This window comes from Pleurodeles waltl, chromosome 3_1, assembly GCF_031143425.1.
Source record: "Pleurodeles waltl isolate 20211129_DDA chromosome 3_1, aPleWal1.hap1.20221129, whole genome shotgun sequence".
In the NCBI taxonomy this organism is placed as follows: Eukaryota; Metazoa; Chordata; class Amphibia; order Caudata; family Salamandridae; genus Pleurodeles; species Pleurodeles waltl.
In genome coordinates, this window is record NC_090440.1 from 543,253,080 (window position 1) to 543,397,258 (window position 144,179).

At 47.6% G+C, this 144,179-nt stretch overlaps 1 protein-coding gene across 1 annotated transcript; it reads right to left on the minus strand.

The window, feature by feature from the left end:
• Positions 1 to 5,496: 5,496 nt before the first annotated feature.
• On the minus strand, positions 5,497 to 108,791 carry SMAD6 (SMAD family member 6). Its single transcript, XM_069222870.1, has 4 exons — positions 106,937 to 108,791; positions 72,633 to 72,689; positions 49,361 to 49,438; positions 5,497 to 6,372 (listed from the first exon to the last, which is right to left on the minus strand). The coding sequence occupies exons 1-4, from the start codon at positions 107,664 to 107,666 to the stop codon at positions 5,828 to 5,830; spliced, it is 1,410 nt and encodes a 469-aa protein (XP_069078971.1). The 5' UTR covers positions 107,667 to 108,791; the 3' UTR covers positions 5,497 to 5,827.
• Between the last annotated feature and the right edge of the window lie 35,388 nt (positions 108,792 to 144,179).

Below are 144,179 nucleotides of genomic sequence, written 5' to 3' on the forward strand. Positions count from 1 at the left end.
TGGTATTGAACCCTACTTTTCCTTTGTTTCTGCCCCCGTATACACAATGATTTTTCACCAGATTTATGTTGTGATCCATACATTTTGTTTTGTCTTTTCCAACAGGTGGGATGAAATTGGACACCATTATTCTTTGTCGTTGTGACTATCTGTCCAAACACAACTGCATTCTTGTTTTTGTAAATTGTATAAATCTACCCATGCAAAGTATTTAGTTTCATTGCTGAGGTTACATGTTTGGGTTTAATAGCTGAAGACCAGCATTACTTTTTTTTTTTTTTTTTTACAACTGCTGATAATCCTTTTATAAATCGCAATGTGAGTCACTTTTTGGCTGCAGCTGATAAAACTAGGAAGTTTTTAAATGTTAAGGGTGATCGTGTGTGATTTTATGATTTTTTTGTTTTACTTTTTATTGCTGTTTAGTTTTCTGGTTATATTTTAAACTGAATAAAATTGTTTCTGGGTAGGGTGGCAATTGTTAGTAGATGTTATATCAACAAGCACTGGCAATGTCAATATGTCTGGCCTTGCTAAGCCAGTGTGTTGGATAACGTTTTTATTGTTTATTGAAAACGTACCACAAAAATTTGAAAAATAAGACAACATCTCAGTTCAGGTGTTTCAGAAAGTTTGTTCAGTTTTAATGTATATAACAGGGAAATGATTCCCAGTGGAGCAAAGAAAGTTAACCAATGACTGAATTGCAGTAAACTGAAGACATAGTTTGAAGTATGTATATAAAAAAATTAAAAAAAATAAAAATAAAAAAAACAACCAAAACACAAAGAACGTAAAGTAAAAAGCTTTGGGAAAGTATTATTTACCCACCAGATCTGGTACTGAAGAGCACTTCCTTTAGGCAGATGCGCACATCAGGTACAATGCTGCCATAGTGCAAAAGAGCCAATGTCTAAAGTGGGTTGAGCCAGTACCCTATGTTGCCGTGGGCGGAAGCAAAATATGAATGACGGTAGAATAAAACGGTGGATAGAGCAGGCTGATCCAAAGTGAGAGAGGACAAGAATGTGCATGTTTTTGCATGATCCCAGAACTAAAAGTAGAACACTAAACAGAGCACGCTTTCGACCTACTGTTAATTGCATTTCTTCTGCTTCCGATGTACAGGTATATTGAAATATGTGTCCTTCCAAAATACCATTGCTAGGATGTCTTTTTCCATGGCGAGTGATATGACTTGTTGCATTTTTTTCTGAAATGTCTCTTCCCAATCCCCTTTGTTTATTGGCCTGAGTGCAATGTTGGCTTAAATTGCTTTTGACAGCTTTCTCGTGGTGGTATGGCTGGAAAGGCCCCTTTGCGGACCTGTGCTCCGGTACATTTGTTAGTAGACCACATATATTAGATAATGTGTACAAGTGTCACTGTTTCTACAGTATCCAATCCAACAACGCACCTTCAAACAGCTGAAACACAATGACAGATCCCTGGGGAGCCCTAGGTCCTGAAACATGAAAGACTGAACGCACACCTGAGAGCTGTAAGAGCGGGGTGCTGCCAACTAACCATAAGTGAAAACGTACTGCAATGCAAAACCTCCAGGTAAATGCATTGTTTATTTGTGGTAGCGTCTCTTCTGGTGCCCTCCCTGTCTCCAAGCCCTCCCTTAGTGGTGTATAAACCGAAGGGCCGTTGTCGAGGAGACAGACTACTGATGGTAAATCTTTGAGTAATGCTGACAGTGTGAGCTAACAGGACTGTTACTCATCTTTGTGAGGCTTCTCTTAGTCAGTCCGCCCACTGATTTGTTTCCCAAGCAAAGAGTCATCATCAAACGGCATAGGTTGCACCTGGATGTATATTTCTAGCCTGAAATCTAGACACCATTAACCAGGTTTGGCCCCTTAAAATCATACCAGTGCTGATCCTTCCAAATTAAGGTTCTGCACTTGGGGCACTTTTGATAAAAAATAGATTGAAACGTTCTCCCTCTGACAAGTTCCTACGCCCTCTTGTGATGGTTTTGAGGGTTGTACAAAGGTGACGTTACATTATCCGTCCTCAGACTGTGAGGGGAGGGTTCTGCTGCCTCACTGCTCCCAATTCCCTGCTTTTATTCTCAGGACGTAGGCCTGTTATTGTGCTGGATTAATTTTTTTCTAAATCGTGATGACAAGTATTAAATCAGTCTCAAGGCAACCTCAGATGCAAACTGGATTTTGATGCGCTTGGTTACGTTTCTATTCTCTTCTTGGATTCACCACGTTTGCAGCGCCTCGTTTTGAAACCGCATTTTCAGTCTGTTTTACACGTTGTCTCACATTGCAAAGTATGTCGACCATGTCTATGAATGTACAATTCAATTTCAATTAAGAAATATTCCTTCTCTTTTAGTTAAAATGCCGTGTGGAGCCTTTGCGGTGTTCTTTACAACACACTTGTACATGTTACCCCATTCTCCTATGGTGAGGATGAGCTTTGTGGTTGCTTCATTTATTCTGGGGATTCCGCCCTGCAGTCATCCCACATCCCACGCAGTTCATTAAGGTTCCAAGTCATCTATCTCTGTGGGCTCCTCCCTTCGGATGTATTTTGTGGATTGTTTAACCCAATTAAGGTCTTAAGGGGCCTAGTGTATGGTTCTAACGCCCTTAACGAAGACTAACTCTGCTTCCTCAGACATTTCAGCCATATTATAGATGCTCATTTCGTAGTTACTGAATCCAGGGTAGTGTGCTGTAGTGTCTTCTGGGCCCATAAGCATGGAATGAAAAGAACCGGTCTCTTCTCTATCCTCGAAATCCAGAGTAGCATCTTCGTCACTCTCCAAATGCAGAACAACACATTTGCACTCAAGAAGTGAGGATCCTGCTGCCAAAGTCATTTTTCTAATACCTATTTGCATAAAATATTTGGTGCACAAACATCCTTATAATTAAATGAAGGCATGTATTTGCAGTATAATTGTTGGCACTGCTGTCTGCCTTGAGGCACCCGTGAAGTTAACTTTTGACCCTCTTTTGAGACTCGCAAACATATATTAGAATGGTGTTTTAATAGTATTGGCCTTTGGTTGAACTTGCCTTTTCTTTGCATCTCTCTCAATGATGTCTTTTTGTAAGGCATGAAGTATTTTCTGATCTAGGAAGGTTGATTTTGACAAGGAGAGGAGATAGTGCAGAGTGCAACCTGTTTCTATTTGACTCCAGTAGGTTTCTAGCATCTGCAGCCCTTGGGAGGTACGTGATCTGCTGAAACTAGTCTTAGTGCTGACGTTTAGCAGTTGTAGTGCTGGTGTGTTTTTTTTGCTCTCTGTAGATATAGACCATTTAGCTGTGGTTGAACGAGAACTTGCAGCTTTCCAGCCACACTCCTTCCCACCCTCGACCTCCCCTGACCTCTCTCCCACTATCTTCGAGTGGTAGCATGAGTGGAGACGCACATTACAGATTACAACCAGTTCTCATGGGACTCCAAGTGCTTCCTGCTGTAGCGTGATTCCTTACCACGCCCACCCCCATTCACCTCAACTCACTTGACCATCTCTCCGGGCTGCGCCTCCAGGGGCGGCATCTCTGTCACTCCAGTGTGAAACACTCCCATCAGATCTGGTGGCCCAGGAAGCACGATCTTCTATTTGCCTGTTCCCCCTTTCTCTCCCATAAGGAGCTGATCACTCTATATTCTTGGTGGTGGGAAGCAGTGTCCATTTGTAGTCAGGTGACCAGAGATCCATGAGTGGTCATAGGCAGCTATCTTACAGTAGTTTGCATCTCAGATAATTTCGTAGAACATTACTTTTGGGGCTGGAGGCTCTGCTAACTACTTGGGGATAGGTAGCACAGAGTTCTCCAGTTGATTGTCCCTCTACTCCTGGGAGATCCCTAGACACAGCCACACATATTACCTGACGGATGGGAGTATAGGATTTTTCCAGAGGTTTGCACCTTGCCAATTGTGAATGTACCCAAAGGACTTGAGCTTCATACCTTCGTTTTCAAACTCTTCCAATTAAACCAGACTACTAATGCACACCATACCAACCAAAACAGGACAGTAGCTGTATTTGACGATGGCACTGAAATGTCCATCTCCATTTCAGGAACTGAATAGGGCTTGGGTTCAGTTACCTACCCATCATGGAAAAATGCAGGCAACTCCGCTCTTAAGTATTCAGCTTTGGATGCCGTTTACATGGCACATAGTTCCAAACACTTGTCATGGCTTAGAGATAACAGCGGCTTGTGCCTTTGGCTTGTCTTTTCCACAAGCTGAGCACACAGATTCACACACAACAGCCCTAAGGTAATAGCAGCTACACACTATGCTTTTCTCGCCACTGAAATCCTATGTGCCACTCACAACAAACACCTAAAACTATTGAGCTTGTGGATAAATACTAATCCTTAAAAAATAAAGTTCTGTCATCGAGCTCTGCAATTATCGATTGCTGAAACATCATTCATAAAGCATCTATTTGTGGTGTGCAGTCAATGTTCGTACTGAACTGCCTCTGTTCTTGTTCTCTGTGACCAACCTGAAGGCAGAAAAAAATGTTAAGGAGGCACCAACTGATTGGGCATTATGGATGAATAAACATGATGACCATCGGATGGATGGAATGGTGGCAATATGGTTGAATGGGTAAAAGGATGGATGGATGGAGGGAATAGTAAGCAAATGAATGGAATGGTGAAAGAATGGACGAAGTGCACACAGATGGAAAAATGAAAGTGCATGCAAGAACAGAGGTTGATGAAAGGGTAGTAATGGAATGTATAGATGGTTGGAAGTAAGGGTGAATGAAACAGTCATGGGACGGGTCGGATTTAATTGTACCAATCTGTGTCATTGGAGATTTAGTTCTAAGCGGGGCCTTTTTAATTTTCTGGTTACTCCCTTGCCAGCAGACAAGTGCCCCTCAAACTCTACCTAGCAGGCTTGGGCTTGGGCTTCCCAACAAACTCCTCTCAAACAGACCTAGACTAATTGCATCAGGCAGTGTCCTCAACAAAATTCTCTTTTCAAATGAAGGCTTCATTAGTATCCCCCCCACTCTCCCCACCAGACCGTCGCCCTAAACACATTCCTTTTCAGAAGCTAGAGCACCAAACAAACCCCTGCGGTACACGATGTGGTCCCCAACAAACTCCTCTAGGAAGACTGGGTCTTCTACATTTTCCAATCTGGAAGACCAAGGCCTCCAACAAACTCCACCATGCAGATCAGGGATAATAAGAATCTCTAACCAGAAGGCTAAGGTCACTCTGACACAATTTAAACTAAAGCCTACAACAACGTTCTCCCAGCAGAGGCTTTCCAACAAATTCTGCCCTGAGCACCGTGGCTCCAGCAAACTACAAGGCAGCAGACACCACCACAGTAAATTAATCAGAACAATGGCTCTTCTCTAATAGCTCTGCAAACATTCCAACCGCAGGGCAGAGAGTTTGAGATGCTCATGTGGGTTACCTTAAACGAGCCAGGGAGGTCCTTGCAATGCAGTATACAAAAAATAAGTACATAGTTACAAAATAACCCATACAGAGAATATTTTATTATCAAAGAGTGGCTGGCATAGGTCTCTGTGTATTTCTATGCCATCTGAAAAAAACACAATTCAGAAAAAACAAGGTTTTGTGGCCCACTTCTGCTGCATCGTTCCCCCTTTGAAAATATCTTTTCAGACAAAGTGCATTTATTGTTTTGTTTTATGTCCAAACACACATTGCACAGTACATAAATAGTGACACAGTAAAAATGCCCCCCTTATTTACAAGTATAATATATATTTTCATATAATATATAAAACTTTATATTAAATCTAGGTAGGTGATAATTTGGGATATTCTGTGTGGCGCACCGGTTATCGGCGAGTGCGGAGAAGGATCTCTAGCCAGCAAGGGCACGAGGTGATAAACTGTCGAGAGTAACAAGGCCCCCATCCCTTGGCAAAGCTGATGCGGACGCTGTTAGGATCATAGGGTCCGTCTGTGTACCCCAGCTCACTAGTGTGGCGTGGGAGTCCTGGCTGCTCGTAGTCGAACACTTTGGCAGAGTAGCCAGGAGGCACTTTGCGCACGACGAGGCCCCGGCTGTCGGTGCCATCCATGGTCGGGGAGTTGACGAAGACAGGGTGCTCACTGCGATTGTAGGCCCAAACACCATCAGGCTCGCGACTCAGCAGGATTCCCTGACCAATCTTGCTGCGTGTGCGGCACACGGCCTCGCTGCGGTGCTGCAGTTGCAACTGTCCCAAGCACAGGCCGCTGCCTTGAGGTAGGTCATAGAAGATGCTTACGCATTGCTCGTGCACGGCATAGAGGCGGCCCACCCTTGTGCGATGCTCCCAGTACGCCACGCTACACCAGTGGCTCCGTTTGGCACCGGATGTTGGCGACATCATGGCATCTGTAGAACAGAAAGACATGTGGGTTAGGTGTGCACAATTGTATAATTTCGAGTAAGGGCGTGAAGAAGTAGACTGATAGGGCCAACTGGCTATTCATAATGCAAGCTTTACAGCTTTGTTGTATTCCTGCCACACTCGTCTCTTATAGTTAAAGGTATACAATCCCCTTATGTCACGGTCTACAAAGGAACTAGACAGGGTTGTCCCCTTTGCATTTTGTATCAGTTCTGGAACATTCCCTCCATCAATTAACGCATTCAGACAATGTTTAAAATTTTAAAGTGAATGACATACACATTAAATGCACTGCTTATGCTGATGGCATCCTTTTATATATTTCTCACCATGAGCGCTCTTTTCCAGCATTTTTCCACGAATGTAAGCTTTATTCACATAATTCGGATTGCAAATAAAATACAGCTCAATCTGAAGTAATGCCATTGAATAAACACTGCATCAGACAACCCTTTACTGATGTGGGACTTTTCTGGAATTCCACCAAAGTTAAACGCTTAGGAATATGGTATTGTAATACTCTCAAGGATACTTTTAAAGCAAATACAGAAGCCCTTCCTTCTAAACCCCACCATTTTTCTCACTAATAGTCCCCAGTATACCTTTCATAGTGGGCCTGCTTAGACAACTATTAAAAGGATGATCATCCCCATTATTAATCTCTTTCCCATAATGTTACCCATTAAGATCTCTAAGGGTATTTTTGATAAGCTCCTCTGCAAATGTATATGGAATGGCAAATCATCTCAAATTTCTTTACGGAAATTAAAACTTCCCAAAGTTTCTAGTGGAGTTAATTTACGAGAACTTCTTACTTATAATACAGCTTTTTGGCATTAAGCAAATACAGTGTTATATCTGTCCAGATATACTAACGCTCCTCATAAATTATGGTTCACTATGGAAAGTACACCGATATACCCTTTAACACACCAACACATTTGTTTGAAGCCTAATCCTCATAGGTTTTGGTTGCCTGTAACTGCTCCACATACTTGCACCTTACTGAAGCCATTTCTCCTCTCACCCTGTCCATTAAGTTCTTAAAGTGTGCCATTGAGCGCAATACATGGCTAAAGAAAAATGGGAAGACTTTACGATGGAAAGCTCGGATAAACAAAGGCATTCTCCTCATCTCACAACTATTCCACTCAGGTTCTTTTATTTCATTCAATGGGTTATCCAGCTCTTAAAATGTCCCCGTACCATGCTTACCCATAATAATGATCTGTCAGCTATAGTATAAACTGCTTTCACGCAATACACTTCTTCCGTTACACCACGTACCAACTCACCTCCACACTAGATCTCTTTGACTGTGTACTCCAAGGTGGCTACCATTTATAGAATGTTTAGACTGGCCAGTTCTGACAGGGCTAGAACAAATACTGAAACTGTGGGAATCTGTTCTGCATTCTGTATGGACCAACTCTTTGAGGGATAGCATCTGGAACAAAAAACATTCTACTGCTCGTACTGCTAGTCTAACGTAAACTTTATACTTTTTTTTAATGATAGATTATTTTATACCCCTGTTCTTAAGGCTAAACCTATTCACAATAACACTTGCTGACGTTGAAATTCACACCCGGAGACATATCTGGCCAAAATCTATCAAATTTTTAGTCTCTTGTTTAGGAACAATTAATGTTATTACTCAGGTTCCTATACCCCTTTCACATTAAGTTCTGTTTTTGGCAACCACACTTGATGTCTGGTCTACCAATAGAACGCTGGGGAAATTAGTAGATCTTCTGATTTTAATTGCCATACATGCCGTAACATCGAACTGGAAGTCCACAGACAATATCACTATTCAATGCTGATGGACACAGTGTGCCATCATCATAGGCTAGACAGGCAGAATCTCAGCTCAGTTATCAATTTAACTCAATAGGATATAGTTGGCACTTACTATTTATCTCAAATTGCTATGAATGATTCTTCTCATTCCACCTAATAACTATCATTTTTCATTTTTGTTGTACTGTATGCGCAACCATGGAGCATTTATTTGTTCTAGCTACTTATGTTTTCATTTCACAACTTAACTCAATAGTTCGATTGTTCTTTCTCTATCCCTCCCCGATATTCTCTCTTTACTCATTTTAACGAAATCCAATACATTGGACTTGTGCATTGCCTATGTTCTATTTTTATGTATGCATTTTGAGACTTGCATAATTCTCATCTGTTTAAACTTCTAAGTTATTCTTGCATGTTTGGCAATGTTGTATTTTACAAAACGTCCATCCAAAATACAAATTTTTCAACTAAACTACTAATGTGCATGCATAACGAACATTTCCTATAATAGTTTGCTTGGCAGTTGTTTTATTCTTTAATATTTTGTATTAAACCGCTGAAATTCAACTGACAGCCTTTTTTCTGTAAATGTAATCTCTGGAGTGTCCTACTACTTAGATAGGTCGCAATTTCCAATTTTCTGAATGGAGGCTCGATCTTTTATCCTCGTATGGCTTCACAAGAGTACGACTCAACCTCATAATAATAAGTACTGACAATATACTCAGAAGCTGTAATCTTCTACAGCTTGTTGTTCAAACACCATGGAACAGGAATCCCGACTTAGTATGTAAGCTCGACTGATCTCTCCCAGCACGAGCCTCAACTACCTTCACTAAGCCTTCTTACACAATACAGACGACTGTGTGTGTTCAGTGATTCCTCCTGCATCCGAACAAACATGTTCTGCACAGAAAACCACGGTTCAGCAAAAATCAGACCACATAAATAGAAAACACGAATAGAGGTGGTAAAAAATGATCTTGATGTAACAATAGAACCTTTCAATCGAGTTATGCCCACAAAAAAAACACATTATTGTAAGGTGGCCGTCACACAAAAGCAGGGTAGACAGCTTGTGGGAAAGGTGCAGCTCGGGCAAAACGAGGTAGCCGAAGTACAGAAAGGGGGGCACACAGGCTTGGGCGGAAGCAGAAATACAAAGCCACCAATGTAAGCCACCAAGTGACTGCCCAAAAAAAACACGAAGAGTTGGAGAGCAAATACCAAAAGGAGAGATGCGAAAAGGGAATGTGAAACAGTGCTAGAGAGGTACCACCCGAACACCAGGATAGAAATAAAATGCAAGAAGATCTGGACAAAAATGCCCTCTGGCGAAAAAAAAAAATCAAAAAAAAAAAATCAAAGGACTGTTTGGAGGTGGGCGGTACGGGGCCCTATCTCACCTCTCAGGTGGGCCACCCACCAATGTTTGGCAGGTGACCCATTAGCACTTGCCTCTAAACAAGGTCTAGAGCTACAGTACTCAAAGTACGGCCCGCAGGCCGCCAGCGGCCCCACGGACCGAGCTTGGCGGCCCGCGAGACGCACACCAAACGCCATATCATAATGGCAGCAGTATGTAAACATAGAAGAGGGCCGCGGGAGCATGCGCAACAGTGGCTTCCTTGCGCATGCTCCCGCGGGCCTCCTTTATGTTTACGTACGGCGGCCATTGTTTATGGCGTTACCCTGACGATCCTGGAAGCCAAAGCCCCATAAAAGTCAGCGCTTGCAGCTAACTTTTACTGGGCTTTGTCGTCTGCTTCCTGTCACCGGCTCCACGTCTGCTGCCCGCCTGCCTGCCTGCCTGCTGTTCCACATTTGTGGCATCTTTACAGTGCTTTGAGTCAGGTAAGGCTCTTTGGTTATTTATTTATTTGTTTTTAATGTAGTGTGTGTTACTGGGGTAGGCGTGAGAGCAGATTGCGCTGTGTGTGTGCAGATGGCGCTGTGTGTGTTACTGGGGTAGGGGTGGGAGCAGATGGCGCTGTGTGCAGATGGCGCAGTGTGTGTTACTGGGGTAGGGGTGAGAGCAGATGGCGCTGTGTGCAGATGGCGCAGTGTGTGTTACTGGGGTAGGGGTGGGAGCAGATGGCGCAGTGTGCAGATGGCACTGTGAGTGTTACTGGGGTAGGGGTGGGAGCAGATGGCGCAGTGTGCAGATGGCGCTGTGTGTGTTACTGGGGTAGTGTGCAGATGTTTTGAAAAAGGGGGTGGGGTGGTTGTTCCCCCTCTAAGCCCCGCCCCCTCTAAGCCCCGCCCCCCGCTGTCACTTCAGTGCGGCCCTCGGCCGCAAACCATACTGCAATTTTGGCCCCCGAGAAAAAGTTTGTGAGTACCCATGGTCTAGAGTCTTGAGGTTCAACACATGGTTAGATCAGCGTCCTGGCTGCTACCGATAACATGAACAATTAAAAACCCTTGGATAGAGCCTTAGACTGCACTGATTCACTGGCAATTTTTCCAGTTGGTTTGTTTTTTTGTTAATGTTAAATTACTGTCCTTACAGATACAATCCTTCAACCTACGTCGCTAGCAAATTTAGATAGATCACTTCTTACACTTCTTAACCCGAAGAGCAAGCTTATCTGGAAACAACTTATCTCGGTACTGTTACCATAACTGATAAATATGGGCTATTTTAGTTCCGTTCTTTAACGTACACGGATGACATCTCAAATTATCAACCTCCGATTTCGGATGACACCACCCATGAAAAACCCATACATCTGCCTATTGGCTTTTTAATATGAAATCACGCAAACAACCATACCTTAACATCCAGCCTTAATAATGCTGCTTCAAGAGAACAAGCATATCTCAGGTCCCTGGACTTTATTAATGGCGTCACAAATTAGCAACTTTAGTTTACTGGCATGGCTGTTTCTGTTGATCATGCATTAAAAATCTGAACTTCGCGCCCTGGTCTTTACTGATGTCAGCCCTATGGACCTTCCTAATGGCATCGCACCTGAATAGCATTACCTCTGGTCCATACCTTCCCCCTTAACATTAGATGAACAACCACTGCTAAGCTGTCTTTTGTTGTGGATATCACATGACAAGTCTTAGCTCAATTCCAAGGCCTTTGCTCAAGACATTACATTCAGATCATTCAGACTTCTGCAGTGCACACACTGCCTTAAGTGTGATGGCACTTAGTATGTTTACGTGCTTGCTGCAAAAAAGTATGAGCAACGTACTGTTCATAAGCTTTAATTCAGGCTCAGTCGTTGTCCTATTCATTTCTGCGAGAACAATATCAGTTATCAGATAGGAGAACCAGCACAACAAAACCCACAATCAGCCACATGAAGTTAGAGAACCAGGCTCAGGCTTCACATCACTTATAAATTAGGTGTTTGCTCTTTAAATTCACCTTTCTGAAGAAATCATCAGTCTGTAGCCTATCATGCTGCATGGCGTATCCCTCTCTGAAAGGCAAGCTTTGCCAGAAAGAACCATCATTAAAGCACCACCTACATAAAGTTTAAGTTTTCTGTAAGAAAATGCTGCTGTCGCCGGTGTGGAAAGAGTTCAATTATAATTACAGAATACTTCTTCATTAGAAAACAAATTACACAACACTGAAAGGGACCTAGGAAGCAAATTAAATTATTTCCAGATTCACAGTAATACTGGCTCTCTACCGTCGCCTGTTTCCCCTAAAAGTCCAATTAAGAGTAGATTAAGAATTCCCAAACTACTCCTAAAGTCATAAATCGATCAAAAAAGAAGAGGACTTGTAATTTTAGGTTCTAGGGTGAGGGCTAAAGAACACATCTTATTTTTAATAACCCTCTAGAAGAGTTTGTGTCGGCTCAAACTAAATGTCATCAAACAGACAAATTCAGTTACTAACTGAAATTACTTTTGACGTGATTTGAGCCTCTAGCTGCCTTTAATAGGAATGTTTTAAGGGAAATATTTTTTAAATTTTAGATGTATGACTACATTGTAGGGGATGGGTGGTTAGAGTCACCAATGACCCACAACATCTAGTATCATTTTGAAAGGTTGTTATGTGGAAATCGTTCTGCATAAGAATGTTTGCTATTGGTGGGATTGAACCATATGCATTCCCACAGGTCACAAAATCTGTGGTCATGATGGATCATGCTGCCTATTACCCAGTGCCTACAATACCTGAAATTATCCTGGTTCCCTGTCTGAAGTCATTCTTGGTTAAAAGACATCTGAAATCTCTCCCGAGTATCACATCCACGCTGCAAAAATCACCAACGTCCGCAGCATCTGAAATCATCCTGAACTCTCAACAGTATCTGAATCATGTAGGCCAGCTATCCAACCAGAATCACAGTTTCATTAATCATCCCAAAATCGCAATGACTCAATCCACTATGAAATGGAGCCATCTAAAATGACAACAAATCACACAACTTGAAATTATTCAGACCTTTAACATTTCAAATTACCCGGGACCGACAACATCAGGAATCACCCCAGACCAAGGAGGTTTCAATCCCGGAGTACCCACAACGTGCGAAGACAACCTGGCTGACAAAGTCTGGAAATCCTTGATCCATCTCACGTTTTTCCAGAACTAGGACATCCGACATACTCACGAGCGTAAGCTTTTAGAATTATCGGATTACAATGATGTCTGAAATGTCAAAATGTTTTACTGCTGGCACCTCTAAGCATTAGCCCTCCCAGGACATGCAAACAATGAAAGATCATCTCTGCTTCGCTTGGTGGGTGGGCGTGTGTTTGTGTGTGTTTACGCGGTATGACGCTTGAGTGTTTGTGAATGGGCGTTCGCGTGTATGCGAGTGTGGTGAGGGGGAAGTCAAGAAGAGTGTTTATTCTTTGCCATTTCAATCCAAATTCTAAAGTGCCCTTAAGTGTAGCTTTGGGCATGGCTCCCAGTTCTTTTGTCATGTGGGCACTAAGCTCCCTGACAATATATGACAGAAGCGCTCCCCACTCCCTTGCCCTCAAGCCGTCACGTCAGCTCCTATTAGGCTGCACATAGGATGATCCCATCATTTTGCTCCAGAGACTCTATTGATGCACCGGAATGTGCAGCGGCGGGAATGCCAGGCCACGAGGGTTTCATACTCCAAGTACACGTTGCAAAATCCCAGCCTCTGGTAATCTACTGAGTTTACAGCGCCCTCCTTTATGCACCCCTCAACCACTTCAGCTCCAACTTCCACCCCGTTTATCTCTCAGTTTGGGGTGAAGGGGTATTAAAGGCACCCACGTGACTGGGGAGTCTGGACTGGGTTGTGTCAAACACTGTTGGAAAGACAACACAATCTACTTACGCAGGGTTGGGAGGAAAAAGAAAATAACCTTTTGTAAATATAGTCATGTCCAAATAATGCAATAACCAGACTTTTCACCATAAGTGTAAATATCATAGTTAGGTGACGACTATTGAGACCTTGTATAAATGTGATTAATGATCCATTAGTGCACTGCCAGAGTTATGTAAGATTATCAATGTGTATGTATATGTAGATGGTGGCCATCCACTCTACCCAGGCTTTACTGCCATTTACTCACAGGCCCTGTATTGTCCAAGGCTTCACCCCGCTTTACTCACTACTGTTGCTCCTTTGTGCCTGCCCCAGGATGCTTCAAATCTTTGCCCGGTCGCTGCCGCAGCTACTTCTGTGGGAGCTCTTCCCTCACCTCCCCGTCTTTTTGTTACTCAGTGTTGTTACAAGTTCCCCGAGCCTCCCCTTTCTCGGAGCCCCAGGATTGTCTTCTCTGCACTCCTGTGAAGCCGGGAACCTGCTGAGCTCCAGCTGATATTGTGGCTTTTCATCTCCTGGAGCATGCGGCCTGGCATCACTTACGCGAACCTGCATCTATTTAACCTAAAGACCCCTTTAAAAGCCTAGTCGGTCCATTAGCTACAAGTGTGTTTTTTGTTGTATTTTGGAGAAATTGCCACTTAACCCCACACATTCTGGGCCACTGCGAGGCGCACTGCTCCCAAGTATTTTTTTCTGGAAATTCTGCAATGGTAATACAAACACTAGACAAAAAGACTGGGGCTTGTGCGCGGGGCCTCATTCAGGATAAGGACCCGAGAAAAAACTACGACCCTGAGGCAGACAATCCAGCTCAAGCGTATTCCTTGCAGTTTTCCACCAGCAAGCCTATTTCAACTGGATTTTTATGTAACTTATTTTTAAAAAAAATGTTTGCAGACTTTGTCAAACCCATGAAGATAGTGAAAACACTCTTTGCAGACACTCTACCCTCCCTGAGTGAGAGGAGTCACTGGAGACGCAAGTCGCTGGTACTATGCTCAAGGCCCAGGGGGTCCTCCGTCACCCAGTGACCAAGCACCAAGAGAAAGAGGCACTTTCAAATCCGTTGTGCAAGGTTGAGTGTGGTCTCTGCGTCCAGGCAACACATCCACTCATCCTGGCAATAGCTTCTGACAATCTGTTGGAGATGTAACCCATGACGGGCCTTCTGATCGTGGGCAAGTTGTCCACCAGGATCATGTTGTGGAGTCAAAGGGATAAAATAGAAATTCTATCTAGTACCTTTAACTTTCCTTTAGTTATGTGCACTTGTTGCGGGTGGCCAAAGTGGGTGTGCTCCTTGCTTTCTCACTGAGAGAAGTGGCGTTTGATATGGCACTTTAACTAAAGGCAAGCATCTTCGGCGGGATGGTGTCATCGCAGTCAGTTCTTGACAGAATCTCGAGAGCACAGACATGGGCACCCTAGTTATTCCCAGGAGGATTGGTGCAATTAGCATGCTGGCCAGGTGCTGCAGAGGGTTTATGGCACTTTACCGAAACCAGAGTGCTGTGACAGTGCCAACGATGAATCGGAGATGAAGAGGCAATTGTGGGACAGAAGCACATCCATATGGGGTGCTAGGGTTATGAAGTGGAAACACGGAACGTCTTCCGGCGCGCTCTTTTTCAGGGAAGGGAGTAAGAACGTCTATAAGCCTTGATGCACTCACTGTATCAGTAGCACTAAGCTCAGACTCTTAGCAGCTTTGGGAACCACTTGTCGAATCCAGGATGCAGGTGGCAGAGCATTTGCAGGGATCCCTAATGTAGGAGCCATAGATCTCACGTATGCTGTGTAGGAAAGCTAAGTTTGCAGCCTTTTCCCAGGAAAAATATGGTCGTAACTGCAAGCTAACTTTCAATTAATAGCCATGGCCACAGGCGTTATACATCTCCGCAGCATTGTCCATATGTGGCAGGTCATCTGATGCGTGTTGGCATGTCACTTTGCAGTTACCAATTGCTGTACTTATGAATTAATCTGATATTAATGAGGCGAAATCTTTGCCCTTCAGTGTTAGCAGGGACAAAATTATAGAACAGTGAAGTAGTACTACACAAAACGTGCCGCATTATACCGCACAATTAGTTTTTTCTTGCCACATAACTTCATTCAGCGTTGTCCACCCTGATGATGCTATTAATTGTGTGTGGCTTTCCAACCCCTAAGCATCTAGGAATTCTGAGCTTCACCTCTGTTAAGTAATGTGAGCAGCAGTCACCCAGCTGGAGCCTGAAAGTTTTAAAACAATGTTGGAAACTATCACGTGAATGGTATGGGGGGGGAAAAGGAAAGGAAACTCTAAATGGAAATACTGTTGGGTGCGTTTGTACAACAACCCTGCTCTAGTAAAACGGTATTACGTGTTCTCCAACTGTGAGAACGTGCAATTCTTTAATTTGTCTACGGAAGTGTGTGTTTAAAAAAAAGTCAGGTTGAAAGTCGACACTGCACTCGGGATTTTGCCCACTGACTTGAATGGACATGGCTTTAATTCAGTGAGACATAAATTCTACATAGCAAAAGGTAGCAATCTTGATGACCTCGCTCTTAAGTTCCTCTAGAAAAGCTCTGACTGGATTCTTGAAGGAGAGCGTTCTTTCTTTTCTGCTTTAAGCCGCCAACACGTCTCCATGTACCTGTACTGGGCACATGCTAATGCTCAGCTACGAGGTGCAGAAGCATGCCTTGCTCATCGGTTAGCAGTGCAAACACCACACCACAAACTGCTCCCACTTCCCAAGTAGCATCTACTGCATCAGGGGGTTAGGCCCTTTGCTGCAAATGTAAATATCTAGATTCTGAAATCTCAAGAGCCGACATGCTACACTCAAGAATCCAGCTGCTGTTGCTCACTTGCACAGCTGGAGAAAGTTTGGGTGTAGTGGCAGCTTCTAACCTATGTCCGACCCATGATGGTGCAGTGACAATCATTGCCGTCTCTTGACCATCTTCACCGGTCAGAGATGGACACATCTGATACCGGGGAATCATCTCTCAATACTGCTACCTACCAAACCCTAGCTGATGTGCATCCACTCCAAAGAATCCCTCGTGAACTGGGGTAGAGCGAGATTTGTTTCACGTCTTCCCTGAACCTCAGCAGGAATACAGTTTAAATCACTCTGTTAGTGTCTCGTTAACATTGCTGAAAAGAATTCTCCATCAGCAACCGCTTGCATAGACAGGGGTAAAGGCGCATGGCTTCTTTGCTGAGACAGCAGGCTAGAGATTTACTGAACACCTGAGAGGCTGATTTTTATGCCAAATGACAAAGGTTACCTCGTTATCGTTTCCCCTTACAACTAATGGTAGAAAACTTTTGTGGTTCCTGTCTACGGCTCTAACAAGTAAACTGCTGCTGTAAAGTCTTCTTTCACCAGCAACAGGTGACATCATGTAATGTTGTAACCTTAAAGCGCATTATTTTCTAATACCTGTGTAGTTGGCAAGTCTAGTGTTGGCCTCGTGTTTAATCCTTTCAGGAACAGGAAGCATTCTCCTAACTTCCCTGCACGTTCTCCCTTGGTAGCTCAATTTGGATGAGTGCTTGTAGCTCATCCAGGAGTCGATGAAAATGATCTAGTTTTATTATCTTGTTTCTTAATCTGTGATTCACTGGAGTCTTTATGAATTCTATGAAGCTGCCCCAAGGGATGGCCTGTGGTACCTACTTGTTTGAGGTGATCTATTAGGTCTGCAGGAAGAGCTTCAGTCTCCCACCCACAGGGGTGTTGGAGTTGAGAGTTTTCAAGCACTTGCCCCCGAGGTGGATTATTTCTAATTATAAGACCGGGTATTCCCCTCAAACGAGGCTTTCTGGGGCACTTAAGACTGATGCAACCTTTATGTCTGGTGATATAGACTTGAAACAGACTTGTGGCATTGTAGCTTCCTTGCCCGTGGCTCCTATTCACGAAAAGGAATTCCATGCAGTAAAGTTCTCATTGGCGTTGCAGAGTCGGTTTCCTCTTTAATCTTTACTCGGATCTCGTTGACTCCTTGCCCGAGCAAATGATTTCCATCAAAGTGCATGTTTTGTCCCCGCACATCTGGCTGAAATCCAGACTCTTGCCATGACTCACACATAAGCATCAAGTCAGTTGCCAACTGCCTGCTTTTCGGAGTCTGCAGCATCCAGGGAGGTCTGGGTGCAGGTGGTTGCAATTACAATGCTCTACTCAACAATAGCATCTGCCCTTTTTACTGCTCCTCTGGTAGAAGCTTCACAAGTTCTTCCCTTGTGCTGTCCTGTCGGCTCTCTAAGGGCACACAACTAGTAATCCACATGACATGGCAGCTCCTGGCATCCTCCGTGCCCACTGTGTCCAGTCTCTTGCCATCGCTGCCTGGTGGAGGTCAGGTGGTATAGCCTGGTTGACAGCGCGTTTCCTGGCAGAGGTGACAATCTCCAAGCCAGGCTTGACATGCCGATGGAGGTACCCTGTAGTCACCCTGTATCTTTTCACACTCATTCCCGCAGCCCAGGCTAAAATCTGATCCCAGTTGTTACATATCCAAAGGTGTCATATCTTTTTTATTCAGCCTCAATGATTCACCAGCCTCGGTCATGGGCCATGAAGCTGGTGATGGCTTCGGCTCTAGTGACTGTTTCTCAAGGTCGACTCTGATATTTCAAAGCCGGTGTTCATGATGTCAGTGAGCCTTTAGGATGACGCCATCAAGATGGCATTTAAATCTATTGTCATTCTTTTACAGTTTCTTGTGAACTAGAGTTGCCTTTTGGTGTTCTTTTGAGGAGGTTCACGATTTTGCTAATCCGATTACTTGAGGAATGCATGTATTTTATATCGAGGATGAAAATGCATCATCCTTCAGGATCACAATTCTCTTAGCCTCTACACAGCTGGCCTCTTCCACTTCTAAGTACTCCTCTCCGGAGCCAGAAATATGGTCAAAGTAGACTTCCTTGGCATCCAAGTCGACGGGGTATATCTCCCCTGCAAATGCCAAATCTGTATTTTCACACTTTAGTGTTCATAACACAAACAGGTCAGGAACCTGGTGTTTCTGAAGCCTTGTGAAAAATAAATATTTCACTGTGCATGTTTATCCACCGGAATAGCTTATTAACCGAGAGCAAAGAACATCCTCTGATAAAACCCCCTCGGATTTCCGAACGGTCGACTTCTGCTTGGGTGAATGTGCATCTCCCCATATCATGCAGGTGGCTGTGGACTGTGTAGCATTGTGGGATTTCGGGCCAGTGTAGGGTCATCATAGGGCTTTCGGGTCGAGTGTAGGGGTCATCATAGCTGCAACCTGAGAAAGGACTGTAGTTGACGCCCACTATTTCAGAATTAGAAATATAAAACACTATTCCAAGTCGCCACTAGATGGCAGGATTATGCACAGTACGTGCTTTCTATAATACAATCTAAAAAAAACCTCCAGCCGTTCATTAGATATAACTAATCTAGTGGAATTTACATTTATTTACACGGCTTAAGAACCTAACTGGATTAAAAAAAAACTGAACTGATTATTGGGGTGTATTTTCAACCACAAACAGAAGTTCTGATGAAAACACAACCTGTAGCCCATTTTCACCCCTTTTATGGTTTTAGTGCTTGCATCAACACACTCTGCCGTCACGACATAACAAAAGGATCCAGATTACTTACAGCATTGAAGGTTGATAGCCCCCACTGTACGAATTAAATAAAAGAAAAAACAATCCTTAGTATGTGTCCTGGTTGCAGGTGGTGGCTACTGGCACTCCGATTTCTAGGCCAGGGCATACTTTTTCTCATCAGTCTTTGACTCAGAGAAAAAAGGCAGAAAGGGGACCAGAAGGAGGAAGGGGGGATAGTGTAACAGTGATAAAGGCAGAAAGCAAGGAGGAAAATCTTGCAAGAGTGAGATGCAGAAACAAAGCGCGCTGGAGAGGTGGGGTAGCAGCAGATGAGCTATGGACGGGCAACATGAAGGGTGCAGGGTGAGGACCCGAGGTGGGAAAGGGAATGCAGTGGCGAGAGCAGGTACCTATGCACTCCCACGGAGAGTTGAAAACAAGGAAAAAGTAGTTCCCTGATATGGAGCGTTAGAAGGGAGAAGTCCTCCTACTAAGGGATGGTGAAGAACCTATACTCAAGGGGAGGGATAAACACAAGAGGAAAGACAACCATTTATAAATGTGCAAGCATACAAGATTGAAAAGAAAAAAAACACACATGGGTAAGCAAAGGACTGACCCAAAGCCCACTGTATTTTTACCGTCCACAATAAGTCTTCGAAAACAGACCGCTAAGAGCGATCTATAGGTAAGACCCAAACATTCGGCTCCCACACTTATTTTCTGGAGTAGTTAAAAACACACTTGGAAATAGCATAAAGAATCGCTGCCAAACATACGTTCGTTAAACTCAGAGCTTTCCTATAAAGCAGGAGCTGTAAAAGAGGCAAGCTCTCTCTAAAGTGGAGAAGGGACAGGGTCTTCAGGTGATAGCATTTTAATGGGCTGGAGTGGTTGTGTCTGGGTTGAGAGGCCCCGCAAGCTATGTATTAGTATATTTCTTGTAAAAAAACAGGACCCCATCAACCTTATGTTGTCGGCAGCAAATATTATCCTGGAAGACATCATCGTAAATCGTCTCCAAATCTCCACGAATCATCACAAATTATTATTATGTGCCACCAGGTCGCAATGACTTTGCCAAAATGATTTTTCATTGTCCAAAATGTCCATAAAATGAACCAGATCTTCGTAACTGCTCCAGTTCACCATGATTTGCCACCAACAAGCCCTGTATTTCCTTGAACTGCCAGGACTGTCCCAAATAATCAAGAATTGCCCCAGCTCATCACACATCCTTGAGATAGCCACACATTTCCAACTTCACTCAAGACCAATTTCATTTTCTCCAGTGTATTTAAATATAGGACTAAATTACCACAAAATACCAGTGAGCGAAGAGTGTATCCTACACACCAAAGAGCGAAAAAACAACATAGTAAACACTCCGGGGGTGGGGGCGGGGGGGATTTAAAGTTGTGCACCATACCAGAGTAGTAAAGTGCATGTAATACTATTAACAACATCCTCCAACAAACCTGAAACTGGAAATAACTTTGTACCCATCTAGGACTGCAAAGATCAGAGCGCACCACACCTGGGAGTTACAATATTGTAAATCAAATGCCCAAGGGTGAACAAAAATAGTCTTTAACACACCAGTAGGAATACGGGAAACGTGTTACTAACGAGAGATCTAAAAGTATAGCGCCTAACACCCGGAAGTAAACTTGCAATTATATTGCACTAGTGAGAACCAAAGATGAGCGTGCAAAGCGAACAAGAGAGAAGAGAACAGGATGGGGCGCACAAGAGTGGGAATAACACCATGTTACACAGCTGGAAGGATCAGTAAATAACCAATAAGAGTGAAACGGGCCGCGTGCTACGCTCCCGGGAAAGAAAAGAGCAGTGTGTCACGAACAGAAAAGGGACATAAAGGAAATGCAACGAATCAAAAAAAAATCCTCACTAAGCGTGTTTTCCCATTCCCATAAAAGTGCCAGATATTTGGGAGAGGAAAGATCAGTGTATAACTGAGCTGTCAGTGAAAAGAAATGGCTCTGAAGATGTGTGTGTGGGGGAGGGGTGCGCGCGCGCGAGCTCGTAGAAACTAAGACTTTGTGCAGCCATTGACATCGGTTTCTCTCAGAAATCTGAGGGGAACTGGCCGGGGTTTGCGCCCTGTTCCCCTACCACATCTGTAATGTCTGCCAGTGTCAGCGCAGCCCTGGTCGGGATTACAAAAGTACTGGCTCACTGGAGAAGCCACGCTGGCAGCAGCCGGGGTCCTCCTGCAGCAAGATCAGAGAGCGCCAGGGCCCATCTCTTAACAGCACGAGGCTGAGCTGTCTCTCGAGCCTCTATGGCCAATGAGCGAGCGGGTCCCACCGAGCTCTGCCTCTCACCGACAGCGGTAGGTCAGACGTTCACCCGCCTCCACAGCAGATCCATCGTTTGCTCCCACTGTAGACCACAGAACTGGCACTCACTTTGAGAGACAACATAACTACCCCTCACTGGCCACATCCAGCAGTTATCCCTCCCCTGCGCCATCTCACCTTTGGCAGAGCAATCCTTTGCTCAGCTGACTCGTCTCCTGGTCACTGTAGACTGTAGTTACCCCTTACTTGTCACCGACAGAAGAGCTACCCCTCTGGTTACAGAACACTGAACCATGCCTTACTCTGCTCATCTATCCGGTAACAGGTGTAGCGTTGTCTGTCCGATTAACTATCTACCTATTGGTTCCCGTTGTGAACATCAACCCATCCATCGCATGCCTCCCATATGTGATCCCCCCAAACAAAACACTGTCGAAACAGACACAGGATAATGGCACCTGACCATCACCGCCCCTGCAGGAACATACCGCGACAGAAGTGTGGCCCACTCAGCTTAGGGGGTGGACTGGGAGAACCGCCCCCTCCCTACAGGACACCACTACTCGGGCCAAGGGATGGGAGTGCGTCCCACAAAGACCCCCCCCCATCGGGAAGACCCGCAGTAGCAAAGATGAGTCTACCCGCGAGTATGTAGTGTAGCGCCAGGCCAAGCAATCATCATTGTTGCAAAATACAAATATTACAAGTATGTTAGGAGACCACGTGCCCTTGGGAGAGGAGCCTGAAGTGAACAAGACAGATGGTAGAACCAGGGTTGCGGGTCAAATTCCATCATCAGGACAGTGTTGTCCTGAGTAAACCACTTTCACAAACTGATTTACGTACTTGGACGAATCCTGACAGCGATTTATAATCCACACTTTAAGATTCCACAGATCACGAAGCTAGCAGGCATCAGCAGAATCACTGGGATCAGACTCGTGTATATATATATATATAAAAATCATACAGCCGTGTCCCCTGCAGCATGTGTTCTACTAACAGACTAATAGGCACTGCTGACACCTGGTCAAATGACACATGACATGCACCCTCACTGCGATACACGCTGCAGAGACGTCACTATAAACACCTCACCCTCAACAGGTCACCACACCCCTCCCTGAAAACTTACAAAACACCTCTCCCTTTATTGGATACGGCATGTTCACGGAAAGTCTCACGACTGCCTCTGGGCAAACCCACAAAAATCCTAAAGGGATATCTTACTGGCAGATATGCACTAACACGTGGACACATGGGGCATGTACATGGTCTGGGCAAGAGTTTGCATAATAATCAGAATTATGAGATTTCCAGTAATTATTGCACTCCTAATCTTATCCAGGTACATTTTGGCAGGTCGGGCGGATATTATGCCTCATTTTAATGAGAAAAACTCAAACTCAGAGGTATTTGCCACATGTAGCAAATAAAACACCTCGTTTCAGCGTCTTGGGAGATGTGCCCTGGCCACTTTACACTCATGTAGTGGAAACTATGGCGTAACACGCCCAAGGGAATCATGTAACACAGCAAGTTGTTAAAGGAACGATAACACACCCTAATGGGAGGGAAAACAACAGTGCACTTACACACTGGCGAATGACGCCTACAGTGTGCATCATACCCGAGAATCAAAAGAACAGCACCTTCTGACAATGAGAAAAAAACAACAAGCCTTGTGTAATACATGGCAATGACAAAAAAATAATACCCGACACACCGGACACTATACTAGGGCCACGAAGCTTCAGGCTTTGCCCTTCATGAAGTGAGAACCTCCCCCAAATGCAGAAGATGGGCAAAGTTTCTCGACCTCACCCAGGACCGTTTCTCTTCGCTCATCTGCTATACCAAGCAGTTGGATGTCCCTCCCAAGATGGATGGTCCTTCTGGCCTTGGGAATTATTGTCGTCACTGCCACTCGGGACTGCCTCTAGCTCTTTATGTCAGCGGGGAAACACTTCCTGGTGGTTATTGCAGCCTATGTCGCACTAAACACTTTCTCTCCCGTTCATTTTCTTTGGAATCTTCCCAACATTTTTTTTTTAAGTGACATTGCACATCATTTGGCTTCACAACTTCATAAACCACAATAAGCTTGCCTTGCACACCAGGAACAGAAAGTGTTTCATCCAGCACTTTAGGAATGGCAGCGCGCACCAGGTCTGCTCCTTGTTTCTAGAATGACTTGCCATATTGGGCATTTTGTTCTGGACACCACAACTCAATGTAAGGCCCGCTGACCACAATTACGTGGGGAATAAGACCACAAGGGTGCTCCTTCCACTGGAAAATCCACAATATGCAGCTTCCTCTTTTTTTAAAAGAAAGAGCATGACCTGCAGATGAACCTCTGCAAACAGAGACTGACTTCATTCACTAAGAGACAAGGGGACTGGTGATCACTGCACTATTCCACAACTTAAAAACAAAAAGCACTTGCCCCACTTGGCTACCACTGGAAGTGTGAACCTGCCTTCCCTGCATGTAACTAAGCAAAGGGTCTACCTTCCTTCCTAGCTGCCCAATATGCCAAGTCCCTATCGCCACTGCTGCCCCCATTCTGCATCTACACATCCACCACAGTTCCAAGGAGAAACCACCTGAAAATGCATTGCACTCGATGTCACACATACACACCTCTCCGCCCTAGGCCTGACAGCCAAGCTTACCCTACTAATAGCAGCATGTTTTCCGTGCCCACCTGCGTATATGCTTACAAAAAGGTACACTGAATGCTCATCAACACGCTGCCAATTACCCATGCTATGCCACCCTTGACTTCTGAACCTCTTAGGGTTAAGTAAAAACGTACTCTCAGAAAGCCAAGCATTACGGTAATACATAAAAGTACAGCCCACAAGCCCCAAAATATGCGAATGCCAGAATCAAACTACCATAACACAGAGGTCCTGTTTAGGAAGGAGGGGAACGGGTTCATTATGTGCCCTATATGCAAATGTGTTCCCTCCAAGTCCAGAGTCTGCGTCATTGGGTACGCCTTACCCTTACCCTGATAATCCGTCTTCTGGCATCCGAGATCCAGCTGAGTATCAATTATCCCCTTTGGGCCCCCTCAGCCCGGGGTTTTCTCCACCCTGCCCCTAAGGGGTTGATGTCTCTTTGCTGCTCCCCCTTTTCTTGAGTTTTTTTTTTCCCTTTTCCAGGGCTCCCAAGTTGTTTGTGAACATGTGCATGCCTACCCGCAGAGGGCTACTCCGTCCTTCCCATCAAGCCTGGTGCTTTTAGGTTGATTGTGCCATGGCTCACGAATTGGAGCCTCAGGTTCTAGCAAAATCTACGCATTTCAATATTAAGATTCCTCCTGGATTTATCCACTGGGCTAAGTGGCAATGAACGTCAGCATTCAAATGGTGGGATACTTTCAGACCACATGACCCCAGCAGGACCCCATAATATCACGACTTTTTTTTAGATCTTTTTTCGTGGTTCCCAGCAGCTGTGGCCTGCCCAGTGTCATCAGATCATTCCCACCCAGGTGAATAATGAAGTCTGGTCTTTTTCATGGTGGGAACTAGCTGACCAGCTACACGCCTGGTGTGCCCATCCCCACTTTATCACTGTGCCCAGCCAGTTTGCAGTCTGAATGTCGCTTTGCCCTTCCTGTCTTGGGCCCTTTGCAAGGCTAAATGGCAAATGATGTTCAGTTATATCTAGGTCAGACTGAGGGAGCTTCTGGGAGAGGTTGAAAGAATGAAGTGGATGGGCATCAAAAGATATGAGAAATTTAGGGTCTGATTTAGAGTTTGGAGGATAGTGTTATTCTGTCACAAACGTGACGGATATCCCGTCTGCTGTATCACGATTCCATTATATCCTATAGAAATTCTAATATGGAGGACGGAGTAACCGCCATGTTTGTGGCAGAGTAACCAATGCACCAAAATCTAAATCAGGCCCTAAATTAGAAAAAGAATTAAATGCTTTTTAAGAGGAGCATGAAGCCAGGATTTGGGTATATGAAGGAGGGAAAAGTAAGGAGGGTCTGCTGTGCTAGTGTTCTGCAAGCAAAAGAGGTTTGCGAGGTAACTGGTCACACAGGATCCACTGGAGGAAACAAAGTAAGAAGAGACAAGACATTGGTCAAAAAGACAGAGGAGGGACACGGAGCTCTTCTGTGAAAACGATCCACAGAGGGGCTAAGTCTATGACATGGTGAGGCCGAATGTTGGAAGAGATGATGTGAAATCTAGCATGGAAAGTAAAAAGGAATGTGCACAAGTATTAGAAGATTTAAGGCACTGGGAGGTGAGGCAACGGCAAGGTTGCAGTACAGGCGTGGCAGGCTTGCATCCCCATGGCGAGGATGTGCTCAGAGCCTGCTCTAGTCTTTTAGGCTATGGTCTATAAGGTGGTCGTGCCCAGCTGCAGTCGGCTATGACCACGGGACTCCACATGCGCATATTAAAAGGGGTGCTAGTCACCCTAAAGTCCAGGTGACACCCTTAACAGATGTCCCGAGAACTAGGGAAGGGGTTGAGTGGCGTCCACCATTGTGACTTGAAGGCCAAAGCTAAAGTGAGGTGTGCAGAACCAAAAAGAGCAGAAGAAATCTCTTTATTTCTCAAGTGCAAAATGTTTTGAAGCAACAAGGGGGTTTTGCTTAGAGAATAACCAATGGCTGAATGATAAAGATAACTGACTGGAGCATGACCACATCACTGATGGGACATTACTTGTAAAACAATGAATGAGCTTTCATACTGCATTGTGCTAAATGTCGTTTGTTGGGCATTTAAAGCTTCATAAGGAAGCTTCAGGAAACAGGATGTTAAACTACAGGGCGTCCTGGTACAATTACTTGGAGAAAAAAAAGCTGGCGACCCAATTATTTGCTAAATGCCTGATCCAGGCATGACGCTACAAAATAACTGATCGATGAACAAGAACTGCACAGTTACCAAACGAACTGATAGCCCGTAACTTTCCGGCAAAATAATAGATTGGGAAGATATTGTCAAAATGACTGAAGCAGTCAGGGTTACCGAAAGGCTCATCTTAAGGGCATGTCTGCCGGCCACCTATATTCCTATTTAATTTCTATTTCACAAAGTGAATGTTGTAGTGTACAGATTCTTCGCTGTGACAAAGTACAAGTTATTCAGAACAGTTACTTGGGTTCTCCAAATCTTCCTGCTTCCTTTCTCGAGGCCTGTGGGGAACCCACGAGCAAAAGATCACAGGACAGGTGCGTGTTTCTGCTCAGTATAAAAAAAAAAAAAAACTTTTGTCGAAGGGGGCCATGTTCAGCCCACCCACTCACTTGACTACAAGCATGTCTCTTAGGTTCCTTTACAGGTGTGAACTTTGAGACCGCTTTCTTGAGACCCACCCCCCAAAAAAAAAAGCCAATGAAACACACAGAAGTAAGCAGAGGAAGGGAAATAGTTGATGCATCTTCGGTAGTACATGCAACAGATAAACTGCAGTATGTGCGGGGGTAAATTAACCCATTACTTACCGGTAATCTACATTACTCTGTGTTAAAAGCTGCTAGTTCCAGGCTAGTTAAGACTTGGACGAGGAGCTTTGACGAGGAGAAAACTGAAGCTAACACTGAAGCAGGATGGTACACAAAACAAGTGCTACCTCACAGAGTGGAAGAAAGGGCCCGAGGAGAGAAGATGGCGTAGGAGTGAGGATCCTGGGTGCAGGCCGGTTGATGTGTGCCCCAGACTACGAATATTGAGGCTTTTATTTTTAATTTTGGGGGGAAAAAAACTCCAATCCTCTAAGTAGGTCACAAATTCGATGGCTCTGGTTAAAGGGAACAGGGCTTAGGAGTGTAATGGATTTGCATTTTTTGTATTTATCCACTAAAATATGAAAAAAAAAACAGATGTGGCTCAATTTTTAACGGAAGAAACTCAATTTGTAAACATTAAAATATTTATATCTGATCATGACATATATATATAACCTGTATGTTCGTAAATTTTGAAACAAAAATGTGTACTAGAAATAAGGGACTGAAAAACGGAAGCCTCAAAATAGTGCATGGACAAAATGTGTAGTACAACATTTTTAATAATAAAAAATGGATGGAAATTTACAGATTGGCGGTCCATTGTATATAATCAATTAGACTGTGAAATGAACATTAATTTCACTAAGAAAGGTGCCTACCTTGGGAAACTTCTCACGGACTGTTACTTTCAGACCACTGGACAGAGGTGAGGGTTTTGCGCAGTGTGCCCAATACCTATGGCCGGAACATTTAAGCACTCACAGTTTCGGTTATTTAAGAATATTTTACGTAAGCCTATACCTTTGCATGCGTCTGTTGGGTATAATATGGCTGTATCTGGGTAAATGAAGTCTCCCCCTTTTTCAGACGATGGCTACATTGCATCGAGGCTTCGACCCTTGCATACCACGTAAATACAGGATGGGTGGTAGCTAAGAAGGCCCTGTTTCCATCCGTACTGTTGTTTACAGGTATTACTCGCGGTAGACCGGGTGTCACTGCACTTCCACGTGCTATGCTAAGGTCTTAGCACGTCTGCCACTGCCATGGCCCGGTAATGTCCTTGGGAGTCTGGTAGTGTCTTTCCTTATGGGTCTAGGCCTTTTCACCGACCAGCCAAACACAGGCATGCATATTTCTGTTGGATCTGTGCAACAACGAGTCTGCTGGTCCAGGGCCTATAATGGTTGCTAAGTATGTCTGAGCTTGCAGAGTGTTACTTTTTGGAGTGTGTTTTGTAAGATAACCGTAGGACCTACGGCCTCTCTTTGCGTGACAAGTGATTTCTGTTGGGGAGCTTCCCTCTACAAACTATGCGGCTTGGGCGCAGTGCTGTGAGCATGAGGGCGCAGGAATATCTGTCTAGCATTTCCTGTTATGTCTGAGAACCAGCGTTGTTTGAGGAGTGGCTTTTACTGCGGCTTGAGAGGGTACCTCATGGCTTTGATGGCTGTTTAACAATCACAGGCCGGCATCTCTCAGACATGTTTAACATTCAAAGACCGACATCTTACAGAGATCTTCGACAATTACAGACTGGCATCTCTCAAAGATGTCCAGTAATCAGAACAGCAACGCACTGTCATGGTAAACAATCATTCTCATACCAGCACCTTCCAAATTGGCCAGACCGTCTAAAAAAATACTAGCGCCTCAGAGAACAAAGCAAAAGTGGGATGCAAGTAAGATGCCTGATGTGTATAACAGAAGGTAGGAAAGCAGCAGAAGGGGAACGGAGAAGGCAGAGGGAAGAGAGCAAAAGGGAACAGGAGCATCACAAGGAGACAAATCAGAACCAGGCAGAACTCTCACGATCCTGTTTTTTGGGCTATCAAGCGCCTTGGAGGTAGAAGTCTTCTCCTGCCCCCACCATAATGTCAGAGAGGTTCCAAGGGACCCGCTTCTAGGCCCTTCATGGATACATTTATCTATGGACCCAGAGCTTAAGACAAAGTTTGGGGTACAGCTGGAGAGGGTGTTTATCTCCTCTGCGCACAGGCTTCTAGTAGGCAAGAGGCGGCATAGTTTGTAAATGAACCTGCACCGGGGCGGAGGGCCTGGACCCTGCACACTAGAGTAGCCGGTGCGTAGTGGGCAGGCTTTCACTGGCCTGGCCCTCGTGTCAGGATGTCTGGGTGGAGGCACCAATGGGACCAGTGTGGTGTTATCCCAGTGAGGCTTTTCGCATGCCTTTGTGACAAAAGGAAGGAGCAGGCCAAGAAACTTGTTATTTTGCTTCAGGATTTGAAGGACAGATGAAAACAGGCAAACGTGCAGGAACAGTGCCTAGTGGGCTGATGGAACAGCAGTGAGATCACTACCTCTACCAAAAAAACACCTTACGGCGCAAAATATGTTACTGGCATGACATGCCAGCTACGCCTAGCCAATATCAATGTATGGACTAGAGGCGAGCCTAAACATTGGTACTGTGCGTTCCCTGTTCAAGGAGATGTTTTTATGTGGTGTCTCTTGTGCAGAACACTCCATGCTGCCCTCTCCTCGTTAGCAGGTGTACATGGCCCATGCATAGCTAACTTACACCAATCACATAGCGCCATAAAGCCCCGTGCAGCTACAGTCCTAATCCCACCACCTGCATCTTGACTTCGATCACCCCACTTATTTAAGGCCGCTTTCCTACATCCTGGCATCTGTTCTGTGAAACAAGAGCTCGAGTTTTTGAAATCTTATGTTGCTTTTGGTTTATTTATTTTTTTGCTCTCACCCTTACAAAACGCGAAATATGGAGTAGACTCCAGTGGTGTTATTTGCTTTGATATCATTAAGCTCTCATGGCATATAACATCATTTCGTATGATGTCACTGGGGGTAAATCTTCACCTAATCACTCCCTCTTTACCCAGGAATTTTAGAGAAAGAACAAATCCCTTTATAAAGTTCGGAGGGAAACGGAGAGAAATTTATATGAAACTGGAAAAATACCGCTTGATTTCACGTTAAGCGAAATTACCAAAAGTATGCCAACATAAACTACCTGAACGAGAGTGGTTGTTGTTCGCGACACTTTTTTGCACTCTCTTTACTGCAAAACACATGCTCGTTTCCACTGAAATAAAGCACTAAAGGTGGTTGTCAATTTCATGTAGTTTCACAACATTTTTGAGTAACCAGAGAAATTTCGCACACACCTGGTTGATAGGCCTCGTTAATTATGTCTCACGTGTGACAGACAGTCCTACACACACACACACAGAAAGTGGGCCTCGCCTAGCTGCGTGGACACTACTACATCTAGAAACACAAGAGCCGTACCCGCAAGCACAGTAATTTCGGTCAGACAAGGTGGCACCAGTTGTGGCTGAATCCTTACGTCCCCACTGACATAACTGCGTAGTTTGCCTGGATTCAAGTCCGTACCGCTAAAGAAAACTTCCTTTGCGTTGTTCAAGAATGCCCAATTTTGGGATAAATAATGCTACAGCCAAGGGGTCAACGCAGGACACTCTACGGGCCCTCCAAGTGGTCACAACTCAGAGGGCCCAACTTCAACAGTGTGGAAACATGGCACACAGTTACACGTAAATTGGGTTGGACAGGGAAGATTACGCAGGCCACACCTCTCTGGGACACAGCTGCAGTGGGAACAAGGAGGTGTCTCCCGGGGCTTGACAAGGGGGACTTTATTGGAATCTCAAAAGTAGGGGACTTTTGGCAACAAGGGGAAGTCGTCGCCTTTGCTGAACTACAACAGGAAAACCAATTAACAGCCACAGAGATGTTTCACTATCTGCAAATTAGACAAGCGCTCAAGGTGGTGCTGCCAAAAGGCGCAGTACTTCCGGAATACTCACCACTGGAGGATAGATTACTTGATGAGCACATGCCACCTAAAGCGAGATCTCTGACTATAAAAACATATTACAGAGCACGCCCGATGCGCTGATGCGACTGAAGAAGCTTTGGGCACAAGACCTTGATAGCCTCCAGGATGACTGACAAGAGGCCCCCCCTAAGGAAGTAGCCATATGTTTCAGGTTTCGATTAGTACAGCTAGAAATCCTACCCATACTTACTTCCCCCCAGTCACAATATTTAAGATGGGTAAAACCGGAAGTTCTAATTGTAGACGGGATTATTGCCAAGAGGGCACCTTCTTCCATACAGTATCGGACTGCTCCAAACTCCAAACCTTCTGAGGGTGGTGCTAGAGCGTCTGAACGAAGTGAATGGCACTACCCTCATTATGAGAGCCAAACTGTGCCTAGATTAAACCGGTATGAAACAAATCAGTTCATCATTGGGGTTTAGCATTGCCAAAAGGCAGATCGCCAGACTGTGGGGCTCAGGGCAAGTGCCCCAGCTGGATAACTTGAAAAGATATATGGATTGGAGCATGTTGGCAGAAAAAGTGGTCTATGATGGCCGAGGCTGCGCGCAAAAATGGAACAAGATCTGAGTGCCCTTGAATGAATACTCAGGAAACATATGCCATGCCTGCTGTTTGGTGGTGAACAGTGGCCAGTAAGGGATGGGATATCTCCTGTGCAGGGAAGAGATCTACGCGACCAGCGGGCGGACTGGGGAGGTGGGGGGTGGTTGAACCTTACACAACATGTGATGCCTTGTTCTCCACATTGCTATACTTTGCAATTATGGTTTCTTTGCTGCTGCAAAAATATATCTATTTTTTTTTTTAAAGAATGCCCAAAACTTGGGATCGTGCAGACCCGAAGGAAAGTTCCGTTTGGCTTCCTTTAAAGCGGACTGCTTCCAGCGAGGGCTTGCTTTACCACCGACTTGGATTGCATGTCTGCGATGTCCCGCTGAAGCTTCCGACTGGGCCGTCTTTGGCGCAGTTTCTGCTTCTTTGGTGACGGACCACGTCCTCTCTTTCTCCAAAGTTTTTGCGTCGCTGCTCTTCTGGAAAAGCGCAAGTCTTTCAGCACAACAGTGGTCTCTCTATACAAAGATGTCACTTGTTTGACTTTCCTGGCAGGCAAGTAAATTCCTTGGAGTCATGGACCTGATAAGGTGGGCGCGTGGAGGGGGTGGGGGATGTTCCATTTGTGCGGTGCTTAAACCAAGACTGAGTACATTTGTGTTTTGCAGCCTGGACTCTAACACCGCTAGCCTTGATTTCAACCCCTGGGTTGTGTAGTTATCATTAGAACTGTGTGGTGTGAATGCAGGGGTGCGAGTGATCCTCTGGCCCTAACACCAGCACGTGTCAAGGCATCCGGCAGGGAGGTCCTCATACTGCCCACCGAGCGTAGACTCTCCACACTGCCCAATGATGCAGGTCCATCATACTGCACATCGCTGAACCCTCCTCATACTGCCCATTGGTACATGCTGCTCAGTATCCATCCAGTGTAGACTCTCCACACTGCCCAATGATGCAGGTCCATCATACTGCACATCGCTGCACCCTCCTCATACTGCCCACCAGTGTAACGCTTCACACTGCCCACTGATGCAGGCCCCTCATAGTGCCCATCAGTACATGCTCCTCACTGTGTCTACTAGTGTAGACTCCATTCACTCCCCAATGATGCAGGCCCCTCATGCTGCCCACCAGTGGAGACTCCTCACACTGCCCAATGATGCATGCCCCTCATACTGCCCATCTGTGCACGCTCCTCACACCGCCCACCATTGTCGACTCCTCAGTGCTGATCGGTGTAAACTCCCCATGGGCCCATTGGCGCACGCTTCTCACAGTGCCCACCAGTGTAGCCTCCTCACAGTGCCCACAAGTGTAGCCCCCTCATACTGCCCACCAGTGTAAACTCCTCACACTGTCCACTTTTGTAATCTTCACACTGCCCACTGATGCAGGCCCCTCATACTGCCCATCAGTAAAAGTTCCTCACAGTGTCTACCAGGGTAGACTCCATACACTTCCCAATGATGAAGGCCCCTCATACTGCCCATCGGTGCACGCTCCTCATACTGCCCACTGGTACATGCTGCTCAATATCCACCCAGCGTAGACTCTCCACACTGCGCAATGATGCAGGCCCCTCATGCTGCCCACCAGTGGAGACTCCTCACACTGCCCAATGATACACGCCCCTTATACTGCCCATCTGTGTACCTTCCTCACACTGTCAACCACTGTAGACTCTTCACACCTGCCACCACTGTCGACTCCTCAGTGCTGATCGGTGTACGCTCCCCACAGTGCCCATTGGTGCACGGTTCTCACAGTGCCCACAAGTGTAGCCTCCTCACAGTGCCCACAAGTGTAGCCCCCTCATACTGCCCACCAGTGTACACTCCCGACACTGTCCACTTTTGTAATCTTGACACTGCCCACTGATGCAGGCCCCTCATACTGCCCATCAGTAAAACTCCTCACAGTGTCTACCAGGGTAGACTCCATACACTTCCCAATGATGCAGGCCTCTCATTCTGTCCATCTGTGCACGATCCTCACACTGTCAACCACTGTAGACTTCTCACACTGCCCACCAGTGTCAACTCCTCATAGTGCTGACTGGTGCATGCTCCTCACACTACCCATCAGCGCACGCTCCTCACAGTGCCCATCAGCGCACGCTCCTCACAGTGCCCAGCAGCGTAGACTCTCCACACTTCGCTATGATGCAGGCCCCTCATACTGCCCACCAATTCACACTTCTCACACTGCCCACCAGTGTTGGCTCCTAACAGTGCTCACCAGTGTAGACTCCTCACAGTGCCCATCAGTGCACGCTCCTCACACTGCCCACCATTCTCGACTCCTCACACTGCCACCAGTGTCAACTACTCACACTGCCCATCAGTGCACACTACTCAGTGCCCATCAGTACACGCTCCTCAGTGCCCATCAGTACACGCTCCACAGTGCCCACTAGTGCACGCTCCGCACAGTGCCCATCGGTGCACGCTCCTCACAGTGCCCACCAGTGTAGACTCCTCACAGTGTCCACCAGTGTAGACTCCTCACAGTGTCCATCGGTGCACGCTCCTCACAGTGCCCATCAGTGCACGCTCCTCATAGTGCCCATCAGTGCACGCTCCTCATAGTGCCCATCAGTGCACGCTCCTCACAGTGCCCGCTCCTCACACTGCCCACTATTGTCGACTCCTCAAACTGCCACCAGTGTCAACTACTCACACTGCCCATCAGTGCACACTACTCAGTGCCCATCAGTGCATGCTCCTCACAGTGCCCACTAGTGTAGACGCCCGCAGTGCCCATTGGTGCACGCTCCTCACACTGCCCACCAGTGTCGACTCTTCACACTGCCCATCGGTGCACGCTCCTCACAGTGCCCATCAGTGCACGCTCCACACAGTGCCCACCAGCGTAGACTCTCCACACTTCGCTATGATGCAGGCCCCTCATACTGCCCACCAATTCACACTTCTCACACTGCCCACCAGTGTTGGCTCCTAACAGTGCTCACCAGTGTAGACTCCTAACAGTGCTCACCAGTGTAGACTCCTAACAGTGCTCACCAGTGTAGACTCCTAACAGTGCTCACCAGTGTAGACTCCTAACAGTGCTCACCAGTGTAGACTCCTTACAGTGCTCACCAGTGTAGACGCCTCACAGTGCCCATCAGTGCACGCTCCTCACACTGCCCACCATTCTCGACTCCTCACACTGCCACCAGTGTCAACTACTCACACTGCCCATCAGTGCACACTACTCAGTGCCCATCAGTACACGCTCCTCAGTGCCCATCAGTACACGCTCCTCAGTGCCCCTCAGTACACGCTCCTCACAGTGCCCATCAGTGCACGCTCCACACAGTGCTCATCAGTGCACGCTCCACACAGTGCTCATCAGCGCACGCTCCACACAGTGCGCATCAGCGCACGCTCCTCACAGTGCCCATCAGCGCACGCTCCTCACAGTGCCCATCAGCGCACGCTCCTCACAGTGCCCATCAGCGCACGCTCCTCACAGTGCCCATCAGCGCACGCTCCTCACAGTGCCCATTGGTGTACGCTCCTTACAATGCCAACTCGTGTAGACTCCTCGCACTGCCCATCGATGCACGCTCCTCACAGTACCTATCGATGCACGCTCCTCACACTGCCCACCAGTGCAGACTCTCCACACTGCCCGCTGATGTAGGCCCCTCATGCTGCCCAAATGTGCAAGCTCTTCTCACTGCCCACTGGTACCACTTACTCATGCTACCCAACAGTGCAAGCTTCTCACACTGTGCATCAATTTCTGCATACTGTTAACTGGACCAGCTACCCACCCTGTTCAAAGCCCTCACACTACTTTCCAGTGCTAACTCTTCACAGTGCATGCTCTACACACTCCCCTCAAGCACTGCCTCACACTGCCCACCAGTGAAGTTCTATATGCAGATCATTAGGACCAGTTAGCCAGAGTGGCCCTCAGTGGAAGTACTTCACTACCCTCCAGTGCAACCTCCTCACACTGTCCACCAGTGCAGCCTCCTCACAGTGCCCCCGAGCACAACCTCCTCCTGACAGTGCCCTCCAGTACAAGCTTCTCTCAGTGCCCATCAGTGGAAGTACCTCACACTATCCACCAGTGCAACCTCCTCTAGTGCCCACCGGCACAGCCTCCTCACAGCGCAACCACCTCAAAGTGCCTCCAGTGCAACCACCTCAAAGTGCCCACTGGCACAGCCTCCTCACAGCGCAACCACCTCAAAGTGCCTCCAATGCACCCTCCTCCTCCTCACACTGTTGTCGAGCACAACCTCTTAGTGCCCTCCAGTACAAGCTTCTCAGTGCCCATCAGTGGAAGTACCTCACACTACCCACCAGTGCAACCTCGTCACACTGCCCTCCAGCACAACCTCCTCATTGTAGCCTTCAATGAAAGGTCCTCGCGCTGCATTAGTGCATGTTCTTAATACGGTTTACAGTGTCCCGCTTCCCACAGGGCACACCACTGCTAGTTTCTCTCACTATGAAGCCCATTCATGGGTGATCGGATACTTAAAACAGTTCTTGGCCTCTTTGCTTCCACGCGAAAGGGCGGTCGCGTCAAGCAACTCATAAAAGTCTAGTTCTGATGAGCAGTGGTGCATGCAGACCAGCACAGACACAGGGGACCAGCGGCAGAGATCAGCGGCGGGTATAGGTTGAGCTGTGATAGGGGTTGTGTGTGCGCCATCACACTGCTTGCACCACCGGGCAGGAGCGCCTGCCCCTCCACCCGCGCCACCGGAGCAGCCCCCCAGCCTTCCTCCCACTGCACCGAGGCGCTTTGCTCGACCTTTGCCCCCCGAGTGTGAGTCTGCAGCGGCACGGACTCCTTCCTTCATTTACTCAGAAAGAAAAGAAAGCAGTTTAGTGGAAAATATGTCAGCTGGCGCGCGAGAGGCCGGCTGGAGAGGGTCGGTCCGGAGGAGGGGTGGGCGCATCAGACTGCTGGATCCTGAGCTGCGTAACGGAGGGGCTGAGGTGGGGGGAGTTCAGTCTAAGGTCCTTAGGCGTCAACGGCCTACACCCCAGCATACTGGGCATTACGGACGTCATGACATCTACATCCTTAACCAGAGATGAGCCCTTCCGGTGACTCTTTCGTTTTATGTCAATGGTTTATTAAATTGTCAAGTATAAATAAAAACACAATAATTATTGAAACAATATATATACAATACAAAGCTATAAGTATACAAAAGGATAAAGTAATAATCATAAATCAATATACAGGAAAAAAAGGAAATAACAGTTAACTAAGAGGTAGGTTCCACAGACATATAGTGTTAAACCAATCAATTCAAGGACACAGTAGCATATTACAACCATTTTTAATGATAATTCCAAAAATATCTTCTTAAAGAAAAATGCTGACAGCATAACACTAAAAAATACATAGATATGACTTACAGCTCTGAACCCCTCCTCACAGAGGCGCTGTGTTGTGATGGGCCCCAAAGATATGCAGCTCGTCCTTCCCTAGCTGCTGTGGCGTGGGCCTCTCGGCGCAGCTGATACACCCAAACCCCAAAGTCTCCCCTCGGAGCTACACGTAACGGCGGTTCCCATCAACCCTCCAAGTTATCCTGTGACAGGGCCTGTAAAACACTGTTATTGCGAGTTGGTCCACGGTCTTTCCAGAGACGAGAGCTACCCCGGCTGTTGTGGTGGGCCTCGAAGGGCTCTAAATCTCCCCCTCACTCCCGCCCCGTGCCCTTGTTACCCGGGTGCGAAGGGCCCCCAGAATGCCTGCCCGGGTGTAAGTTTGGGAGTCTGTTCTCTGATAAAAACCCTTCAGAGGTCAGGGAACATGAGCTGCCTGAGAGACTCTGCTCCACCACCCACCTCCCCCCGTGGTGACAGGGGTGGGCAGGAATGCCCTCTGACCCCAGCTCCGCCACTAATGCCTTAAAGATGAAAGGAGACTTTTCAATTAAATGTTGAAATAATGTTGTCTAAGAGTAAATCACTCGGTGTTTCCTGCATTCCCCGCATTCCTGCAGCCAAGATCCCTCCTGTAACCCAATGCCCTGGGATAGGAACGAGTGGGAGATGGGGGAGGGGGAAGCTGGGGTTGGAGAGGACAGGAGACATCCAGGTGGGGGAGGGGTGGGCTCTGACAGTGGCGGGGCGGGTCGGGCCAGCTCTGGTTTGTGGGCAGCATGGGACCGGGCGGGGAGATGACAGGGGGGGGGGGGGGGGGGGGGCGGCGCTAGAGGGAACATGGGGTTCTGAGAGAATTGTGCGCCGTACAGCCTCAGAGTGCCCCCAATAATCAAGACACAAGAATGTCACTCACAAAAGCGGACCACGAAGCCCCTGGGTGGCCTCCACACACAGGGTCATTTCCAGGAAAAAAACGCCCAAATTTTCAGCGCTTGGAAACGACATGAACTTCGACATCAGGAGCTACGCAAAAACACATTGTATGATTATATATAGGAAAAAAAACACCCAAACAGCCTCTCACCCACATACACAATAATGTGCGTGCACACTCCTCACAAACCATCAATAATCATAGCTCTGGACTGCCAGAAGGGAAGGCACGCGACAAGAAGGCGCTACAGGGTCATGCAAATAGTTGTACTGCTCTATAAAAATACTGCTAACAAGACCAGAGATCCTGCATAAATAATACACACTAATGATAGAGTCCAACAAAGACTTCAAGCTACGATTAAAACTCGAAAACCTTTGGATACAGGCTGGAAACCACAGTAGCACGGCATCGAACCCACATAAACCAGCCATGAGAAGGAATTGGGACAGGCGCCCGCTGACAGGACACGCAGCCGACACAGGAGACGGTAGTGTCCACGCTGCAGACGCAAGGCTCGGAGGACTCGGTTTCCATTTCTGGGGAACAGCTCTATTCCCCCGGAGCCTCGTAATGTCGTGGAGCAGGACTGTCCGGCACGGAGTGCAGTGCCATCGTGGCTTTACTGCACAGCGACCCATCACGTCCGCTCCTGCAGCACACTGTAGATCCCGGAGCCAGGGTACCTTTCCGGCACTCTTTTGGTGGAACGGGGTACAGGACCGTGGGCGGCTTATCTCAGCCACCAGGCACGGCTTGCTGCTTGCCTGGAGGTTTCACTGTCCAAGACAAGCGAACGGTGCCCAGTACCCAGTTTTCTCCTCGTAGCTTCTTTCTCAGTACAAGGGACCGCCTTGTGAACATCATACCATCCTTCAAGTCAGCGCCCTTTCATGGAAATCAATCAGCAATTTATACAGCGCTGCTTATCACAGTGGGGTCTCAAAGCTCTATGACTGAATCAGCGTGGGGGCCTGCCTGAGGTGGATTGGTAGCGTGTTCCAGGTCTGCGCTGCGAGGTAGAAGAAGGATCTGCCTTCTACTGTGCTCTTCCTGATTCTAGGGGTGGCAGCGAGGCAAGTTGAGAAGACCGGAGTTGTCTGGCGGGGGTGTAGAAAGATAGGCGGTGGTTGAGGTAGGCCAGTCTGATATTGTGCAAGGCCTTGTAGGTGTCTCAGGAGCTTGAAGGTGATGCATTTGTTGATGGGGAGCCAGTGTAGGTCTCTAAGGTGGGCGGAGATGTGGCTGTGGCGAGGGATGTCTAAGATGAGTCTGGCTGCTGCGTTCTAAATTCTCTGGAGTCTTGCTTGGAGCTTCTTCGTGATGCAGGCATAGACAGCGCTGCCGTAGTCGAGTTTGCTGCTGTCCTTGCCTCGGTGGGGACCTACTTGAAGATCTCCTGGAGGAGGCGGAGAGTGTGCAAGCATGACGATGAGACGGCGCTGACTTGGCGGGTCAAGGACAGCACGGAATCAAGGATGGTGCCCAAGTTGATTGCATGGTCGGTGGGTAGGAGGGTGCTTCCAAGGGCAGATGGCCACCAGGGGTCGTCCCAGGCAGAGGTGTTGGGGCCCAGGATGAGAACCTCTGTCTTGTCTGACCAGCTGGCGACTGCTCTCATTCCATTGTGGAAGTTGCTCTTGGCTGTTGATGGTTCCTCGATGATGGAGAGAATCAGCTGCATTTCCACAGCATAGTTGAGGCTGTGCCGTCTGAAAATTGTGGTGAGCGAAGCCATTCAGATATTGAAAAGGGTTGGGCACAGGGAGAATCCCTGGGATATGCCACAGCAGGTTTCTGTTGGTTCTGAGAGGAACGGCGGGGATTTGACTCTCTGGGTCCTTACGGTGAGGAAGGAGCTGATCCACTCCAAGGCCTTGCCACGGATGCTGGCGCTGTGAAGTCCGGTGCATGGGATAGTGTGGGAGGCGGAGAGGTCTAGGAGGATGAGGGGAGCCATGTCTTCGTGGGCCAGTATGGTGCGGATATCACCCGTGGCTGTGAGGAGGGCAGTTTTGGTGCTGTGGTTGCTCCTGAAACTGGATTGGGAGGGGTTCAGGATGTGGTTTGACTCGAGGAATTCCTTGAGCTGAGTGTCGATGGCCTTTTCGGTTACCTTGGCTGAGAAGGGGAGAAGAGAGATGGGTTTGTAGTTTTTTTATAGCTCTAGGAGAAGCGGAAGGTTTCTTTTTTAGCAGGAACATAACCCTATCCCGAAAACAAGACTTTCTTTCCTGGAGCATAGGACCATACCCAAAGCATGGGTTTCTTCTGAGACTACAGCTTCCTTTCTTAAACCGCCGGTTACTTTTCTGGAGCGTGGTTCCGTTATCAGAGCATCGTTTTTCCTGGAGCACAGCTTGCTTTCCTTAAGCACAGAACGAGGTCAGAGCATGGTGCTCTTTCCTGGAGCACAACTACATTTCCTGAAGAACAGTACCATAACTAAGAAGGTCTCCATGGAAGACTGAATCCTCTCACAAAGCGTGGCTTCGATTCCTGAAGAATGGCACCGTTATCAGGGCAGTTCTTTTCCTGGAGCACAGGACCAGGTACAGGTGCAGGTGAGTGGATTTTTTTCCCTACAACAGAGCTTCCTTTCCTAAAGCACTGGACCCTTCTCAGAGCAGGGCTTCCTTTCCTGAAGCACTGGACCCTTCTCAGAGCAGGGCTTCCTTTCCTGAAGCACTGGACCATTCTCAGGGCACGGATTCGCTTTCCTGAAGCACTTGACCATTCTCAGAGCAAGGTTTGCTTTCCTGGAGCACAGCACCATTCTCAGAGCGTGGTTGCTTTCCTGGAGCACTGGACCATTTTCAGAGCATGGATTCCTTTCCTGAAACACTGGACCATTCTCAGAGCATGGTTGCTTTCCTGGAGCACTGGACCATTCTTAGAACAAGGTTTGCTTTCCTGGAGCACTGGACAATTTTCAGAGCACAGCTGCCGTTCCCGGAGCACAGCTGCCGTTCCCAGCGCACATATGCTGTTCCCAGCGCACATATGCTGGTCCCAGCGCACAGATGCCGTTCCCAGCGCACAGATGCCGTTCCCGGAGCACAGATGCAGTTCTTGGAGCACAGATGCAGTTCTTGGAGCACAGATGCAGTTCTTGGAGCACAGATGCCGTTTGTTTTCGAGCAGAGCTGCTGTGCTTCGAGCACAGCTGCCGTTCTTGGAGCACAGATGTTGTTCTTCAGCACAGCTGCCGTTCCCAGCGCACAGCTGCCATTCCCAGCGGTAAGCTGCCGGTCCTGGAGCACAGCTGCCGGTCCTGGAGCACAGCTGTCATTCCCAGCGCACAGGTTCATTTCCCAGCGCACAGGTTCATTTCCCAGAACGCATCTTAATTTCTTCATACACCACTTCCTTTCCTAAAGGGCTGCATCTTTGTTTGGTACTCTGACATCCGGGAGTAAGGGTGTCTTTCTGAAGCACAATTCATTTCCCCAGATCCCCTTCTTCTGTGGCTTACTGCTTCATTCTTCGGAAAACGGCTTTTTATGTTGCAGCAAAGTTTTCATTTTAAGTAACCGGATACTGTTCTCGGATCATGTTTCCTTTCCTAGGGCACAGATTCCTCGGATCTCAGCCTCCTCTGCAGGAGCTTGGCACGGCAGCGTCCTCTGAGCGCAGTTTCCTTATGTTTGTGGCCCCTCTTTCCTAGAGTAAAGTACCCCCTGGGGGTCGCCTTCATCCCTGTAGGGGGGACTTCTTTTCCTAAAGCAAGGTACCTTCGTAGAGAACAGCTTTCCTTCCCGGAGCGCAGTACCCCTCTGGAGCACAGTTTCCTTTCCAAGAGCGCACTACGAAGATCGCGGCTGCCAGTACTGGGGCACAGTGACTCTGCCTTCCTCTTCCAGAGAGTCACATCCCTAGAGCAAACCTTTAGTCATGGCGCGCATCTCGTGCTTTGCAGAGCGCGGCTTCCTTTCCTGGAGTACGTAGCTCCTGGAGCACAGGGCCTACTTGGAGCACGGCTCCGTGTCCTCGAGCACGGCTCCCTGTCCTGGCGCGGGGCCAGATTCTGCCGCACAAGAGGCGCCTGACCCGGCTGCAGGGCAGGATGCGAGACTGAGGCCTGGTCTCTTCCCTCAAATAAACAATTCGCAGCCTTATTGAAAACGGGAAGTCGGCATCCTGGATCACAACCCGGCGGCTCCCAGGGGTGGTGGGATGGGGAGGGGGAAAAAAAACAACGTTCCCTTATATAACATCTCTCTTCCACACGTCCCTCCCCAAAGAAGTAATTCATACTGTGAGAATCATTCCGCTGGCAGAGAACATAGCTCCATCCTTAAAAAAAAAATGCTAGCCTGCTCCTTAGAATCTGGAACAGTGGAACACGCTTAGCTTATTCAAGGGGATGCATTTTGCAGAACGTGAGCAGAAAAGGTTATTACCTGACTTAAAAAAATCAAGTAAAATTTGTGCGGAACCTCCAGCTGTTGAGGTGCTCCCCTGATGGGTATGTCACTTCACAACCCCGACAAATACCCGATGGAAGGGGCTCTGACATCACTACTGCCGCGCTATGTCCGAGTGCACTAGCTCACAGAAGACACTCCGAGATGTACAGCACTGACCAGCACCAGCCGAAGAAGGGCTGCACTAACCAGTGGCCACCTCATAGCTGAACTGGTTCACCATCTTTATCTCACAACACCACACTTCAAACATTAGCAATGCAAAAATGATAATGTTCATTTTTTGTCAGCATCGCATTCATGTTTATTTCACATTTTAATGTTTTAAAAATGCACAATAATTAAAATATAAAATGTAATCAAGTCAAAAAAGCTGATCATCAAATCAGAAGTACTTCCGACAGATCCGAGAAATTAGGTTACGTTGTATGAAAGGGGTTAACTACGGTTCATGTTGCCAGGGTCCAAGCCCTCGGTCAAGTAAAATAGCCCCCCCCTCACTGCCATATCTCAATAATCATTAAAAACACAACTTTGACTCACCTGCCATGATAGAAACCCAGTTCCCACCTACTTAACCAAAACCATAACATCTCACAACTTCCCACCTTGTTTGAAAATCATGACCTGCTCAATGGCTGGGGGTATTTGCCCATCATGCCTGCAGAAAGGTCAAGCCAAACTCCTGCTTAAAAAATAAATAAAAAAAAAACACAACTTCACAGAAAAGTTAAGAATGGTACGTGGTCAACCGTTTCTGAACAAGCTAATTAATGTGCCTCCAGAGAAGGATAAGGATGCAGCAATTACACAACCACCTTATCAACCCCCGGTGGCGGGCTAAAGAGCCTAGTTGTTGGAGAATCTTGCATGCAAGTCCTTCATGGTCTCATTAGTGGCATCTGTCACTGTCTGACCCTTCTTGTCACACTTCAAAAAGTGTAGGAACATACGGTACAGTTTTAAAATGATACAAAGACTATCATGAAGGATAAACCTAGACAGTAAACATGGCACTACATCATATGAACCCTCATTGCCACCACATGGAGTTCCACAAGGTTCCATTTGCGTTTCAGAAAATTTGAACCTATGTGAGGGACGACTAAATGAAATATCAGAAAACTAGGAGTAGATATAGACCAATTCGCTGAGGCCATTCCGCTTTATGCAAAAATAAACTCTATATATGACACAATAAATCTACAGGCAGACCTAGAAGTAACAACGTCATGGCTATCCAAACAAAACAAAAAAAAACTCCAGATTCATCAAAGTAAAAAATAATTTCTCCTCATCTCTCTGAACAACAAGAGTACTCTCACTTACAAATGGACAATGGAATCAAACCCATTAGGAATAAAACCTACAACTGTAAGCAAAGCAAATTCCCTTGGTAGCATACTGAACAATGACCCTTTGCATAGACACTAACAATATTGCAAAATATGCTAACTGGCAACTGCATTACCATTCACAACATCAAGTATCCAATTTCTAAATGAGCAGTGCAAACACTAGTCCAAGCCGTCGCTAGGCTGGACTATGGAGCACCCTACTCACAAGGCCTTCTAAAAGCTAGCTTTGCAGTCCTAACCTATGCAGTGAGTCTAATCACAAACACTAAAAGAACAGACTACATTTTACCGTCATTAGGATCTCTGAAATAACTCCCAGTAGAAAGTTGCTGCAAAATCACTTACTTAGCCAAGAAACAAAAGTTTCTGAAACAAAACACAAGCCAACAGTAAGAATCCCAAAATGCAACACTCCATTGCTCTCTAGGACAGCCCATACGCTTTGGAGCAACACCTCTATAAAATTTTGGTCTGAGCCATGATACATGTCCTTTAAGAGAAAGGCGAAAGGACTAATATGGAAGCAGCATTACGACTATCCTAACAAGGATGTACACTCACATCATAATTCCACATCAGGAACCTGAACGTAGTTACACCTCCATTAAAAAGAGACAGAAATAGTTCTCCGATTATTCGAAGGAGTACATATCTGATGGAAGTCCTACACTAAAGCAGAACTAGAAATTCAACTGACTCATTGTAACTGTAGATCAAGCCTGGCAAAAGCAGGCCTCATGAAACAGAGCCATTGCCTCACAAATGCACACATCGGTAAACATTTGTTAAAATGTTCATTTTCTCCCCAAAGTACATTTGAAACTTACAAGCAGGCAATTTACTTAATGCTTGTATGTCTTCTATAAAGTTGTGGCATCGACCGAGTTGGTCCACGCTATATGAAACTGCTAAACAAACAAAAAGGCAGAAATACCTCCTCCCTCACTCTCAGAAACATGGACATCTCTCAAGTCTCAGTGCCAAACCTCTCACTGAGCTGGCAGAGTCCTTCTGGATCAGGGCCTACAGCTACTCCCTCAGGGGCATGCCTCTAGGTGGAAGGACACATTCCTTTGCATGATGGTACAACTCTCTGCTCAGAGCAATAGCTCCCCCTCAAGGGGGCAATACCTTCTTCACTGAGCCACATAATGTCTGTAACTCCATGCCAATAGCTTCATGGTGCGTTTCCTCAGGAACAAGTTCCACAAGGCGTAGAGCCTAACCTCCTGGCTTACGGATCTGTTTGTGTAGGGCCATGCTGTGGTCTTATCCCTACAAGACCTTGCTGCCAAGTACAAGGCCTTACCACCTGTTATGAAGTCACATCTAATATGCAGGTTCCACAGGAAACTCAGTGGGTTGGTTGTTACAACTAATTTTGGCTCCTTCGGATCAATGTTATAGTGTCCTTGGGTTTCCTTTCTGAAATACTGCTCTCCAAGAAGAAAATATATTGGTGGTAGTTTTAGTTTCTATAATGACCATTTATTTGCGTTTAAAAAACCTTCCCATATTATTTTCCACAGGACTGGTCATACATCAACTAGATATACAATACACCACTTCACAGTGTGGCTGCACTTAATTGTTCAAAATAAACCACTAGGAAAAAATAGTTCAGAACTTTCCGTGGTGTAGCCTACTGCTCACGCATACATAGATAGTCTTTCTGGTAATTTATTTTTTTCTCTCAAGTGGACATCTCCAAATTGTTAAAACCTTATTAACAAAAAAAAAAATCCTTTAATTTTTTTGCACCCAGAGTATGCTTATACATATCTGTACAGCGGTTTCAAGCCCATCTGGACATGATTTGGCTAAATATGTACATGAAAGCCATTATTCCCACAGATGCAATGATGAATTGTTTATCTCATAAAAAGGAACTCTACTTATAATGTACAAAAACTGCGATTTGGATGCTGCTAACATTGATCTGCATTCGTGCGGTAATCCAGGATTTTATCAAATCTACTACATCCAAATTAGCTGCTCAATGTTTTTTAGACCAATCCCTCCCTACATAGGGAACAAAATCTTACCTTTTTTGCATTTATGCCAAATGTCCCTTGACCCCTAACAATCCGACTCTGCTAAAGAACTAATGGCCAGATATACAAAGGCTTTTTGTGGTCTGATTCGAATGCAAAAGTGCCGTTTGGTAAGTATGAAATCCAAACTGTGATTCAATAACATGCTTCTGAATCGCAATTTGAGGTTGCAACTACATACTAAATCTGTATTTGGAAGTGGCGGGTTTAGGGCGTCCTTTCCGAATAGTGATTCACAGTACTATATAGTATTATTTTGCAACCGAATACCAGTTGCAAAACATTCATTTTTTGCTTACTACTGAAGGGTACTGGTAAGAAATTCGCAAAGTATTCTGCTTCGGACTACATCTTTTATTGTTGAAAAAAATATTTTTCAAGAGTAGGCAGTGGTCCCATGGGATTACTACCTACTATTAAAAAAAAGGTAGTTATTTTTTAAACGCATCCGGTTTTCCGTTGCATAAAAAAACAAGCATTTGCAATGCAATAGGTCTCACATTTGCTTGATTTAGAGCTATTTGCGTTGTAAAGTCATAACCAGACTTTTATTGCCACATAAAATTAAAATGAAAAGTAATACAGTTTTACATAAGCGACCTGATTTAAAGTGCCAGGCCATGAGCGTGAAGGAGCACACAAAATGAAACAGAAGTTTGCCCGCAGTCAAACATATCTGCAAATGTCCAGCGAGATCACGCTGCGTAGGAAACAAAAAGAAAAAGTAGTCCAGAAACCATGGTGAAAACATAGAGCTCGTAAGTTTTCAGTAGTTTACTGGTGTGCTCGAGGAGGGCTAAATACCGGAAAAGGCATGAAGCATGCATGCCTTTCACAAATAAAATCAATCGATTTTTAACAGGCAAGCCCATGAACCAACAAAACTGATGGGCGTGCGGTGGGCACGGTTAAAAGCCCACAGAGAGGTTACAGCAGGCTAGAGCGCTTGCGCGCTCAACCCTAAAAAAGCAGCTTTATTAAAAAGCAATCAGAGACATGGTGGTCTGCTGACCTCAACAAGCCACCATCCCTGTGATGGTGGCGAATTCTCAATAGGTCACAATTTGTGACATATCTCATTAATATTCATAAAGTAAGTCAAATGCGACCCAGCAGGAAAATCTTTTTGAGATTTTCAGGTCAATTTGCAAAATACATTGGTCGTAAAAAATACTGGTCGCAAATTGCAACCAGTATTTTTTGACCACGTCTACATACATCTGGCCTAAGGTTTTACACCGGTTTTAAAAAATGTTGTCACTTTTTATTTAGGCCAATAAAAGACATGCCCAATTCCAATTCTGCACAACAGTGGAGCACAAATTTGTCAGCTGAGCTTCCTATGCTGCGCAGGTTCTTACGCCTGACCACTATGGACAGGGCAAACAAAATCTTGATTGAGGTGCAGATGACGACCCGTCAAGATGACTTGCTTAACACACGAGTTCTGAATCGTGTATTCCAATATACTCAATAGGCCATATGTTGTGAGTTTTCAAGCCTTTTCTGAACCACAATGTTATTCCAATCAGAGGATTGAAGGTATACAAAGCTTTTTGTTTTTTTGTTTGCAACCTTCCTAAAGGCTATATGAAAAAGAAAGCGACTCTGCAAAGTTTTTCATTTTGCTGCTTTCCACGCAAAAAACGTGGAGTTTGCAACAATTTATGTTGGACACACACTTATTTAACACTAACAAGTGTTTTTCATGCGATGCACTTTGCACAACAGCTTTCCTTTTCTGCGCTATGCCATTGCACACGTTCATGCTCTGCAAAAGGTATAACCTGGAGGGGAAAACACGCGTGCGAACAGAAAAGCTCAGCAAAATGGAAACATGCAGAGCAAATTATCATAAGATGCAAATAAAGTCACCTCACAACGCAAAGGGAAAAACAAAATTGCCTGAAAGTGTATGAACTGATAAACTTTGCAAACTTTATTAAGGATGAACAATGGAAACCTTGTGAAAACTTTGCCAGCAATAACAACGTTGCATACTATGCAGGATTACACCTTGGTAATATTAAATTACCACAGCAAACTCCCCCAGTTTTTCTGTTGGTGAAATTAGCAAAATTATTTAAAACATTTGCATTATACAATTTGAAATATTTTTTTGTCATGAAGAAACTGGTTTGTGCAGAAAATATCTTCTCTTATCAAGAGACATAGGGGGTCATTCCGACTCCCGCCGGCGGCGGTAACCGCACGCCCGGCGGGAGCCGCCGAATGACCGCACCGCGGTCAAATGACCGCGGCGGCCATTCTGGCTTTCCCGCTGGGCTGGCGGGCGACCGCCAGAAGGCCGCCCGCCGGCCCAGCGGGAAAGCGCCTTCAACGAGGAAGCCGGCTCCGAATGGAGCCGGCGGAGTTGAAGGCGTGCGATGGGTGCAGTGGCACCCGTCACGATTTTCAGTGTCTGCTAGGCAGACACTGAAAATCAATGTGGGGCCCTGTTAGGGGGCCCCACGACACCCGTTACCGCCATCCTGTTCCTGGCGGTGAAGACCGCCAGGAACAGGATGGCGGTAAGGGGGTCGGAATCCCCATGGCGGCGCTGCAAGCAGCGCCGCCGTGGAGGATTCCCTGGGGCAGCGGGAAACCGGCGGGACACCGCCGGTTTCCCGTTTCTGACCGCGGCTGTACCGCCGCGGTCAGAATGCCCATGGAAGCACCGCCAGCCTGTTGGCGGTGCTTCCGCGGTCGTTGGCCCTGGCGGTCGGTGACCACCAGGGTCAGAATGACCCCCATAGTCTGCTGCAACCGGTGTCCTGATAGTTGCACACAAGACTTTTCATTTAATATGAGGTCTGCGCTGATGTAAAAATAAGTCAAGTGAGACACTCTTAAAGTGTAATTTTGCAAAGCTTTTTATGGGTCTTCATACACCTCAATAAAGGGGGTCTGTTTTAGAAGGAAAGTCATTTTTAGACAGGCTGACCATATGAAAGTGCGGTATGGACAAAGCAGATAATTCTCAGACATGTCTGTGACCAGTTCAGCCCCGATTCTTTTAGATGTACTTGCTTCTCTGGGAATAAAATCCTCTCAGAATAAAATGTATATATTCTTTACATTCGTACTGAACGCCACTGGTACAGAAAAGATAATTATTGTACATATGGCTTCAATAGGGACACTATACATTAGCCTTAAAAAAAAAAAAAAACATGCGATTGGATAGGGTAAAGTAAAAGGAAAAAAAGTGTTTTAAAGCTCTAATGTTCCCTCCGCAACCCCCAATCGCACATCCGGGGACACTTCCTAATCTAAACATGGGAAGTGAGGACATTATAAACCATGGAAAATGTTATTCCCCTGTCCGTGTTTATCTTTCAGAAGAAATAAGCTCCAGAACACAGTGCAACAGATGGAGTTTCAATGAGTGGACACAATGGCCCACATGAGACATAAAAATGGGTACTATAAGCCACATGAAGCCTCCACTGTAGAACACCACACTCCATATAAAGTTATCCATTGCTCATCGCCATACTCAGTGGTCTGCACTTACCAGTGCTGTACAAAGAATTAATATTTTTAGTTGAGGTATAACTTGTCACGAGCATCAGAACACCCCAAGCTACTGGCACTTCGTCCATCTCTTGAGATCTCTCCCGTATGGTGGCCGGGTGAACAGTAGCCTCCAGCCCCAGCCCACGTTCTCCAACTCGCACGACTATCTAGGGTTGCTGCACCTCAAAAACACCACTTGTCTTTCTGCGGCCTCACGCCAGTTGAGATACCAACCACAGCCACCAACCATAATCGCTTAAATCTGGAAGGGGTTTCACCCTGCAAAACTGCCAGCTTCCAGGTTAATAAAGGGGACCCGACTCCTTCCATCACCAGCTTGTCATCCCTGCCACACATCGCTTTTTTTTGCCAGGCAATGTGACACCTACCCGAGAAGTCGCTGGCAGTGCCATAGGGTGAGTTGGTAGGCTCCGTCTCCGTGTATGTTAGCGTCCAATCGGAGATTTCTGAAATATAAAGTATAAGAAAAAAGTGATTTAGTGCTTATTATGAATAATGTTTTAAGAAGCCAGTGCTTAGAACTATAAAAACATACTGACATCCAATGTGATCTGCAGGCCACAAGATTCGATCCTAGCAAAGCCACATCAGTCTCCCATGCTTCCAAGATCGCTACACTGGGCACCATTTAATTGGGTAACAACTCCTTTCATTTACAGCACTTGGAGTTAGCTGAAGGGCAGTGTGAATATATGATATGCAAACAATCAGGTTATTAATATAGGTTTCTCAGACTACAAAATATCAAGCCTTGTCTCTCAGGATCTATACAGTGCTCAGTGCACATCACTGTGTGCTTCTTTCTATTATAACACAAATATGTCTCAATACATAAATATGATCATAGGGAAAGCACGTGTAAGGATAACAATATATTTTCGATCCAAAATAACTAATGCCTATGGATTATTATACAGAACATACATGGGTATGTTCGACCGTATAAATATTACCATATGCATGCACATATGGGTGTAACTATACAAGGATCAATTCACTGTACATATGTGCGTATGTATATATGCATACATAGTATTATGTATATCTTTAGACATAAGGGCTTGTCTTCATACATATATATATATTCTATTCTTGTCATAAAAATAGATCTGAAAAGGAAAATCATTATTTATATGTTTCTGCCTAATATATATGCATGTCACATGATATGGATAACCTAAGTACATTGCTGTGAGCTTATTCGTTTGTGTTTTTTCTATAATACATATATAACCACAGTATGTAAAGAGGGTTATAAGGAAGGCACGTGTAAGCGTTTAAACATGTATTTAGATAAGACAACATCATGCATGTTTATAAACCACATGCAGAAATGAATGAGAGTGTAAATAGTACTCCTAGTATGTACATTTTGGTGTATATAGTTGGAGTTGTGCTTTATGACAAACATCGCATAATTATAATGTGCTTGTATGTGCATGTATGCGTATATATTGCTACATATTTAAATATATGGGTATGTCTCCATATCTTTATACATTCATTTTTACTTATGGGAGGAATTCCCCCCTTCATCTCTGCCCATACACCCACTCTCTGACATCTCAAACCTCTCAGACTACTATGGACTCCCAGACACCACTTACAAACTCTTCCATCCTTTATCCAATTCATTAAACTAAAAGGAGCACATGTCCACTACGTCGAATAACACATGGCATCTTCCCTTTACAAATCCACTTCAATTCGTTCATGTCTTTCAAAGTAATACAGTAAATGCATGAAATCTCAACGAGACCTAAAGTACAAGCTACTTACCTTTGGTAACAAAATATCTGGTTGAGACATATTCTAGTTGCAGATTCCTTACCTTAGAATTTCCCCCCAGGCGTCAGACTGGATCCGGAGATTTTTCTTCGAGCAATACCCTTGCACGTCCGTAGGTGGCGTCGGTCTCTCCCAGATATTTCGTTATCAAAGGTAAGTAACTTGAACATCTGATAGAGACTTCTAGTTGCAGATTCCTTACCTTAGAATAGATACCCAAGCAATGCCATCCTCGGTGGGGGGCTGCGAACTAAGATCATACTAGAAAGTCCTGCCGGACCAAACGACCAAAGTAGCCGTCTCGACGGACCTGACTATCCAGGCAGTAATGCTTAGCAAACGTTTGCTGGGATACCCACGTAGCTGCCTGACAGATATCCAGGACAGGAAATATGCGTGCTAATGCAGTGGAAGCAGCAGTTGCTCTGGTAGAATGAGCACACAAGCCTTCATGAGGTTGCTTCTTAGCCAAAGCGTAGCACATTTTGATGCAAAGAAGTACCCATCGAGAGATGGTACGCTTTTGCACCGCTTTCCCTTTCTTCGCACCCACATAGCCAACAAAGAGTTGATCGTCCACCCGGAAATCTTTAGTACGATTGAGATAGAACGCCAACGCTCTTGTTGGGTGCAGATGGTGGAGTCTCTCCTCCTCATGGTAAGGATGTTGGGGTGCGTAGAAGGTAGGCAAAGTGATGGACTGGCCTACATGAAATGGTGTAACCACCTTAGGAAGGAAGGAAGCTCTAGTGCGTAGCACTACCTTGTCAGGATGTACAGACAAGTATGGAGGTTTTGAGGAAAGGGCCTGAAAGCTCACTCACCCTGCGAGCGGAGGTGATAGCGACCAGTAAGACAGTTTTGAAGGTGAGGAGCCGCAAAGGACAAATATGCATTGGCTCAAAGGGGGTACACATCAAATAAGTAAGTACAAGATTAAGGTCCCACTGAGGCATGATAAATGGAGTGGGAGGAAATAAATGGGTGAGCCCTTTTAGGAACCTAATCACAAAAGGTGATTTAAAGAGTGAGGGCTGATCAGGGAGCCTAAGAAAGGCGGAAATGGCAGATAAATACCCTTTAAGGGTGCCCAAAGCAGAGCCCTGCTGGGCTAAGGAAACAAGGAACAGAAGAACCTCTGACAGAGGGGCAGAAAGGGGAGTAACAGATTTGTTGGTACACCATGCCACAAATTTATTCCAACAACAGGCGTATACAGTTTTAGTCGATGGATGCCTGACTGCCTAGATAACATTGCAGACTTCGGGTGGAAGGGCGAAAACCATCAACTATTGCCGCTCAATCTCCACGCATGAAGGCGGAGGTTGGACAGGTTCAGGTGCAGAACCGTCCCCTGCTGCTGCAACAGAAGATCCGCCCGAAGAGGCAGTCTGAGTGGAGGATCGATGGACATGCTCAATAACTCTGGATCCCACACTCTTCGAGCCCAGTCCGGAGCCACCAAGATGACTTAGGCCCAGTCGTTCTTGATTTTCTTGAGTACTCTGGGAAGAAAAGGGATAGGCAGAAAGGCGTAAAGGAGGCCGGAATTCTATGAGACGAAAAGCGTCTCCGAGCGAGTGCTGCCTTGGAAACTCCAACACGCAAAACAGCTGAAATTGCGCGTTCTCGGCAGAGGCAAACAGATCTAACCAAGGCTCTTCCTACTGCTGAAAGAGACCTTGTGCCACCTGCGGATGGAAACGCCTTTTGTGATCAACTGTGCGTTGACGGCTGAGTTCGTCTGCTCTGGCGTTGAGGGAGCCCGCCCGATGTTGAACCATCAGGGTAATACTCTGATGTTCCAGCCATGTCCAAAGGCGTAATGTCTCCTGACAAAGGGTCCAGGACCCTACTCCGCCCTGTTTGTTGGAGTACCACTTAGTGGTAGTATTACACAAAAAACTCGACCAAACAGTCGAATTTGGCCCAAAAATAGATGAGAGTAGCTCTTCTTCAGATGAGCACGTGGCACAGAAAGAAAAGAACTGACGTCACTGCGCGAGGGCGGCGTCAATGTACTACTCTCGACGTCATCACGGCAACCACGACGCCTCCAACGTCGACCGACGCCACATACCGACAGGCAAGGGTATTGCTCGAAGAAAAATCTCCAGATCCAGTCTGACGCCTGGGGGAAAATTTTAAGGTAAAGAATCTGCAACTAGAAGTCCCTATCAGATTTAATACACTTACCACAACTAACCCACAAGGAAAGAAAAAAAAAAACATTTTGCTAATATACTAACATCTTACCTCTAACCTTGCGTTCTGAAGAGGCATGCTACTCACCACAAAGTGCTTTAATGCTTCGTCAGGGGTAGTAAACACTATATAAATACAACTTGCAATTACTATTTACAAGAATGCAGCAACCACAGGTTAAGGTTAGCCATGTTGTAAACCATATATTCCATAGTTGTTCTATGGGGGAAATCGACTAGAAAGAACATCTTTTCAACACAATAAGCAGGAAGTCTACCAGAAAGTCAGGCTGAAATAGATGGATCCCAATCACTCAGAACACCAAAGGAAAAATCAGAACTTTAGACACTTGATAGAACCACTAGACGGGACCCTCACAAGATGAGACCTCCCCTTCCTGAAAAAGGTCATAGTTCTCCTAAAGACACATTGGAATAAGAGTGAAGCTCAGAAGAAACCAATACAAAAGCAGCCCTAAGGAAACTGCAAAGAATGGATACTAGACAAGGGAAAATCTTCCCATTCACAATTCCCATTCGATTGCTGCCAGTCCAACTCAGCTGTAACATGAAAGGCCTCCCTGCCAAATACTGGTCATTCTCCAGACAACTGCTCCCTTCAGTTAATATCCTCAACAAGTGGAAGTACCCTTGGACTCAATTTCCTGAAGGAACTGTAAGTAAAGGGAAGGCACTGTAGATCCTTAACTGGATTATTAGGCTGAAAGAATACACAAAGGAAACCCCACGTCTGTGGCCAGTAAGGGGCTGCAGCACTCCATAGGAGCGATCCACACAGATCTCTACCAAAAGAAGCAAAACAGAATTGCGGTGTTGCATACACACACAAGATCCCCTGAAGATGCAAAGGAAATATATCTTTCACTATATTAAAGATCCCAAGTACTTGGAACAGCAGTTTGGGAGTTGAGAAAAATATTAAAGGCAGCCAGAGAGGAGGACCCACAAACTCCGCAGTTATGCCATTAACTGTATTGCTGCAGCAATGCAGCTGATAGAGGTAGGATCGAAAGTACTCTCAAACTATGAAGTGTCCTTTTTGATTCAAACCTAGTGCCTGCTCATCCTTCACTGCCTCACCCAGGTACCACAATGGATCCTAATCTCATGTTCTGGCGTCTGTCACAGGAAACTGACTCAAGAGCAACACTCAACTGGCCACAGATTACACCAACCACTACTGACACGAGGACTACTGAACAAGGACTGAGGTCTAAAACTCCCACATCCTCATCACAAAAAGGCAGATGAGTGATCAGGATGCATGTCTACAGTCCTAGAAAATATATATGCAAAAACATGTTGTGATGTCAAGGAACAGAAGTATTGGTAAGCTAGCATTTGCTAACATTTGTTACAGATTGATAGTATAAGCTTGGGCTGCATCACTCTAATCTCTATGATAACTGGCCCAACAACTGTACTGAAGTGTGTCTCCACAAGCTTCAGAACCTGAGAGGTGATACTCAGACTTTTATCAGTTCCTCAGAAAGGATTGGAGTTTTATGTGTGTCACTCATTAAATAAAACATCAGTTGTCCAAGAAAGGGTATACTTATAAACTAAACTTCAAATATATAGGAGGGCCGTCAGACATTCTGGAGCCTTGGAGACACACAGGGGACCACAAAAGTTAAACCAGTTGTACTACCAGGGTCACCCAGGTGAGATGATATTAAGAGCTACCGCAGGGGCAGTCAATGTTTAATTATGATAGGACTCAAAAGAATAGTCGCACTTGCCCAAAAGTGCTCCGAAGGGATTGGAACCCCCATGGGAATATAATATGTGGGATAACACTAATTGAAGCTATATAACATGTCAAAATGGCTCTGAATTGTATATCAGTTAGCAGTCTGCAAATGACAGACCAAAATGTTCTGATCAGGCAAAACCCCATAAAAGCACTTTTAATTCAGATCTTTGAATCACCAATTTGAGTTGCTGTAACCAAACCCTGGCACCACTTACTGGCAAACTAGAGGTTACGGTTAACTCTAACGCAGATGTAGGGGTAGAGAGAAAGGACACAAGTACCTGCTTCAATTGGCTTAACCATTAGGGGCCACTATGTGACTCATCCCTGCTGTCTAGTCTACAAACACATCCTTTCTACAAATGTATCCAATATCAGGAATGCCTTGACCTTCCATCTAATACTTTCTCAATCATCTCTAATCATCAAATCCAAGTTAAATGTCCATTTATTAGACCTGCCTTCAATTTGTAAAATACATAGGGGGTTATTACAACTTTGGAGGAGGTGTTAATCCGTCCCAAAAGTGACGGTAAAGTGACGGATATACCACCAGCCGTATTACGAGTTCCATAGGATATAATGGACTCGTAATACGGCTGGTGGTATATCCGTCACTTTACCGTCACTTTTGGGACGGATTAACACCTCCTCCAAAGTTGTAATAACCACCATAGTGTTAAACTACCCTTGCTAATAATGTATAATTGCTACGTAACTTACTGCTTTGCCGATTGTGCATTGTTGCAGACTACAAGTGTATATGTCCTTATATCTGCACCACTACCGTTCATAATATGGTCATGTATTTTATGTAGACCCTGCACCCAGAGGTCTGAGCTTACATTATTCACTACTATGTGGTAAATATATCCTCATTCCCGGTCTATAAATGCTTCCTACTACCAAGGCAAATATTTTTAAATGCTTTATCGAAGTGTTGAAATTTACCCTTTGTGTATGGTTACCCAGGATTTTATTTTTTGGGGCTTTTTTGTTTAGAACTGTCCACTTTACCCCTGTTAACCAGAAGTAAAGTGTTTGTGCTCCAACTTTCAAAATGATAAAGTCTTGTATGCTTCAGATTGGCACATTTAATTTACTCATCAATCCCTAGTATGTGGTACCAAGTGTATGTAACCAGTGTCTATAATTTAAATGCTACCACTAGACTGCAGCACTCATTGTGCCATCCACTCTAGTGGTGCTGTAAAGCATGTCCCCAGGGCTCCCATTGCAGCCTGGCTGTTCAGTTGTAAAACTATAACCTCTCAAAATTACTCCTTTGGTCAGGTCTAAACCTTCCTTTTAAATATTAAAAAAGTCACTGGTAAGTAGGCGTTACTGCCATAAGGCGCATGGAATTTAAAAGTAGTGCATGTAAAGGTTTAATGTTAAACATGTCCTTACAGTGAAAAAGTCCCTAAAAACTATTTTCCCTGTAGCAGGCTGTTCTATTCAAAGGAAAGCATTGGGATACAATATTAAGTTTTATTAATGTTATCTCAGACAAGAAAACAAAATCAAATGTAATTTTTGGATCTTTTAAAATATTTATTACCAGCCCAATTCACTAATGAAGTTGGATTTGTAATAAGTACTTTGAAAAGGTGACTTTCAGAAAGTCACAGTTGCCCTGTCTGACTCCCTGTGTGCTAAATACGCATTTTGCTCTTTCCCTTTGTGCCAGCCACTAATTAGCATTTCAATGGGTGTGAATGAGGTGTGAACTCGCTACCACAACAGGTACAAAAAGCCTTGGGTGTAGGGAGGTGTTGCTGTGCCCTTGACAGGATGGCCTGTGAGCTGTGCCCAAGGACTTGATTAACTTCACAGAGGCCCACAAGCAAATGTAGCTAATACCCAGACCTGTGCCCTTCCTTTGAACCCCAGCCAGACTGGCACCCATCACAGTGAGCTTCTTGTTGACATTATGTCATATCCTGCTGGAGGGTCAAGATCAGCTGGATGGTCTGCTGGGGTGTTTCACATGACATTTGGGGTACACTTCAGACAGTGGATACACAAGATTTGTTTTGGCATCTTGTTTCCCTCCTGTAGTTGTTGATGAACTTGGCTTTTGTTCCATTACACTCTGGTTTCCGAGTTGGGGCGAGATACAGGGACGGACTAAAACTGAATGTTATTGTTAGATGTGGGGAGACACTGGGACTATCAACGATACACTACATACACACACACACACACACACACACACACACACACACACTGCCCTCAAGACCCAATTTTAGTATGGAAGAAGATGTCCTCCAGTTTGAAAATGCCCCAAGTGAGTAGGGCTGGCCCTGGGAACCTGTACCCCATTGGCTAGGGAGCGGCCAGGAGTCATTCCCACCCACTGGCTTGTGCCAGGCATACATCCGGCATTTACAAGCACCTACTTCATGTCACTCTTGGACCTGTGAAAAAACAGAAGAGACCTAAACTGTTGTCTGCGACCTGAGAAGAGCCTAAAGGATTGAACCTGCTCTCCCTCTTGTACTCAGGCAACTGAACCTGGACTGGAGCCTGCTCTTTGGCCTCTGCCTGACACCCAGTTCCTCCCCTGGGTTGCTGGAGGCACTGTATTAGATTGTGCCTTAAAGGACTAAAGTCAGAGTGTAAAATATTTCATCAGGACAAACCTGGTTGGTATATCTAACAAGCCCTCCATCAAAGGTAAGCATGAAGTTGCACCCAAGTTCGGTCTACCGCAATTAAGGACTATCATTGGCACTGAGCTTCTTAGAGGATTTTCCACATCTGTCTTTGAATCCGAGAAATAGATGTTATAGATGTTACCAGAAATGTACCAAACACTAAGGGCCTGATTTAGACATTTGCATCACAACGGTGACAGATATCCTGCACACTGAAACCTAAATCCCATAGGGCACAAAGTGATTTATAGTTCAGCGGACAGGTTATCGTTCACCGTTGTGACAGAGTAACCCGTCCGCCAATATCTAAATCAGGCCCGAAGTCATTCAGTGTCAACATATAGTGATGAAAATTAATTAAATAATAGCAAAGTGCCGAACAAGGACATACACGAATACAAACTGCGATGCTAACCTGTTTTACCAATTACGGATATTATTCAGCACCATCAAAAAACAAAGCAACATTTTCCATCCCTAGCAAAATTGATCAGTCTTCTCCAACACACACCTAGCACTAGAAGTTACAAATTTGACGGTACAAGGTCCAGTGGCACAAGGAAAAATATATAACACTCAGATGACACAGCGGCAATATTTGATATCATTTCATATTTATACTTTCCAGTGTCATCTACTAACGAGTCAAGGGGACATTTATAGGGTCTTTCATCTTCAAATCTCCCTCTACTTTAACCAATCTTACTCCTTCGTCCCTGTACTTTGTAAATGATCGACAGCGTTTCTGTAATGTGAGTCAAGCCGAACCCCTGATAGAAAAAATGTGCATTAAAGAACTGATCTTATAGAAAAAATGTGCATTAAAGAACTGATCTTACAAAAACGTTACCAAAACCAATGTGCACGAAGGTCCGCTATCAGTCCTCAATCAACGATTCAGGTAGAACACTGGATTCACGAAAAAAACAAATAACTTTTACAACGTCACTTGTTAACTGCGGGGCCCCATCTGTTTAGATGGGACAGTTCTGGGGCTGCGAAAGGAAGGGGGTCATCCGGAAGTTCACTATGCAGACAGTCAATGAGGAAGACATCTGATGGCACAGGGAGGGTCCCAGAGAGACAGATGAAACTGCACAGAGCTCAGATGGTTCAAAGGAAAACATACAGATCTCTGACAGCAAAGAGGGTGCGGACGGCAGCACTGTGGGAATGGTACGGAGCTCACATGGCAGAAAGAGTCACAAGAAGCCTTGAGCATTCAAATCTCTAGCAGGACAGACAACGCAGCTCTCGGACACTGGGTGCTCGCGCGTCTTGATGGCCGCGGCCGGTCACTCAGATGACTTTGTTACATGGTAAATTGTTTTGACAGAAAACACCATTACATCCCTTTTGGACCGCTGAATGAAGGCTTCATCCAATCACATCACTGTGATGGGACTGCGTCAACAGAAAGCGCCAGTAGGGCGAGGCTGGGTAAGAATCAGACTGGGGGGGCACTCAAAAGGCCCCCGCATGGTTTTGCCTCTGGACGTTAATCTGTAGCTACTTTCAATGTCTGAGGAGTCCTCGCACAAGGCAGCAACAGCCCCCACAAAGAAAAAAAAGCGACATAATTTTAAATGCCAGCAGGAAGAAAAAAAAAAAAAAAAAGACACACACAAAAATCACAGCCAATGACACAAAGCGCCCACGGGAAATCACACCACAGTGTAGTATCAGTCTGTTTTTAAAATCCAATTAAGAGCGTTTCCTCTGTGCAATGGGGAATATCATGCAGTAATGATCTTTGTCACTGGTTTCACCCTGGGGTATTACCCTTTTATCACTCCTTGGCCAACTAAATTCCTCCCAGGAGGTATTTGAATAAGGGGGGAAAACGGAAGGAAGAGCAATTTGCATAAACCATCAACAAGCGTAAAACGGGGACACAATCGGTTTGTGCCCCCAATTCCGCACTTGGTACCGACCTCATACCGAGGCCTGAACCACGCGGACTTCAATGCAGCAATATCAGATTAACATGAATTACATTGCTCCAAAGGGTCCATTTGATCAGCCATGTTTCAATTGATACTGTTAATAGTGACCGACACGATTAATACTTCATTTAACTAGAAACCTTTTCCAGAGGGAACAGAAGCTGAGCGAAGGAGGGAACACAAGTGGGCGTATTATCCTGGAGCAGCAGGTTAGAACTTGGCGCTGCTGCGGGCTTGGTTACAGTAACAGCTTGCAAACAATTCAGCTACTAAACTTTAATTGCCATGATTAAAATTCTTCAGGTTGTTTATCGTGAGCCTTCCTTCCTTCCTCTTGCCTCCCTGCCCAGCACACCTTGTTTTAACAAGTCTGCTACCCCCAAACCTACACACCTCTAATTATGGGCTCAGGCGCGATTCGGAGGGGCTGCCCTCCCCTTAGTACCTCGCCCTAAAAAAAGCTGATTTTTTTGTTGTTGCAAAAAGCCACACATTTTTGGTGTTAACAAGTCCACTGGCCAGTTGTTCTAAAAATGATTTCCTTTTAGTTTTTCGTTAATAGGGATCGTTACGACATTATGCAGCACGAGCACAAGATCCCTCCCCACTTCCATTTGACAACCTTCTCTAGCATCACTCAATCCGGAACTTGATTTGGAGTTCAATGGAAAAGGAACAAGAATTGGCAATAGATCTGGTGTTGGCTGCCAGCCTTATGGCTTTGTCAATGCTTGTTCTGTGTGATCTTGGGTTTCGAAAAACTTTTTTTTGTTTGATGAACTGCCAGGCCTGTGTCAATATAAACAAACATTGGCTAAAAGAGAAATTTATTTGTTGGCTCACAGAGCACACTTTGCCACAGCAGTTCCTGGACCTGAAAGGAACTTGTGCTCCTTGTGAAAGAGCAAAATGCTGTCACTAACAGTGAAGTTAAACAGTGGCTGAAGAGGGATCACCCATTTCCCCAAACAATGTGCTTTAGTGGGCAGAAGAAACATGTGATTGGTTAAAAAATAAACCAATGGATGAGGAAACCGGTTGGGCTGAAAATTATATATCTAACATTTTAGTAAAAATCAAAAGGTCTCGTATGTCAGGCATTGTCCGTAGCACTGTAGAAACAAGCACCGTCAATGATAACTGGTATGGTGTTAGACTCCGGGGTTTAGGCTTTGTCAATTTGTTATTCCTTATTTGGTAAGATGATGTGGGACATTGAGTTCCTCATGTGCACAATACTTTTCAGCTTCCTCAGACTAATGTGGCATTGTTCTTTGAACAGCGGAATGTCCTTGGACTCAAACACGATCTGGTCCTTTCAATGCCAATGGGACCCGTTTCCCATCACAAAAATAAGGCCCGGCTCCTTGTGCACTGATGTGGTCCTTCTACTATGCCAAAGCAGACTTGCTTTTCACAGGCCAATACAATCCAGTTCCTTCCCTGCTGTATTTCCCCCAATCAATCAGGAATTTGTAAAGCACACTACTCACCCGTGAGAGTCTCAAGGCGCTGAGGAGAGGGAGGGAGAAGAGGGGGGGGCGGAGGACACCGATATGCCAATGTTGCTTTTACCGCACTGTTCTTTACACACCAAACCAGCCTGTCAATAGACTTGCTCCCCAGTATCACCCATATCCGTGCATGCTGATACTGCAGACTCTCTTTTCAAGATGCTCAGGTACGCAGAAGAAGGTAGCAATCATGGACGCAGTTTGCAAACCGGCATGTGCACTCAGAATGTGGGATCATTTAGAAACAGGGTTCCCAAAAAGACTTAATAGAGCTGCTTCCAAAGAGTCCACACCCACAGTACTAGTAACATGGAGGCTCTACATAGGTTCACCCAGATGCAATTGGACTCCACATTTAACAGTGAGGCTTAATGCAGGGTTGGCATCACTAGCAGGAGACAGTTGCATTGGCTTCAACAAGAAAATAGGTCACAGTACATTGGAATAAGTTAGGGGATGCTTACCATATCAAAGGTTATTCCTACTGGTTATCAAGCATATCCCAGCTCACATCAGTTAGAAAGGTGTACGATAAAAGCTTATGACGTGAAATAATGCCAATGAGAAACAATGAAACACTTCGCTCTGGCATTTCTGCACCAAACCATCAACAGTGTACAAGCTAACTGCAGTTGTAGACGTTAAGATGTTTGCCTCCTGCTAACACTAACAAATGTCAGCTCCTTACACCTCCCAGCCCTGCTAGCTTTTTATCCTCCTCACTAGTACTCGCTCTTCTCACTGCCCAACACCACTAGATGTTCTCATTACACACCAGTGCCAGATCCTCGTGGTACACACCAATATCGCCCCATTGAACTTCCAATGACCCGATGGCAGCACTTTACAATGCCCACCAGTGTCTGATCTGAACCATCCTCCTAGGTTTACTCACTCTGCTCACCAGTGCTAGCTTCTCACTCTGCCTGCTAATTTGCACTGGTTACACTATCTATTGCTGCCAGCTTTATCTTGCTCAGCAGTGCCTGAGCCACACATTCTCCATCAGTTTCACATTGCCCACCAATGCCAGCACCTCATACTTCCCAAAAGTGTTGGCTTATCACCAAGCCTGCCAGTGGTGGCTCCCGACGTTGTCCATCAGTGTCAGATTTCCATACTTCCAGCAGTGCTACATACTCAGTTTGCACCTTAAACTTTTCCAAATGATCACCTTTCCCAAGACTCCAAATCTATCATAGAGAATGCCCTTGATTCATATTTATATTTTTAAATCAGGATAAAGTACATCAAAATGGTTCTTTACCAGTAGGAACAGATTTGTAGCTGGAAGGGTTTGCTGGATTCACATGCTGTGCATTATTCTGCCATCTAGTGGTTGGGTCGAAAATCTTCTTGTTAGTCCACCTTCATTTTTAGGTTGACCATAGCAGCGCGCAAGCGCTGCTTTTCTGATGTGTTGGTATGTATCTGGGCTTTTAACCACATCCACCACACGCCCATCACTATCACTCGTTCGTGGGCTTGCCTTTAAAAAAAAAAAAATCCTTGGTAAATGCATTAGGTTTGTCCCTCCTAAGGGCGGTTTTGTTGCCGTCTTGGGGACCGACCCTGTTACATAGATAATTGCATGTTTGCCGATAACTTTGACTGCGAGCAAACTTCATTTCGTTTCTGTGTCTCCTTTAGGCTCACAGCAGCGCTTTGAATCGGCTCACTTATGTCAACTGTTTTACTTTTTATTTTCAGTTTGTGTGGCAAGAAAAGTTCAGTTAGTAATTTACATCGCTAATCACTCGCGCAAACGTGAGACCCATTGCATTGCAAATGCTTGTTTTTTATTACTGGCATCATCTGTAGCCAGTGGAATAACAAAACTTGAGGGGGCCCTCTGCAAAATATAAGGAGGGGGCCCCCATGCTCCGGATAGCGCCAGAAGCTCTCAGACCAGGACCCTGCCACGCATGCACAGTGCAGATGGGGGGGGGGGCATTGTTGCACCACTGTCTGTAGCCATTGGGTGCTATGTAATCCTCCTAGGACATCAGATATGCACCCCCAAAGCCCCTGTTTTAGTTGGCATCTTCAGATTTTTTTACCCCCATTAGCGACTTCCTGTGTTAGCTGGCTTCCCGTCTCTTAGTGTTATGTAACCTCATTTATTCTATTGGAGAGGTGGAGGGTCGCATGTGAATCCAGAAGACACTGCAAAACTAATACTACTGTTAAGTAACCATTTCACTTTGCAGCATGATTCCTTCTCTGGATTCACATGCTATGCATTGATTTTTCAGCAACATCTCTGGTCACTCCTTGTAGTGGTGTCAGAAATTAGTTTGAGCTTGTGAATAGATGTTTCAGTACTCTTTGGCCCACTTCTGACTCCTTGCTCACTTGTATATCCACTTAATAGTGTTTGATGATCATGTGGCCGCCATACATATTCAATTTAAAGGCATCTTTGCTATGAAGGCCAGGGTCGCTCCATTCTCCTTGTGGAGTGGGCTCTGGGCTTTGTTTCCAGCCCCACATTTGCTGTTCTGTAGGATATCTGGATTGTTTGTCCTATCCGCCTTGCAATGGTGCCCTTTGGCACCAGTGAGCCCTTCCTTGAATCTGCAAAGGGTATAAAGAAATTGTTATCCTTTCTGATCTCCTTTGTCCTTTCCAAATAATACATCATGACCCTGTGCACGTCTAGAATATGCAGAGCGCTCTCAGCTTGCAGCTTTGTTTGTTGGAAAAAGGCCAACAGCTGAATGGTTTGGTTTAGTGGAATTGTGATATGACTTTGGGTGGGGGAGGGAGGGCTAGTTTGCATGAGTACCCTGTTCTTGAATATTTAAGATAGGGTTAATGACATGAATTGCAACTAGGAAGGCAGTCTTTAAGTTTAGAAACCCTAGCTCCGCCTTTTATAGCGGTTCAAAAGGTGCCTTCGTAAACTGTGCCAATACCAAACTGAGGTTCCACACTGGCATCGGTGTTCACCTGGGTGGAGTTATTTTCTTTGCTCCCTCTAGAAAACCTTCTGATAAGTGTTGATGGGGAGAGACTTCTTCCTATGTGTCTCCTTGTATAGGCTACTGTTGCCGCCAGGTGTATCTTCAGCAAGGCATATGCTAGTTTGACGGATGCTTGTCTACTTAGCCTGTTTGCTTCTCTGTTTTATACACCTGGCAGGTGTAGAATTATTAGGATTATTTCTCTCTGTCTGGCCCATCCCAGGACCTCTTGGGCAAGTCTGAACAGCGTGTGCGACCTTGTTCCTCCCTATTTATTCAGGTAGAACATTGTGGTTGTGTTGTCCATCTGGATTAGCACTGTCCTTCCATTTACCTGTGTCTGGAAGGCCTTTAGAGCCAGAAAGACAGTCCTTAGCTCCTGGACATTTATGTGCTGGGTCGCTTTCTCCACCTTACATAGCCCTCTGATCTTTAGTTACTCCATGTGCACTCCACACCCTGTGAGGGACCATCCAAGGGAAATGAACACTGCTGGAGTTGGTTGTGTGAAATGTCTGTCCTCTGTTATGTTTTCCATGTTCCACCATAGCCTCTCCTACTGCACTCTTTGTGTTACAACCACAAGCTCCTCCCAACTTCCCATTGCCTCTGACCATTGTTCTGGATTCATTCTTGTAATTGTCTCATGTGTAGTCTTGCATGTGGGCTTAGTGAGACGCATGAGGTCATTATGCCCACAATGTGCCCCACAGCATAACCCCTGTAATTGCTTGAATCCTCTAGAGGGCGAGGGAAGGCTCTTGCTCCTAAGAAAATCTTTTTTCTTTCCGGCTTCTTTGAAAACTTATGTAGGTTTAGTGTGAAGCATTATCTGTGGAGTGTGTTCATGACTTTCCTGGTGTTCTTTTTGTACTGAGTACGAGCTGGCTTTTATTAGATAGTCATCTAAGTATAGATGAACATGTATTCCCTTTCTCCTCAGGTCAGCCACCACTGCTGCTAGGCTCTTTTTGAGCACCCTGGATGCTGACTTGATTCTGAAGGGGAGCACCCTGAATTGGCAGTGGTTTTGTTGACAATGAACTATAGGTATTTCTTGCGTTTGGGGTTCGTACGAATGTGTTATGAGGCATCCTTTACGTCTATGGTTATCATGTAGTCCTTTTCTCAAGAGTCAAGGGATGACCTCTGGAAGTGCAGTCATTTAAACTTTTTGCTTATATATGAACTTGTTTAGAAAGTGGATGTCCGGGATCAGTCTTAGGGACTTGTCTGGGTTTGGGACGAGGAAGCATGTTGAGTATTTTCCTTGATTGATTTCTGATATGGGCACTCTCTCTACTGCTTTCTTTTCTAGCTGTTCCTATACTTCTCATTGCATTTCTTCTTCTGTGTGTGATTTTGTCTTTGATCTGGCCTCCGCTGGTCTCCTTATGAGTTCTATGCAGTAAATGTTTTGGATGATATTGAGTATCCATTTGTTTGAGATGACCCTCCTGCATTTGTGCAGGTAGGTCTTTATTCTGCCCTTTCCCCGCTGCCCTGACTGGTGTTATTTGGTGGAGCATGTGGTCAATGAAGTCACTTGTTGTAGGAGCTTGCTCCTCTAGAAAGTTGCCACCTTTCCCTGGCTCTGCCTTGAAAAGCATTCCACTGCATCAGTTGGAACTGCCACTTGTTGCAGGGCTGTCTGCTGATAAGATGGCTAAGTTGTTGTGCTTTGAAAGCCTCCTTGGCCAGTGGGCCTTTTTGTTGGGTTTGTTCCTCTTCTGGGTTGACCCCAAAACTGGTCCACCCCTGTGGTCTATGTTATGTCATTGCCCTTTTTAGGTCGAGCATAGCAACGTGTTGTTATCTATTTGCGCTTTTAGCCACGCCCATCACTATTGCTCGTTAATGGGCTTGCCGTTGAAAAATCCTTTGTTATGATTGGTAAATGCTTTATGTTTGTCCCTCTTTGGGGCAATTTGGTTAACGCCTTGGGCATCGACCCGGTTACATGGCTAATTGCACTTTTGCCGATAAGTTGAACTGCGAGCGAACTTCTTTTTCCTTTTGTGTGTCTCCTTCAAGCTCATGGCGTGGCGCTTTGAATCGGCTCGCTTATGTGAAACTGTATTACTTTTCATTTTCAATTTATGTGGCAAGAAAAGTCTGGTTAGAAGTTTGCAACGCTAATAGCTCTAACTCGAGGAAATGCGAGACCCATTGCATTGCAAATGCTTGTTTATCTACTGCACTGCCATCTACAGCCATACCAAACAGGTTCTCTCCTGTGAAGGGTGTATTTTTGATGTTCACCTGAACCTCATTTTGGAATCCAGACACCCGCATCCAGGCATATCTTTTCATGGATGTTCCTGTGACCATATGCCTGATGACCATGTCCAGTGCATCCAAGGCAGATTTTAAGCAAGTGTTTGCTATTATCTTCCCCCCTTATACCAGTGCGGTTCCCAGTTTCTAGAATTTCTCTGAGAGGTGTTTTAAAAGTTCTCAGACCTCTTCCCAGTGACTGTGTGCATAATGAGGAATGAGTTTGATTTCACGATCCTCCACTGTGTAGCAGACCCTCTCTCAACCTTTAGGCCTACCCTCTCCACCCTCTTGCTCTCCTTCTCGGGAGGAGGGGCCTGTGGAGTTTGCCACATTGTCCCTCTTCCTTGCAGTGGCCTCAATGATGAAATTTGCCATTTCTATACCCCTAAAGTACATAGATTCTTTTGCTGAGTTTTTATATTTGTTCTCAATTATTGGTGTTGCCGCCTTGCATGAAGTGAGTCCCTTGAAGCTGCTCTTCCCTGATCCAGGATGCTTGGCACCTTGTGGAAAACTGGTTCTTGCTCTGGGGTGGTATGAGTGTCTCTAGGAGCAAACATGCCTGTGTTCTCTCCTCCTGCCGCTGTACACCCGCTAGTCTGCTTCTCTCTTTACAACTGCATTGTACATTGCTATGTTGTAAGGCAGTGATGATCTTGAGGGGTATCTGTCGACCACATCTTCTGTGAAGTACTCCTCAAGGTCCTTCCACTGTTCATCATCCTGGAAGATCCTTTGGTCCTCCGTGTCCTCTTCCTCATAGAGGAGCAACTCTAGTTCCTCTTCTTATGGCTCGGGGGTTGCTATTGGTGTGAGCTCACCATGTACTTCTTCCTCCCCTGTAGGTTGAAAGGTAATTATGTATTCTCTCATTTCAGCATCCAAATCATACTTTTTCTGTATTATTGCTGCTATTTCTGTCTCAAGCCATATTTTGTTGCTCTCGATTTAGAGGGTTTGTTCTTCGTTGATGTTCTTTGGCAACCTTTTCTTCAAATCCAGCATGCCTGACAAGTTTTTGGCTCCTTCTTCCTCTCGGGTCACCTTTTGACATCAAAGGTTTCTCAGTGGGGCGATCGTCACTGGTGTCTCCCTCTCTGGGCCTGTGGTGTTGTTTTGCTCTTGGCTTCACATTGATTGCAGAATGCTTTGTTGCTGAGGAATTCTTATGCGTCTTCGAGTCCGAAGGCTTCCGTACAGCCCTAGAGTGTTTTCTTTCTCAACATTACCTAGCTCTGCTTTCGAAGTTTCCCCTTCTAGGGCTTCTTTGTTGATTGCTTAGTCTTGGTTTCATCAACCTCCTCTACTTCGGTGTTGGCGCCTTCCACCTGCGCCACTTCTATCTTTTCAACAGTGTCCTCTTTCTCGCTTGACAGTCCGAGGTCCCTCAGCGACTGCAATGGCTCAAGGGTCAAAACTGGCACAAATACTAGTTGGTCGCTAAGGTGTTTTGGTTACTAAAATACCAAACTTGGGGTTACTTTCTACAGGCCCCCAATAAGATATTGTTTATATCAGGGTGAGTTGTATTACAACTTTATCCCCATTGCATTTCATACTAAAGCGGATATGGCCAAACCTAATAAAAGGTGCAACAGATTCTAGACACCATTTGGCAGCCCCTATTGTCAGTTATATGTAGTCAATAGGGTACAGGATTTACACTGTGGGTGAGGCCGTTATGGAGTCAGCTGGCCCCACGGGACATTCTCGTTTAGTCCTTTAACCTGTGTTCCCAATTTGAAAACCCATCGTTATTCCTTTTCAAAAAGTCTGAATTCACAGATGGTCGAGTCTTTTAGATGTTCTAGAATAGCCCATTGGAAGTCCTGTACTGTATGACCTGTGTCTTTGTAGTGAGTTGACATCTTAATGGTAGCTCACCTGCATCTAAGGTTGCTGCAGTGTTAAACAATTATGGTTCTGATTTTGCAGGTGGTCATTCCCACATAGTGTAAGTTGCAGGGACATGTTATCAGGCATACCACTCGTTGCTCGTTACAGTTTGTGAACTCTGTTAGGTCCCACATCATGTTATCATTGAAAATTATGGTTTTGGTGACTCGTGTGGTGGCAAACACTACAGCCCCTATAGAGTTAATGGCCTACTAACGAGGGTAATGGGTTATGTCTGTCTGTCCCGTCTACCCTTGTTTTACTGGGGCATGTATGTACCCATTACAAGTTCTGTCCATGTCTGTGTGAGAACATTGGCTTAGGAATATGAAGTGGCTCACTGTTGAGAATGCACCAGTGTTTGTTGACAATCTTGATTACTCAATTAGAAGCTATGTTGAACGTTGTTATGCATATTGGTCTATCCTTCCTTCCCTTTTTTTTTTTTTTTTTTTTTTAGAGGGAGGGAGTTTCTAATAGGCTTCCCCTGTTCTTATTATGTCCCGTTTCATAGCTTGGTTTATCATCTGGGGTGGGTAGTTCCTGCCTTCACTTTGGATGCTAAGCGTTTGCCTGCTCCTTGTAGTCTTCAATCTCCGAACAATTTCTTCTTAATCTGAGGAACTGCCCAAAATGGAGATTCTCTCTGAGATGATGGGGGTGGAAACTATCATACAAGAGTAAGCAGTTCTTAGCTGCGGGTTTCTCATGAGTAGTGGTCCTTAAAGCTCCTTGCTCAGTTATAATGTTCAAATCCAGAAAAAAACGTTTTTTTGCTTATTGTGATGGTAAACTTCAGAAACTCATCTTGTCTGTTCAACCCCCCCAAGAAAACACACAGTCGTAGCTTCACTCCCCTCCCAAATGGCCAATTTGTCATCAATATATCTTCCACAGTTTGATGTGATGTCTATAGGGTTTGTGGGGACTTAGGATTTTTTGTGCTTCTAGGTGATGGCCAGAGACCAGCTATGCTCGGCGCAAAAGTGCTTTCCAAGTGGGTCCAGTGTTTCTGTATGTAAAGAGTTCCCTCAAACGCGAAAAAAAAAATTGTCACAGCCAAATTACAGCATTCCATCACCAAATTATGTGGTGTTCGATACTCCCATTCTACCTCAAAGAGGACATTTTCAATTATTCTTAAAGTATCTGCATGTGGACGTCTAGTATACAGGCTCTCAACGTTCAGCCCTACTAGGTGGTCTGTGGTTGGATCAAAGACTATAGGCCTCATTACAAGTTTGGCAGGTGGCAGAGGCGGCCCACGCCAAACTCGTTCCTTCCTCCATCAGGCTGCCTGAACACCGCCAGCCCTATTGAGAGTTCACTGCATGGCCGACGGGCATAAACACTGTTTCCACATGCCGGCCCTGCAGTGAACAGGGACTTAATATTGACACTCGCTCCAATATGGCGGTGCGGCGGTTGCAGCAGCACCTGTCATGCATTCCACTGTCCGCAATTCAGGCAGTGGAATCCGTGACGGGGCTGTGCATGGGGGTGCCTGCACTGCCCATGCCAAGAGCAGCCTGGCGGTGTCGGCGGTCGGACCTTCATAATGTGGTGGTCGGGCCGCCACGACCACGGCGGTCCGACCGCCACCATGGGTCTGGCAATCTGAAGACCGCCAGACTCATAATGAGGCCCTATGTCTTTCTGCCAAAGCTTCCTCTACTATGCTACTGAGTTGGGTACTCAAGAACTTAGTAGATCTTCCATTAGTTTGTCATAATTATGTTCATCACCTAGCACTCTAAGGCATTTACTGTGGTATGCTCTTGTGGTTTGGATCACAATGGCCTCATCTTTGTCCACTGGTAGTATGACTATGTTTGGATTCTTTAAAAGTTCTTTTATGGCTGCCTTTTCCTCCCTCGTGGTGTTGTGAAACAACCTCAAAGTACTTGGGTTGATTTCTCCTATATCCTTTAGAATTACTTTCTCAAGAGCCAGTATCTCCACTGGGACTGATTACTGCGAGGAGTAAATGTGGATTTGTTTCTCAGACCTGTGTCCTCCAGAGTCTCAATATTAATGGGTTTTCCCTAACAAAAGCTCTTAGTTTGATCTTCCTCACAAACTTGTTTATCACACAGCTGAGCTTAAATTTGTCCAAAGGGGCTGTGGGTACAAAACCCAGACCCTTTTCCAAAATTTGCGTTTGATTGTTTGTCAGCCGTTACTCACTGAGATTCACTACTAAACTAGTTGGCTGCTGGGACCCGCTTGATTGTTGTGACCCAGTGAGGTCTCTTTTGTCATACTCCTTGTCGTCATACCCAGTTGTTCCTGGGCAGAAGCCCATTGAACTTGGGGCTGCCTTTTTGTCTTGCCCCCTTGGGCGTCCCTTACCCAACTCTAAAAAAGGAAGGCAATAGTGTATATAAGGGCCACCTTGAGATTCCCAGTGTTCAAACTGAGATGTGCATACTTGGGGTGGTGGTGGTATGGATTCGGTGGAAGGGGGCTGTAAGCTGTAAGGGTAGGGAACTGGGTATATGCGTGGTCCAGGACAGTGCCCTCACCCTCTTTGGTTGTCTGAAACACGGTCTCCCGTTTCTCCTATGGCTCCACCTTTCCTCGTGCCCATACTGGAGTCAGAGCCACTGGACCGGGAAGGCAGGTACATAATATATCCCGGTTCCACTTACTTCATTTTTAATCATACCTCCACTAGGGCAAGTATTACAATATTGATTTCCCTGGTAGGTAGGTACTTTTAACTGTTTGAAGACCCCCTCACCCACTCCTATTTCCTTCCAACCCAGTGAATTAGGTTATATAGTCCAAAAAAGTGCTCCACCGTAATCTGTTGGTTGCAGCATGCCTCGTCCCGCAACAGAACGAGATGGAACCAATGATGAAGCATGCCACTAACGGTAACCATGGTGGGTGAGGGTTTTCCTAGGAAAACTATTGTTTTCCCATAATTCTTCTTTGGTGGCTCTGTTTTGTGTCATGGGGGATAGACATAGCATCAAACAGCTACACACTATGCCCAGCACAAAAAAAAAAAAAAAAAGAGAGAGACCAACAAGAAGATTCCGGACCCAACAACTAGGTGGAGGAATAATATACAGCTTGTGAATCCAAAAAAAGATGTACACTGCAAAACCTTTATTTCCCATTCCCAGACTGAACCCTCTAACCCCATTTTCTCCCCTTTTTCTGCTTACCATCTACCCTCTTAACGTCTCGTCGACCTTCTTATAATACCGTAGCTGGTTACTCTCCAATTCTCCACTGACTATGCTTTTTCACTCCTGTTCTGTACCTACACCATAGAACCTCTATACTAGTTCCTCTAGCCCTACACATACACACAACCTAGAACTTCTACCTGAGCTTATATAACAGTACCTCAGTCTCTGGCTCTACACTAATATTTTTAATTCCACCTCTACTATCAAACCTTTAAATCCACCATATTGCCACTGCATAAACAACAATATCTCTAATCCAACCTATGCCCTAATGCCTCTACTTGTGCCTATTCCACAGAACCACGAACCCTATCAGTACCCAGATATCTCTAACCAAGTTAATTTCACCCTTGTCCCTAGCACCTCTTCCCACTTCCATGTTACCATTACCCCTCCTCCTATTTTATGTATTGTTCTCTTAAGTTATCATCTCTGTCTGGTGTTTTTGATGGATGCGCTCAAAGCTTTTAAGGGAGGAGGCTTTTCCTATTTTGAAAATTAACCAAAACGAGGTTTTGCCAGCATGTGGTTGTCAGACTGGTGTTCTCTATTTTAGTGTTTCCCCTAAATGAGGTGGTGTGTCTTGCATCCCGACCTGGCTCCATGCACTTAACACCAATATATCACCTTGTGCACACTATGGTCTGCCTCCTGCACGTATGCATCGGCTTGTGCTGTGCACTTGATTACACTGTTCCAGGGCTTGTACCTTGCAGGCAAATCCAATAGTCTCCAATAGTGCATCCACCAACGGTACAACAAGCTGGAGAACGAGGTACAAAGTAGGGTATACAATGTACTTGACATTTTTACAACGTGCTAACATTAAAAGGACCATCACCCCTGCCCCTAACCACCTCAACATAGAATCTCGAGGAAAGAACAACCTTTTGCAGAGGAAGAGATCAAAGTAGTCGAAGGGTTTTATATCTTAGTTTACTGTGGTGCTTCAATGGAAGCAAACTAAGTTCGTATTTAAATGTAATTTAGACAATCAATTACTAGTATTCAAAAGGCAGAGATGGCCATCTCATTTGTGCCCTGCCTTTTTAAGGCTGGACGAACAAGAGTCTGCTTTAGAACTCAGCTTGGGAAGCCTCTGTCTACCAAAATGTAATTCCCTAAACCTCACTCTGGAATACAGTGTATGAAGCGGATCGACTTCTGAATAACTGCATCCTATCCACTCGTGTAGCCAGTGAGGGTTTATGTACATCAAAGTCCCCAGCTCCTGCTCTTGAACTCAGACATAGTAGTCAATGTACCGCTATTCTATCTTCTTGACCTTGCTATATCACTATACAGCATATGCATTACCTTATTCTCGCCACTGCACCAAAAGACTTCTATACAACAAAATCATATGCAAAAGACATTGCTGTAGAACAAATCAAAATTTCACTCACCCAGTGGCTTTCGCTCCATGTCAGGGGACAACCGGGAGTAGGGAGGTGGTGGGGACTCTGCAAGGACAAAAAAACGATCAACACTTAACATCAGAGTAACATTAGGAGGCAGACATCAATGACAATGTGCATGTGTGATTTCTACAACTCCATCTAATTTTAAAATGTGAGGGACGCTTTCCCAGCTCTTGTGCATGTGACTAGCTCCGCAAGAGGGAAGGGGGCGGGATTGTCGGAGTCACCTACACAAAATATTGTTCTTGTGTTGCTGGGGCTGATCAGAAATTACTTGGGGTGCCCTCACCCACTCCTGGATGCCACATCTTTTGTGTATTTTCACTTATTCATGGGTGCAATTCTCACATCTGGGGTTGGGGGCGTATTGTCCAAGCCACAGACAAGTGCCATTACTAGCAATCCACCTGGTGCCCACATTTCCTCTCATAGAGATAGGGTGTATTCATTCACCTTAGGTGCCTAATGCCAGCTTGTTTGTATGAGATTTAATATAAAAAAGAAAAAGTTCATGGAATACCTTTACTGAGAAATGATTTCACCTAAACCGTTTAATGGAAATGTGCAGTACGAATTGGCATGCTTATTTTTTAAGGTGTAAATGCGTAATGAAGGTAGGTCTGCCTTCCAGAAACATTTTTGTTTGAGGTATTTATTTCAGTGCTTTACTTCAGGGGACATTTCTAAAGATGTGTACCTTTACTTTGTCAAACAATTACTTTGGATGCTTCTAATTCACTGAACCCTCACCACCCAACACACCATCCATCCCTGCCCCCTAAAGCATCCTCACCATGCCTAAACTACACACATCCCTCACCATTAAGCTCCACCCAAGCCCTTTCTACCCTACACTCCACCCCAAATCCCTTTCATCAAACCTAAAAGTACACCCACCCTTGTCCCCCAAAACTTAAAAGCCCTTTTTACACCTAAACGCCACCCATCCTTGTATCCTAAAAAACTCATCACCCCTAAACTCCACCCATCCCAGAATATGAAATGTAACGTCTGATGTGGCAACTCTACCATTTCTAGCTACTTTTGCTGAATGCCTTTTTTACCACTGTGACCTAACCTAAACTACCATTACCCCTACGTCCCTTCCTCGAATTCAGTACCAGTGAAGCAGCCTTATCTCTCAAGATACCAACAGCAATAACCTTTCTTAAGAATAAAAGCCCCTCCCCTCCAACACTTCTCCAGTTTTTTTGCCTCAAATAAGATTTAACTGTGCAGGTAGAACATCGTCAGTGCAAGGTTTACAACACATATTATATATATATATATATATATATATATATATATATATATATATAAAATTTTCCTTTTTACTTTGTTCGCATGGATTCAGTTTTCCGTGGAAAGATACAGTACAATCTCAGCAACGTAGTTTCCTAATCACCCTGCAGGTCTGAGAGGCAGAGCAACTGAGCGTGGATGCAGCAGGACAGGCCATGATGGAAGTCCAAGTGGCTCTGGTGCCTGCTTTCTGGTTTGGGGGGCAGCAGGCGTCGTGTTGAGCACCGCACATTACAGGAGAGCGGGCTCTATGTGAATGAAGTAAAGGAACAGCCAAAATGAGGCACCCCCTCTCTTCCTCCTCAGATGAGGAAGGTCCTATCCCGTCCAGGCTTTCCTGGCAGAGGACTGAGTTGCTCCCTAAGGCAACATGATGGATCTTGTGACTCCTACGGAAATCCAGGAGATAACTTGAGGCAGCAGTGGTAAAAGCTTTGGCTTGGAAGCCTAAGAACAAAAATAAGAATGTGAAGGGTTATAAGCCCCTTGATGCTGCTGATGACCAAGATTCTTCTTTGTCAGATACAGAGGTTCCAACTACATCAACTGGCAAATATATCAAAATAGAGGAGATGTTGGAAATTCTTTCCCACATCAGAGAAACTTAGGGATTCCCTCTTTTCCAGGCTGAGGGTGGCATCTGCCATAACCATGTCTTTTCATAAGAAAATGAAGGCTATGGTAATTGGGAAGTTGAAAGAATCGGATTGGTCTTTAGTTTCAAGAAACCTACATAAGCTATATATGTTGGAGGGGGGGGGGAATTCTACATCACGATTGATGCGATCCTGACCACCCTGATGCCAGAATCTCAAAAAACCCAGAGGTCTGTTCTTCATCAGATTCTTTGGATAAGATGCTGGGCTCTTCTTTAAAGAAAGCGTTTTCTGACGAAAATCTTATGTAAAAAGTAAGTAACCTATTTAATTTTTTTGGCCCAATCTATAGTAAAGGACTTTGATAGGTTAGCAGTAGCCATCCAGGAGGATCATGAATGTTCTGAATTATTGTCTGCGATTGAACAGCAGGTCAGGCTGTTGGTGGACATTTACTCGGACATCATTAGAATAGCAGCTATGGCATTGGATGCACAAATTTATGCAAAAATCATAAGGATGAGGTAATGGAAGGCAGCACACAGCTCTTCTGAAAATTCCTTTTCAAGGCTGCACGCTATTTAGAGAGCAGTTGGACTCTAGGATATCTAAAGGATTCAAAGAAAGCAAGTATGCCTTGCATTGCAAGGAAACTTTAGGTTCCCAAAAGTTCCGTTTTTTTGCTCCTCAAATCTTCCCTGAAAAAAGAAGTTAAATCCTCATTGATCAGGTAAATAAAGTATCATCTGAAAAGATATTCACCCAAGAAGGATGCCTCCAAGCGCACTGGGCCAGCCAAGAAGAAACCCTGACAACTATGCGGCATCTGATTCTGTACCAGTTAGGGGAAGGATTCAGAAATATCTCCAGGTTTTGGGAGATGGAGGTTTCAGATAAATAGGTCTTCTTCAGTAGTCAAGAATGGCTGTGCTACAGATTTCTCAGAGTGGCTGCCAGAAACTGGCATCCTCCATACTCAGTTACCAAGTGAAAATATCAAACTTTTGGCGCTATTATCATGGATCGAAACATTGCTGGAAAAAAGAGCCATCATTCCAGTACCAGAACTGGAAAAAAGGACACAGGTTTAGTAAATATTCTTCTTCATTTAAAAGGCTTCAGGTTCATTGTAGGCTGTCATGGATTTAAAATGCGCAAACTCCTGCATCAAGACTGTTCTTTTCCGTATGGTGACTCTCCAATCTAGAATGCCAATTATAAATCCAGGGAACTTCCTTACATCTATAGATTTGCAGGACACATATCTACACATCCCAGTATGGGAGATGCACCTAGCGTTTCTGCTTTTTGCATTGTGAAACTCCCACTTCCAGTTCAAAGTACTTTCCAAGGGTTTTTACAAAGATGTTGACTTTCCTTGTTTCCTTCTCATTTGCACTGGATATTTCTGAACCCATACCTGGACGATTGGCTTATCCAAGCTCCGTCAAGGGAGGTGGTCATTTCCAATACCCGCATAGTTCTCTTTACTTCAAAAGCATGGATTCCTTATAAATTAGAAGAGAAATAAATCCAATCTAGTCCAGTCACAAGATCCTACCATTATAGGTGCAAGCTGCAGCATGGACTGTGGGACAGTAATGTTGCCAGAAAGCAGAGCTAAGAGAATTCAAGCTCATATCAGAAATCTGATGGTGCAAGAGGCTTAAGAGGTATCATCCTGGCTAAGGGTTCAATGAGATTTAGCAGCAACTTTTTTCCTTGTTCAATGGGTAAAATTCCAACTGCACAGACTAATGGCATGGATTCTAGCAATTTGGTCTCCAAATTCACAGAATTTGTTGATAAGGATCAAACTAACTCAACAGGTGAAGAGGGACGTGCGTTGGTGGATGATCTCATCTTATTCCAGTGGGATGAACAATCGCTGATTTCTCTCTCAGCACTTCATATACTAGCGAGTGTGCACTATAGTAGAGGTCAACTTAGCAGAGAGAGCCCCCTCTTCTCTGGATATTGCACTGCAAGCGGAAATGTTTGAGCTCTTAAAGCATCAATGAGGTCTACTATCCAGACATATTTGATTCCACAGAAAATGTCAAGGTTCCAACATTCTGTTCAAGGGCGAAGGGTGAAGTAGGCCTGGGCAGTAGATTTTCTGCCATGCAAGTGACCCTAGGATTTCCTATATGCCCTTTCCTCCTTTTCCACTGATATGAGCATTTCTACACAGAGTGAGACGGGAGCAAGTTCAGGTCATTCTGGTAGCCCCAGCATGGCCCCACGCCAATTGGTCCCCTCTGACAGCTCTGAGGATCTCAGAGGAATGAAGATAACCAACAGCACCTTCGCCTCTTCTTTTTCTGTTATTAAGATAAGAATCATTTAGGTATTATTTAAGACACTGGGGCACTTTTAGTTGTTGCGTGCTAGGAAAGCTTTGGATCCCACCACTGATGATTTTATTTACATCCTGAAGTTTTTATAGGATGGAGCTACAGTGGGGCTGCGCGTAGCTACAGTGACTGTACACCGGGCAGCCATAATGTCCATTAGGAGCGCCTGGAAAAACCGGAGGGTGATAGTCTAGGAGGGATCTGCCAGATGTTAGCTAGGCCCTTGAACAACCAAAAAAACAGCCTATCTGCTTCATGGGATCTGATTTCCGTTCTGGAATCATTAAAGAATTGTCTATACAACCCGTAAGGGGACGCAGATTATAAATGTCCCACTGTTAAAACTTTTTTTCCTAGTAGATATTATTTCTGCTAGGAGACCTGAAGAGTTTGGCACACTAATAAATAAACATTGTTTCTGTAGAGTTTTTCAAGATAGGATTGTCTTAAGAACAATTTATTATGTGTTTCCAAATGTGAATTCCCATTTTTATAGGGAACAGGAGGTAATTCAACCAGAATTCTATTATTCTCATCCACAGATGGGAAAGAGATTTATATTTTGGATGTGAGAAGAAGTCTTCTTATGTATTTAAAACCTTTACTAGGGCAGAATCTGGTTGTCAAATGTGGGCCAACCAGAAAACTGGAAAACAGGGCATTCCTCATTAAGTAGATGGTCCCTAGTTACATTGGTTTAGAAAGGCAGCTGGTCAATTTCCACCTTTGTGAATACAAGGAAGGTACACAAAAAGTATGTGAATCCATGAACATGCACTCAGATAGGTCAGTTCCTTCTTGACTGGTGCCGTACACCTCAGATGCATGCGTCTTCATATCTGAGGAGTTCCACAAGGATCTACCCTCAGCCCAACCCTCTTCAACACATATATAATTCCTTAAGTCCACATCATACACTCTCACAAAATCAACATCCTCTCTTAAACGGACGATACACAGCTAATTCTCCCTCATGGACAAGACGTCAAGTACCCAGATCAAGATCAATGCCTGCTTGACTGAAATAGCTTACTGGATGAAGAGCAACTTTCTGAAGCTGAGCACCAACAAGATCGAAATTGTGATCTACGTGAAGAGCGCTTCTCACCAGCGGACTCCAACTGGTGGCCAACAGAGCTAGGACGGACACCCACCCCACGGCCTATGACAAGAAATTTGGGATCGTCATTGAGAGCAAATTTGACATGACTGCCCAAGTCAACGCCGTCACCACATTATGCTTCCATACCCTGAAGACATTGAGGAATATTTTCAAATGGCTCCCAATCAGCATCCGGAAACGCATCAAGCACACCCTTTTCACAAGCAAGTTGGACTACAGGAAGATCCTCTATGCCGAAATCAACAAGAAGCGTACCGAGATGGCCAGAATAACTTGACTTTCCACACCGCACTCACTTCACACCAAACCTCTAGGAGTTCCACTGGCTCTCCATACACAAACGAGCACAATTCAAACTCCCAACAGCTCCATCTGCTTTCACAAATGCACATTCCAGGGACCTCCGCTTGCCCAGATTCCTATTTGCAGACATCCCATGCATTTGGAAAAACAGACCCAGTGGCCAAACTTTCTCCTACATTGCTCCAAAAGCGTGGAATGACCTGCCGCTACACAAAAGACGCTCTTCCTCACTTCCTCAATTCTGCAATAAGATGAACACCTGGCTTTTCAAGCAGTCTCACTAGGCATAGGTTTGGCTAGACGGACACCTGCTCAGCACCTTTCGGGTGACAGTGCAAATAACAAATCAACATAACATACGTCTTATACTATAGAAGAGTTACAGGGAGCCAAAGCAGCTACATAATCCTCCCCATCTTAAAGTCAGGCATCGGAAGTTGTCACGTCGCACACATTACATTTGAGTGTTTTTACATCGAAAAGCATGTTTCCCTGTTATCACTTTAGAGCGCTAGCATGATCACATGTCGAGTAAAATGCACCTACCCGAAATTCAACATAACTGTCACAGGCAATTCCTAATGCCGAATGATGGTCTTCATTAACTTTAAAGAAAAGTATGCAATTTGTATTTCCTAATGTGGCATCCTAAAATATTCGGGAGATTTGAACTCTGGTGTGCCCGGAAACTTTGCAGCTTCTGCAGGTACCTAGACTTTGTCCCTACTCTGGGAGCACTCCCTGGAATTATGATAAACTGGACGGTCGGGTCTACAAGTACTCAAAGGAGGGCTTTCACAGCTGTTTAGTGGCCCCGTTGCCACAATTTTATGCACACTCCCAGCGCCTGATATTTTACATCCTACAGCTCCAAGTTGGCGCTTGTTTGTGACCTCACTAACCCTTGTCGAACCCTCAAGGTTCAACCAAATCCCACGCGAATCTAACGAAAGCACTCTGGGGTGCCGCGTCGCCAGGGCGTCTCGAGTCTAGCTTGAAATCCCTCGATAAAAGGCTGCAGGGGCGGGGTGCAGATACCAGAGGAATGTTTCTTGTCTGCTTGACCTTGAATGCAGAACTGCATTTGTTCCTTTGGGGCTGGACAGGGCAACACCTTCTATTTGCAGCCACCACTTAAAGTTCTTTGTAGGCCCCAGACAGCATGTCTGCCTCGGAGGAGCCCGAGGCTCCGGGACTATGTTTTTTTCCAAGAGGGGGAGGATCCTAGCTGAGGAGAGCTGGAGAAGCTCATAAGAGAAAACAGACAGCCTGAGTATGAGGCGGACACGAGACAAGTCGCGCTTGCTTCAAAGGACCAATATTTAGACCTAGAATACTAATGTAACGACCCCCAGACTGAGAGTCCCCCGGAAAGTCAGGCGCACGAGTACTGCTCGAAGCAACCGCGCTACATGTAGCCTTGGATGGCCCAGACGCGTTAAAACTCAAATGAAGAAACTAACCTGTGCTGTGTTGTACACACGCTGCGTTTTTGCCATCAGTTGCCGTGCTTTACAAGCGCCTGCCTTCTATCTCGCATCTTTACTGCAGCTGCATTAACCAGCTAAGTTACCCATCACCTCCTCTGGTCGCTCACTAGTAAACATTTTTGAAGCAGAGGTTTACGGTATATGCATGCACAGTTGTCATGATTTCTTTAACATCGAGATGGGACACTTCGCTAACCATCTTTTTAAATTGATAAATAGGAGACGAGAGTATGTAAAACAGAGCGGAAAGGCGTATTGGGGCCGCTAACCTCAGACAGCGCTTCTAAAGCTTTTTTAAATGTACTTTTTTCTAGCAGATTTTAATCGTCCTTTTGTTTGTAAAATGCGCTAGAGAGCTTTAAACAGGAAAAAAGCCCTTTAATTGTTTTTCTTCTTTTCATAAAACAAGGCGTTTAAAGAGGAGGCTGTGGCTTTAAGTGAGGCAGAGGTAATTGCCTCTCTGCAGCCAGCCAGATAAACAGCTCGCCAGGCTGGCGCCAGCAGCAGGCAGACTGTGTATTATCAGCTCTCCCCTCCTAAAGAGCACAGGGACCTCCTTGGGAAAGGGGGGAAAGGCTTTTAAAGCATAACTTGAAACCGATCTCATTTCAAAGAGCGTCAGAATGCCAGGCCAAAGAAGAGGAAAGGAAAAAAACAAATCTGCTTTACTCCCACCCTCGTCGGGCCCCCGCGGCAAAACTAGCCTTTCCAAGGCGGTTTCCTGAAAGTTGCTCAAGAAATAAACACAAAAGAAAACAACTTAGATTTAGGCAAAAGGACCTTTACTTGTGCGATTCCTGACGATGTTTGAACGCTGCATAAAAAGAAACACGCACTTCAGGCGTGTTCTTCTCTGTACCCCTCTAAAATAATCAAACGCGGGTCATGCTGTGGGCAACGAAAGGGAGCTGGATTCAGGCCCCTTGTTAGGACAGCAGAAGGGCCCTTTCCGCTTTCAAAAATACTATTAAATGTTTTGGCCACAGAATCATAAAGGTTTATTGCACATCATCTCCTGCCAGCTACTGCTGTCTCCAGGTCTATCCACACTTGGTAGAAAGGCTGCCGCGGCGGATGTTATTTCACAACTTTCAAAGGAATGAAAGCGCTTAACAGTCTTGGCTCGTGCATCTGTGTTTACCGATGTGCTCCCTTCAAGCCCGATTCCGCCAGGAATCGTTTTCACTGGATCGCCACTATGGATTTTAAAACATGAATATATAATTATTTTCCTTTGTACTCTATTTTTCAATAAATATCTATGCCAACGAAAACAAGTTTGGCGTCTGCTTGACGTGGTCCAGACTATAAAAAAAAAAAAAAAAACTAATCAGAAGATATTTGTCATTTTCCTCCCCACTGCCCTTGCAGGAGCCTGAAAACATCACACATTCGTTCAGCTTTTGTTGAAAAATATTTTCAGAGTTAACCCTGAGCTTCCCTCCCTCCAGCCAGCAATGACTGGACAGACACACAATCATGAGGTGGGGCGGAGGGGGCCTGGGCACGGTGGCAGGAGACACGGGGAGGAAAACGCGTGAGGGAGGGAGCGAAGAGGACAGAAAAACAAATAAGCGTACTCGGAGAGGAAGACAGACACTGTAACTGAGCCACCCCGGCATTGGAGCAGGAGAGGGAACCACACTATGGCATATTAATTCACCATTTCAGGTCTAGCATTGCAGCTTGGATTAGTAAAATACCGTGCAAGCCAAGCTGGGCAAGGCAAATGCATGGACATACTTCACTCTCCTTAAAGCTCCTTAGGAGCTTGTTTGGTACAGGAATGATGAGCAAGGCAAGCAGCGGCATCTTTTCACCTCGACACCCCATTGACCACAACACGGCTGTCACATCAAGCTGGTATGACCGTGGCATGGCCTATTTACAGTTCAAAGAGCAATCCTAGGAAGCTGGATGCTTGAGTGTTGTCACGTTGAGGTGATGGGTGCCTAGAGGTAAAGGTTTATCAATATTGTCAGTGTAATGTCAGGTGATGGGTGCACCACAACATCATCATATCTGTAGTTCTAGCAATGGCTCCCACTGAAAAATTGTGCTAATATTGGTAGGAACACGGGGTGGGGGAAAGGGAGGGGACCTCAAAAGAACAGGGTCACATGTGCCCTGGGGTTTCCTCTGATGTTTCAAACACCAGAGACATCTATGGTAGTGTCTACAGTTTTGATGCTGTCACTAAAATAACACTCACAATCCACAGCACCAAATAACATAAAGGCCCTCATTACAACCTTGGCGGGCGGCCGCCAATGCAGCCACACTTCTGCGGGGTCTATTATGAAATCCCCACTGGGCCAGCGGGCGGAAACCTGGTTTCCGCCCGCCGGCCCAGCGGGGATCTCGGCTGCAACACGGGAGCCGGCTCCAAATGGAGCCGCGGTGTTGCGGCTGTGCGACGGGTGCAGTTGCACCCATCGCGCTTTTCACTGTCTGCACACCAGACAGTGAAAAGCTCCACGGGGCCGTGGCAGGGGGCCCCTGCACTGCCCATGCCAGTGGCATGGGTACATGCAGGGGCCCCACGACTCCCCTTTCCGCCAGCCTTTTCATGGCGGTTCTTACTGCCATGAAAAGGCTGGCGGAAGAGGGACTCGTAATCCCCTGGGCAGCTTTAAACCCCTGGGACCAATGTGTCGGGAAATTCCCCTGGAAGCACCGCCAGCCTGTTGGCGGTGCTTCCTCCAAAACAGCCCTGGCGGTCAAAGACCGCCAGGGCTGTAATGACCCCCAATGTGTGCACATTACGCTCTCAATTTCATGGACTTTTATCAATCACAGTAATCAAAACGGCGAGATGTGGAGGCAGGTCGCTTGCTTATCTGGTACCCAGACTATGGAAGAACCTATCGGTAGAACTGAACCTGAGCAATCAGAAACAGGTTTCAGGAAGTTGTTAAAAACGCATCTGTTTTAGATTTTGATCTAGCTTGGCTCTGGCCGGTTTTGATGTAGATAGCGCTGGGACACTTGATAGGGTAGCCATGCACTCAAAAAACAAAGTAGTTTAGTATAATACATGGGTTTGTGAACAAGAGGCTGAGTAACATGCAGTGCTTGCAGGTCACAGTGCAAAACCCTGGTAAGGTTGGACAAGCATTGCATAGTTCTGAAATTGAGAAGATTACATGAGCATAGCCGATTTGGGGCAAAAACGTGATGAAAAGGTTATTCATCATTAGCTATGTAGTTTTAGGGCTTATAGTTCTTCTCTGTTCACATGTTGTGTGTTTTACTGCACCTCTGAATATCTGGACTTGAAACAGCATCTTCTTTACTCCAAATTAAAGTTCTGGGTTTTCAATCAGAGGCGCTGTCAGAGTGGATCGTGATGCCCTCAACCTAAAACCCACAATACACTCACACTGTAGCCATACACAAACTGTATTTCTGTGATGCAAAATAGGAAATGAGGTTAAGCATATAACTTATCCAGAAAATAATCGATGATTAGATTTTAATGTGATTTACCAGGGAGGGGGGTCACTTTTAAAACTGGACTAGTTTGAAGCTGCAAAACTATTAACACCAACAAGTCCCTTTTGTTTATGCAGAGTGAACATGTTTTGTTTCAGGTTCTTTGCCTTGATATCACAGGCCTTCTCACACCTTCCTGCAGATGGCGGTGAAGTGTAAGTGGCAATAAACCCCGTTGTAAGCTAGTCTGCAGCTGCTGCCTTCTGCTTACCATAAGTATTTACGCAGTAACATTTAGTGAAGATATGGAGAGAGGATCATGTGGTTGCCAGGCATACCCGTATAAATCCAGAAATAACATTTTACCGATGAAAGCCAATGTTGTTGCTGCATAGTGGACTTGTGGTATGAGACAAGCCCTCATCTTCTTCAAGCCGCACCTCACCACCCCCAGCACCCTGATCCAGTAGGTTTGCACACCGCAGATACCAGTGTTATATATTACATGCATACCCCATACACATAGCCTGCCTTTTGTTTGTACAAATCAACATTACCAGGGATAGATGGTTCTGAGAGCTGCCATGCCCACCCACCTCTTGCTTCCCAGCTTCACGTACAGGTCAATGGATGGAGGTTCTCCTGATGGCACAACTGCAGCTACCTGCACTGTTGGGGCAACCCCAATTAGGACGTCCTCCAAGACTCCACATCACCTCTGGGCGTGCAGTGCTCACCACAGTGGTAGCAGACGCGAATAAAGCAAAAACTGCCCGTATGCTATAGGATACAATATACATTTTTTTTAATTATTATTATTATTTTTTCCTGACGACAAACTCTCATTTTTTTGGTGTATTATTTTAAAATAAAAAAGTACAGACAGGTTCACCATGCTTAAATCCCTCCAGGCTGTTTGGGGAAAGGTTCTTAAGCTTTAAACAAGAGCATAACCTTCAGATGAAGAATCTGCCCGTTATTCATCCCAAATATTTCACAGTCTTTAACAGATCATGATGTGTGTGCACCTGCAGCAGTGCAGCGGTTGATGGAGGAGGCCTTGGGTCCATCCACATCATACGGCAGGTCCTCTTCTTGGATGGACTGTATCACAGGTTCAGGAGGCTGATCCTCAAAATATGCAATGGTCGGGCCGTACGCCTCGTCCGGTAGGCTTTCCACTGAATATGGTAGGGCCAGAAAGCCTTGCTAACAAATTAATGTCATTTTCTGTTTTGAAACTTTTTGGGGCCACCAAAACCTCGATGATGCTTCAACACTGAATGACACTTGAAAAGAAATAAATCTCCACTGATGAAGCAGATTTGTTTTCTCCAATATAGGGTATGTTGCCCTGTACATCTGTTTCCTAATCATTTTGTGTCTCAACGGATTTCAGTCTTGGGGGTGGTCTTAGTAGCATAACCCGGTGAAACTGTTCTAGGTAGGTGCAGCATCATGGCTTGACCATCACCTCTTCTTCCGAAATAACAGTTTTAAAAAAATCGAACCAAATTAGGCTTTTTAAAGTCTCAACTCTGGAGTCAGTTGCAGGATCCTGTTGCACAGCTGCTGAAAACTGACTGCAACTCTTTCACAGCCCTGACACCCCTATAGAAAATACCAAGCATTTTTCACTCTGCATTTCAGAGTCTCACTGATGGACAACCTGCTGGACATATGCAATTCTGTGGGCACAGCTATTTCCATAGCATCATTGATTTGCTGAATTTGCTTTACAATCCAACTCTTGCTGCATAATTTCTGGATTTACAAAAGTTTCCAGCTCAAATGGTTCAAAAGTTATTAAGCATAAATGCAACCTAAAAGCTGTATTCAGTGGCGGCTCTTTAGACAATGTTAATGGATTATCTTTTCATTGTTGATTGCTTTTATTTGAAGTGTTAAACTGGTACTAGGACCGTCGAATTTTGCCCAGATAGTATTAATATGTTAAAAACAAAACAATGAAATAATACTGCTACACATTGTGCCGCACTATGTAGCATAATTTGCTTTTTCTTGCCACAGAATTTGTTTAAAATTGCACATAACTGTGGGCTGCAGCACAATTCCAGTGGACCTTAACGTCAAGAGTGCAGGAAATCCACCTTCTATCTGTAGTTACTCAGATTTTCACCTTTTGCTAGACCCTATAGTCCTGCCAGCTTTGGTCCTCGGTGCACTTCACCTCGATAACCAGTAGTGCCTGTGCTGCCCCTTAATCATGGTTAAATTGGCTTATTCTTGATCTGCATATTTAACTTGCTTCTAAGTCACTGATACATAGTGTAAGAGAAGTTAAATGCCACTTGTGGACTGTAGCACCTATTGTGTACAAAAACTGCTTTAGGTCTAGCCCATTCAGTCTGACTGTTTCAGTATAAAAACTGTAATTCGATCGGTCAAAACTCAACCCTTTTGATAGGTTAAAGTCTCTCTTTTATATATTATTTCACCCTTATGTAACTCTTACAGCCCACAATGCAAGGTGCATGGTATTTAAAAGTGGGACATGTAGACATTTAGGCCCTCATTCCGACCCGTCGCGTATGACGGAAGCACCGCCAACAGGCTGGCGGTGCTTCATTTGTCATTCCGACCGCGGCGGTACAGCCGCGGTCGCCCAGCCGGGTCCGGCGGTTTCCCGCCGGATTTCCCCCGGCTGGGAGAATGCCCAGGGGATTCTGACCCCCTTCCCGCCAGCCTGTTTCTGGCGGTTTACACCGCCAGGAAGAGGCTGGCGGGAACGGGTGTCCTGGGGCCCCTGCACTGCCCATGCCACTGGCATGGGCAGTGCAGGGGTCCCCTAACAGGGCCCCGCCTGCTTTTCACTGTCTGCCTAGCAGACAGTGAAAAACGCGACGGGTGCAACTGCACCCGTCGCACACCTGCAACACCGCTGGCTCTATTCGGAGCCGGCTTCAGTGTTACAGGCCGCCTTTCCGCTGGGCCGGCGGGCGCTAATAATGTTAGCGCCCGCCGGTCCAGCGGGAAGGTCGGAATGGCCCCAGCGGTCTTTTGACCGCGGGGCGGCCAAATGGCGGTTCCCGCCAGGCGGGCGGCAACCGCCGCCCGCCGGGGTCAGAATGACCCCCTTAATGTTTCCATGTTGTTATAGTGAATAGCAGCACCCAAAAGCTATTTCTACTGAAGGGAGGCTGGCTGGCCTATAGAGAAACACTAGGGAGAGATATTACATAATAATACTCTTTCTAGAGGATGAGAGCAGCTAGACAAATAATTACAATAACTCATTTTAATAGTTAGTAAAATCAAATTCAATGGTGTAGTTGAATTTTTAATACATTTTTAAAGAAAAGTTACTTTCAGAAAGTCACCTCTTCCTGCCTGAAGTTCATGTAGGCTAAATTGCATGTGCACCCCAGCTTCTCTCAGCCAGTGAATCACCTTGGATAGGTGTAAAAAGGGTGTGAAATATATCCCACGAGCAAACAATGGGCTGATCTCAATGAGTGAAGATGACTCCTGAGAACTACACAGAGTATACAGGGTGGTGCTGTGGGCCTCCTTTTGACCACATAGTGTCAAATTCTGGGTGACCGGTCTGTTGAGCCACATGCAACACGTGGGGCATACTCCAAAGGGAGATACCAATACATTTCTGGTGCATCCACATTTTGGTTGTTGGAGGACCCTGCTTTTGTCTTACCAGACTTCTATCTCTGAATGTCTTGTAGGTACAGTTCCTGCTTGAAACTGGATTTTATGTTGGATGAGGGAAGGCTATAGAATTACCAAAGTACACTCCCACCACTCACCTCAGCCCTCAGGGCCCAAGGTTGATGTGGCCAAAGACCCTCACCATTTTGAAAATACTGACACATTGCATTTTGAGCTTGCTTGCAGTAAGGCAAACAGGAACTATAGAAAAGAAGGTAATGCTGGCCTCAGGTACCCTTACCCAATTGGTTAGGTGGGGCCAGGAGTCTTCTCACCCATTAGTTCATGGCAGGCATAAATGTGACATCTCCAGATACTCACTTCTTCTGCACTTTTTTAAAGAAAGTGTTCTGATCAGAAGATTAGAAGAGACTGGACTTGCTATCTATGACATGAGAGGAGCCCCGAAGGATTGGACCTGCTCCCTCTTGTACCCAGGACAAAGCAGTGGACTCCAAGGGTTATTTGGCTAACCTCCTGGGTGGCTACAGGGAGGCAACGGGCTGCAAGAGGCCACTTACTGAACTACCCAAATGGCAACTGGAGCTGGATTGAACCATCCTGCTGGTCTTTACCCGAGGCCCTGTAAGTCTCTTAGTGCCTCCCCTGAAGTTCTGAGGGGCTTTAGAAGTGTACTCATGTGGTGGATTGGAACCTAAAAAACTAAGGGGCTCATTTTGAGTTTGGCGGTCGGATGAGCCAACCCCCACACTGGCAGGGATGAGGTGGCTGTCAACCCAGCTGCTTCTCCTCCCTGGTTGTATTACGATGTCCCCACCGGGCTGACCGGCCAGAACATCGTATTACGACATTCAGTGCTATTGTATTGGTCTCCCGCAGCACTACAGCACCCTTAGAATGCGCACTGTCTGCAAACAGTGCGCATTCCGAGGGAGCCAGGAGGGTTGGGGGGGGGTATAAGGGGAGGCTGCCGGGGTGGGTCCATGCGCTGCCTACAACACATGGTCGTGGGCAGTCCAGGGCCCCCCGTGGCCTCCAGCACAGCCCTTCCATGGCAGTCAAACCGCCATAAAAAGGCCTGCAGAAAGAGGCCTTGTGCTCAGCACAGTGGTGCTGAACTCAGCACCACTGTGCTCAGCACAAGTGTGACTGCCGTAAGCCCATAAGGAACCATGTTTGTGGTGGGGACGGTGATCCCTTGGCGGTCTGACCACCAGGGTTGTAATGTGGCAGTCAGACCGCCTGGAGTGCAAGTGTCCGACCGCCACCATGACATTGGCGGTCCTAGGACCGCCAATCTTATAATGAGGCCGTAAGAAAGAACAATTTTTGACTAGGCTGAACTGAGCTTGTGAATCCTTAAATCCTCAAATTGCACCTATGTACCAGTCTACCACGACCATTGACCATCACTAGCACATTGTGCTTTTTTGGCACTATTTTTTCTTAAAATTTTAAAAATTCATATCCCCGGTTCCCCTTATTACACTTTTGTCCTTTTGAGTATTACAATTTTACTCTATGCTTTTAATTCAGTTTGGGGGTTTTATAACTTAGAATCTCACAGTTATTACTGTTTTGGTAATACAATAATAATTTACACCTCGCCCTAAGTTCATATTGTCTGCTTTGTGCCATACCTGCCAGTAGACTGAGCTCAGCTTAACAGGTTCACCCTGAGAAGGGCTGCGATTAGGTTTTGATGAGGGTGCTCACCCAAGCTAAATCCAATTTCTTACCGACAGTCATTGTGTTTACAATGAAGGAGCTAGCCATATGTTTTTTGCAGTTTTATATAGAGCAAACTTGGCCCAAGCAAGTTAAAGAGCTTTACAAAAGAATAAGCATAGTACTTTTTCAAGACATTGGATGATAAATTGATGTTTCCAGAATTACAGAACGCTGAGCCAAGGTTGAGATTTGAAACTGGTTCCCCAGTTCCAAAGTCAGCAGCTCTAGCTGCTAGTTCACATCTCCTCCCCTTGTGTGCATTATTCCACAAGCACCAGCATCGACTCTAGGAGCTAAACTTAATAGGCATTTTATCAATCTTCATCCTTATAAAGCCCGATAAACGATAGGGGGTCATTACAACTTAATTTGAAAAGGAGACGAGTGCTCCCTTTTTCGCGATTTAGTGATGGGGAAAATAAATTCGACTACAGCATCTACAGCGTAGAACATAACTGGTTTTTGGCAGGTGTCAATATGTTTCTGGGACCAAGACTACCTTCGATGCTCATGACTTATTCTCAGTAAACACGATGCTATGTCGAGTCAAACATTTTTATTAGCACTGCTATCCAGAAGCATTTTGAAACGGGGCGAGGGCGTGCCAAGAGGAACAAGTAAGGTCATCTTAACTCAACTATAATAATAGAAATGAATTTGTGTCGAGCAGCCCGATTTATGTGTGGTGCTTGCTGGCTGCGTGAATAGAATTAAGAAAACTCTTTGGCAAAAAAGTTCAAAACCACCCATGGCAGAATAACATTTCACACTTCCTCTGAATGCCAAACAATCTTAAGTGCTACAATATCATTATGGTGCAACTCCCAGAGCAAGCGCGCCAGCACCTCAAAGCCTCTGCTCCTAGGTTTAACTCCCAAAAAAAGGGCAGCCAATAGCACCTAGAGTACCTGAGGTTGCATGAGGAGGTGCAATGGTTAAGTTTAGATATCAGAAAAGGTCTAATGTTATGGAATACCACACGTGAGTAGGTTATCCAGCCCCGTTTTCATGATATTTTGGATAACAGTACATAATCAGAATGCACAGAAAATAATTCACTTAAAGAACTACTCACAGCTGACACTAGGCACCGTGCCATCTATAAAGATCAGGGGATCAATCATTATTTTTTAAAACAATATATTTTCTGAGGGTCCTGAACCTAGTACCAATTGTACTAAAAAGTCAGCTCAAGGGAGCTTGAGCAGGGTATAAATGACTGCACCCATGATACTCAAGCAGGAGATACTCCAGCCTCCCTGCCTGGTCTCCTGGCCCATGGTGATGGGCAGTGCAGGTGCCCCCCTGTGGCCTCCTGCATTTGTTCTCCACCAGTAAAGGTTGGCCGAGAACCAGGCTGTGATCAACAGGTAGACGTTGAGTTCAGCGCCACCCTGGCTGATCCCAACCTTTGCCGCCGTCAGCCTGTTGGGATCTCAGATCCCAGCGGAGACGGCGGTAGGTTGGCAGGGCTGCCCGCTAACTTTGTAATGCGGCGGTGAGACCGTGCCGCGGTCCGACAACCACCACTAATGTGGTGGTCCTCGGACCGCCACACTCTTAAGTAGGCCCTTAGTGTCCATGTCTCTCAGTCAGGCTAAGAATGAAGGCCAGGATAGGCTTCTGAAAAATAAAACCATCTTTTTTCTTTTCTGCTTTGGCGAGGTGTTTGAGTAGCAGGTTATTTTGGAACCCAAAGCTAGTAGGCAATATGGTATTTTGTGTTTGATGGGAATAGGCTTGTGTTCCCAAAAGAGGTGCCTCCAAGCATTTATCCTAGTTTCTATGCGGTGGAATTAAAAGAGTTAGATAAGACTGGGAGCAGGAGGGGGCGGAGGGGCATGTTTGTTCATGCAAATGGTTGGTGCAGTGACTAGTAGGGAAATAGAGTATAAAAGCGTTGAGAGATTGCTAGTGATTATTAGTTTATTAAGAAAGCAGGCGTTGTGGGCTATAGGACGAGATGCAGGAAAGCCTATGTTATCAGGCAGATGAAACTTTGCAGCACATTAAATGCATCTACTCCACTCAGGCTATGCAGCAAAGAGGTTAGTTAAGAAAATATTTCAGGTCAGCACCGCTGGAGTCACTAGACCTAGGGAACACAATGCTGAATATTAAACCAGTACAATTCCTGTTTTTTTCTCAATCCCTGACCAAGGCAGATACTGTGATGCAGATGGGTTAAGAAGAAAGAACTCCATATAGGCATTATTGTTCATGGCGGGCTGCTAGGGACCATCTCTGTGCTGCTTCTTCTCCCATCAGGTTTGGCCTCTTTGCAATTCTATGTTAAATCTGGTTATTTGAGCCCTAGTATCTCTGTATCAAAGACTGCTGTCCAAAAGTTACCCTGGTTAAATAGCAGCTCCTTTTTCACATATTTGCACATTGATTCGCCCTTTCCGATTTTACATATCAATGATTGGCACTCTCGCACTTTAAGTTAGACCGGTTTATTGTAGCCCCAGCATCCTTGCATCAAAAACCAATGCACAAGTGTTTTTCCGGTTAAATTTCAGCACTTTCTTATTGCCCATTGTAACCTTAGTATTCCTGTATCTAAGTATGTTAGTCAAATGGTATTCCAGTTAAATATCAGCCCTAGTATTTATGTACCAAAGACTGTTGTTCAAATGTTATTCTGGTTAAATACAAGCACCTTTTACCTAAATTTGCACATTGCTCAGGTCCCTCCAGTATTAGAGTTTTGGACAGTTTGGCCCTAGGTTAAATTTGTTAATTGCAGTCTTAGCAACTTTGCACTAAAATACTAAAATCGATGTCCAAAAGTTACTCTGGTTTAGCACAAGCACCTTCTTTTCAAACTTGCACACTATCTAGAACTTCCCAGTTTTAGACAGTACACGTGTTTTTGCACCTTATGCTAGTCCTTTTTACTGATGACTCAAATGTTGCCCTGGTTAAATATCAGCGCTTTCCCACAAGTCTGCATACTACTCAAGCTCCTCTGGTCTTAGATATCAATGTTTGGCACTATGGCGTTAGGTTACATCTGTTTATTGCAGCCTTAGCAGCCTGGCACTAAAAACCGATGTCCAAATGTTATCTTGGTCAAACACTAGCACTTTCTCTGCAAATATGCACACCATCTAATGCTTCCTTGTTTTAGATATTCTGTGAATTTTTGCATCTTATGCTAGTCTTTCTTGCTGTTGGCTTAGAAAACCCTGTATCAATGACTGACGTCTATGTGAGAAAGTGCGTTTTTTATGCTTGACAATTTTACTTCAAGATTGTGTCTATTTATTGATTGGTTTTGTATGTTTTAATCATTATGTTTTTTATTAACTAATAAAGGAATTTACCTACCACGGGGCCATAAATAGAAAGCAAGCAAGAGGACATACAGGTCTGATTAGTGGTCGAATAAGTAACATCCAGTTTTAAACAGGAATCAAATAAAAGAAGCAGGTGAGGCACAGGAAGGTAAGTATTTGAAGAGCATAAATCAACAATTTTTTGTTTTTTGCAATTTTTACAGTACAGTGGGAGGCAGTTTGTCGAACTGCATGTAATCTCGAGCAGTTAATAAGTAGACTAAATCAAAAGTATTCTAGTATGGGATAGTACTGGATTTCACAGGCGCTGGGAGAAAAGAAGATCTGTCCGCACATAAAGAGTGATTGTGTTCTTCAATGAGATCTTTGACAGGCTGGTCATAGCTTCTGTATGTGGACAGAGCAGGTGGTCTATTTATTGTGTATCCTGTCTTTAAGAAGATAGTGCATCAGGGTGGCCATGACTGAGTTTGGAGATAGCAGGTTCTCAACCATGCTTCTAAACTCCAGTTGGGTTTCAGTGGCTCTTTTTTTCTGGCTGGGAGGCAGTGACATGACTTGGCAGCCTTTACAAGTACTGCAGTAGATTATTTTCTATTTCAAGGTGAAATGATTGTTCACTTCTGGAAAGTTAATCCCTAGACAGAGTATTTAGTTATTGTCATCTGGAGGAATTCAGGATCTTTACAGTGTTTTGCCTTGCGAGTGACTGATAATAGTTTAAATGAGGATTTTCGTGTGGCTTGTATCCAGTAGAGAGCCTTTTGGGCAAAGAGATGTGTATACGTATTTTTAGATGTAAAAGTAATCTTGGTGCTGAATTCTGGATTATGTGGGGTGATCTCATGGTTGAAACTGGAATCCTGTGACACACTATTTGTATAATCAAATGCTGCTGCTTGAACTTTTTGTGGCTATCCAAGACATGGAAAAATGCAGTGAAGTTTCTTCCTAATGGAGAAAGGGGATTTGGTTAGTTAGTTAGTCCACTTGGACAATCATGAGTGTGGACTGATCCAAGATTTTGCACCTCTTTTGATTTATATTGTTTTGGGGCGGTGCACTGATGCTGGGATACAAGTGCACATTGTGTCAGGGAATATACCGACACCATGTCAATCAATATGCTAGAACAGATCAGCAATAACATTGGGGGAAAGAATGCAGTCACCCTAGGTCCGGACATGCATGAAAGGTGGTACAGGGATATGCTTCAATTGTGACAGGGAATATGTACATATTAGAGCCAGGAAATACACAGGCTCTGTGATGGCACAGGATTGTATTCACACTGAAGCAAGGACTACACTTTCAATAGGATAGGGGGACAGACACTGTGCTTGGGACTCTCTTGGGATCGGGGTTCGTATACACAGGTACACTTACACTAGGACGTGAGCCACCCATCATTAGTCTGAGGATACAAACATCAATAAGTGGGTACAGAGACCTGGGCACAGGCTCGTGACTCCGCCACAAGTTGGCACATATGGTGCGTCAGGGAGATGCACGTTGGGAAAGGGAGGTATGCGCACCGCGTCGAACAAAACTGTAACCTTGGAAGGGATAACACATTAACAAAGAGAAGCTGGTCCAGATTTTATTTCTCTTGCTAAAGGAATGTATAATTCCCCTACAGCTGCGATTACTTGCAATGGCTTCACTTCCCCATATTTTAAAATTTTACGTGGAACTCGTCAAGGATGTCCTCTTTCTCCTTTGTTATTCCTTAAAGCATTAGAACCCTTGACTATTGCAATTCAGCAAAATATTGACATACAGGGTATTGCTACCTCACCCGGTGAGATTAAAGCTTTTTATTACGCGGACGATATTCTACTCACACTATCCAATCCAAATTCCTCAGTTAACACTTTGATTAATTTGCTAACCCGCTTCTCGGCATTTTCTGAATATAAGATTAACTGGTCTAAATGTGAAGCTTTGCCAATGAATACATGTACCACTCCAACAACTTTAGGGGATTTTCCTTTCAATTGGAAAACATCTCATTTGAAATATCTTGGGATCCTACTCAATACGGGGCTGAAGAATATTGCGATGGATAATCTAAACCCCATTATAGACAAACTTAAAAGAGACTTTGTTAGATGGTCTCAACTGAATCTTTCATTATGGGGAAGAGTGCAGATTATTAAAATGAATACAATTCCGAAATGTAATTATGTTTTTAACATGCTATCACTCCCCCTTACTTCAATCTTTTATAGGAATACAACATCTCTAATAAATCACTTTATCTGGGGAGGAACAAACCCCCATATAAGTGGTTCGAAATTACATTCATCTTCCTTAAAAGGTGGCCTCAGACTCCCACACCTGGAAACCTACTGGATAGCACAACAATTATCTCATTCGATCTCTATGATATCCGAGAAAGACAAGGTACCTATATGGGTCACACTGGAACAATATCTACTGAAAACTACCACTCCTTTGGCGATTTATTATACTAAATGCCCTAAATTCTCACCATCCTCCAATCCAATCATTCACTCATCCCAATTAGCATGGCAAAAAGCACATAAAATTATAAACTGTAATGTCCATATACATTTAAATGCTCTGCTATGGAATAATTCAGCGAATATACATAGAGGCAAAGAGCTAAATTGGTTTGTTTGGAAAAATTGTAATATCAAAAACATATCAGACTTATATAATCGAGATAATTCTTTGAAATCATTTACACAGCTACAAGAAACATATCGACTCCCGATCTCACAATTTCATAACTATATATTATTGACATTGATTTTGAACCTTATAACATCCTTGAACTCGGATTCTTTGACTCACTCATCCATTGCACGCCATATCTATATATGGAGAAATTTTAAAGGCACGGTATCTGGCCTTTATTCTTTACTAATTGACAAATCTTTTTCAGATAATACATCCAAAGATCTGCAATGCTGGTGGTCTACACGACTTAACATTACCTATACAGATAAAGCCTGGGCTAAACTTTTAGAGAATTATAATAAAGGGCTTTGTGATGTAAGGTTGAAATTTAATTATTTCAAAATTCTGCATAGATGGCATTGGTCACCTTCGACACTTTTTTCTGCTAAACTTAGTAATGACTCCAATTGCTGTAGATGTGACCAGACCAAATGTGATATTGTTCATATCCTATGGGATTGTACTACACTCCAACCATTCTGGATACAAATATCACAATATTTAAGGAAAGTGATTCCCAATATTTCCTCACACTCACCCCACTTATTTTTATTACATGATACACATGGTCTAGGCACGCTTTCTTCACACTTATTCAGATGGCTCTCTACTGCAATTAGTGTAGCCAAAGTTAATATACTGCGTTTTCGGAAATCTAATGTTTTACCATCTGCCCAAACGTGGTTAAAGGATATGTTTGATATTGCTCAGTTTGAAAGAATGATATATAAACTGAATGATAATTTACAACAGTTTGATCAAATATGGAATGTATTCCTGACCAACTGACAACTTCATATCTCTCTGTTTATATCTTTATATGTTCAATGATTCATGAATAAGAAGACCTCATGATCTCATTATAGCTTCAACACCATTGATAAGTATTTTCTTTTCAAGATAGGTTTTAGATAGGTATAACTTTGTAATAACTTACTTTATCATTTTGACTTAATGTATAATTGTTTATTGCTTCTTTGTCATTAATCTCAGATATAATATAATTAACAATGTTTTGTTTATGGAAAGTATTTAAATATTTCATTGTACACTGGAATTTCTTTATTGTGAATGTATGCTTTTAATGGACAATTCATAACTATTTTGTTCACTTATAAAAGATTAATAAAGAATTGAAATACAAAAAAAAACAAAGAGAATCTTACCCTGAGATAGAAAAAAATGCGACCGGAAGCGTCAAAATGCAAATTACAAAGGGAAACGCCGACACTAGAGAACATACACACTTACATTGACTTAACAGGAGGGCACTCGGACATGCAGGCCCGTCCCAGGTGGCAAAAGCAGACATGGACTTGGACAGACTAGCATCAAGACTGGATTAACGAATATACTACCACTGGGCTAGGAGGGGCAAGGGGCATGCATGGACAAGGATGTACTGATTTAGGGAATAGCCAGGCTCAGGGAAAGGGAATACAGACTCTCACATTACAGTGACACCGAGGATGGGCAACACACGCACCCTGGTGCAGGCAACCGTAAACACAGAAACAATGAATAGACTGACAGTGACAGGGAGATGCCCAGATTGGAACTCGAGAACTCCACTGGGACTGGGTATCCCATACACCGGGATAAGAGACACACGAACTGGGACACCACCAACATGTCAATACTCAGAAAGAAACAACAGCGAGCTGAACAATGATTCTATGACACAAGGCGAGAATCAAAAGAGAGGCTTGCGCCGGGAAGACAAGTGCACTGCATACAGAATTCAGTGGCACAATGAGACACATACACCGACAACGGAGCCATATTAACAGCGAATTACACAAACAAAGGGACAGAGATTACACTGACGTTCGCTAAGGAAATATAAAGACTGTAACAAGAGACCACTTACTTTTGGGACAGAGAAACACACTGTGGCAGAGAAGCAAGTACATTGGGACAGGAGATGGATGGCGTGTACCCTGGTGCAGTGTCACTAACAGGCACGCACACAGAGTCCAGGAGGCACGGGCACCCCCGCCGGGGCAGGGAATGGTGGACTATGGGCCACGCAGACACGCACTTAGAAGACATTAAAATTATCGCCAGGATTGTGAGACACTGACAGAGACAGGGAGGCAGTAACTGGCACACGGAGACCGAAACCGAAGCCTAAACAAAGGCCCTTGCACCGGTACCGGAGAAAGAAAAACACCTCCAGCCACGAGAAAACCCACCAGGAGCAAGTAACAGTCCGCACATCAAACCCCCAAGAGGTGAAGGATGTACATGTGAGTGGTGCTCCGCACAACACAAGTGAACTGTCTCACTAGGTGTACTACCCAAGTGGAGCTGAACGACTAGTAATGCGTAAAATACTGCAGAGCGAAGAACGTACCGTAAATACTCCACAGGGTAAGGCCCCAGGGGGCAGTGCAATAACTACTGCTAGTAATACTCCGAGGTGAAGTGTCTTCTGTACGAATGTGACCGCTGGTGGCAGTTTCATGCTTGGGGGGGGGGGGGGGGGGAATTGTGCGGTTTGATTTACACATCTTGTAAGCCTACTAAAATCTACAAATCCCACACTCTCTCCCCTCCCCGTGATGAACGTACGTTGGATGCAACTCCAATTCAGAGGAGTTAATGTGCGTAGATTAAAGGTGCGCGTAAAATGCGTAATTTGATGTCCTGTCGGTGTGTGGAAGGAAGATGCTCAATCAGACGACGTCTAAGAACAACTATTTCGTGGAGTTACATGAGGAGCGCAACCCAGCAGTTAGTGCTAAAAACAGTACTTGAACAGCAGCAGCCACTGGCTACGTGCAATGTTTCTGCTCTCCTGGGGTAGGATTTGCGTGCTAAATTACTCATAATTACGCAAACGGGATTAATGATATAATTTTTGTTAAATTCGCATCAAAAGGGTAGCCCACAATTACTCTGCTTACTCCAACGTAATTACACTTTTCCAAGGCCGAGAGATCCTCCATTCATCTCAAGGTAACACAGACATGTTTACACACATCCCTTTCCCGGAGACACTGCTAAGTAATGGCTGAACATGTATGGAGCGCTTTTTCTCCATATCGTCACTTTAGAATTTCTTAGCCAAATACAGAAACCATTTTAGGCCAAGAAAGCCCGGCTCAGATCACCAGAATTATCTGAATAGCCGCACATGGCCCTTACTTAGCGCTCAGGACCCTTGCGATTTGAACAGTGCGCACAGCAATGACCCATGCCCATCTCCAAACTTCATTCATGGGCCTCGGAGCCAGGAGCAGCTAAGGATCCAGAATGTTATGTTTCCAGAATTGGGCCTGACGTATGCTCACATTCTTACCCATTGGGGACAACAAAGTGAGCCTATCCCTGAACTGCCAATGTCTGCCCCTGCCTGCCTCTGCATAAAGCTGTGACACCCCAGAGAAAGGTGGATCCGCTCCCTGAGTTCCGATCTGGACCTGGCCACCCAGCCACTGAAGGCAAGCTGGAGCTGGATCCGAACAGATGAAAGGAAAAGACACAGACAACCATGCAATTCCCACACACAAGTAGGATAATGAGCCTCTGAAACAGGAGTCATGGGTCACAGTAGCTGGAAGGGCCATCACCTTTCAGTGCCCATGGGCTTGGAGTCTCAGCCGCCAGCTATGCAGGACCAGCCTGTCCAGAACCCGCTGCGGGATCATGAAATCTACCATGATGGTAGATTCTGGTCCGCAACAGCAGCAGTCACATTATTTCAGTAGCTCTGAGCTTTTAATATATATATATTTTTTTTTTTTTTTAAAGAGGTGAAACATACAACTGAAAAGGTTCTAACTTTTTAAAGCTCACCCCCTGAGTAGTCTAGATTTTATATGATGCCAACATGGAGCAAAGTATTTCACAGGAATAAATTATACAGAACATGGCCGAGGCAGTGGGATAGCTCAGTGCGCCTGGGGTGTGTCTCGCTGAGATCTTTGTAACCATGCCCTTTAGACCACAGGTCTGACATAAAACCCTGGCATAGCAAAGTCAGTTTTTCACTCTAGACAAGGAGAGTACCACTGACTTAGATGGTGTGTTATTTTGACTTTTTTAGCGAGAGAAAGAGAACTCTTTGTCACACATCAGCGATATACCTCTAGAGCAGACTAGAAGAATCTTTGTGTCGAACATGAAGCAGATATGCTTGCTTCTACATGTCTTCACAGTTTTTAATTGTAGTGTGTTTTGCAATATAAAGAGGTTTAGTTAGAAGACTATGGCCACTCATGTTTCCTGGAAGCTATTTTTTATTTGTCTTAAGTCAGTCTGGCAAGCAAAATCAAGACCCCAGAGGAAATGCAGAAGCCCCCATTAGAGCATTTAGATGTGCTTCCCTATCTGTAAAATCGTTCTACGAAAACCAATATGGTATTTCCACTTGCCTTATAAAAATGTACCAGGTTCTAGGAAAGCTCTCTTCATTTTATATCTGCGACAAAAAGCTGTAGTTCTTCTCAAGACTCCGGCTGACTGAGCATCTTCCTTTGGTGAGGTTCATCCAGGGAGGTTGCATCTTCCTGAGGATCAACTCTGTCAGGGCGTTTGGGGTCACTGCACCATCCCTGTGGCAAAAGGGCCTATCTTTGACCTGCATCTATAGACACCGCACTCTGGGGGAAAGGGAGCTTTTTTGACTCGGACTCCACAATCTGCTGGTTTTATAACTAACCCTGACCAAGCTGTACAGCAGTGTTGGAAGATCTGTAGATTAACCGAAAGGCAAAAGAAGATAAAAGACTGAGTGCCTACTCACTGAGGGACCCAGCAGCGTGTAGGCGGTGTACATACCTTGGGAGGCATCCATTAGATCATTCCCACCAAGGGGCTTAGTTTCCTTCGAAGAAGCATTGGAATCTGCGCAGAAGTCAGAGTTCCACTTGCCATCAGCAGCCAGCGAGACTTTGGAGTGAGAGTTAAACTTGACAGGATGAGGAAGCCACCCCTATCTAGTTGACTTGTGTTGACTCAATACTTCGAAGCATTGAGTGGCACTCATGTTTTCAATCTCACGAGGGGGACAGGATGGCCGGTCCCGGAGCACAAACCTGCAACCACCAGGCCATTCTATACTCTTTCAGTATATTCATAAACCCGCCGAGTTATCTCGCTGGGAATCTACTAAGCATATGGAATACATGTCTTTCTGATCTGCCACGTTCTGCTTTAGCATGATTTACAGAAATGCCCGCGGTGAGGATTCCGGTTGGGAACATTTGCAGAATTCCTGCTGCCAGTGTTGGGCCTGGCACAGCGAGCTGGCAAACATAGCCATTCCAAACTTAGCAAGCACCAAAGTGTCCCTAGGGCTGGGCTCTCGAGCTTACTCTCCTGTCGCCTCATGGCACACACAGCTCGTAAAATGCGACCTTTCGCCCTAGTAACGCTGCTACTAATAACATCGAAATTACACTGCGCGTGCCGCCACGGTTCCACTTCGGAGAAGCGCAACCACCAAATCCCACCACAGAGGACTACTCTTATCAGCTGACGGAGGGGAGGGTGAAAGGTCGAGCAAATCCAACACGTACACCTGGCAACGTTCGCCGAAGGTCCCTGACAGGCTCACCAGGGGGCGCCATCTGAACGCCCCTGGCATGGCCCACTGAGTGGCGGTGACCCATTGGCTCATTCTAGGTATGCCCAGGCTGTATGCGCTCGGTCTGGTTTAGTCCTGGCATGAATTATGCCCCTGAAGTCCCTCATACTGAGTGTATATGCCACCAACACTCGTGTATGTAACGTAGGCACAGCGCTGCTCCAGCCGGATAAGCGTTTGCCACCTTAGTGGTGCATGTATTCACGTGTGTGGCAACAAAGCAAGGTGAATGAAAAAGACGCCTCGAAATCAAACGTTGTGCTGGTTGACATATCAGCAAAATGAAAGTGCAGCCTCATTCCACACTCATCCAGGCCCAGAATGCTCTAAAGAGGTCAATACCCGAGTCCAGACAACTACTGTCTGATAAATTCGATCAATAAACAAACCATAAGTGTACCCCAAAGGTGCCAGCCTTCTCCAGTATTAGTGTGAGTATGAGTCACATCTAAACAATAGAATGTACAACCAAATACATTCTCAACAGACGATCCACCCACCCACCTAGTCACGAGAGTCACATGACCCTATAGGCACCCAGATTCAAGTCCATAAAGTTGTGAGAATGCGCTACGCAAAGACACATAATATAGTGCCTTTTGGGCTTCAAGTAGCCTACAAAACAGCTTAGTCTAGGTTGAGTCTGCATCACAAACCTGTCTGTTTAGCTTACAGGTCACAGGTATGAATCCAGGAAGAGCAGGCCTGGCCTTTTCAAATAATGGTCATTTTAGAGCAGGGAAACAAATACGTTGGGGGGGGGGGGGGGTGTCATAGTAAATGAGCGATATTGAATATCCTTTAACAGCCGTAACACATATATTTGTGAAAACAAAGTGGTGGCCAGTGTGCAGTGACAAATTTGCACGAAACTTTTTTTTTTTAATAGAAGTTTCATTCACCTCAGCTCCTTATCAGAGAGGTTTGGGGTGACCTGTCAAGCTGGAGCCAAGAAAATGGGGGTGGGAGATAGACCCCCAAAACATTTCCCAATAGGATTAGTATTTTTGTTTTACCTCACTATGGCCAAAACAGCTGGACAGAATTATTCCAAATTTGGCACAAAGCTAGATCTTGAGACAGACTGCGTGTTGTTTGTGATTTGGTGTAAATCCGTTTAATATTTTCAGCCTCAAATTATACAAATATCTACTGGTGCAGTAACATGAGATCAAAACATGCGATCCAAATAGCTGGCGGCAACATGAAGACAAATATGTAGCCCAGTGTGGTAACAAATAAAAATAAAATAAAAAAAATGGAGATGCAGGGGTAAGCTAAGGGTACCCTGATCCACCTCCTCACGTGGGTGTGCCAGAGCCCCCTAATCCAGTCATTTCCCCCCCACTACAAAAGTAAGGCTCAGTGTAGAAAACATAATTTCTCAGAAGTATTATGGCACAGCAAAAAAAACAAGCATTTTCAATGCAACTGGTCTCGCATTTGTTCGAGTTAGAGCTATTAGTGTCGTAAAGCAAAAACAAAACGCAGCGTGATCGCACTATGCATCAAGCCTCATATGTTTTTGGTACTTTACCGGTGCTGTGTAGGTGGGCTAAACACCGGAAAAGGCATGACGTATGCATGCCTTTCACAAATGAAAGCAAGCGGATTTTAAAAGGCAAGACCACCAACCAATGTAAGTGACTGACGTGGCATGGGCGTGGTTTCAAGCCGAAAGAGAGATAACAGAATGGACAGAGCACTTTGTGCTCGGCCATAAAAAGGGGGGTAATGGGGAGGAAAGCATATGGTTATGCAAGACCATGGGCATTGTCTTGTTGTGGGGTGCCCGGCCATCAGTGGAGTGATGGGCGCAGTGTCTGGCTGCCAATCTCATGCCACACACAGCCAAAGGCAGTGCGCAATGGGGGTTGGATGCAGGACATGGCTCCTGGGCCTTCGTCCAAAGGCTGTGCATGGCACAGAGATGGCCTAGTTAGGTAGGGTAAGAGAAACATTACTTCAGGTTAAAACACACTAGACGTTCACAGAAAAAACTAAGGCTATAGCGACATTAGAGTTTGGTGAAAATGTCCATTAAAATGCAACATTTTTAAACTCTAAAAACAAAGAACTGAAACTCACCAGCTACAGTAACTGAAGTGCTAATGCTCAAGACCTCAGCATGCACCACTTCAGGCCTCACAAATTACATCACTCAAGACATATTCTCCGACACCACTGATGACATGAATACAACATCTGAAATGACACAGTTGATGACGACAGTGCGCATGGTAGAGACACGAGTTATAATTGCCTCAGCTAACTAGGAGTGGTGAATATCTTGTATTTTAGTTTAGAATGTTTTAGTTTAAGCTGACATTTTGACCTACCTATATAACTTCACTTCAATCTTTGGGGGTTATTACAACTTTGGAGGAGGATTACGTCCCAAAAGTGACGGATATACCACCAGCCATATTACGAGTTCCATAGGATATAATGGACTCGTAATACGGCTGGTGGTATATCTGTCACTTTAGTCACTTTTGGGACGGATTAACACCTCCTCCAAAGTTGTAATAACCCCCTTTGTGTTTTTCAGTGAGGGGCATGCCGAAATGGCTCTTAGCAAGGCGTTTCAACAGAAAAGGACTTTAACATAGAAGGGCCAGAACATGCCGATGGTTTGGGCGAAACAATGACGTTGTTGTTAGCAGATCGGAGGTGCTGATTAGGAGCGCAGTGACACAGTAGGTCAGGTAGCAGGGGAAGTCTTTTCCACAGTTTTTAACACACATCTGTAGTTTCTATGTGGGTGGTTTTGGGCAGAGCCGCCCAGCTTGGGATCAGCATGAGGGGGGAGTAAAGTCGTGCAGGTTTTTCCAAGATTCTAGAGGCTAACGTGAGGACCTTATTAAGTGACACTGCCAGGGAATCTGTTCATGTGCCTAAGCGAGGGGATTGGAACACAAGGGTGCATACAGTGCCCTCCTGGCTTTCAAAAGTACAGCACCCTTTTAGCAACTTTAACATGCCATACACTAAGCATTCTGAGACACCCAAGTGGATACGATTCATGCATTCCTCTCTTGGACATAGTATTGCTGTTTACGGCCCCCTGCTTCGATCATAACACTCGTTGGTGTGGCACAAACTTGCCATTATCAGGTGCAGCCCTCATAGTTACTGCACACTAGTCCAATCCTAACAGGCCATGGCACTCTTCTAAATTATAATACACACTTGGCATCCTTGGTTATAACAACCCACGCTTTAACTCTCAAAAAGCTACCGCTCACCTCCAGTAGTCCAAACAAGCCACAAAGATTACCAAGACACAAAGATTACTTCCAGATCTAGGGAAGCTATTAGCTACACCCCAACCCTCAAATAAACCGCTGCTTGACTTCTAGATCCAGGCAAGCTACACCTCATGCCTCAAACAAACCAATACTTCACGCCCAGGTCCAAGGAAGCAACCAGCTACACTGCCTCGAACGAAACAGCTAGCCTCACTCCCAGAACCAAAACAACTACCTGCTACATCCTTGATTTCAAAGAGACCACATACCTCACTCCCTGAGCTAGAGACATCACTTGCCTCAACGTCTGGCCAAGAAAAAACAACTACTTCCTCATCAGTCCAAAAACTGCAGCCTCACCACAAATCTCGGGGGAACCTATGTGCCTCATCGCCTGTGCCAGTGAAGGCATCTGCCACACCAACTGCTCCATAGCACACACCTGCACCATACTAAAGAATTACCCCTGTTGGAGAAACCACCAGGATTCCAGCCCCCTCCTCAAGTGTACCACCATCCTCAGGCTATTTGCCCCACCCCAGAGGTAAAAGGCAACATCATCTTCCATGGAAACCACAATGCATACAAAAACATACACTGCATCAAGGGACACAGAAAAGCATCCTGCATGGCGCTCTACTCCACAGAAACCACCAGCCTTAACATTGACATCATTCCCTTGCCCCTCAGGAATCAGCTATCTTATCCTCGGTTCCCCAGTACCAAAACCAATGAGAGGAGAGGGGGAACAGTTATGTGGGAAAGGGCCTCAGTTTCCCTGAACTGATATACCTAAACCAAAGTGGGAGGAGTCTCCCAAAACAAGCAGTCACCTGCTCCTTAGTACTTCGCAGGCACCTGCTCCTTAGTACTTCGCAGGCACACTACATGTGTTCTTTTAGAACTCTCACCCACATGTTAATCATCAGGCATGCTTCTGCATTGGCTCCTCACCAGGGGCTCAGGAGATGCAGTCCTCAGAGCTAGGTCTGGAAGTCCCCCTGAGCAGTAGTGCATGTGTGACCTTTGATCCTAGCAACCCCCCTTCCCACCCCTCTCTCCCCCACATTAGCAACCAACTGACCCTGTATGGAGGGGTTGTGTACCTATCTCTTGATCCTGCCTGGAATGTCTGCTATTACCTAACTCCTGCTCAGCATACCTTCGGAGTACAAGGGTCTCAGAGATCCTGATCCCTAGAATCCATAAGTAAATGCCTTTTTGTCATGCTTTAATCATACATTGGGCCCTTCTATTAAAGTATCGGGTTAGGGTTCCCTGCAGATATTGTTAAGGTTTTCTGTCCTAAGATCCTGCTAAGAACAGAGAATATCAAAGTACTCCCACCCACTGTGAGTTTGAGCCCACCTGCTTGTAAGTATCCCACTACGTGAATACCTGATGATGATGCATGCCCAGGGCCACTGGAATTATACAACAGGGGAGGATCAAATTATGCGGCAGTGTTGAATAAATTAAGCTCCAAGAATAGGCAAATTATGCTGCATAATGCGACACATAATTAGAAAATTATCACTTCAATAGTTTGACATATTGCGGCGGCACAATCGCATAATACCAGTGGCCCTGTGAATGGCACATGGGTAGCATGTAGGTGAAGGTTCTATAAGAACACATGCAGTGTGCCTGGTGGGCACCAGGGTGCAGGGCATTGCGACTGCTTGTTTTGGGAGACTCCCCCCTCCGACCTTTCGTTTATGTATATCTGTTCCCCTGTAGTCATGATCCAATCTCCACTCACACAGTAACTATAAACTTCACCTCTCTGCCATAGACAGAGCAAATGCCTCATTCCCAGAGGCCATCCTACCAGAAAATCACCAACCTCCTACTCGTTCCCAGTAAAATCGTCCTTTTCTCCTAAGACGATCTACATACCACACCCCAAACTAACCTAGGAAAACCCTGCCTCGACTTCTGCCCGAGAAAAAAAAATGCATGTTGCTCATCCATTGCCCCTGACAAATCATCTGCCTTGTTGTCATCTGCGGAGAAACATCACCTATCAGTGGTTCAGAAAAAAACCTTTTGTCAGTAAAAAAAAAAAAACTGCCGCCAACTTCCCCAAAGTCCCTAGGTGCCTCATCGTCAGCATATAGAATAACAGAATCCCTGCCTCATCGCTTGCACCCAGGAAATAACTTGATCCAGCCCTCCCACAAGGAGTCACTTTCCTCAATCCAGACCCCAGGTTTATCCCCTGCTCCACAGAAACCGCTGTTTTCACCCCTTCTCCCCAAAAATAATAAATAAACCAACATGTGATGCTTTCCCAGCCTCGCACACCCCGAAACACGCAGCCCATCTTTAGAAGCGGTGCTCCGTACTCTCATCCTCCGCGTGCAACACTGCCCACGCTGCGGTGTCCCAGCGGTCTCCCAAGAAACACCGTCCGCCCTGAAAAACACATATGAATGCTCTCCCGCGGAGAAACACTGTCCATCCCGAGGGCGCTGCCCTGTGCTCTCCCGCGGAGAAACACTGTCCATCCCGAGGGCGCGGCCCTGTGCTCTCCAACGTAGAAACACTGTTCTCCCTGACAAGCACTGTTTTGTGCTCTCCCACGGTCCATCCACCCTGAAAAGTACTGTCCCATGCTCTCTCACTGAGAAACACTGTCCATCCACCGTGACAAACACCACACCGGAGTATGCCACGGGCACAGTGTCCAGTCCCGAAAAGTGCTGCCCCATACCCTCTCGCGGAGAAACACGGGCCACGCTGACTAGCACTGTCCCGTACTCTCCCACGAAGAAACACTGTTCACTCCGACAAGCACTGCCCCATATTCTCCCGAGGAGAACCGCTGTCCTGAGAAACAATATCCCATACTCTCCCCCGGAGAAACAATGTGCATCCTGAGAAGCGCTGTCTCATGATCTTCCCCCGGGAGACCTCTGTCCATCCCGAGGAGCACTGTCCTATACTGCCCTAGACCCCGGAGAAACACTGCCCACCATTAGAAGCACTGCCTCGTACAGTCCCACTGAGAAACTAAGCGGTCTTCGGAAACACTGCCCGCACTCTTCTCCTGAGGAACAATGGCATCCTCCCCGCCCCAGCACGTCTCCTAAGAACTGTCGTCCGCCAGTAGAAAACATATCTGTCCTCTGCACACGATAAACACTGTCCCATACTGCCCCACGGAGAAATACTTTACTTCCTGGAAAGCACTGTGCATCATCTCCCTCGGAGAAACACTGCCCATTCCAACACTGCCATGGTTCTCTCGCCCCCCGAAACATTGGCTCTTCCCAACTCCAGAGACACTGCCCACCATCAGAAGCACCGAACTTTCTCACCCCCCACCCCCACCACCCCCCCCAACCCGAGAACGGGAATGAACCCTACATTACCTCCCACAACACTGCCTAGCCTCTTCCTCCAACCACCCCGCTCTCTCCCGCAACACCCTGGCCCCTTCCCCACCTCACCTGGCCCGCACAGCCGACTGTAGTGGTAGGGGTTGCAGCAGGCACTGTCCTCCGACTTCCCGAAATTCTGACAGCCCAATAGCGCCTTGAGCTCGGCAGGGCGCTGGAGATCGGGCCAGCGGAAGAGTTTGCAGAGTAGCCACTGGGGGGAGGCCGGCAAGCCGCCCACCCGCAGCTCGGCCAAGCGAGGGGGCAGCGGGACACAACCCCCAACCATAGCTCCTTTGGATTCCACGGCCTCCAGGAGCGCCTCGAGGGCCCGTAAGCGCTTGAGAAGCGAGTAAGTGACGGCTTTTAGTTCGGGGTCCGGCGGAACAGGGGGCCTTGGGGATCCCACGGAGGGAGACTGGGGCGATGCCGGGAGGCGGGGGCTCGAGGGAGAGTTGTCGTGGAAGAGGCAGCAGGTCACCGTCCTGTCCGAGTCCTCTGGGCTCGCCGCTGTACCTCCGTCCAACCCCTCGGGGGTCGCAGGTGTTTCTCCGTTGTCGGTTTCAGGGGAGTCCCCAGTCCACCTCCGGGGGGTATCTGCGGGGCTTCTTCCATGATGGCCCCAGGAGATGCCGGCAGTGCCTGCACTTTGCCCCAGGTCGGTCCCAGCAATGCCACCGTGCCTGCACCCTGGGCTCTCCGAGCAGCCCCCATGCCGCCCCCCGGCCCGATGCTCCCCCTGCTGTAGCACTCGGCTTCTCCAAAGGCGCCGGACCAGACTGGAGCGTCTGGACCTGAACATGCGACGAGGATCCGGAGCTGCTCCCGCCTCCTTCCTCCCCCGGCTCCTGGGTCCGATCTTGCCCGGCTCCCTAGTCCCCCTTGGGGGCAGGATCCCGGGGACGCATGTGGCTCCGTGCACCACCCCTCCGGGGGCAGCACACGTTCAGCCAACTCCCCCGAAAAGACCGTCCATCGAACTGCAACCTACAAGATGCTCGCCTGGTGCATGCAACCATCAAGAATTCATCCAAAACGGGTCGGAGAAGAGGTGGAATCCTACATTTCTATCCCCCGATGCACACCACACAGCCCGCAGAGACTCTGCTTAAGAGTGAAGTCCGCGTGTGGGGTCACAGCACGTCCAGGGGAAGCCAGGTAAATCCGGATGTGAACTGCTTGTGAAAGTGTCAAAACCATCAACTCACAGAGTCAAACACTGCCAACATCCTCTGTGGGGGGCGTCACAGACCCCTGCCGTCTCTAAGGCCAAAAGTGGCAAAATGAAATACCTGTGTGCAAAACCTGAGAGAAAACCTCAAGTTTCTGTGCCTGAAACGGATACACTCTCTATCCGGGGTCAGGGCAGGGGAACGCCGTCTGTGAGCATGCTCTACCGTTTACAGTCTCTGGGTTGCTGGAACTGCAATGGATATGAGAACGGAGGCTTCGGGTGTAAAGTGCCACAAATTCGCGGTTCTGTCGGTGAAATGGAGAAGGTCCTCGGCTGTTTCGGAGCGCTGCCTCTTCCCACACCAACTTCACCCAAAAAGCAATCAGAGCAGCAGGAAAACCGCACTTCCACTGCAGCGTCGAAAAAAAAGCCAAGATCCGTCCTGTAAATCCTGGTGTTTATAAGGAGCGCAGAGCACGCACCAGAGGCCCGGCTGGTGCAGGGAAGTCGGGGTCCGGTGCGTACCCGAGAAGGATCAGGCTGGCTCTGAAGAAGAGGTCCTCCTGGCAGCGCTGCTCCAGCAATGCTCTGAAGAGTTTTTTCCTTCTGTTTTCCCCTTTTCTCCCTCTCGCTCTCTTTTTTTTTTTGTTCTTGTGAAGCGAGCACACACACACACGCCTCCTACTTCTGCGCTGGAGCCATTGGCTGTCCCCCCACCATGTGCTAGTCTAGACACACTGGCGGCTCCGCGCTGCACTGATTGTTGAGCAAACAGCCTCTCAAGTTTCTTAACTCTTAAAGGAAAACCCATCCCTTCCACCCCCACCCCGGGTCCCCCTCCCCCTCTAGTACAGAGCGCCTGGGAGGGGAAGGAGGGCGATGACCTGCCCTCCCCTGGCCGCCCAGCACCTCACCTCTTAATGGGCTAATTTATCTGCGTTTTTATTAAATAAAGGACAACGCAAGAAATGGGAATTCTGCCTTTTCTGATTTCCCCATCCGCCTACTGTCCTGCTTTATTTATCTGACACCGTATTTGTGTTACCTGTTTGCCTACACTTCTCAGCGCAAACGAAGTAATTTTATCGGGTTGCACTGAAACAGTTCACAGCTCCATTCATCCAGTCGCACGAGGTTCGCCTCGAAGTGAGCATGAACATGTAGAAAACTCGGCCTATTTAAGGAATCTTCTTTATAACGCACTGACTTCAAAGTCGGCTCTAGGCGCTCTATGATGGACGTGGGAGATTTCGAGCAGGTAGTAATGTCTTTTGCTTTTGCTAAGGGCCGCGGTTTTAAAATATTACAACCTCACTGAAGCTGCTAAAATAATTTATACAGCGCTTGATGCTTCAGAAATGTGTCTCCGTAGCGCTGTAAAATAGCAGAACTGATACTCCATGGGCTCAGTTTATAGTTATCAGGAGAACAAACACAGACCAAGCAGGCCAGGTATCCATGGACTTGCGGAAATCTCACTCAAGAGAATGCACCGCAATGTATAATAGTATGTGCTTGTTTTGTCCCATCACTAAATTAGACATACAATTACATACACGTTCTTCGGATCACTTAAAAACGCACTATCAATGAGGCCGGATTACATTTAGTAACTTCGAACTATATATATATATATATATGTAAATATAATGGCCGTCACCAGTAGGTAGCTATAGTTAGGACCTCATTTCTATAGAGAAAGTGTTTTTGTTTTGCTAATAACTTCAGCGCAATTTGAAGAATCTTCACAAAACAATTTCCCCAAAAATAAGAGGCTCACTTCAGCACATGTATGGAAAGTTTCAGGGTGATCCATCAAGCGGGGACTGAGAAAAAGGGGGAGTCCCAAAATGCTTTTCCCCCCATTCATTTTTCCATAGGGATTTTAAACAGGAATAGCAGCCGAACCACTGGACAGATGTACACCAAATTTGTCAAAAAGCTAGATCCCGGTCCAGAAGGAGACATTTTTTTTATTTGGTTTGAATCTGTTCAGTGGTTTTCTAGTTATTAAATTAAAACCAAATTTGTATATTTAGCAACACTGATCTTCCTCCAATCCTCCTCAGATCCTAGGGAAAAGCAAGGCCCTGTTTGGCTGGCAGCAACCTGATAGAAAAGTTGCGGCCTCGTTTTGTTTCTCGCATTGCTGGGGGGGGGGAAAGTTTAAAACACATATAAGGGGTCAGGATACAGATATCCTGACCCCATAGGACACATAGAGGGGTCCTTTAGGAAACCCTCATGGACACAAAATTAGCCATTTATTTAATGATCTGTGGATTTGAGTATCGGCTGAGGATCCTGGGGAAAAGCAAGCCCCTGATTGACTGGCCACAACCTGACTCAAATATTACCATGTGCATTAAAAAACACATTGAAACTCCCTGGAAAAAAACAGATTACAGGGAGGATATAGTTAGGATGACATTTTATCTATACAAAACTATAGAAATTCAGCAGTTATATTTATTGTTATAGTTATCTGAAGAAACTATAACCCGTAACATAAGTATAACTATAAGTATATCTATAACTGCTGAGTTTCTATTGTTTTGTATGGGTAAAACATCAACCTAACTATAACATCCCTGTAACTTTTGTTTTTCTCAGTGAATATATATCTATATATATGCCACATATATAGATATATATTCACTGAAAAACCGAAGGTTACAGGGACGTTATAGTTAGGAATTAGCATGTAAAAAAACCTTAGAAATTCACTGTAAAAAAAACAAAGATTACGTGGACATTATAGTTAGGTTCTGAATTTACACGCACAAAAAGCACAGAAATGCATCTGTTTTAGTTAAGGTTATTTTAAGTAAATATAACTCCTGCCTAAGGTAACTATAACATGCACCCCGCCATGCACAGTTTTCTCAACAATAGATTTACTGCAAATGCTGCAGTGATAATATCAATGATGCCATAGATGACATCATGAATGATGTAATACATGGGGTAGTTAGCTTTATATGGGGAGTGTGCACATTATAGTTACCTTAGGGCACCTATAGTTACAGTGCACAGCTGGAAGTTGGCCACAGGGCCTGGCCTGCAGCCACTCCCTCATGCAACAAATCCTACACTGCACACGCCTTCAGCCCTGCACAGCAGGGTGTTGGCTGCAGGTGCTGCAGGACCTGGCCTGCGGCCACACCCTGCACTCAAACCCCCACATGCTGCCAACCCTGCACGGTCTCCAGCCATGCGCAGTGGGGGGTTGGCCATAGAGCCTGGAGCCAACCCCCTTCGTGCAGCCAACCCCAGACGGAGTTAGGTGAGTGTCAGTATTTTTTTTTTATTGGCCTCCGGATCCACGGATTCACTGCAGATTTACACTGGCAGGTTGCACTGAGCCCCATGTGGATCCACAGATCTGAGAATCAGCCCAAAAAAAATTGTGGGCAATTTCTTGCTCATGCAGGGCCTCTCAGGGATCCCTCCATGTGTCCTAGGGGGGCAGGATACCTCTATTGTGACACCTTATCTCCCTTTTCACTTTTATTTTCCCCCCTTCGCACCGAGCCAATAAACAAAATGGCAGCCACAATTTATGATTCAGGTTGTGGCCAGCCAATCAGGGCCTTGCTTTGTCCCCTGGATCCACAAATCCAACACAGGTGGGTCCACGGAGGATCACGATCCCTAGATATCTATATTTCTTTTTCCTTTAATATAAAAAAACAACAAAAAAGGGTGCTTTCTGGACCAAGAGCTAACTTTCTGCTAAACGTGGTCCAGCGGTTCGAGCTATAGTCATGTCTAAAGATCCCTTTAAAAATTGCATGGGGAAAAAGTGTGTTGGGACCCCCCCTTTTTCTCGGGCCCCGCTTGATGAATTACCCTGAACTGACACTTTAAAGACAGCAGCTAAAGTGAGTGGCAATCTAGTTTTGAAAATGTTGTGAGGATTCATCAGACAGCGCTAAAGTTATTGGTAAAACAAAAAACGCTTTTCCTATGGAAACTAGGTCCAAACCATAACTACCTAACATAACTACCTACTAACCACCTACTGGTTACAGGGGCGCTATAGTTAGGCTTACATTTAAACATACAAAATCCTAGAAATTCACGTGTTAAAGTTATAGTTATCTCAAGTAACTATAACTTGTGCCCTAATGTAACTGTAACTCGCTCCTCCACCATGTACAGTTTTTTAGTCAAACCAAAACTTTTACTGCAAATATTACATTGATATTATCAATGATGTTTATCAACTATGTCACGAGTGTCGTAATTTGTTGGGTAATTAGCAGTGCATGGCACGGCCCAAGTTATAGTTACCTTAGGGCACGAGTTATGTTTACTTGAGATAACCCTAACTATAATAGGTGAACTTCTATGTTTTTGTAAATTTAAAACGTGGGCCTTGTAATCTTTGTTTTTTTAAAAGTGAATTTCTATGTTTAAAAAAAATTCAATTTCCTAACTATAACCTCCCTGTAGCCTCCGGTTTATTCAGTGAATTTCTAGTTTTTAAAAAAAGTAAAGTAATTTTCAATCCTATACATTAATCCAACCACTGCAAAGCACGGCCTTTGGCAGTGGCCGCAGCAGTTAGCTGCAGGGCCTGTAGCCAACTCCCTATAACCACCCAACATGTGCTGCACATGTCCTGGGGCCGTGCGTGGTGTGGTTGGCCACAGGGCCTGGCCTGCAGTCAGTCCCTGCACCCAACTCCCCTAACCACCCAACCCCATGCTGCACATGGCCTTTGGCCATGTGCAGCGGTAGTTGGCTGCGGGTCTACATGCCCCCCTCTCCTGGCCAATTTCAGCCCGAGACCCCATTCCCTAGGGCCCACCACAATTCCATGGGAGTGGGGCGCATGACCCCCTCCCCTGGCTGATTTCTACCCTAGAGACCCCATCCCCTGGGCTGAGCCTTCTAAAATATTTTTGGGAGGGTAGGGCGCCACACAGCCCCCTCCCGTGGCTGATTTTGACCCCAGGGACCCCATCCTCCAGGGTCCGATCTTAATTTTTTTTTTTTTTTTGGGGGGGAGAGGGGGCTGCATGGCCTCCACCCCCAGGCCGATCTCAGCCTCGGGGACCCCATCCCCTGGGGCCCAAACTAAAGATTTTATTGTTTTTTGGGGAGGGGGCCGCACAGCCCCACCCCCAAAGGCCAATCTCAGCACCGGGGTACCAATCCCCCGGAACCCAGCCATGTCATCTGCAGTGCCCCCAGGGTACCCAGTCAAAATGGTTGGGGACCGCGGGGGGAGCCTGAAGGCTCCAGTGGTCCCAGCTGGCTTTCCACCTCCTGTTGGAGCCAGCGTTGCTGTCACAGAGAGGGAGCTGCTAAACATGCAGCTCCCTCTCTTTGAGAGCAATAGTTACCTCTGTTTCCCTGCCCGCATGTTTGACGCCTGTCCTTGCTGGAATGGGAGTGTTCGATCTCACTTGGTGGAATCTGTCAAAGCTCCCACCAAGTCAAAGCAAACAGCTATGTCCACCGTGGGACATAGCAGGAGCCAGCTCTGGGGGGTGGGAGTCCCTGGGGCCATAATTGGGTCCTCAAGCTGCCCCCTCCAACTTAAACAGCCCTGGAGAGTTGGGCACATGCCCCCCCCACATTCATTTTGGTTAAAGCCCTTGGGAGGTGGTGCTCATGGGGGCTGCGGGAGTGTGAGCAGCTAGGAGGCAGGGTTGGAGTAGACAGATCAAGGGGAGCTTGGCGTGCATGGACAGGCAGTATGAAGAGCTTAGGGGGTCGAGCAGCCCATGAGGTGCTTGGTATATATGGTATATAGTGTGAGGAGTTGGGGGATGGGGATTGACAGAGCATGGGGATCTTGGAAAGGCAGGATGGGGTGCTTCGGGGGGCATGGACAGATTATGGGGAACATGGAGACATTGACAGTGTGTGGAATTAAGAGAACATGGTGAGGAGCTTTGGAGATCAGGAAAAAGTCATTGCGGTACAAGGGCAGATTGTAGGAGGCTTGGGATATATGGGCTTATCGTATCTTGGCCCCGGGAGTGTGAGGAGTCTCTGAAATATGCACCCATTGCTTCAAGCCCCTATACAAAAAATGTGAGAGGGTACTCATAAAAACTTGGTACAAAACTAGGCACACAGAGAGACAAGGTTAGAAGCTTGACGCACATGGGCACTGTGCAGTGGCATAGTGGCATAATGTACTTGGGGACATAGGGCCTCATTACAACCCTGGCGGCCGGTGATAAAGTGGTGGTAATACCGCCAACAGGCCGGCGGTAATAAATATGAAATTATAACCACGGCAGAAACCGCTCAGATGGACAGCCACTTTAACACACCGACCGCCAGGGCGAAATCAACAGGCACCACAGCGGTAACTGCCAACAGCCAGACGGAAGACAATGTGCCGCCCACAGTAATATGACACACCTATCCGCCACCTTTTCCGGGGCAGTACCAATGACATCAAAAGCCTGGCGTAAACACTGCACAGAAGGGAAAAGACTCACCTCTGGACACTCAAGGAAGAAACACGACGCCATGGAGCCCGAGTTGCATGTCTTCCCCATGCTCATCTACCTTCTGCTCCACTGCGAACACCAAGGCCGGCGAAGATGACCACGGTGAGTACAGCCACCTAGCACACAGGCGAGAGGGGAGTAAAAAGAGAGTGAGACACACACGCAATACCCCCACCCCCAACACCACCACACAACCAGATGCGGTAACATAATATATACACCCCATACCTCTCAGGAATAATGCAAGGACAACTACTATAGTGTAAAAAGGCTGTAATAAGATAAATATAGGTGAAATGCGTGAATCCAAACCAAAAAGTACATACATATTTACAATGCAAGGGACACTGCCCAGTCTTCAATGTCCTTGGGACACAGGGCCACATCACAAAGTCCAAGGTCCAACCTCACTCCTGCAACAAAATGGAGAGAACACTGCAGGGGCATCAGGTCAAAAATAGGCACCTCAGGGGGACGGGGAATGGGGGTGGCACCTCAGCCGGATGATGGTACAACGCCACTGGTCTTGCAGGGGGCAACATGCCCATCACTCTGTTCTGGGAAGTGCAAGGCCACAGTCTCTCAAGGAGGTGGTTTGCCCACTGCTTGGTCCTGGGGAGTGCAAGGCCACAGTCTCTCAAGTGGGTGACTTGCCCACATGCTCTGGAGGGGGCAACATGCCCTGTGCTTGGTCCTGGGGAGTGCAAGGCCACAGTCTCTCAAGTGGGTGACTTGACCACATGCTCTTAAGGGGGCAACATTCCCTGTGCTTGGCCCTGGGGAGGGCAAGGCCACAGTCTCTCAAGTGGGTGACTTGCCCATATGCTCTGGTGGGGGCAACATGCCCTGTGATTGGTCCTGGGCAATGCAAGCCCATAATCTCTCCAGTGGGTGACTACTTCCACTGGGTCTGAAGGGGGCATTGTGCCCAGTGTGCTTCTTCCTGGAAAAGATGGGGTGAGTAGATGGCTTCTCCACTGGTTCTGGAGGGGGCATTGTGCCCAGTGTGCTTCTTCTTAGGAAGGATGGGGTGAGTGGATGGCTTCTCCACTGGTTCTGGAGGGGGCATTGTGCCCAGTGTGCTTCTTCCTGGGTAGGATGGAGTGAGTGTATGGCTTCTCCACTGGTTCTGAAGGGGGCATCGTGCCCTGTGATGCAGGTCTTGGGTAGTGAAAGGTCACAGTCTCTCAGCTGGTTGTCAGACCCACAGAATTTCCAGGGGCCAGGCCGCACAACAGCCCATGGGCGCAGGACTACACACTGTCTGCCGGCGGTGATGGCTGCTCAGTGGTGGCAGTGGCGGTGCAGGTGTTGGTGCTGGCAGTGGTGGGGGGAAGCTCCAGCGCTTCCCCTGCAGCCTCGGACGGCTGCCCACTGGGGCTGCTGCTGCTGGCAGTAGTGCTGGTGGCGGTGCTGGTGGCGGTGCTAGCAGTGGTGGGGGGAGGCTCCAGCCCATCCCCTGCAGCCTCGGACGGCTGAACCACCCTGGTTGGTAGTGGGAGCTCCGACTGAGTCTTATCCTTTTTGCCTGCTGGTGCAGGCCCCTTGCGTCTCCTGCCAGCAGCTGGGGATGGCTCCTTGCTCCTTTTGGCAGCAGATCGGGACTGCTCCTTGCCCTTCCTCTCAGCAGCCGGGGATTGCTCCTTGTCCTTCCTTTTACCAGCTGGAGGTGCCTCCTTGCCCTTCCTTGCAGAACTTGGTGCAGGCACCCTATCAGTCTGGCTGCCTGGTGCCCGGGATCCTCTCCCTCCTGGTGAAGCTGTGGACACTACTGTGCCCCTGGACTGGGTTGCTGAGGTGCTGGGCTGGGTTCTGACCACCCTGGCCTGATGTGAGGGATGGGGTGAGGGCTAGGGAAGAGGTCAAAGGTGGAGAGCAAAAGCTTCATAGGGACATTGGTGCATGAAGAGGGAGATTGTTTGGGAGTGGAGGTAGAGGGAATGGTTGTAGGAGGTGTCTGTCTGCTGTGTTTGGGTGCAGGTGCATGGGCTGAATGCTGTTGTGAGGTGGATGGCTGTTGGGTGTCTGAGTGCTTGCGTTTGTGTACTTTGGGAGGAGGTGGCACAGACACAGTGGGAGAGGACACAGGGGATGTGTGCATGGAATTGGGGGTGGTAACTGGCAGTGAGGGGTGTGTGCTGATAGGTGTGCTGGTGATGGGTGTAGTGTATGAGGATGTAGTGCATGCAGCTGTGAGTGTAGACGCAACTGGGAGGGAGGTGGACGAGGAGGAGGAGGGGGCCACAGTGGAGGCAGTGGATGTTTGTGTGTCTGCACCTGGATGGTGTTTGTGTGAGTGCCTGTGTGATGAAGTGTGGTGCTTGTGTTTGCTATGTCCACTCTTGTGTGTTGTCCTGGGTGCCTGCTCGTCTGACTGTGTGTTTGGGATAGGTTGGGGTTGAGGGGAATGGGATTGGGTAGAGGAAGTTAGAGGGGGGGCACTAGAAACAGGAACAATGGCTGCCATCAGAGAGGAGGTCAGAGCCTGGATTGATCTCTGTTGGGCCGCCAAGTCAGTGTGAATGCCCTCCAGGAATGCATTTGTCTGTTGCATTTGGGCTGCCAGCCCCTGGGTGGCTTTTACAATGGTTGACTGTCCAACAGAGATGGATCTCAGGAGGTCAATAGCCTCCTCAGTCAGGGCTCACTGGGGCAGGGCCTGAGGTGCATGGGGCAACGGAGATGCCCACCCTCCTGGGTGAGCGGGCAAGGGAAACTCACTGAGGGGCTGCTGGGAGGGCAGTGCTGGTATGGGGGTGGCGGATGTACCTGTAGCTGGGTTGGGCACAGAGGTGTCCACCACCACCAGGGAGCTTCCATCGGAGGAGGAATCCGAACTGTCCCCACCTGTCTCTGCCGTGGTGCCCCCCTCGCCCTCTGTCCCACTGGTGCCCTCACCGTCGGTGGATTCGGCCTCCTGGGCCCTGTGGGATGAAGCTTCCTCTGTCGCCGGTGCCTCAGCTCCTCCGCCAGATGATGCTCATGCACATAAGGACAGGGTGACAAAACAAAAGGGGGGGAGAGAGACAAAGGATACACTTGGTCAATGGTGGCAACAACACCAAATCAAATCAAATCAAATCACAAACATTTATAAAGCGCGCTACTCACCCGAGAGGGTCTCAAGGCGCTAGGGGGAGGGGGTTACTGCTGTTCGAAGAGCCAGGTCTTGAGTTGCCTCCGGAATGCGAGGTGGTCCTTGGTGGTCCTGAGGTTGGTGGGGAGGGAATTCCATGTCTTGGCCGCCAGGTAGGAGAAGGATTTCCCACCTGCCGTGGTGCGGCGGATGCGAGGGACGGCGGCGAGTGCGAGGATGGCGGAACGAAGTTGACGGGTGGGTGTGTAGAAACTGAGGCGACGGTTGAGGTATTCGGGTCCCTTGTTGTGGAGGGCTTTGTGTGCGTGGGTGAGGAGCCGGAAGGTGATCCTTTTGTTGACGGGAAGCCAGTGCAGGTGTCTCAGGTGGGCGGAGATGTGGCTGTTGCGGGGTATGTCGAGGACGAGGCGGGCGGAGGCGTTTTGTATTCGCTGCAGATGTTTCTGGAGTTTAGCGGTGGTTCCTGCATATAGGGTGTTACCGTAGTCCAGGCGGCTCGTGACGAGGGCGTGGGTCACTGTCTTTCTGGTGTCGGCGGGGATCCAACGGAAGATCTTTCGGAGCATGCAGAGGGTGAGGAAGCAGGAAGATGATACGGCGTTGACTTGTTTGGTCATGGTGAGAAGTGGGTCCAGGATGAATCCGAGGTTGCGTGCGTGGTCTGAGGGGGTTGGTGCGGTGCCAAGGGCCGTGGGCCACCAGGAGTCATCCCAGGCGGACGGGGTGTTTCCGAGGATGAGGACTTCCGTTTTGTCTGAGTTCAGTTTCAGACGGCTGAGTTTCATCCATTCTGCGACATCTTTCATTCCATCTTGCAGGTTGGTCTTGGCGCTGGTGGGGTCCTTGATGAGGGAAAGTATCAGCTGAGTGTCGTCGGCGTAGGAGGTGATGTTGATGTTGTGTTTGCATACGATGTCGGCGAGGGGGCTCATGTAGACATTGAAGAGAGTCGGGCTGAGCGAGGAGCCTTGTGGGACGCCGCAGATGATCTCTGTGGGGTCTGAGCGGAATGGAGGGAGGTAGACTCTTTGGGAGCGGTTGGAGAGGAAAGAGGTGATCCAGTCCAGGGCCTGTCCTAGGATACCGGTGGAGCGGAGGCGGGATATTAGGGTTTGGTGGCAGACGGTGTCGAAGGCAGCCGAGAGGTCGAGGAGGATGAGGGCGGCTGTTTCTCCGTTGTCCATCAGAGTTCTGATGTCGTCTGTGACTGAGATGAGGGCGGTTTCTGTGCTGTGATTGGCTCGGAATCCGGACTGAGAGGGGTCGAGTAGGTTGTTGTCTTCAAGGAAGTTGGTAAGTTGCTTGTTGACGGTCTTCTCTATGACTTTGGCAGGGAAGGGGAGGAGCGAGATGGGGCGGAAGTTCTTCAGGTCGCTGGTGTCCGCCGTAGGTTTCTTCAGTAGGGCGTTGACTTCTGCGTGTTTCCAGCTCTCGGGGAAGGTGGCAGAAGCAAACGAGCTGTTGATAATGGTCTGGAGATGCGGGGCGATGATGTAGTCGGCTTTGTTGAAGATGAAGTGTGGGCAGGGGTCCGAGGGGGCACCGGAGTGGATGGAATTCATGGTAGCTTTGGTCTCTTCCGTGCTGATGTGAGTCCAGGCGTTGAGGGTGATGGCTGGGGTTGTAGGTTCTGTGGTGGTTGGCTGGGTCTGGTGTCCGAAGCTGTCGTGTAGGTCGGTGATCTTACGATGGAAGAAGGTGGCGAGGGAGATGCAGAGGTCTTGTGAGGGCGTGATGGCGTTGGCGATTGGATTGGAGAGCTCTTTGACAATGTTGAAGAGTTCTTTGCTGTTGTGAGTGTTCTTGTCCAGTCTGTCTGTGAAGGAAGTTCTTTTGGTGGCGCGGATCAGTTGGTGGTGTTCGCGGGTGGCGTTTTTGAGGGCAGACATGTTTTCTGCGGTGTGGTCCTTGCGCCAGGCTTTCTCGAGGGTGCGGACGTTTTTTTGGGATTCCTTGAGGGTGTCTGTGAACCAAAGAGGTTTCTTGGTGTTGGTCTGTCTTGGGAGGCGTCTGAGGGGTGCGAGGTTGTCCGCGCAGTTGGTGATCCAATGCGTGAGGCTTAGGGCAGCGGCCGCCATAAGAGGGAGGAGGGGGGGAGGAGGGGTCAGCGGGGGACAGGAGGGGGGGCCACGAATGGGAGCAGGGGGGGCAGGGCCGAGCAGGAGGTGGCGGGGTGAAAGCGGAGGGTGGGGGGTCAGGTAGAGGGGAGGGGAGAAAAGATAGGGGAGGAGGGATTATAGAGGAGGAGGGGAGTCAGAAGAGGAGAAGAGAGAAGAGTCAAGAGAGAAGAGAGAAGAGTCAAGAAGAAGAGTAAAGAAGAAGAGGAGAGAAGAGTCAAGAGAGAAGAGCGACGAGTCAAGAGAGAAGAGAGAAGAGTCAAGAAGAAGAGGAGAAGAGTCAAGAGAGAAGAGAGAAGAGTCAAGAAGAAGAGTCAGGCAGAAGAGGAGAGACCTGAGAAGCAGAGGGGAAGCGTCCAGAAGATGAGGAGAGGCCACAGAGGAAGAAAAGGAACACGCAGAGAAAAGTACAGAAGAGGAGAAGAACACGCAAGTCGGGGTGCAGAGAAGAACACAGATGAAGAAAGAAGAAAAGAACACGCAGGTCGGGGTGCAGAGAAGAAAGAGGAACACAGATGAAGAAAGAAGAAAGAACACGCAGGTCGGGGTGCAGAGAAGAACACAGATGAAGAAAGAAGAAAGAACACATAGGACGGGGTGCAGAGGAGGAGAAGAGCACAGAAGAACACAGACGAAGAAAGAAGAAAAGAACACGCAGGTCGGGGAGCAGGGAAGAAAGAAGAACACAGATGAAGAAAGAAGAAAGAACACGCAGGTCGGGGTGCAGAGAAGAACACAGATGAAGAAAGAAGAAAAGAACACGCAGGTCGGGGTGCAGAGAAGAAAGAAGAACACAGATGAAGAAAGAAGAAAGAACACGCAGGTCGGGGTGCAGAGAAGAACACAGATGAAGAAAGAGGAAAGAACACGCAGGTCGGGGTGCAGAGAAGAACACAGATGAAGAAAGAAGAAAGAACACGCAGGACAGGGTGCAGAGGAGGAGAAGAGCACAGAAGAACACAGATGAAGAAAAAGAAGAAAAGAACACGCAGGTCGGGGTGCAGAGAAGAAAGAAGAACACAGATGAAGAAAGAACACGCAGGTCGGGGTGCAGAGAAGAACACAGATGAAGAAAGAAGAAAAGAACACGCAGGTCGGGGTGCAGAGAAGAAAGAAGAACACAGATGAAGAAAGAACACGCAGGTCGGGGTGCAGAGAAGAACACAGATGAAGAAAGAGGAAAGAACACGCAGGTCGGGGTGCAGAGAAGAACACAGATGAAGAAAGAAGAAAGAACACGCAGGACGGGTGCAGAGGAGGAGAAGAGCAGACAAGAACACAGATGAAGAAAAAGAAGAAAAGAACACGCAGGTCGGGGTGCAGAGAAGAAAGAAGAACACAGATAAAGAAAGAAGAAAGAACACGCAGGTCGGGGTGCAGAGAAGAACACAGATGAAGAAAGAACACGCAGGACGGGGTGCAGGGAAGAACACAGATGAAGAAAGAAGAAAGAACACGCAGGTCGGGTTGGCGTACACCACACACACATACACACAGGGAACAGCCCTACGCACTAGGCAATGCAGTCACAATGTTAGTCACCAGCCCATGGATAGGTACACCTAAAGCCAATTGCAGCATGCCTGAGACCCACAGACCCCTGCCCAGTTGTGGATGCCTACTAGCTTGGTTGGAAGTATTTTACATCAGAACCCTGCCCAACATGGGACCTACTCTGCAATGACAGGCCTGGTCTAGGGGCACCCACAGGCCCACATCCCCCACCCGAATACCACCTCACCAGGTGCAAGTTGTATATTGGGGCACTGTACTCAGCCCCTTGTGGCTGCTGTGATATCCCCAAGCACCCATCCAGCTCCGGATAGGCCACCGCCAGTGTGCGGGCCATCAGGGGGTCAGGGTTTGACGGGCACCCCTTCCTCGTTGGGAGGCCATCCCCAGCTGGACCTCTGCCATCTTCCGTGCCCAGCGTCTCAGGTCCTCCCACCGTTGTGCAACAGTGGGTGCTCCGCCTGCCGTAGACCCCTAGGGTCTGCACGTCCTTGGCGATGGCACGCCATATACCCTTTTTCTGATGGGTGCTGACCTACAGGGAAATGGACACAAGGAAAGATATTAGTCCGACTGTCCTGCCTGTTACACTCATGGCCCACCATGCCCCTTCCCATCCCCATTAGCACAGACATGGCCCACCATACATGCAGCACGCTGCCCAGGGCCCATCCACCAACCACCCCCACATGAGACCTTCACACACAGCACTCCATGCATTCTCGCCCCATGCATCATACTCACGGTGTACTCACCTGTTGGTCTGGAGGCCCATACAGCATTCGGTACTGGGGTAGGACACCATGCACCAGTCTCTCCAACTCAACCGAGGTGAAGGCAGGGGCCCTTTCCCCAGTGACACGAGCCATGGTCAATTCCAGACACAGGTCACAGAACCACTTGCAGTGTAGGTCCTCTCCTGTTGAAGTTCAGGTAGCAAATGAGTGAACAGATAGAAAATGGTGGTGACGTCAGCAGCGGTGCATACCGTCACCACCGGCATACATCACCATTGATTCCTTGTGTCCATTTCCCTGTAGGTCAGCACCCATCAGAAAAAGGGTATATGGCGTGCCATCGCCAAGGACGTGCAGACCCTGGGGGTCTACGGCAGGCGGAGCACCCACTGTTGCACAACGGTGGGAGGACCTGAGACGCTGGGCATGGAAGATGGCAGAGGTCCGGCTGGGGATGGCCTCCCAACGAGGAAGGGGTGCCCGTCAAACCCTGACCCCCTGATGGCCCGCACACTGGCGGTGGCCTATCCGGAGCTGGATGGGCGCTTGGGGATATCACAGCAGCCACAAGGGGCTGAGTAGAGTGCCCCAATATACAACTTGCACCTGGTGAGGTGGTATTCGGGTGGGGGATGTGGGCCTGTGGGTGCCCCTAGACCAGGCCTGTCATTGCAGAGTAGGTCCCATGTTGGGCAGGGTTCTGATGTAAAATACCCCATAGGGCCCAATGTTAACCAATGAGGAGTTGCACAGCAGTTTTTGACCACCTCCCGCAATGGCGCACAACATCAGTAGAATTATCTCATTTCCACCTGTCCCTCCAAACAGGACAGGCAGACGACATTTAAGGGGGGGTGCAGACCATGGCTCTGAACTGCGTCACAGTACACATATGCACCGTTTGGATCTCTCCAACAAAATACTGTTACAATCAGGGCATGCATTTAAGTGTAGTGGTTGGAAATAAGAGATACTGACCAGCTGCTCACCATTTTGCCCCATAGATTGCAACCGCTGCGGATTCATAGGAGATGGTGACATACCCCCGTGTACAGACCCCTGGTGGACTTGGCAGCAATGGAGGACAGGCACATTATCCTCACCTATAGACTGGACAGGGCCACAATCACAGAGCTGTGTGCCCAATTGGAGCCTGACCTAATATCTGATATCCGTCACCCGACCAGGATCCCCCCTCAGTGCTCCATATCCTGGCAACTGGCTCCTTCCAAGTGACAGTGGGCTTGGCAGCAGGCATGTCTCAGTCAGTGTTCTCAATAGTGCTGACCAGAGTGTTGTCTGCCCTGATTAAACACATGCGCAGCTACATCGTTTTCCCTCAGGTGGAGGATTTGGCCACAGTGAAAGCTGATTTCTATGCAATGGGACATATCCCGAACATTATTGGGGCAATTGATGGTACACATATAGCATTTGTCCCCCCTCTGGCGAAATGAACAGGTGTTCAGAAATCAAAAGAGTTTTCACTCGATGAATGTGCAGATGGTGTGCCTGGTGGACTATTACATCTCCACGTCAATGCAAAATATCCTGGGTCTCTGCATGATGCCTTTATTCTGAGGAATAGCAGCATCCCATATGTGATGACTCAACTCCAGAGGCACAGGGTGTGGCTAATAGGTGAGCCCTAGTTCCCACCCAGTGTATGTTGGTGTATAGGTATGTTGTGGGCCCTAAGGGTGATTGTGTGGCTAACAGTTGTCCCTCGATATTTGCAAGTGACTCTGGTTACCCCAACCTCTCATGGCTACTGACCCTTGTGAGGCATCCCAGGGCAGAGGAACGTTACAGTGAGGCACATGGGCAAACAAGAAGAATTATAGAGAGGACCTTTGGCCTCCTGAAGGCCAGGTTTCGTTGCTTCCATCTCACAGGTGGATCCCTGTACTACTCACCCAAGAAGGTCTGCCAGATCATCGTGGCATGCTGTATGTTGCACAACCTTGCCTTATGTCTCCAGGTGCCTTTTCGGCAGGAGGATGAGGCTGGAGATGGCCGTGTTAAAGCAGTGGACCCTGTGGACAGTGAAGATGAGGAGGCAGAGGATGAAGATGAGGACAAAGAAGTGCAATAATTCATCAATACTTCCTTTGACACACAGGTAAGACAGTGTGACTTCTCATTTAATTGACAGTTTTGTGTTTGACATTGTCACTGGCAGGCTGATATTACCACTTCTATGGCCACTCACTGTAGCCTTTGGCATCTCTATTTGCAGATATTTGTGTCCCACTATCGCTCCTGGTGTGTTGACTGCAACCAACTACAGTTCATTCCTATGTATACATTTCTGTACAGTTGATTTTCAATGTTTAAATCTTGTTTCACTAATACATACTTAAATCATTTGACATACTTGTATTTTTTCAAAGGGTGTTTATTTAAGTGATAAGAGGTAGAGGGGGATGTGAAATGGGCTGGGGGGATGATGGAGGTAAGTCCAGGTTGGAGTCCAGTCTATTTGTATCACAGGTGTATTGTCCAAGGGGGCATAGGAAGGGGAGCAATGGCAGTTCAAGGGTGACGGGGTGATAGAGTGGGACACAAGGGTGACAACCAGGAGAGTCTTATTATCTGGCAGGGGTCTTGGTAATAGTCTCTGGCTTCAGCTTGGATTGCAGGGAATATTTGCGGGGTGGTTCACCTTCTGCAGGGGGAGTGGTGCTGGTGGCCTGTTGTTCCTGTGGCGGGGCCTCCTGTCCACTAACGGCAGCGGAGGTGGAGGGCTGTTCATCGGTTTGGCGAGTGGCAGAGGCCTGGTGGGGTGCCACTGCCTCCCTCATAGTGTTGGCCATGTCTGCCAGCACCTCTGTAATCAAGAGCAGGGTGGTTTTGATGTCCTTCATGTCCTCCCTGATCCCCAGGTACTGTCCCTCCTGCAGCCGCATGTTATCCTGCAACTTGTCTAGTATCGGCCCATCGTCTTGTGGGCATGGTGGTATGCTCCCAGGATCGAAGTGAGTGCCTCCTGGAGAGTCAGTTCCCTGGGCCTGTCCTCCCCCTGTCGCATAGCAGTCCTCCCAGCTTCCCTGTTGTCCTGTGCCTCTGTCCTCTGAACCGTGTGCCCACTGCCCCTGACCCCAGGTCCCTGATCGTCCTGTGTTTGTGGGGTGCCCTGGGGTCCCTGTAGTGGTGGACACACTGCTGATTGATGTGTCTTGGGGTCAGAGGTATGGGGCCGCTGGGTAGGTGCTGTGGTGGTGTTTCCTGAGGGGGAGGCTCTGTGGTGGTGTGAGAGTGTGCCTGGGTAACCAACTGTCCGGAGATCCCTGATGGGCCAGTTTGGTCATCCAGATCCAGGCGAGCAGAGCTGCTGTCATCACTGGTGGCCTCTTCTGGGGGGGGGAACTGGATGTTGCTCGCACCTCTTCTCTGGTGACATTGGTTGGGGGACATGTGGGAATGTAAATGCAGTGTTATTGTTTCTGCGTGTGACATAATGTGCATGGGTGTGTTGGCCTCTATGGCTGTTGTTGCCCTGGCAGATTTGCCTTTGTGTGAGTTACTATTTGGTGGGCTATGTGATTCTCCCCAGTGTGCATGCAGTGGTTAAAGGTGTCCATGCAGGTCTGTGAGGGGTGTCCATGCGTTGGTGTTACATGCAGGGCTTGGTATTGGGATGTGTGGGTTGTGATGGTGGGGTATGTGGGAAGGGGTGAAGTGATGGGAGTGAGGGTATGGATGGGGGTTTGTGATGGCATGCAGATAGGGGGGTTGATAGTAATAGAGATCTGACTTACCAGAGTCCAGTCCTCCTCCTACTCCTGCCAGGCCCTCAGAATGCTTGATTGCCAAGACTTTCTCCTCCCATGTTGTTAGTTGTGGGGGAGGAGGCGGGGTCCACTGCCAGTCCTCTGTACAGCTAGTTGGTGTCTTGCTGAGGTGGCATGTACCTTCCCCCGTAGGTCGTTCCACCTCTTCCTAATGTCGTCCCTTGTTCTGGGATGTTGTCCCACGGTGTTGACTCTGTCCACGATTCTCCGCCATAGCTCCATCTTCCTGGCAAAGGATTTCTGCTGCACCTGTGCTCCAAATATCTGTGGCTCTACCCTGATGATTTCCTCCACCATGACCCTCAGCTCCGCCTCAGAGAATCTGGGGTGTCGTTGTGGTGCCATGGGTGTAGTGTGAGTGGTGTGGGTGAGGGTGTGTGGGGTGATATGTTGGGGTGTGTGATGTAAGGGGATGGATGGTGTATAGGTGATTATGTTATGTGACTCTGGTTGTGTGTGTGCTCTTGCTGTCTCTCTGGTGGCAATTCTTTCTAGTTGTAAAGGGTTGCGGGTAGTGTGGGTGTGTGTTTTATAGTGGTGTGGGTGTGGTGTGTGTGTAGGAGTGTCAGGTGTGTGTAGTTTGAATTGTCCAATGTGGTGCTGTTTTGTTAGTGTGTGTGTATTTTGAGCACAGTGGTATGTACCGCCAATGGTTTACTGCCATTGAATGTCCGCCACAGTGATTTGTGGGTCTTAATGCTGTGGGTGCAGTTCTGTTGGCGTAACGGTGTGGGTTTGGATATCCCCAGTTTATCACTGACCTTTGGGCTGGCGGACTTCTGTGTGTGGCTGTATAGTGACGAATTGGTATGTGTGTGTCATAATATGCTTGGTGGTTATCCGCTGCCGTGGTGTTATGTTGACGTCAGTCTGCATGGTGGTAAGTGGGATTTACCACCAATGTCATAATGAGGGCCATAGTGTGGAGGCTTGAATACCCAGACTGACATGGGGTAGGGCTGGCAACATGAAGACGCAGTGTTAGGAGCAAGAGCCAACTGGCTGTTTGCATAAGGCACATGGGTGGATAATGTAGAAGTTGGGATACCTTGAGAGGTTGAGGTACCTGGGCAGTGTTTAGTGGCGTAAAGTACATGGGATGTTAGTGTGGATGCTGTGATACCCAGAGCATGGTGCAAGTTTGAGCACCTCTGGAGAGAGTGCTCAGGACTTGAGGCGCCTGGATTATGAATAGTGGCTTAATGCACAAGGGCAAATAGGCCCTCATTACAACCCTGGCGTTAAAGTCTGCTGACCGCCGTGCATACGACCGCCAACATACCGTGTCCGCGGCGGAAATCCACTACCGGTATTATGACTCACACTTAGAAATCTTCCACAATACAGACATCCACACAAGTCCAAATTTCAAACAAGAACACATATAAACCAGTGTCACACATCAACAGATTCTGGGGGTCATTACAACATTGGCGGTAAAAGCCGCTTACCGCCGTGCAGAAGACAGCCAACACACCGCCGTGGAATTCCGCCACGGTCCTTATGACCAAAAGCCCGGAATCCGGCAAAATCCAGACACTCACACAAGTCCGCCACAGCAAAGGTCAGTGATAAACTGGCGGTACCAAAACCAACACCGTTACGCCAACAGGAATACGCTCACACTATCACGACCCACAAATCAACGCGGCGGTCATTCAACTGCGGTAATCCATTGGTGGTACACACCGCCGCGCTCAAAATACACACACATTTACAAAACACAACCACATTGGACAATTCAAAATACACACACCTGATACACATACACACACCACACACACTCACACCACTATAAAACACACTCCCACATTACCCACAACCCCTTACAACAAAATATTTGGAAGAAGCAGAGAGACAGAAAAGCCATGACCACACCAACATCCAGAGGCACACAACCCCATCACTCATGCACCATCCACGCACCTCAAAGAACACACCCCAACACATCACCCCACACATCACATCAACCATCACCTTACACATAACCCACACCACATCATGGCACCTCAAAGACACCCCAGGTTTTCTGAGGAGGAGCTCAGGGTCATGGTGGAGGAAATCATCCAGGAAGAGCTACAGCTATTCGGATCACAGGTGCAGCAGAAGTCCATTGCAAGTAAGATGGAGCTATGGCGGAGAATTGTCGACAGGGTCAACACAGTGGGACAGCATCCAAGAACACAGGATGATATCAGGAAGAGGTGGAATGACCTATGGGGGAAGGTACGTTCCGTGGTATCCAGACACCAGGTAGCTGTACAGAGGACTGGCGGTGGACCCCCACATCCTCGCCAACAACTAACAACATGGGAGGAGCAAGTCTTGGCGATCATGCATCCTGAGGGCCTCGCTGGAGTAGCAAGAGGACTGGACTCTGGTAAGTCATATCTCTACTATTATATCCCGCCTACCCTAACTGCATGCCATCACAAACCCTAACCCTCACACCCATCACCCCAACACCTCACAGATACCCCACTATCACAACCCATACATCCCAATACCAAGCCCTGCATGTGACAACAATGTATGGACACCCATCACAGACCTGCATGGACACCCATCACCAAAGCATGTCCAAGGGAGAGACTCACCCAGGGCACACAATCACCACTCACACAAGGGCCAAGGCGATAATGCAAGCACAGTAGTAGAGGGAAACCCATTGCAGAAGATGGCACACACAGATACAATAACAATGCATTTACACCCTAACAGGACCCCTACACAACGTTACCAGACAGGAGGTGCCAGCCATATCCAGTCCCCCCACAGAAGAGGCCCACAGTGACGACCGCAGCTCTGCACGCCTGGATCAAGATGACCAGCCCGGCCCAACAGGGACCTCTGGACAGTCGGTTCCCCTGCCACAGAACCTCCCCCCTCAGGAAACACCACCAAAGCACCCACCCAGCAGGTCCATGCCACTGTCCCCAGGACACGTCAATCAGCAGTGTGTCCACCACTACAGGGACCCCTGGCAAACCCACTAACACAGGACGATCAGGGAACTGGGGTCAGTGGCAGTGGGCACACGGTTCAGGGGACAGAGGCACAGAACAACAGGGAAACTGGGAGGACTGGTGTGCGACAGAGGGAGGACAGACCCAGGAAACCCATTCTCCACAAGGCACTCTCAAACATCATGGGAGCATACCACCATTCCCAGGAGACCATGGGCACTATACTGGCCAAGTTTCAGGAGACCCAGCGGCTGCAGGTGGAACAGTACCTGGGGATCAGGGAGGACTTGAAGTCCATTAACACCACCCTGGTCACCATTGCAGGGGTGCTGGCAGACATGGCCAACACCATGAGGGAGACAGTGGCATACCACCGGGCCCTTGACACCAGCCCAAATGATGAACAGCCTTCCACGTCCGCCGGTGCTAGTGGACAGGAGGTCCCGCCACAGGAACAACAGGCCACCAGCACTCCACCCCCTGCAGAAGGAGAACCGACCCGCAAACGGTCCCTGCAATACAGGCACAAGACAGAGAACATTGCCAAGACCCCTGCCAGGAAATAAGACTCTCCGGATTGTCACCCTTCTGGCACACTATATTGAACTGACATTGCTCCACTTCCTATGCCCCATTGGACAATGCACCTGTGATACAAAGAGACTGGACTCTACCATGGATATTCCTCCACCATCACCCCAGCCCATTGCACATCCCCCTCTACTTATTAGCACTTAAATAATCATCCTTGAATCACAAAACAATCTGGAGTCAGTCTGTACTTTCACAAATGTATTATTACAACCTCTTAGACAAATATCAATGTAAATGTTATTTTGCACATACCAAAGTATGACAGTTTTTGGGCAGCAGTAAACATAGCAGAAAGCAGAATGTGGTACCCAGATCTGTGAAAAGGAAAGCCAAAGTGAACTGTAAGGGTCTATACACAGAGGTAAAAATGCAGACCTATACAATGTCATACAGCAGTCAGATATTAGATGAGCAGTGCCAGTCTCTTACCTGTGGGTCACTGGAAGTACTGCATGATGATGATGTTTCAGTTGTCAATATCTTCTTCCTCTGCCTCCTCTTCCTCACTGTCCACAGGCTCAACAGCTGCCACAAGACCAACATCAGGCCCATCCTCCTGCAGAAAAGGCACCTGGCGTTGCAAAGCCAGGTTGTGCAACATACAGCATGCCACGAGGATCTGGCACACCTTCTTTGGTGAGTAGCATAGGGAGCCACCTGTTAGATGGAGGCACCGGAATCTGGCCTTCAGGAGGCCAAAAGTCCGCACAATAATCCTCCTAGTTCACCCATGTGCCTCATTGTAGCGTTCCTCTGCCTTGTCCTGGCATTCCTCACAGGGGTCAGTAGCCATGAGAGGTTGGGGTAACCAGAGTCACCTGTAAATGTCGAGGGATATCTGTTAGACATACACCAACCCTTAGGGACTGCCCCATACCCAGACACCTATTCATACTGTGTGGGGACCCTGGGCTCACCTACTAGCCTCACACGGTGCCTCTAGAGTTGGCCCATCACATAAGGAATGCTGCTGTTCCTCAAAATGTAAGCGTTATGCACAGAGCCAGGATACTTGGCATTCACATGGGAGATGTACTGGTCTGCCAAACACACCATCTGCACATTCATTGAATGGTAGCTTTTACAATTTCTGTACACCTGTTCATTCTTGCGGGGGGGGACAAATGCCACATGTGTACCATCAATGGCACCAATGATGTTGGGGATATGTAACAGGGCATAGAAGTCAGCTTTCACTGTGGGCAAATCCTCCACCTGGTGGAAACGATGTAGCTGCGCATGTGTTTCAGCAGGGCAGATAACACTCTGGACAACACATTAGAGAACATTGGCTGAGATATCCCTGATGCCATGGCCACTGTTGTTTGAAAGGAACCACTGGCCAGGAAATGGAGCACTGACAGGACCTGCACTAGAGGGGGGATACTTGTGGGATTGCGGATAGCTGACATCAGGTCTGGCTCCAATTGGGCACACAGTTCTTGGATTGTGGCACAATCAAGGGGGTGATTCTAACCCTGGCGGTCGGTGTTAAAGCGGCGGCCAACCCGCCAACAGGCTGGCGGTAAAAAATATGGAATTCTGACCCTGGCGGGAACCGCCAACACAGACAGCCCCTTTAACACTCCGCCCGCCACGGCGGTACAAACAAACAGCGCGGCGGTCACCGCCAACAGCCAGGCGGCAGACAATGTACCGCCCACACTATCACAACTCACCAATCCGCCACCTTTTCCGGGGCGGGAGCCCCGCCGATAAAAACACGGCGGAAACAGACTACGAACGGGAAAACGCTCACCACTACGCACTCCAGGAGGAAGGAGGACAGCATGGAACCCGAATTAAACATCCTACCTGCTCTCGTCTACCTTCTCATCTACCACGAGTACGAAGTCCGGCGCAGACGACAACGGTGAGTACTGCACCTACGACACACGGGAGGGGGTAGGACGAAAGGTTACGGGCACACACATATGCGACCCCCCCCCCAACTATGTACACACCAATGCAGAGCAACAAGTCACAGTGACACCACCCAAACACCCCAGAAAAATGCTAGGACATAATCAAATTTGGAATAAATATTTATGTACCAAAAAGCTCCTGAAAATTATCGTACAACCATGAAAGATATTCACAAGAAAACAAATGACATACACATCAGTGTATAACTGAAGTAACAAGTCCTGCACATCCTACGAATTCATCATGTCCGTGGGCCAAAGTTTTGAGAAACAAGGGCAAAGCCCACACAGGAGACCTGAGTCCTTTGGAGAGAACACTGCAGGGGCATCAGATGTAAAAACTACAGGCAGCTCAGGGGGAAGGGAAGGGTGGGGCACCACAGCCACGTGAGTCCACGACGCCAGATCCACGAGGAGCCACCATGCCCACTGTACCATCCTGGGGAGTGCAAAGCCACAGTCTCTCAATGTCTCTACAGTGGGTGGGCTGCCCACTGTACCATCCTGGGGAGTGCAAAGCCACAGTCTCTCAATGTCACTACAGTGGGTGGGCTGCCCACTGTACCATCCTGGGGAGTGCAAAGCCACAGTCTCTCAATGTCTCTACAGTGGGTGGGCTGCCCACTGTACCATCCTGGGGAGTGCAAAGCCACAGTCTCCAATGTCTCTACAGTGGGTGGGCTGCCCACTGTACCATCCTGGGGAGTGCAAAGCCACAGTCTCTCAATGTCTCTACAGTGGGTGGTCTGCCCACTGTACCATCCTGGGGAGTGCAAAGCCACAGTCCATCAGGTGGATGACAGTCTCCACTGGTCAAGGAGGAGGCATGGTGGGCACAGTGAACCATAAACAGTGATTGAGACGGCGGTGCCCAGCGGAGCGGTGCTTGAGAAGAAGGGCCCAGCGGAGCGGTGCTTGAGACGGCGGGGCCCAGCGGAGCGGTGCGGTGCTTGAGATGAAGGGCCCAGCGGAGCGGTGCTTGAGATGGCGGGGCCCAGCGGAGCGGTGCTTGAGAGGAAGGGCCCAGCGGAGCGGTGCTTGAGACGGCGGGCCCAGCGGAGCGGTGCTTGAGAAGAAGGGCCCAGCGGAGCGGTGCTTGAGATGAAGGGCCCAGCGGAGCGGTGCTTGAGATGAAGGGCCCAGCGGAGCGGTGCTTGAGAAGAAGGGCCCAGCGGAGCGGTGCTTGAGACGGCGGGCCCTCTTCAGCGGTGCCTATCTTCACGGCGGGGCCCTGTTCAGCGGTGCTCTTCTGCACCGCGGGCCCTGTTCAGCGGTGCCTATCTTCACGGCGGGGCCCTGTTCAGCGGTGCTCTTCTGCACCGCGGGCCCTGTTCAGCGGTGCCTATCTTCACGGCGGGGCCCTGTTCAGCGGTGCTCTTCTCCACGGCGGGCCCTGTTCAGCGGTGCTCTTCTCCACGGCGGGCCCTGTTCAGCGGTGCCTATCTTCACAGCGGGGCCCTGTTCAGTGGTGCTCTTCTGCACCGCGGGCCCTGTTCAGCGGTGCTCTTCTCCACGGCGGGCCCTGTTCAGCGGTGCTCTTCTGCACCGCGGGCCCTGTTCAGCGGTGCTCTTCTGCCCCGCGGGCCCTGTTCAGCGGTGCTCATCCAGCAGGTCAAGGGAGCCAGACCTGGCCTGGACTCCCTGCTCAGTCGCCCTCGGACCGTGACGTTTCTGGACCCTTCGGGGACGGACTCCTGGCCTCCTTAGTGTCCTCCTTCCCAGCTGGGATGTGACATGTGGGGTCCACCTTCTCCGCGCTCCTGCTGCCCTTCCGCTCCTTTGATGGGGCTCTCGGGCCCTTGCCTCCCCTAGATGGTGTGGGTGGTGAAGTGGCCGCACATTGCTCCTTGGGGGCAGCCCTGTCGGTCCTCGCACGGCGGCCCTTGTTTTTGCGGGTCCTCTTGCCGGGGGGGGGGGCTGGACGTGTCCTTGCTGCTGATCGATGTGTCACTGCTGGCAAAGGGTGGGCTCCAGAACCCATGCACAACAGTGACACCCGAAGCTGGGCTGGTGGTGGCTGCGGTGCTCTTGGGACTCTTTGAAGATGGAGGGGGGAGCTCATCGGGGGGAAAGAGGTCAAGGTTAGCCATGAAAAGTTTTTTAGGGCCAAGGTAAAGGGTAGGAGAAGTGGAGATGGAAGTGGAGGTAGAGGAGGTGGTTGTAGGAGAGTCAGGTGTGCTGTCATTGGGTGAAGGTGCTGGTGCTGTAGTCGTGAGGTGGATGGCTGTTGGGTGGGTGTCTGCCTGCGTTTGTGTGTCTTGGAAGAGGGGGTGACAGACACAGTGGGAGAGGACACAGGGGACGTGTAAATTGCAGTGGGGGTGGTGACTGCACGATTGTGGACTGTACTGGAGGGTGAGGTGGTGATGGAAGCACTGGCTGATGTTGGGGTGCATGCAGGTGTGAGTGTAGACGTCACAGGGAGGGAGGAGGGAGACGAGGAGGAGGGGGACACAGGGGTGGCAGTGGCTGTTGGCATGTCTGCATCTGGGTGTTGCTTGGGTGAGTGTTTGTGGGATCTGTGGTGCTTGTGTTTGGATGAGCTGCTCTTGGGTGTTGAGGTGTGTGCAGGCTGGTCTGATGGTGTGGATGGGATAGGCTGAGGAACAGGAGACAGAGAAAGGCTGGAGGCAGTAAGAAGAGGGAGGCTGGAAACAGGGACAATGGCTGCCGTCAGTGCTGAGGCCAGAGCAGTGAACGCTCGTTGATGGGCAGCCTGACCCGAATGAATGCCCTCCAGGTACGCATTGCTCTGTTGCACCTCCCTTTGCACACCCTGGATGGCATTCAAAAGGGTCGTCTGCCCAACAATGAGCGTCCTTACCAGGTCAATGAGCTCCGCACTGAGGGCAGCAGGGGCAACAGGGGCAGGGGCTGAGGTGCCTGGGGCGAAGGAGACGCGCGCCTTCCTGTGCGAACGGGCACGGAGCGAAGACTGAGGGGCTGCTGGGAGGGCGGCGCTGGTGCGCTGGGTGGCGGCTGTACCTGTAGAGGCGGGGGGCACGGATGTTGCCGCCACCGCTAGGGAGCTCCCATTCGAGGACGTGTCGCTGTCGCTGCTCTCACCAGCGGTCCCCGTCGTGGTGCTCCCCTCGCCCTCCGGATCACTGGTGCCCTCGGTGTCAGTTCCTGGGCCCACCGGGGCCTTGTGTCCTGCAGCTCCCTCGTGCTCCGATGCCAAATCTCCTCCGCCTGATGATGCTAATGCACACATGCACAAGAAGATGAAGAGAAAGGGTGGGGGGAGAAAAAAGAAGACCAGGTTGAGTGCATGCAATGTCAACACCGTTGGCGGAGAGGACAGACACAGGAGCCTAATGCACTAAGCCGCGCATTCGGGGTACACTACTCAGTACTACTGACTAGGACAACAGGCCAAGAGACGTCAAACGCGCACATGGGAGATGCTGGACCTTCAATGGCTGTACTTGTCACCCTACAGAGGTGGGGGCCGGGGGCACAGATCCATGCCTAAGGGAGAGGACTACACTACAGAAAGCGCCCTGGCCTAATGTCACCCACAGCCCTCCTCCCCCACCCAGACGCCTCCACTGCGCAGAAAGATAGGAGAATGTGCTGATACTCACCCTCTTGTGTCTGCTGTGATGTCTTAAAGCGCCCATCCAATTCTGGGTAGGCCACCGCCAGGATCCGGGACATCAGGGGGGTCATGGTGCGACTGGCACCCCTCCTAGGTTGGGAGGCCATCCCCAGCAGTGTTTCTGCGGTCTTCCTTGTTCCGCGGCGGATGTCCTCCCACCTCTTGCGGCAGTGGGTGCCCCGTCTGTTGTGGACCCCCAAGTTCCGGACTTCCTTGGCGATGGCACGCCAAATCTCGATCTTCTGATGGGCGCTGACCTATTTGACATGTACAGGGTGGAAAGGAGGAAATCATCAATGACCTGCATGTTAGATGTGATTGGCCCCCCCCACCAACTTTGCCATATGGCACATGCTCTCATCTGTCGGGCGTTGCACTCCTCATTCGCCCCCCACCCCACAAACTTACATCCACCCCAATCCACACAGGCATAGCCCATTCCATGTGCACCCGGTGTACTCACTTGTTGGTCTGGAGGACCGTAGAGTAGCGCATACTGGGGGAGGACCCCATCCACGAGCTTCTCCAACTCTTCAGACGTGAAGGCAGGGGCCCTTTCCCCAGTTGCAGCAGCCATTGTATCTTCCAGACCGAGGTCACAGCAGCACTTGCAGTATAGGTCCTCTCCTGTGGATGATCAGGTCTCGAGTGATTAAGCAGATAGAAAATGGCGGTCACGCCCGCGGCGGTGCGTACCGCGGCGGTGCGTACCGCGACCGCCGGCGCACATCGTCATTGGCTCCTGAAACCCATAGGCTTCAATGTTAACCAATGCGGCTTTGCGCCGTGGTCTTCGACCGCCTACCGCCACGGTGTGCCCCGCCAGCGCATTGACCTCACATCCCATTGTCCCACTTCACAGGTCAGGCAGCCGCCATTTCAAGGGCCTACATGGCTTAATTTTGACTGCGACACACAGGCCTAGGCCTTGCATTGCCACACATACACGCCTTTCAACCCATTGCCATTCTTTAACTGTGCAAGCTGTCTGTACGTACCTGTGGTTTGGCTGACTCTGTGCTCCATGTTGTCCTTCCTAGGCACCGTCCGCTGGGACTTGCGATGAGAAGGAGGAATCCTCGCGTGTACCGACCGCTGGTGGACCTGTCGACAATGGAAGAACGCCATATAATACTTCGATACAGACTTGACCGTGCCACTATCCATGAACTGTGTGCCCAGCTGGAGCCAGCCCTGATGTCCCCCATCCGCCAACCCACAGGGATTCCCCCTCTGGTGCAGGTTTTGTCAGTCCTCCATTTTTTGGCAACTGGGTCATTCCAGACCACAGTGGCCATGTCATCTGGAATGTCTCAGCCTATGTTTTCAAAGATTTTGAGCAGAGTGTTGTCTGCCCTGATGAAACTCATGCAGAGCTACATCATTTTCCCAGAGGAGGGTGACTTGCCTACAGTGAAGGGTTATTTCTATGCCCTTGGACATATCCCCAACATCATTGGTGCCATTGATGGGACCCATGTGGCTTTGGTACCCCCAAAAGACAATGAGCAGGTGTACCGAAACAGAAAAAGTTATCATTCGATGAATGTCCAGGTGGTCTGTTTGGCTGACCAGTACATCTCCCATGTAAATGCCAAGTTCCCAGGGTCAGTGCATGACGCGTATGTGATGCGAAATAGCAGCATCCCCTATGTGATGGAGCAGCTACAGAGACAACGTGTGTGGCTGATAGGTGACTCTGGTTACCCCAACCTGCCTTGGCTACTGACCCCAGTAAGGAATCCCCGGACCAGGGCAGAGGAACGGTACAATGAGGCCCATGGGCGAACTAGGAGGATCATCGAAAGGACCTTTGGCCTCCTGAAGGCCAGGTTTAGGTGCCTGCATATGACTGGGGGATCCCTGATGTACTCACCAAAGAAGGTGTGCCACATCATCGTGGCCTGCTGTATGCTTCACAATCTGGCATTGCGACGTCAGGTTCCTTTCCTGCAGGAGGATGGTGCAGATGGTGGTGTTGAAGCAGCTGTGGAGCCTGCGGAGAGTGAAGAGGGGGAAGACTCAGAGGACGACACAGACAACAGGGACAGAGTAATAGAACAGTATTTCCAGTAGCACACAGGTAATAATCACCCATGCCATTTTACATTTCCTGAAAGCCTCCTGCATCTCAACTTTGTCGGTTTCCCCCCAGACCTATGAACATGATGTTTGATTTTCCCTTCCCTTTTCTGTGCTGTATGAGCCACTGCGTGACCTCGGCTTGGTTGGCCCATGGACTAATGCTAAGTTACCTCGGTATGTGTAATTCACAATGTTAACAATACGTAATTGATATGTAATGTGTCATACATTTGTAAATTAATACAGGCTGAGTCCTGATTGATTTCAGTGCAATGTGTGATTTATTATTAGTGCATAGATATTGGTACATGATAGTGAAACAGTGATGGGTGGGGGTGGGGTAATGTCCATGGCGGAGTCCAGTTCTCAGTCTCACAGGTGCATTGTCCATATGCCTGTGGCAGGATGGAGCAGGGGCAGTTCAAGGTTTGACAGGGTGGCAATGTGGAACAGTGGGAGGACTTCAGGGGGTATGTGATGCTGGCGGGGGACTTGACATCCTACTCTGTCGGTTTTTTTGATCTCAGGCTCCTTTTGCGGGGCGGTTGTTGTTCAGCAGGAGGTGGGGTTCTGGTGGGCTGTCGTTGTGGTGGGGCCTCCTGTCCACTAGCGCCGGCGGAGGTGGTAGGCTGTTCCTGTTCCTGGCTAGTGACAGGGGCCCTGTGTGATGCCACATGGTCCCGAAACGTGTCCTCTATACGGTTCAGGGCCTGGCCTATGCTCCCCATAGCGGTTGAGATGTTGCTGAGTTGGTCGCTGAACCCCATGTAGCGTTGCTCCTGCTGTGCCTGGATCTCCTGGAACCTGGCCAGTACCGTCGCCATCGTCTCTTGTGAGTGGTGGTAGGCTGTGATGATGGTGGTGAGGGCCTCTTGGAGAGTGGGTTCCCTGGGCCTCTCCTCCCCCCCCTGTTGCACAGCAGCCCTCCGAGTTGCCCTGTTTCCCTGGGCCTCTGTCCCCTGGACGGTGTGCCCACTCCCACTGCCCCCAGGTCCCTGTTGTTGTTGGGTTGGTGGGTTACCCTGGGGGCCCTGTAGTGGTAGACACACCGCTGCTTGACCTGTCCTAGAGACAGAGGCATGGGCCCGCTGGGTGTGAGCTGTGCTGTTGTTCCCAGAGGGGGTTGGGTCTGCAGTGGCCTGTGTCTGGGTGAGGGGAACCGACTGCCCAGAGGTCCCCGATGGTCCGGGTTGGTCGTCAGGTTCCAGGTCGACAGAGCTGCTGTCATCACTAGGGGCCTGTTCCGGGGGTGGGATGGACATTTCTGGTCCCTCCTGACCGGTGTGTTGTCGTTCGGGTCCTGCATGGGGTAAGAGGGTATGGTTATTGTTTCTGTGTGTGCATTAGCTTGCGTTTTATGGGTGCCCTTGTCCCCCAGTGCTGGCATTCCCTTGGGGGAGGTGTTGTGAGGGTGTTTTGTGGGGGGGGGGGGGGGTGATGGGTATGTGCAGTGGTCATGCTTAGGTGATGGGTGTCCATAGTTTGGGGGTGGCATGCAGGGGTTGGTGTTGGGTGGGTTGTGCTGGGGAGACATTCTCAGGGAGGATGTGTGCTGGGGGGTTGGGGGTGAGGGTGGGGGTTAGCATGCTGGGGGGGGGTGAAGTGGTTGGCCTTGTACTTACCAGAGTCCATTCCTCCGTGTACTCCAGCGAGGCCATCAGGATGCAGGATGTTGAGTACCTCTTGCTCCCATGTTGTGAATTCGGGTGGAGTGGGTGGGGGTCCCCCGCCAGTCTTCTGCACTGCGATGTTGTGTCACGAGACCATCGAGCGCACCTTCCCCCGTAGGTCGTTCCATCGTTTGCGGATGTCCTCTCGATTTCTGGGATGCTGTCCCACCGCGTTGACCCTGTCCACGATCCGCTGCCAGAGCTCCGCCTTCCTTGCTATGGTGGTGTGCTGGACCTGTGAGCCGAAGAGCTGGGGTTCCACTCTTATGATCTCCTCCACCATGACCCGGAGTTCTTGGTCCGAAAAGCGTGGGTGCCTTTGTGGTGCCATGGGGTGGTGTGTATGAGGTGTGGGGTGGTGTATGTGATGATGTGTGTGTTGGTGTGTGGTGCTTTGTGCTTCTATGTGGTGTGTGTGATGTTGCGGTGTGCCTCTGTGTGTCTGGCTCTCTATTCTCTGATGTGTCTCTCTCTCTCCTTCGTCTCTGGTTTTTGTTGGTAGGGGTTTGTGGGTGATGTGGGTGTGTGTTTTATATGGTATTGGATGTGTGGGAGTGGTGTGTGTATGTGTTTCAGGTGTGTGCCTTTCAAATTGTCCAATGTGGTAGGGGTTTGTAAAGGTGTGTGTATTTTGAGCGCGGCGGTGTGTACCGCCAATGGAATACCGCGGTTGAATGACCGCCGCGTGGATTTGCGGGTCATAATGGGATGGGCGTATTTCTGTTGGCGTGGCGGTGGAGGTTTGGTCTTCTTCAGTTTACCGCTGGCCGCTGATGTGGCGGACTGCAGTGGAGGGCGGATTTTCGGAGGTTTTGCAGTTGTGGGTCAGAATGTCCGTGGCGGCTGGCCGCGGCGGTATTGTGGCGGCCTTCTGACAGGCGGTAAGCGGCTTTTACCGCCGAGGTCAGAATGACCCCCCAAGTCTGTAGGTGATAATGATGTGCCTGTCTTCCATTGTCGACAGGTCCACCAGGGATCTGTACACCGGAGGATAACGCCATCTCATCATCTGCCCCAGCGGAAATGCCCTATGGAGGAGAATGGTGAGCAGAGGGTCATGTACCACATAGTTTGCACAAGGGTTTTTGCACTAATGTGATTAAATCGGTGTGTGGCGTTGTCTGTTCGTAGTTGTGCCCAAATGTGCTGTGATGCAGATAGGTGCCCTGCCATGTGCCACCCTGAAATGGCAGCTGCCTGACCTGTAAGGAGGGACAAGGGGAAATGAGGTAACTGCGCTGGCGCTGTGCAGCATCGCATTAGGCGGTCGAAGACCACCGCGCAATTCAGCATTGGTTATCATTGGGCCCTATGGGTTCCAGGAGCCAATGACGATGTACGCCGGCGGTGACGGTACGCACCACTGCGGACGTGACCGCCATTTTCTAGCTGTTCACTCACTTGATACCTGACCTTCAACAGGAGAGGACCTACACTGCAACTACTGCTGTGACCTCAGTCTGGAAGCGACAATGGCTCGAGTGTCTGGGGAAAGGCCCCTGCCTTCACTGTGGAGGAGTTGGAGAGACTAGGGGATGGGGTCCTCCCCCATACACGCTACTCTACGGTCCTCCAGACAAACAGGTGAGTAAACTGTGAGCATGATGCGTGGGATATGAATTTATGAAGTGGTGTGGATGGAAGATGCACGTTGGGGGGTGGCTGAGGCCTGCATGTGAGGATGGTGAGTGTATGTGTGTCAGGGCATGGGTGGGAACTGGTGGCCAATGAGTATGACGAACCGGACGGGGGAGCAAGTTCCTTTCATAATTTACCTTTCCTCTAGGTCAGCACCCACCAGAAGAAGGGTGTTTGGTGTGCCATTGCCAAGGAAGTACGTACCCTGGGGGTCTGTCATAGACGGAGCACCCACTGCCGCAAGAGATGGGAGGACCTGGGCCGCTGGAGCAATAAGACGGCGGAGGCCCAGCTGGGGATGGCCTCCCAACGTGAAAGGGGTGCCTGTCGCACCATGACCCCGATGTTCTGGATCCTGGCAGTAGCATATCTGGAGTTGGATGGGCGCTTGAGGGCATCACAGCAGCCACAAGGGGGTGAGTACAGTCTTGTTCAGCTGACTCTACGCGCTTTACGAGGTGTCTGGGTGGGGGATGTGGACTGTGGGTTCCCCTAGGCCAGGTCGAACTTGCTAGGGTAGGTCCCTTATTAGGCAGGCTCTGTGGCACTCCAACCCCAATAGTGGTAGTGGCCATCTACAACCAGTCAGGCTCCTGTGGGTTCCAGGTGTGCAGCAAATGGGGTTAGGCATAGTCCCCCATGGGAAGGTGATTTTCCTACAAACAGTTAGCGCATGGCCTAGTGCATAGGGCTGCTCCCTGTGTGCTGTGTCCGCCAACAGTAGTGGTGTTGCTGGCATTGACCATGTGCCCCTCTGTTTTTCCCCCCCTTTTTGTTTTGTCACCCTGTCCTTGTGTGCATTAGCATCATCTGGCGGAGGAGCAGTGGCACCGGAGCAGGAGGGAGCTGCAACCCACATGGCCCAGGAGGGTGAATGTACGGAGTCTGAAGGCACCAGTGGGATGGAGGGCGAGGGGAGCTCCACAACGGGGACAGGAGAGGACACCAGCAACAGCGACTCCTCCTCTGAAGGGAGCTCCCTTGTGGTGGCGGGTACCTCTATGCCCACCGCAACAACAGGTATAGCTGCCACCCCCCCCTACCAGCACCGTCCTCCCAGCAGCCCCTCAGCATGTTTCCAGTGCCCGCTCACCCAGGAGGGTGGGCATCTCCTTCGCCCCAGGCACCTCAGGCCCTGCCCCAGTCAGCCCTACTGCCCTCAGTGAGGAGGCTATTGACCTCCTGAGATCCCTCACTGTTGGGCAGTCAACCATTTTGAATGACATCCAGGGTGTTGAGAGGCATTTGCAGCAAACAAATGCATACCTGGAGGGCATTCATTCTGCCGTGGCAGCCCAACAGAGAGCATTTCAGGCTCTGGCCTCAGCACTGATGGCAGCCATTGTCCCTGTGTGCAGCCTCCTCCCTCCAACATCCACTACCCAGACCCAATCCCCTCTACCTCAGCCTATCCCAAGCACACCATCAGACCAGCATGCACACATCAACACACAAAAGTGGCTCAGGCAAACATAAGCACCACACATCTCACAGGCACTCACACAAGCACCATACCCATGCAGACACACCAACATCCACTGCCTCCACTGTGTCCCCCTCCTCCACGTCCTCCACCTCCCTCCCAGTCTTGTCGCCACTCACACCTGCATGCAGGACATCCTCAGCCACTACCTCCATCACCAGCACGATCATCACTACACACAGCTCACGTGCAATCACCACCCCCACTACCATTCACACGTCCTCTGTGTCCTCTCCCAGTGTGTCTGTGAGCCCTGCTCTCAAAGTACACAAACGCCGGCACACACCCACTCAACAGCCATCCACCTCACAACAGCCTCCAATCCATGCACCTTCACCAAAAATCAGCAGACGTACACCTCCTACAACCACTACCTATTCCTCCACTCCCAAACCCCCTCCATTTTCCCATCCCAGTGTGTCTAAAAAACATTTCCTGGCTAGCATTGACCTCTTCCCTACACCTCCCCCGTCCTTCCCCTAGGGCCAGGTTGTCTAGAGCCCAGACCAGCACCTCAGCCACCAAATCGTCATCCACTCTGGTCCCTGCAAGTCCGAGAGGATTGAAGGGGGCACCCATCAGGGCTGCCAGTGTGCCACCTACTGAGGCCAAGGACCACCCTATTCCGCCACCTGCCAAGGTAAAGAAGGGGCCAGCATGCAGAAGAGAAAAGCCTCACCACCCACCCAGCAAGGCCTCATCCAGAACCAAAGGGGACAGTGTCAAGGTCCCAGCAGTGACTTCCAAAGTGGGGAAGGGACACAAGAGCAAAGGAAAGTCACCTCAGGGAACGGAGCCTCTGGGTGAGGGACTGGTAACCCCCATTTCTCAAGACAGCCCAGCAATCGGTACAGCGGTGAGCACCCCGCAACGACCGCCCTGCACTGCCACCTGCACCGTCATCTGCACGGCAGCTGCCACAACTACAGTCACCAGCATCATCCCCAGTGGGCAGCCTTCCGAGGCTGCAGGAGACGACCTGGTGTCTCCCTCCACTACTACAGACACCTGCACCATGAGCACCACCGGCAGCATCTCCGCCGCATACACCGCCGCAGCCATCGCCACCTGCCCCGCGACGTGCCCAGGCAGTGCCACTACAGCAGACATCAGCACCATTCACAGTGGGCAGCCGTCTGAGGCTGCAGGAGACATCCTGGACCCTGCACACACTACATGAGGCACCAGCACTGGCACTACCAGCAGTTTGAGCCTAAGTCGTCGCAAGGTGGAGTGTGGCTCTGCCTCCATGGAGTATCATGGTACCTGTTGCCGGAAAATCTCATGGCACAGACACCCAGGTGAGGGAATGGGAACTGCCACACCACTGGTGCAGCATCACTGGCCACCAAGCCCCCTTCAGAACCAGTGGAGAAAAGCATCCACTAACCCAGTCCTTAGCAGGATGAAGCACTCTGGGCACCAAGCCCCCTCCAGAACCAGTGGAGAAAAGCATCCACTAACCCAGTCCTTAGCAGGATGAAGCACTCTGGGCACCAAGCCCCCTCCAGAACCAGTGGTGAAAAGCATCCACTAACCCATTCCTTAGCAGGATGAAGCACTCTGGGCACAAAGCCCCCTCCAGAACCAGTGGAAGACGCCACCAGCTAGAGAGACTGTGGCTTTGCACTCCCCAGGGGCAAGCAGTGGGCAACTCACCCACTTGATTGACTTGAGAGACCGTGGCTTTGTACTCCCCAGGACCAAGCAGTGGGCAACCCACCCACTTGAGAGACTTGAGAGTCTGTGGCTTTCTACTCCCCAGGACCATGCAGTGGGCAACCCACCCACTTGAGAGACTTGAGAGACTGTGGCTTTGCACTCCCCAGGACCAAGCAGTGGGCAACCCTCCCACTTGAGAGACTTGAGAGACTTGAGAGACGGTGGCTTTGCACTCCCCAGGACTAAGCAGTGGGCATGGAGCCCCCTCAAGGAGCAGTGGCGTCGTCCAATCATCCGGCTGCGGTGCCCCCCCCTCCCCTTCCCCCTGAGGGGCCTGCGTTTTTTCGACCTGATGCCCCTGCAATGTTCTCTCCGTTTTGAGGCAGATGTCATGTGTGGGCTTCGCCCATGCTTTTTGGGAACAATGGTCCACGGACACTTAATGGGACAGTGTACGGACTTGTGTACTTGTTGTTAATATTTGTATATGCTGATGATTTAAAGTTATCTTGGCCTATCTGATCGAATATTACACTCGTCAAACTCATTTCATTTGGTCCTTGTGTTCTTCCAGGGGGTGACGGGTGTTTCTGTGATGTGATTGGATATGTGTGTGTGTGTTGTTGTGGGTGGGGGATAGGGGGTGCGGGTGTTGCATGTGTGTGTCACTCTCTTTTCTGTCCTCCCCTCCCCGGTGTGCTAGGTGCAGTACTCACCGTTGTCGTCGCCGCCGTCTTTGATGTTCCTGATAGATGAGGAGGTAGACCAGCATGGGCAGGAC

Bases quoted from the DNA above. Each gene is read 5' to 3' on its own strand.
- SMAD6 (XM_069222870.1), bottom strand. From the start codon at position 107,666: ATGTTCAGGTCCAGACGCTCCAGTCTGGTCCGGCGCCTTTGGAGAAGC. The intron at 72,690-106,936 runs GTGAGGTGGGGA...TTGTCCTTGCAG, and splicing joins CAGTCGGCTGTGCGGGCCAG to AGTCCCCACCACCTCCCTAC. The intron at 6,373-49,360 runs GTAGGTGTCACA...TCTGTTCTACAG, and splicing joins CACTGCCAGCGACTTCTCGG to ATGCCATGATGTCGCCAACA.